General features: G+C 47.3%; 2 protein-coding genes across 8 annotated transcripts; one reads left to right on the forward strand and one right to left on the reverse strand.

The window, feature by feature from the left end:
- Positions 1 to 239: 239 nt before the first annotated feature.
- Positions 240 to 110,654, forward strand: TRAK1 (trafficking kinesin protein 1). Of its 6 annotated transcripts, none has more exons than XM_037526811.2 (16): positions 240 to 502; positions 31,076 to 31,270; positions 71,201 to 71,277; positions 76,272 to 76,388; positions 78,512 to 78,612; positions 79,398 to 79,506; positions 81,201 to 81,279; positions 82,494 to 82,624; positions 83,367 to 83,441; positions 84,021 to 84,158; positions 87,828 to 87,904; positions 88,287 to 88,523; positions 90,536 to 90,849; positions 97,671 to 98,018; positions 104,871 to 104,973; positions 107,854 to 110,654. In XM_037526811.2, exons 3-16 carry the CDS (start codon positions 71,227 to 71,229, stop codon positions 108,650 to 108,652), a joined length of 2,679 nt encoding a protein of 892 aa, XP_037382708.1. In that variant the 5' UTR covers positions 240 to 502; positions 31,076 to 31,270; positions 71,201 to 71,226; the 3' UTR covers positions 108,653 to 110,654. The 6 variants fall into 6 exon arrangements, with proteins under 6 accessions (XP_037382708.1, XP_037382712.1, XP_037382716.1 ...); XM_037526815.2 differs by having other exon boundaries at positions 97,671 to 97,889; XM_037526819.2 differs by having other exon boundaries at positions 97,671 to 97,826.
- Positions 110,655 to 124,963: 14,309 nt separating this feature from the next.
- CCK (cholecystokinin) lies at positions 124,964 to 130,617 on the reverse strand. 2 transcript variants are annotated; one of them, XM_037520091.1, is made up of 3 exons: positions 130,570 to 130,617; positions 129,066 to 129,281; positions 124,964 to 125,370 (listed from the first exon to the last, which is right to left on the reverse strand). In XM_037520091.1, exons 2-3 carry the CDS (start codon positions 129,277 to 129,279, stop codon positions 125,237 to 125,239), a joined length of 348 nt encoding a protein of 115 aa, XP_037375988.1. In that variant the 5' UTR covers positions 129,280 to 129,281; positions 130,570 to 130,617; the 3' UTR covers positions 124,964 to 125,236. The 2 variants fall into 2 exon arrangements, with proteins under 2 accessions (XP_037375988.1, XP_037375997.1); XM_037520100.1 differs by lacking the exon at positions 130,570 to 130,617 and adding an exon at positions 130,411 to 130,448.
- Positions 130,618 to 142,646: the final 12,029 nt, after the last annotated feature.

Below are 142,646 nucleotides of genomic sequence, written 5' to 3' on the forward strand. Positions count from 1 at the left end.
TTGGTCTGTGTTGATACCTGATGGTTGAATGAACCTCACTGCCTCTCTTTTATTGAGGAGTTTGGAAAGACTGTGGCCCGAAGGAAACACTTGGCAGACTTGCAGTCTGAATTCACATCCTCTTCGCACCCATGTTTTCTCAGGATTTCGTCCACTTGATTCACACACTCTGAGTAACTTCTCCTCTCTCTGGATTGCCCTGTAGATTCCCTCTAAGGAGCCCCTGCTGGTGTGCCAGACCTAACGGGGACCGTCTACCCGACTGCCCCAAACTCCGGCAGCGGGGCCCCCGATGGCAGTGGGCACCTCCCCGTGAAACCTGCCAAGCTGGACGCCACAGCTCTGCACGACGACACTTCGGCCAACTCCGTGCCCCCTTCGGAGGCGAGCAACCATGCAGTCCTAGCCTGCAGCCGGGGCCTCCCTGAGGAGCTCTACATAAGCGAGGCTGTGGAAGATGCTCCCAGCTACAGAGGGTACCGGGATGCCTGCACCATCACCGGTACGTGGACCTTCCACTGCCAGGGACGGGTGGAGGAATGGTGGGAGGGAGGGGACATAAGTCAGAAGGACTGGAGACTGGTGTGGCCACAGGAGTGGGCCTCAGAGAGCAGCTCTCCAGGGGTGGCCTGGGAGTTTAACAGCAAAATGCCAAGAGTCTGAGCTTTGGGATAGTGAGACCTGCCACCCAGAAATGGCTCTGCCAGTGAATAATTCTGTGACATGTGTCACTCACTGACCTGTCTGAGATGAAGACAGCACCTCAAAGAACTGTGGAGGTTGAAGAGGTTGAACCCCCAGGCAGCATGCCTGACCCGTAGCAGTGGTGACGCTCCGTGTGGTTTAGCCCCCTGCCCCTCTACTGAGGCTTTCTTCATGCGTCAGGCAGGTATAATGACAGTAACACACAGTGGCGCTGTGGGAAGCTGCATGTAGGCCCCCCACCCTCCGAGCGCTGTCACAGTTTGCAGACATCACTTCTTACAGATGCCTGAGTCAGACGTACCTTCCCAGTGTCCCAGGGCGATGGCCTCCGGTCCTCCCAAGATACCCACTGCTCAGGAACGCCTGCTCCAGCTCCTGTTGTTTCCCAAGGGAACACTGAGACAAGGGCTTGGAGGGCTCTGAGTGGAGGTGGTGTCAGGTGGTGTGTGTAATAGCAACGAAGAGCATAATTATAGTTAAATCCAGCTCATTCGGGCCGAAGTTTGCCCTAGTTCTCACTTAGTCTGCATTGTTTGCCTCTTTGAAATAATGCCCAGTGACATTTTAAAATATGCAAATTTGCATCCAGTAGCTTTTCATCATTCTGTCTCCCATTTAAGCATTCAGGACCTCTGGTGTGTTAGAGGTTTCCTGAGTACGATGGGGCACAGAGGGGCCTGTCCCCAGTGTGGGTGTCCAGGCCCTATGCTGAGCCCCCAGCTACCGGCCCCCACCCCCCAGCCCAGTGACCGTCTCTCCACTTGTGCAATATCCACCCTGCTTGTGTGCTCCTGGAGGACACACTTCCCACATCCTTCCTCCCTGCTACATTGTCTGTCCCTCCTTTGCTCCTGGATCTTTCCTGTCAGCACAAAAGCATGCTACAGTCTCTCCCTTCTTAAAAGGAACCCTTCTGGGCTCTGCTTTCTGCACAGGCAGTGCCCTGTGACTCTGCTCCAATGTTTGCTGACTTCACTTTCCCTTCTCCTGCACCCAACAGGTGTGGGCTTTGACCCCCATGTCCCCCAGTGCTGAAGGCCCTGTTCAATCCAGGGGTGCGGCCTCAGCCTTGGTCTGGCTTGCCTTTTCAGCAGGCATTGACCCTGCTGTCCTCCCTTCCCCTGGAGGTTCTCTGCCCCTTGGCTTTGGTGCTGGCTCTCCTGGTGCTCCTACCTTGCTGGCTGCTCCTCTGTGCCTCCCAAGCCTGGGGGTATTGAGGAACCCTGGGGCTCAGCCCTTTGCTCTTCATGCACACTCACATCCTAAGTGACCTCAACCCAGCCCTGGGATTTAAAATCTGCTTCAGTGCTGACCACTGTCCACCTCCTGTCTGCAGACTTGCTTCCCCTAAGGCAGGCTGTGTCAGCCTAGCTCCACATACGTTTGCACTTGGATGCCTCACAGGCACCTCAGCCTCAGGTGGCCAAAAACGAGCTCCTGTCTTCCAACTGCACTGCATCTCTGTGGTCCTCCCAATCTTTGTAAATGGAACTTCTGAACTTCCCATTGCCCAGATCAAAAGCCTAGCAGCCTCCCTGACCTCTATGTTTCTTTCACACCCTAGTTTGCTTAGAAGTCTGGTGGCTTTCTCTTCAGAGTTTGTCCAGAGCTCAGCTGCAACTCAGCTCTGTAGCCCTCCCCCTCGCCCCCATCCTAGAGCCTTCATTTCAGGTCTGGAATGTTGCAGCGGCCCTCGCATCAGGCCTCCTGCTTCCACACTTAGCCCTGTGCAGTCCAGTCCTCAGCCAGCCATGAGAGCGGATTTTAAATACCAAGTCAGTGGTTTCACTTCTGCTCCAACCCTCTGGTGGGCTCCCATCCAGCTGACCTATGAAGGGCCTAAGTGGCTTCCCATACCTGCCTTCAACCTGTCCCCTCTCCATCCACACTGCTGCAGGCAACCTGGCCTCCCCGCTAATCCTGGACAGAACAGGAACATCTCTCCTCACGGCGTTCTGCTGCCTCCATCGTGGCTCGCCTTAACCCCAGATGTTCTCCTGATTCTCTCCTCACTTTCTCCAAGTAGCATTTCATTAGAGTCCTCTGTGGCCGCCCTACATAAGAGTGACCCATCTCCCCACCTATCTTTGCCATCTCGCTTTCCTGCTTTATCTCTCTCCCCAGACAGAACTCCTCCCCAGCCATGAATTACTATGCATTTGTATTTTGTCTGCCAATCTCGGGATAGAAGATATACTCCCCCGGAAAGAGGACTTAGCACACCCAGTGACTGAAATGGCACCTGCATGTGGCCAGTGTTTAGCAGACATTAGCTGGGAGAATAAATTGTGTTGTTTAGTTATTACTGCACCCCATGAAGTGGGTGCTGCTTATTACCTTTTACAAGTAAAGAAACTAAATCACAAAAGCTTCAGCATCCTACCTAGGGTCCTTAGCTCTGATGGGCAGGACTTGCATCTAATCCTGACCCCAGGGCACATGTTCTCTGTCACCCAGGAATGCAATCCAGTTGGGAGACGGATGAGCAAGTAGAAATTGGCTGTGCACGGTAGTTAATCAGGGGCATGCGGGGGCACACCAGGGAGAGTGCCTCACTGAGCCTTGGAGGGGAAAAGACAGGGAGGACCAGGAGGCTTTCATGGAAGAGGCATCATCCCAGATGCCTCTTCACTTGTCCATACATGTGAATTAGCTCCTGGGATCTAGTGTGGTGTCTGTGCCAGCAAGTCCAGGAAACATCCAGCTCGTTAAAATAGTTCCACTTTCTCTGAACGTGACAACCAGGGGCAAAGAAATGGCAGAATGCAGTGCTGAATCATCAAACCCTATAGGACGGGGTGACTGGAGGTTCTTTGCCAGGACATCTGTAGCAGACACTGATGGAGCAGACAGCTGAGAAGCAGAGCTTGGTACTGTCCTTGGCAGTGACTTGGTAAACAGGGCTGTAAAGATAGGCTCTGTTACATGTGTAAGGTGCTGGGCCACCAAGTCATTCAGAGCACCAACTGCTGAACGTCACATCAGGTGGTCACTGAGAGGAAGGCATTGAATGAAAACATTCTTGCAGAGATCAGGAGTATCCCCAAGAATGTGTGTGTGGGTCCCAAGGGCTTGGCCAGTTGCAGTCCTGGGAGACCACCTGTCCTCCAGCTTCTGATCAGTTCTCCATCCCCAGCTCCCCTTGAGCCCAAGATGAACAGACTTCTTGTTCCTCTATAATTTTATGGCCAACCCAAGTGCCCATCACAAAGGCCTGCTCCCCCATTCTAGGGATATCACATTTTTGGGAGTGTCATTTTCTGTTTGGGGCAGTTTAACGCGATGAGCTGATAGGGTGCCCAGGCTGCCTGGAGTTACGTAACCCATTGTGCTCCCAGGGCAGCTCGCAGCCTTAGGATTTGCCCCAACAAGCAAGCTCAGAAAACTGCTGAGGAGGGCGCGGGCGGGCGGCGGAGCCTAGCTGCTTCCTGGGCTGCGCTCCATGGACAATCCCTTTTCTCTCTGAACTGCCTTTGGAGTTGGTTTCTGCACATGGCAGTGGCATTTCAGTTCGGGCAGCCTGTGAGGGCCCAGCCTCTGCCAGGACTCTGCCGAGACAAACTCATGGGAACAGACTCCTGTGGTGAGTGTCTCGCTGTGCATCTCCATTCGTTTCCTTGGTGGTACAGCCAGAAAGGAGAAAAGACCCAGGAGAAGGGGGTTCTCTCTGGCTGGGCTCCGCTCTGCGTGGCTGGAGGTCCTTGGTCATGTGGTGGGGACGAGGCAGAGACCTCAGAGGCTGCTCGCGCTTGTCCCGTCCCCGCATCCAGGCTCAGGAGGCAGCTGGGGGGCTGGGAGCAGCAGCTCTGCGCTGGGACCAGGCCTGCCGGCGCCCACCTCTCCCGTGACCATTCCTTGCCACAGCTGACCAGGCCCTCTCGGTTCTCCTTGGCCTCTCCAGGGCTGCGATTTTCCTCACACTGACTTTATCCTGGTTTCTTAGAACTTTGGCTGGTGTCTCGGGTCAGCAATGAATTTCTGAAAAGGTGAAGAACAGACTTAGGTTGTGTCTCCCTCCCCCATCCCACTTTTGCTGTCCTTCCTTCCTTCTTTTTCTTGACTAAATGTTAGTGGCCCTGTCCCTTCCCTCCACACCCCGGTGATGGAGAGCTTGCTAATCAGCCCTGCTCCAGCTCGTCTCCGTTGCTGTGGGCAGACGTCCCTCCTCAGTGCTCCTCACTTCCTCCCAGCTGATCAGACTCTGACACTCGGTGACCCGTCTGGTTTCTGTCCTGCTGTTTTCCAAGGGCTGTCTGGGCCACAGACCATTAAATTCCTAAGAGATGTGAGCTCCTCTTGTCCCCTTCAAGTCAGTTTTAGGTTTCAAGACATATTAGACTCTGGAGGTGAGAGGTGATGGAGCTGCGTGAATACGTGCGTTTGTGTGTGTGGCTCAGGCATCTTCAGGCTTTTTCCATATTTGTTTTGAACCAGCATCTATTGGAGGACAGCATTTTGGGGGGTCTTTGAGGAGAGCTTGCCCTAGAGCCCTGGAGGTGTGAATGACTGCTTAAAGGAACAGTCCTGCCTGTGGGCTCCCTGTGGGGCTGCCACTTGGGATTCATTTCTTTTTCTATCCCTCATTTCAGTCATCAAACTCAATGATTTATCCTCTGAAATCTTGCTGAGTTAAACCCCTATGAACTTCTTTTATTAAATAAATTTAAGGTCTCGCTGATTAATAGCTATCCAGTATAAAAATTTGTAATCTACTTCCCATCAAAATTGATCATCTAAATTATTCTTAGTTGGCTAAATGAAACAGAAAAGAATGGACAGCCCCCATTTTTACATGGTGTGAAAGCATGAATTAGAACCTAGAGCATTGTGTTTTTTTTTTTGTTTGTTTGTTTTTAAAGATTTATTTTATTTATTTATTCATACAAGCACTGGGTACGGTCAGAAGCGCGGGAGGGTGAGAGAATTCACCAGAGCCAGAGCAGGGAACAGAATACGCAGAGTGACGAAATACACTGTTGAGGGGAGCAGCGGGCGCTGCAGGAGAAGTCCCTCGCGCCGCGCCGTGTGGGACCCTCACCTGCGGCCGGGGATTGAACCCAAGCTGCAGAGGCTGCGGGCAGCCCCGCAACCCAGCGCTCAACCGCTGGGCCACTAGGGGAGGCCTTGTTTGTTTGTTTGTTTGTTTGTTTTTTTAATCTAAGCTTGGAATTTGGAAATGTTTCCTTCTCCTTCTCTGAGTGGGGCCTCCTAGGTTTAACAGTTGACTTGTTTTTGCAATGGCGATGCCTATTATACTGATTCTAGAGCTAGCATTTAGTGTTTAGCAAAAACACAAAATCATTCACCTTGGTCTTTTAAACATGAATGATTTGGGGGCCTTGCCAATTGATCTTTTCTTCCTCTCAGTTCCTCCTCATTAGGCAAGTGGGTAGGATATTTATCACACAAGGTATTTGACATAAATCATTTTAACTAAAATGAATTAGTAAGATTCTTAACATGCAAGCTGGGACGTAGAGTTCCAGGTGCTGGATATATTTTTATCTTCCACCTAATTAGATTTTGTTCTGAATTAGAAACAAATGTTTGATGGATCTAATGTATCACATGTTCTTCTTTGCCACTTAGAACCATGTTAGGATGCTGGCAAATAATAAATCATAATCAGAAAAAAATTAAAGAGTAATCTAATTAAAGAGTGACTCAGAGGTGCTTTGGAGGGACTTGAAAACATTGATCCTCATCGTGGAGAGCATTCCCCATGTCCTTCCTTCAGCTGCTCGGTTTTCACAGTGGATTTACATTAATCTGACCTACAGGTGTGGGGGTGAGTGGGTGAGCATCACTTCAGTTCTCATTTCACTGTGTCCAGACCAGGGGACCAGGGTTTGGGGCAGTTGCTGACCAAGGGGCCAGGCATGGGCCTCTGCCCTAGGCCCAGGTGTGCTGTGGGGGCCCATCCTGGGATTCACTGAGGGAGGTGCCAGGATCGGGCCTGGAAGGCGGGCCTGGGTGTCCCCTGGCCGCACAGCTCACTGGCAACTCAGATTCACGCCCCAGGAGAAATGCTGAGCCAGAAACCTGTCTGTGTCCTTTCACTACCGCTCTCATTGACAAATGTGAGCAAATCAAGCTGAAATTATCAGGAATGGAAACCTTATAACTGTGATTAGGCCTGGAATAAATCAGCTTTCATACATCCTGACTAGCCAGGCCTGTCCAGAGAAACAGAAACAATAGGATAGAGAGTGGGGTAGATAGAGATTCTGTTTCTGTCTATTTATCCATCTATCTGTGCTGATTTCTAGAGCTAACATTTAATTTTAAGCAAAAAAGCACAGAAACATTCATCTCTGCCTTTTGATCATGCTATAAGTGATTTTAGGGGCCACTAGCTCATTTTGCTTCCCCTCAGTCCGTATGCATATGATGTGAGTGAATTCAGTGGTTTATTATAAGAATTGGCTTAGATGATTATGGAGGCTGACAGGTCCCAGGATCTGCAGCCAGCTAGCTGGAAACCCAGGAGAATCAGTGCTCTATTTCCAGTCCAAAGACCAGCAAGTTTGCAACCAAGGAAGAGCCTGTGCTTCAAGTTCAAGTCCAAAGGCAGGGAAAAGCTACTATCAGCTGAGGGCAGTCAGGCGGGGGGAATCCTTTCTTTTTCATGGGAGAATCCGCCTTTTTCTTCTCCTCAGACTCAACACGGATTGGATAAGACCCCTCACTTTAGGGAGGACAGTCTGCTTTACTCTATCTACCAATTTAAATATTAATCTCATCCAAAAACACCCTCACTGAAACACTCAGAATAATGTTGGCCCAAACGTGTACCCCATGGCCTAGGAAGCAGACACCTAAAATTAGCAGCCACAAAACCTCACAAGGCTGAGCAGTTGCCCTGTCTGGCAGGCTTCCAGGCTCTGCTCTGGGAACTCAGCACAGCCCTGCCGGGCCTGGGCACCTTCGTGGGGCGCAGAGTCCTGCGCCTCGTCCTCTCTCATAACATGGGTCCGTGGGCTTAACCCCAGCAGTGTTGTTTTCTGACCTGATTGCAGTTTAATGCCTTCATTGTGGATTTTCCTCTTTTAAGTAATTTCTTTTTTTTTTTTTTTGGTTACAAATTTATTCACGGTGGAGAGGCACAAATCTGACTTAACAATGCCCATATAAGACAGCAAACAAGACAGCAGAAAAGGAGTAACTAGCCAGCTGCTCTTCTCCATACTTTACTACCTCAACCTCTGTCCCGTAGTCGGAAGTCATCATTTCTCCCAAGGGAAGATTCGTAGGCTGTTTCTTCCACATGAAATAGCCATTCTCTGCTGAGGTTCCAGAACAGCCAACAGATCACAGGAAGAGAGTCCTTTGGGCCTCTGTTTGAAATCTTTTAAGTAATTTCAAGGAGGGTATTCAATTTGTGAAAATAATATATGTAAGTGGTAAAACTTGAAATTGTACCAAAACAAACCAATGCAGAGTAACACTGTTCATTTTGCATAGTTCTCTAAAAATTAATCAAGAAATAAAAAAGAACCCACCAATGGGGACATACCATGTACTCTGATCCTGATTTAAAAAAGAATGTTACTTAGGAATATTTCTTCATAGTACATATAATATTGCCTTATTCGTTAGCTATGTAGTCTCTCCCTGGTTTAATGGCATCATTATCATCATTCATTTAAGCCAGAAGGCCTCAGATGAATCTTCTTTCTTTAAAAATATATTTTAAAGGTGATGTTGGTTTGCAAGACTGTATGTGATTCAGAAATGCGGGCTCCCATCTCTTTGGGTGTAGTTAGCACACTGCCCCACAGCAAGGCACCCAGAGTCCTCCACCATAATCCATTGTGCCTTTTTCTCTCTAACCTTCCCCTGCCTCTCTGGTAGCCTCAGTTTTAGGCAGATTTCTAAGATTTGTTTTTGGTTTGGTGTTGTCTGGACTCTTTGTTTTATTTTTCTATATTCTACATATGAGCAAAACCATCTGGTATTTGTCCTCCTTCTGGCTTATTTTTTTCAGCATAATCCCCTTAAGTTCCATTCATGTTGTTGAAAATGGCACAAGAGTTCATCTTTTTTATAGCTGAGTGGTAGTTCATTGTTTATGTATATTTCACATCTTCTCAATCTACTTCTCTGCCCTTGGACACTTAGCTTGCTTCCCTGACTGTGGCCATTGTAAGTGCTGCTGCAGTGAACGTAGGAGTGCATATATCCTTTCAAATTTGTGCTTTTAAATTCTTCAGGTCTATACTGGAGATTGGAATTGCAGGGTCCTGTGGCAGATCTATTTTTAATATTTTGAGAAACCTTCATACTGTTATGACAGAACCTGGACCAGTGTATAGTCCCACCAAGAAAGTGAGAAGTTTCCTTTTTCTCCACAAGTCCTCTCTAGCATTTGTTTCTGGACCTTTTGATATGGGAGTGAGGTGGTATCTCTTTGTGGCTTTGATTTGCACTTCTCTGATAATAAATGAGCATTTTTTCATGTGCCTATTGGCCATTTGTATGTCTTCTTTGGACAGTGTCTAGCTCTTCTGCCCATTTCTTGATTGAGTTCTTTGTTTTCTTTCTGTTGAGTTATTTGAGTTCTTTATTGATCTTGGATATCAACCCCTTGTCTGATGTATGGTATGCAAATATTTTCTCCCATTCAGCAGGGCACACAGGGCACACAGTTTAAAATCTCAACCTGGAGGTTTTCCATGTTTATCAGATTTCCAGACCTGTACTTTTCCCATGCAAGGAGGCACTGTTTCTTGTGTGTCTTAACAAAAAATGACCTGTGTCTGATTGTATGTATGTCCCTTTCCCCCTTAACATTTTTTTTCTGTAAATGAGAACACACATTAAACATTGTATTCTGTGCCTCTTTCTACTCAGTTGTATGTATTGGAGACTTTTTTTTAGTGGTCATGCATCTATCACATTCTTTTTCTTGGTTGCGTAATATTCATTGTATATAAGACTCACAATTTATTAAATTAATTTCCTTTTAATAGACATGTAGGTTTTCAGTAGTTTGCAAATACAACATGGCCTTAGGATGTACCTGTGCTCCCATGTATTTTACCAAATAGGTGGCGAATGTACTTGTGAGAGTTCCTAGAAAGAAAAGAGACTTAATTTTTTTTAAAAGATTTATTTATTTATGCATACAAGAACTGGGATATAGGCCAGAGGTGTGGAGGGTAAGAGGATTCACTAGAGACAGAGTGGGGAGCAGAACAGGCAGACTGACTGAAATACACTGCTGAGGGGAGCAGAGGGTGAGTCAGGAGAGGTCTGCTGCACCATGTGGGTCTCCTCCCTGGCCGGGGATCAAACTCCTGCTGCAGTGGCTGCAGATAGCTTCATAGGTTGTGTCTTAACCCCTTGCGCCACCAGGGAGGGCTGAGACTTCACTTTTGATGTTGCCAAGAGGTTCGATTTTTTGGATTGTTCAGATCATGTGGGTGCACACCTCTGCACCCAGGCACTAGGAAACATTTTGCTCTTTGCCAGCTGAGGTGTAGAAAGCAGCAGTGCATGTGGTCTGGGTCTTTGCTCCTCTCTGTGGAGTTTGAGCATCTTTTGGTATTTGTTAAAGGCATTGTAATTTAATTTATTTTTAAAAAATATTTATTTTATTTATTTATGCATACAAGAAGTGGGGTGTAGGCCAGAGGTCTGGGGGGTGAGAGGATTCACCAGAGAGAGAGTGGGGAGCAGAACAGGTGGATTGACTGAAATACATTGCTGAGGGGAGCATGTTTGTGAGGATGATAGTGTGTGCATTGAGGGAGGGATACCCCGGGACCACTGTAAGCACACAGATGAAGACTCACACTCGGGTCACCCCATTTTCCCTTAGGCTGCCCTGTAACAAAAATACTTAGAAAACACTGAAGCTCTTTAGGAAGTTTGGTGGAACTTGCTGCATCCATCAAAAGGTCTCAATTAGAAAAAAAAATGAGGAAGAAAAATAATAAAATGTCTTTTCAGACTTTCTGCATAGTGACCTCCGCTTAAAAAAAAAAAACAGCTACTAATTGATTATAGAAGTAACTGACTCTTGGACCTCCCTGGTGGTGCAAGGGGTTAAGCACCGCACTATGGGGCAGTCCACAGCCTCTGCAGCACGAGTTCGATCCCCGGCCGGCCAGGGAGCAACCCACATGGCACAGCAGACCTCTCCTGTGTCGCCCGCTGCTCCCCTCAGCAGTATATTTTAGTCAGTCTGCCTGTTCTGTTCCCACTCTATCTCTGGCGAATCCTCTCACCCCCCACATCTCTGGCCTGTACTGAAGCTCTTGTATGCATAAATAAATGAATCTTTAAAAGGAAAAAAAAAGAAGTAACTGACTCTTCTGTGTCATTCACAAAAAATGAGTTTAAAGACATTTTCCATTCAGTATTTGTCTCAAGTATTTGTCTCAATTTCTTGATGGTTGTTGAGTTTCATGCTATAACTGGTTTTTTCTTCTTTTTTTGGCATATATATATATAGATATACATATATATACTACTTTTCCTTAGATAATGAGGATTTTTGTAGTGTGGGTGTGGTTTTGCCTCGGCATCCAGAATCTGTTGCCTTGGGTCTTCATTGAGTAGCTATTCTGGTAAAACTGTTCTTTGCCCACCCCTTCCCTCCCTCCCTCCCTTTAATAAAGTATGGTTTGCTTGTCTCTTAGGCTCATCCTAGTGCCTGTTGAAATCTTATTGGACATTCGTGGGATTTAAGAGGAAATAAGTGAACATTGGCTCATTGCACTGTCTCAAGGTGCCAGGGGGTGGCCCACCCCAGCCCGGCCTTGAGTGGTCTGTCAGTATTGCCAAGGGAGAGGACGCAGCTTCCCGGGGCTGGGCCAGAAGCACTTGGCTTGAGCCGAGAGGTTTGGGCGTGACCTCCAGGAAGCCCTGTAGTCCCAGAACTGGTTTCTTTATCCCTAAATGGGCATGACCAGGAGAACCTCAGGCTTGTCGTAGGTCCCCTGTGTGGTCTTTTCTGCTCGGTGCCTCGGCAGTGGTGCCTGGATGGTGGTCAATAAGCAGTGATTCCTTTTACTTATGGCTCAGCTGAATTTGGGATTTTGTAAAGCTGCCTCCAGCCTGCCCACCTCACCCTGCCTTGGAGAGGCCGCAGCCGTCTGCCTGTGTATGGTCTCGGGGGCCAGCAGACATTCTGGGTGCAGAGGACTATCTCAGAGCACTTTCATTTTCAGCTTCCTGTCCCTCCTTTCCTTCCTTCCTGTCTTCCGATTTCCTCTCCTCACTTGGTCCCTCCTTCCACCTCTTCTCCTCCTCCCTCTTCCAGTCTCTTTATCTCCCCTGTGTCCCTTCTTTCACCCTCTTCCTTGCCCCTGTACACCCACTTTCCTCCCCACCCCCATTCTGCCTCTTTTTTCTTATTCCTCCTCCTACCCCATAAAAACAATGAGAAAAGATTTACAACCAAGTTAGGCCTAGGCTGGTGTGGACAGTAAAGCTTTGCGACATTTCTTTGGAACTTCTTAGGTAAAGACAAGAGGTTACAGCTCTCAGGGCACAAAGGAAACTGTCCTGTATCCCTCTTGGTTCTTCTAGGCTGACGAATAACCAAACAAACATCAGACAGATTGATAACAGAAAAAAGCCAAGATGTTTAATAGTAACATGTCTACCTCCTGTATACATGGGAGAGACCCAGAAGACGTTATTTTTTTTTATAATTTTCAGTGATTTTTAAAAAAGATTTATTTATTTATGTATCCAAGAGCTGGGACACAGGCCAGAGATGCGGGGGGTGAGAGGATTCACCAGAGACAGAGTGGGGAGCAGAGCAGGAGGATCCACTGAAATCCACTGCTGAGGGGAGAGCGGGGAGACAGGAGAGGTCTGCTGCGCCGGATGGGTAGCTCCCTAGTCAGCTGGGGATCGAACTCATGCTGCAGAGGCTGGGGATTGCTTCACAGTGTGGTGCTTAACCCCTTGCACCACCAGGGAGGCCCCAAGAGACCCAGCAAGACTTTAGATGTCCTCTTAAATGGCTTAGCTGAGACCAAGGGGGTTGGGGGAAAAAGGGTATGCAGGTGGGGAGTTTATTGGCAAAGTCTGCGGACTTAAGTTCTGCCTTCTCCCATTGGAAAGATATAAAAAGATAAGGTCTTACTGGGAGAGATCCCAACACAGACAGTTTCTAGATAAATATGAAAAGCAACATTTGGTGAGCTTCAGCATCCCTCCTGGGGGAAAAAACCTTTTGCCAAAAAGAAATTTAGCAGTGCAGAATTTTATTTCCCATGGTTTCTGGGTTACCAGCCCCTCTTAAGTTGCCTGGTGTATATCTTGTGATCAGGAAGGGGCTTCCTGGTGCTCGCCAGGATACTCTGGGTGTAGCAGGAGGGTCAGTAGAGGTGAACCTGTGGGTGCACTAACGCGAGGGGCGTAGCTGTGGCCGGCTCTCACTGTGTGCAGTGCGATGGGTGAGTCTTCCAAAGTTTTAGGTTGAGTTAGATGGGAAGGGATGAGGCCTGGGGCAAAGCGAAGGCTGTGAGTCCTGTACATCTTCAGGCAGTAACCTGACCGCTGGGGAGAGAGGGAGCAAAGGAGGGACAACACACAAGACCTGTCTCCTCCCCTAGCAGGCAGTTCAGATTGTCTTCACTGCCGGTTTGCACTCCATTGCTTCACCTTATTTCTGCTCGGTTTCACCTTACTTCCCCCCGGGCTTGGTAAAAGTGACTAGAAATGGACAAGATCTGCAAGTCTGTGCTGCCTGCTCCTCTGCCTTTGCGGGCGCGGAGGGAGTGAGCCCATCCAGGTGCGGATGCAGCACCCCCTCGTGGGCCAGCAAAGCACTTGCCACTGGCGTGGCCTCTGCCCTAGATTAGAGTTCATTCATGTCTAGAGAGCTTGGCAGGTAAGGCAGCCATGGTAGTCGTGCCCAACAGTAGAAATCCCCATCCCTTCTCCTGCTGACCCATCCAGCTTTATTTTGTTCTGTCCTCATCTGCTCCTTGCTGGCGCTCATGCCACAACCTGTCTTTGTAAGGGAGGGTGTTACAGCAGCCGTGTGCCGCTTGCTTAGACAGTAGGGGATCGTGGCAGTGTTGTAATTTCATTCCCACACAGTGAGCTTTATTCCCCTATCAGTGGTTGTACTTTTTGTGGTTTTAAATTGGGTGTGTATGAGGTTTTGCCGTAGAAAGGCAGGGCAAGCCACAGTGGCTCCTTGAACATTTATTCCTCACTGGTGGGGAGAGGTCACCTAGGATCGCCTGGCTTCAGTTCAGCTCGGCTCCACCTGTCTCTCATTTGGGAATTTGAGCCGAAGGGGCAGAGACTATCTAGGGCCTCTTGGCAGAGGGTGGGAGCTCAAGAGGACAGACACAGCCACACAGGCGTGCTCTGCTTGGACATGCGATAAGTTATGGCCACTCACCTGCCACTGACCGAAGCAAGTTCCAGGGTGTTGGCAGAATGTCAGGATGCAAAATGATAGATTGTGAAGCACAGGGAGGGCAGGGAGAGAAGGAAGGATTGTGAGCAAAATGAACATCCTGGATTTAAGAAGATTCTCGGGTGCCCGGTGCGCCTTACATGGCTGAGGCTTACGGTGACCTCTGCTGATTCTCGAAGCCTCCCTGGGGGTGGGGGAGGCTTTTGGCTCTTACAGCCCAGGACTGGCATTGGCGCACTTTCCCTCTAAGGGCTGGAGAGAAAGTACTTTAGGTTTGCCTAAACCACCCAACTCTGCTGTTGTAGCCAAAAGCAGTCGTGGGCAGTACCTAAGGGAATGGGTGTGGCTGTGTTCCAATAAAATGCTTACTTATTAAAAAAACAAAACAAAATGGGGGTGAGGGGCTAGACTTCCCTGTGGACTGTAGTTGACCTAGAGTATCAAGGCCTGATCTGTATCAGGACATCAAATTAACAATAAGAGAGAAATAACCCTTTTTAGTTGGGAAACCAAAAACAATTCAAAGGGTGATTGGTGAGCCCAGTAATACCGCACCCTGTCAGCATTGTTCAACCATAAATAGTTGCTTCATGTCTTTGAATTCTTAGGACAGACAAAGCTTATTGTTTCTAGACAGGGAAGGTCATTTTGCTGAACACACTTTCAGTAGAAATGTTTGTAAAGGGTATTAGAAACTCCTGGAGCTTCCCAAAGTTGATATGGAAAGCAATTTACCCTTTCTCATAGGTTCAGGTTTATTGTCCATAAAGTGTTTCTCTTATCCAGAGATTTCGCAATGCACCTAGGAGCAGAAGGTACACTCAGTGACCCTGCTTGCACCTGGCCATGTTGTTTTTCTTTTCTTTTTTTTTTTTTTACTTATAACTAGGGCGTAGGTCAGAGGTGCAGGGATGAGAGGATCCACCAGTGGGGAGCAGAACAGGCAGATCCACTGAAATATACTGCTGAGGGGAGGTGGGCGAGACAGGAGAGGTCTGCTGCGCCATATGGGTCAGCAACCTGGCCGGGGATTGAACTCAGGCTGAGGCTTGTCACCTCACCACCTAGGCCACCAGGGAGGCCTCACATGGCCATGTTTTGTGCGGGTGGGTGTGACTGCTTCCTCCAGATACAGATCATACATCATATAGTTCATGCATAGAAGCTGTATAATCTGATAGGGTTTTTTTTTTTTTGTACTTTCATAGGGTTGTGCAGTCATCACCATAATCAATTTCAGAACATTTGTCACCCCCCAAGAAAACTCTATTCTCTTTATCTGTGATCCCCTACCTCCTGCAGTCTGCTCCCATCTCCCTATTAGGGCTGAAATAAGCTTCCAGAGTGACTGCTTGGTTTCTGCTGCCTCTGACAGCTCCAGCCCTAGCGTGGAGAGCAGAGCCAGGGGTCTTCTTGAGTGGTCAGGGCGCTGTTGAAGTGTAAGCCTCACACACACTTCAGGTTTGTGTGTTGTGACGGTGTCACCTGATGAGATATTTTCACATTTTCCCTTTGTGTTAGCTTTATGTAGCTTCATTTATGTTGTTTTGTTAGGAGGTTGTCCTCTGTAATTTTCTGCATTTCAGATTGAGATCTGTGTTGGTTTGAAGCCGGGCACAAGCATGAAGTCATTTCATTCTCAGGCTTTGTCTCGTCTCTGTTGTTTAACTGTCTATTGTAGACCATGGCAATATTTTTTGGATGAGTATGGAACCTTTTAATATACAGATGACCTCATTTGATGTTTTGAAAAAGTAACCATTGTTCGTTTATAGACAGAATTTCCTGTTCAGGAAATAATGTAGATTAACAATAAAACAGTTGGGAACTCTGAATGGTAGAGGTGCAGGTGTAATGGTTTTCACAACATTTTTGTTCTAATAATAAAGTTTTCCTGATTTGGTACTTAACTTTATGTCAGGTTTACGCTTTAATGCTGGTGGATGTCTACTGTTCACTAGGGAGAGCTGACTACTGGGAGGGCAGGTGCAAGGACATGGGCTTGAACCCTGCCAGCTGCTCAGGCTGCCCCAAAAGCAGCAGAGAGTCTAACTATAAATATTGGGTAGAAATGTTTCTGGAAAATAGAAAGTGCGTATAAAGTGTATAGAGTTAATGATATGAAAATGGAAACTGCACCCCCCGTTTCAAATAATGAACCCAAGAACTGGGAACAAATAGAATACATGAGTTACCCTGTTGTTTTTTGTTTTTTTTTTTTTTGCTATAGATAATTACAGAAGTATATAGACTTACCTCCTCTTACTTTAAAGGTAACTACACTTGTCAGTAAGGATTAGGCTTAGCTGCATGGAACAATGCCTTTACAAGATAGGATGTATTTTTTTTCTCTTGCATAAGGGAAATTCAGAGAGAGACTCTGCAGTGCTGGTGCAGCCCTACTGTCTTTGGCAGCTGAGACTCCACCTGTCCTTTAGTTCCATCGTACTAGTTGTGGTTTCCATCCTTAAGGTTACCTCATCAAGGCTGCTGAAGCTTCAGCCATTATGTCCACACTCCAGACTGTAGAAAGGCAGCCCTTGGGAATTCCTCTTATATCTCATTATCTAGAACTTACCTGGTTGGTCACACCTTGCTGCAGGGGAGGCTGAGAAATGTGGTCTTCCCAAGGGACTCAGGGTTTTGATACTACAAAATATGGGAGATTGTGGATAGTGGGAAGCCACCAGAGGTGCATACTGTGCCTTCTGGAGCAGAACTGAAATTGTGACATGAACCTTTAAAAGCAGTGTTCCTTCACCTTTCACATCATGAACCACACAGGGAATTGGTGTTTTCGTAGTGCGAGGGGTGAATGGTGATTGATGGTCACTCACAGCTGGAGCCACCCTCCACACCGCCTAACATCCTTCATTCCCAGCTCCGTTGGAGGAAGCTGTCCTAATGTCTAAATTCTGGAGTCTGGTGGTACATATTCTACAAAACAAAAGACAGTCAAGTCACAAATCCTCAAGAAAGTGGAACCAGAAGGAGGCAGCACAGCATAAGATCAGTCACATCTCATACGGTGTCATGATGACAGAGTCTCAGAAATGGCTCGAAAAGTCAAGCTTTGACCATGCACATATAAAGAGTCTCAAAGTGCTCAGAGTGGAAGCTGGGAAGAGGAGGAAAATGCAGAGGAAGCAGAGTTAGGAGGAGTTATTTAATCGGTCAGATGAGGATTTTTAGGGCACCCTGGCTGGTGTCCAGGGCTTTGGCCTCTGCAGCCATGTCTGTGCTTGGCCAGCTCTGTGCTATGAGTCCAGTTCCTCGACCGCTCCCTGCCTTGTCTTCTCCTTCTGTGTAGCAGTAATGGCCATTGTCTACTCTGAGGGCTGTGGGGAGGATTAAGTGAGTTAGGATGTTTAATTGCTGATGGTAGTACTCTGTAAGTGCTAGCATGGCTGCTGTTGTCTTTATAAGAAGTACAGCTGCATCCCTGCATAACTCCTGCAAGCTCCATAGAACCCAGTGGCTCAGATATAAATTTAAGAACAAGCCACTAAAGTGCTGGAGGTAAGCATTATTCTAGTACTTTCCAGGTAGGGAAGGTCATCCAAAGCATGACAAGAAGGCCAAGCTATAGAGAGAATGATGGACCCATTTGACTTGACAGTGCAAAATTAAACTTCATCCAGGCATTCTTGCTGTAACATGATATATTTGCTCTTGAGAAATTTTGTGTGTTCTGCCTGATAGCAGGTTATGTGACTTTGTAACCAGCACAGTAGCAAAAAGTGGACATGGGGCCTGGGCCCTAGGGGGACTTGGAGGCAACTCTGCAGAGGAAAGGGACCCTGAGGCCCTGAGGCTCTAGGAGGGTGGACACAGGAGGATGTGCAGCCCCGTATGAGCTGAGAGCCACGCCAGGCTGGGTGTGTTGCCTACATGGGGAGGCCTGGTGTAGTTTCTCCTGAATTCCTTTTCACAAGGGCTGAAAGGGCTCCCGCCTGTGCAGCACCGAGCTAAGGGCTTTCTGCTTCCTGGTGATGGTTGTACTCATTCTCACCGTTGGGCTCCCCTTGCCCAGGAAAATCCATATGTGAATTATCAGTGCCCCTGCCCCATGGGCACAGCCTCCCCTCTTAACCAGGCGTATGAACTCCTGATAGGAGCATGAGTGGGGTATGAGTGAGGCGGGAGAAATATGAAAAATGAGCAAGGGTGCAAGGTAAGTGACAAGCTGTGGAAAATAACCACAACATATTTGACAAAGAATCACTATAAAGTTTCTCTCTACGACAGTAATAAACTCCCTCAGGGAATAAAAATAAAGAAGGACATGTATGAGCAACCAGTCATAGCACTACAAATGGCCAGTATGTGTGTGAAAAGATGTTGAATAGATCAAGAAATAAATACAGATAGCACAATACAAATGTTATTGGTAATAAAAATAAACCTATACCAGACACCAATGACTATCAGATTTGTGACCAGTGTCCCCAGCTGTAGTCAGATGCCCCCTAGAGGGCACTGTGAGAATTATCGCTTTATGACAAAAAACATCTCCGTCAAGAGCCAGTCCAGGCCAGACCATGTGATGCTGTCTTTTGTTGTCCTGGCTCAGCCCCTTGCCTGAGGGGCTGCAGGCGCTTTTGAATGTCCTTATCACTGCTGGCATGGTTCTGTGACTCAGCTTACTTTATATGCTTACCCAACACTAAAAAGTAACCCAAACAAATCACACCGGCTAGTCACATTTAATTTTTTTTAAAAAAGTATTTGACCTCAAATGGCCCTGGATTTTAAAGCCCCTTTTTATGCCACTGTATCCCCAATGGTACCAACCCCCCTCCCTATGGGGTGTGCCAAAACTCCAGAAAAGTTTGGGGAGACAAATTTGTAGGAGGCCAGACTCACTTCCTCCTCCCAGCCCTGACTTTGTAGGATACATTTTTTTTGAATGAGGAAGCTCAAGTGTATTTATTTCTCTTATCATCATTCAAGCAAATAATAATGGAGTTTTAAGAAAAGTGTTATATAGTGTTGTAATGCTCCCCCAAAGCTCTTCTTAGCAATACATAATTTGAAAAAGTTTCATGATTGGAAAAATGATACAGTTGTTAAAAGCCTACCTAACACCATCACGTGGAGCAATTTTAATAGGTTGATATAATAGTTTGGATTCCACAGAATGGATCCTACTTATAAAAGACACAATGCATGCATAATTGTAGTCAATCCAAAATTTCTCTCCCCCACTAACTTTATAAGTGTTTATCCCTCCACTATGTTTAATTCCATCCAGTGTATCTGTAAGTACTATTGTTTTTTCTGTCCAGTATTTCCTGAATCCAACCTCTTCTCCCACCGCCGTCACTCTACTGAACCGTCTCACCACCCCCCACCCTAGCCCTTACAGCCTGACCACATGCTAGTGGGACTAGCCTGTATAGTCCCTGGATCAGATGTGGTGTTCTAGTGGAGGAGTGGTTTTCCACTGCAGATACCTAAGTGAGTTCAGAACCCGCCTGCCATGGTCCCAATGTCTGGGTGCTGTGGCATCTCTTCCTTCATCTCTATTTCTCTCCCCCTCACCATAGCCTCACCTGCTGCCTCAGATCTGTCTTTGCATTTACTGTTCCCTCAGCTTGGAACACTGTTCCCTCAGACCCTCATTCTAGTTTTCTGCAAAAATAACCCTTACCCAGAAATGAACAAATAATTGATTTGTCTGGCTTTATACTCCTTATTTAAGTTGATGAGTTACTTAGAAACTGCCTTTTTGCTAAAGGTAAAGATTGTGTTTGGTGATGCAATGAACATCTTTGAAAAAAATTCTCGAAGATAGAGCTGTTACCATATGGAAATGTACAGAAAGAATTTATAGCTATTTATGTACCCCCATTTATATTTAATTACCTTTGTTGTTTTGATTTCAGATCGCCCAAATAATTGAGCATGGGTGTGATCATTGTTCAAGCAAGGACACTTAAACAAAATCTTTACGGAGGTATAATTTACATACCATGAAATCCACCTATTGTATGTGAGCCATTCAGTGATTGTTTTAGCATATTTCCAGAATTGTGCTGCTGTCAGCGTGTCTGTGCCATTTTTCATTCCCATCAGCAGTGTATAGTGGTCCTGGTTTCTTCACGTCCTCTCTGACCCATGGTGTTGTCTCTTTTTATTATAGCCATTCTAGTGAGTGTAGTGCTATCTCATTGCGGGCTTCAGCAGGGAGGCTTGTTTTTTTAGATTTCAAAAAATTCTGTTAAGATTCATTCTTCATCTACCATTTAAAATGTATGATTTTTTAAAAAATGTATAATTTTTAAAATGTATGATTCAGTGGCATTTAGTATATTCACATGTACAAGCATCACCATTATATAGTTCCAGAACATTTTCATATTCCCCACAATAAAATCCAGTACAATAAACAATCACTCCTCATCTGCTACCACCAACTTGCTTTTCATCTCTATGAATTTGCCAGTTCTGGACATTTCATGTAAATGAATATAACGTGGTTTTTTGCAACTGGTTTCTTTCACTTTGCATACTATTTCCAATGTTCCTCCATGTCATAGCATGTATCAGTACTTTATTGCCTTTTATGGGTGTGTAATATTCCACTGTGTAGAATATTACAGTTTCACCCTGTGAAACCCCAGGGACCCCAAACTGTTAAGGGAAATAACCTATTTTGTCTGTCTTAAAAGATTTAGGCCATTTGTGGGCACAAAGGCAAAGAAAGCAGATTCCTAGTATGCTCAAAGATATCTTTAATTGGTGTGAAAATTTAAAGGACAGAGAAAGAGAAAAGAATGGATTTTAAATTACAAATCCCCCTCCCCCAATCAATCTCTGAAAATTACCCATTCCCTCATAGGGAAATGCCAAGCTAAATAGGTTCAACCTAAAATGGGATGCCTGAGGCCTGAAGCACCAGAACAAGTTCAAGGCATATATCAGCAGGAACCACAAGAAAGGGGCTAGGCAGAGGTCCCAGAGATCTGGAACAGAAGGAGAAGCCCAAAATTCAAAATGTGCCATGTAATCCATTCTTAGGTCAAGATAACAGTTGCCATTATTTCTGTCAAAAGCACTAAAGCGCCCAGGACCAAGGACCAGGAGCAGCATTCCCAAGCGTGTCTCACCCGTGTGTCTCTCTTCCACATGTCTCTCCTTACTCCTTGGTTCAATGTCAGTGTGTATATCCACCTCATACTTCCTTCTTTCCAGACGGTCCCCCATTCAGAAAGTCCAGTTCACCGCATGCTGGGAATGGTAGTCCAAGGCAACTGATATAAGTGTGGGCAGGGTAAGTGGTGCCCTGTCACCGTGCTGCATCTCCGCAGAGATGCATTCTGTGTTGGATAGATGGATGGAAATTTGTTTATCCATTAATCAGTTCTTGGACATTGGGTTGTTTCCAGCCTTGGCTACTGTGCATGGGTGTCCTTGCTCAGCCTCCATGTCCTCTCACTTTCCTCTGGTGATAGCCACTGTCCTTACTATCCTTATAGTGAGTTCTTTGAATATTCTTAAACTTTCACTCCATATATTTTTCCTTTTCTTGTCCCAGAGATGCCCAATTTCCCCAGTCTGAGAGATGAAAGAAATACCAAACACAGCGACTCTCTCCCTATCTATTTATATAAAATAATGGTAAACTATACATAATATAAAGACAACCATTTTAGCCATTTTTAGGTGTGCAAGTTCTGTGGCATTAATACATTCATGTTGTTGTGTATATGTCACCTCCATCCATTTCCAGAACTTTTTCATCTTCCCCAGTTGAAACTCTGTACATCTTAAACACCAACTTTCCATCCCCCCAAGTGGTGCTAGTCTTGAGGAATTGGACTATTCTAGGATCTTCACAGGAGAGGAATCATACAGTGTGTGTCCTTTTGTATTTGGCTTAGTTCCTTAGCATAATGTGTTCAGATTCATCCATGTTATACCATATGTCAGAAGTTCCTTTCTTTTCAAGACTAGTATTCCACTGCTGGTAATGTATACATGTTATTTGTTGATAGACACTTGGGTTGCTTCTACCTTTACGTGTTGTGAATTTTACTATGAACATGGGTGTACAAATGCTATGCTGAAGTCCCTGCTTTTACTTCCTTTGGATATATACTCAGAAGTGGAATTGCTGGATCATATGATAATTCTATTTTTAAGTATATGAGGAATCTGATTATGCATGTTTTTAACTTTACTAGACCCACTATAAACATTTTATGTATTTTGCACTTTAAATTTTTTGGATTCCTTTCTTCAATTTAATCTCACACGGAAGATTACTGCTTTGAAGGTTGTGACAAATTTTTGGTTCTCTAAACATGCTGTCAAACTGTTTTCTGCAAGTGTTGTTCCAATTTACACCAGCTCCATCTGTCCAAACACTAATTCAGCTGTGAGCACTTTAATTACAATCATACTGACACTGGTTGTTTTCATGTAAAAAAAATCCCGCTGGTAATTTAATAATTATAAGATACAGCATACACACTTTTAAGAGAAATTATCAACAAAACTGAAAACTATAGCGTTTTTTCTTGTTTATCCTCTGGTAACATCAAGTCAAATAAGCAGTGACATGCCCCATTTCTAGAACATTTTCCTGGAGGTTTAACTCTGGACTAGACTTTCACACACTAGTTTTTCTGTTTCTTATGAAAGAGATTTCTGTATAGTTCTAGCTTCTGTGTTAGTATTAGAATCAGTCTAGTCTGTAATATAGTATCGTCTGCACCTGCAGATTTCTATACAAGGTCCCCGGGAGTTATGCTGAATTTGGTTGTGACATTTTGGTGCTTCTGTGACTGGATTCTTCCTTCTTTGCTTTGTCCTGCCTCTTTTTGCCCTTTTATTGCACAACACACTGGTGTGTCCGGATGGACTTGCCTCGTTCAGTTGCATAAGATTGCACTTTGGCCTCAGTCAGAGACCCTGCTTCTGGACAGACAGGTGGATCAGCGTTCCCACCACGGTGCTCCAGTTGGGGTATGTATCTTTGGGGCTGGTCTTCATGTGCGGTTAAGTGATGGCTGCATACCTGACACCCAGTCTTTGTGAAATTGAACCAGTGCAGTTTGTCTTTTTTCTTAGAGTTGCTTCTGGTGGTGAATAGGGCACAGGCAGTCCGGAGAACTCCCTGGTGCCACATTTGTTTCTCTCCCAACAGTAATGTGATTGGCCTTTTCTGTCTGTCTTCCTTCTGGTGCAGAAACCGCTTTCTGCTCATAGCAAGTGCTCTGCCCCTCAGTGGGGTGTGGCAGAAAAGGAAGAGAAAGGGAGAGTCGTACCTGTTCCTTTGGGGTGGGATGTCACCTGGGTGGTGATCCAGGAAGAAGGGAAGTAGGACTATCAGTAGTAAGAACAGGTTCTCGTGACCAGTCCCACCCTACTTAGCCCAGATCTCACTCAAATCCTTGAACCTCAGAGGGCCTCAGTTTCCCCTTCTGTAAGAAGAAGGGTGAAAGAAGACTGGCTCAAGGAACTCCCACCAGCTCTTGGAAGGAGTCTGAGAAGTCTATTGTGGAAGTGGTGGGAGGACAGAGCTGGCCGGGAGATGTCCCATCCTTTCTTACTGTTTGAATGTTGAGTCACAGGCCTTATTGATTGATTGATTGATTTTTTTTGAGATAGCAAATTTAGTTAATTAAAATCACAAGGGACTATTGTTAACTCCCGAATGTGTAAGAACCCCTCAGAGGACTTGATATAAAAATCAGTCCCTGGACCCTACCCACATAGATCTTGGCTCCGTTGGAGCATCTGGTGATGTAAAGACCCCTCTTGGAGAAGCTGAAGGTCTTCAGTGAGCAGGTGCCTGCCCTGCTCCCTGAGCCCCAAGTGCAGGTCTCGGGAGGGTCCCTCAGCTCTGCCAAAATGCCCACAAGTCAGTGAAGGCAAGAGAAAGGCTACCTCTCAGGCTGTTCCCTGGAGGATCCTCACAAGGGGCCTCTGAGAATGAATCACGTCTGAAATGGGGTCAGAAGCCCTGGGCTGTGGGGTCTGGCTCAGCCACTTCCTAGTGAGGTGACTTGGGCTTCCCACACCATCTTTGGGACCTGAGTCTCCTGGATTGTATAGTGTGCTCCTAATCCTCACCCTGCACTGCCTGCTGGTCTATGCGAGTAAGTGAAATGCCGGCACGGCACTTGACATCAGTCTGCGGATGCTTTTTGTGCACTGACAGGCTGCCAGTAGGCAGAGGGCTGCGTGAGCAGCGGGGCTGTGTCAGGGCCGGGGGACACTGCCATTTCCCGGGCCCCCAGTAAATGATGTGGTGGAGGCCTTATTTTTTTGCTCTCATGATCCCCTTGTAGTTTGTGATCCCAGCTTCTGTGGTGTAGAGAGTAACTGCTGATACTGAGTTGTCTGAAGCTGCTTTCCCGAGGCACTTAATTATATGGCCCTATGATGGAGAGGACTTTTCTAGAATGGTGTCTGTTAGATACCAATAACAAAGTGTCATATGTCTCTGGTAACACTATGGTCTGTGTATGAGTCTTTGCCCTTTAAGCCTAGTAATTAAAAAAAAAGAAAGAAATTATTTCCAAATGTGTAGAGAATGAGTTGCACGTGGCCGAGTAGGTGAGGCGTCCTGTCTTGTGAAGCTTGAGGCCATTGCTGGGGGTGCAGTCACTGCCAGAGGTAATGGGCGATGAGAGGATTTTGCTGCCCCCAGCCAGAAATTCCCCAGGCACAGACTGGACACACTCCTTGCCCATGGCTGGTGGCCAAGGAGAAGCTTGGTGGGTAAAGAAATGGAGTGGGGTTGGCATAGGGAGGGAAAAAGTTACAGAAGAGATGGATTTTCGTAATTTGACCAGTTTTGACGAGCTTTCCTTTTGTCATTCTTTGATAAATTCTACCTTAAGTGTAGACTTACCTACATTTAAATGTTCTACCTTAAATGTAGCCTGGAACTCCTCCCAAGGCCCAGAGGGAGACACCAGGCTGCAAACTCCCCAGGTGCAAACTGGAGGCATGAGTTTAATTTGGCCCCTGGGTGTTTACAAAATTTTAAGTTAGTAGACAGTATTTAAAAAAAAAATAATCAGGGAATCTCATGTAAAAAAGCAGGTTGCTGGCCTCTTGGAAGAAGTGAGCATAGGAGGGCAGCATAGCTGCCAGTGAGCCCACTTGGGCTCTGCCCTAGGTGTCTCCGCTATGCGATATGTAGGGCAGGACAAGAGCTTTCCTGCAACCCGATGCCTTTGTTCTACAGATGAAGAAACAGAGTCCCAGACACAGGATGACCTGACTTGCTGAGGTGACTGGGCAATGCTGGAGGCAGGGCCTAGGCCGGGTTCCCTTGCTCCAAGAGCCTGGAGCCAAGCTCTTGCTCACCCAGGGCCTCTTGTACCTTCCAGCAGGTGGCAGTGGTGGCGCTGACAAGTCTCACGGTTGCGCTACTCACTGTGCCTTTCTGTTTCACCCTTCTGATTTTGCCAATTTTCTCTTGCTAAGTTTTCCTTTTTGTCCAGCTCTGTACTCTCTTGCCTCTTATCCCCCCACTTCTCTACCCTGTTTCCCCAGCATCTCCTGGAACCTGAGTAAATATTTGCAATACTTTGCTCCAAGACATCTCTGCTTCCCTCTTCTTCCCTGCAGCTTCACATATCTCTGTTCTCCTGTTCCAGTATGTGGACAGGAAGAGGACCAGAAACCCCCATAGAACTACCCTTACCCTATCTGCAGGTGGCCCACATGCAGGGCATGTAACTGCATGACCCTAGATAAGCCGGCTTCTTCGAAGAGTCCAGGGATCTATATTTTACTTGAAGTTCTCTGGTTTTCTAAATGGTGGACACTTAATTTAGAGCTGTCGTTTCTGCTGTGAAATGTTAGCATGGTCTTGGGAGCCTGGCAGGTTCCATGAAATGGCCATGTCACCTGTGCATCCTTGCAGAGCTGTAGATGGAGCGGCCTCCTCCTAGCCTACATGGGGAGGATTTGGCCACATGCGGCATAGAGTGGCTGTCGCTCACCAACAGCCCCAGACCTTCCCAGGCAGCCCAGATGAAGCCCTAATCCTTAGGCAGGAGAGTCCATTCTAAACCTTATGCCTTGGAGAAAACCTAGAACTTTGAAGAAGTGAGAGACCATTTTTGTTCCCTGGCCAAAGTGATACCTGGGACATTCGTCCTTGAAGACCCAGTCTTGGTACTGATAGGGGCCTGAAGAGACCTCAACATACTCAATGGCTCCTTCTCCCTGATGCTGAAGGCTTGGACCTTTGTCCACCGAGAGAGGCAGAGGACCCACATATTAGAGCTGCCACCCATTGCTGGCTCTTCCTTCCCTTGGCTCTGCTGTTCATTCAGCACTTACTGAGCACTTGTTTGTCTGACATGGTGCTGAGGGATGGTTCAGGTGTAAAGGAGAGTGATTCAGAGCTCCTTCTCCTAAAGATCTTACAGGCTGTAGAGAGGAGACTGTGAAACACTTAGAACACTTTAGTGAAAGAATCTGTGCACCAAATACATAGCCAGAGGGGAGAGGTCAAGGGAAGCTTAAGATACAGGGTGACATTTGAGTGATATTTTGAGATGGAGTTTGCTGGGCAGTGAAGAACATTCTAGGCAGTTAGACAGCTGGTGTAAAAACCAAGATTTGTGCAAAAAATGGGTTCAGAGAATGGTGAGAAGTTGGACTGCCTTAACTGAAAGGGTATTGGAGAAAATAGCAGCATCTCAGCTTGTTTAGAAGGGCTGTCTGGCTATTCATTTGACTGTTTTAACAGAAACCAAGATAACAGTTGCTTCAGTAAGGTAGACAGACATTTCTTTCTTCTTAAAAGTGCAAGTGCAAGGTGGCCCAGGCATGTTGTGCTCCACCAGGTTGTCTGGGCACTTGAGGTTCCTCTGGTAGTGCCCTCGGCATCACCTTGTCTATTCGGAAGAGCACCCCAGGACCAGCCCCGTCTCTGCAGTTTAGCAGGTGGCAAGGGCCGGACTTGGAAGTTCTGTCTACATTCTGTTAGCCAGGCAAGTGGACATACCTTAGTGCAAGGAGAACTGGGAGAGGTAGTTTTTAGCAGGGTGGCTGTGTGTCCAGAAACATCTGGGGCTTTGCCACAAAAGGGAAGTAACAGAAATTGGATGTTGGGAAAGACCAGTAACCTCTGTTTCTGGAAGGTGTGTGTGACTGATGAAGCACTTTATAGGGAGCTGGGAAGTTTATAAATGAGGCCAATACTGTGATTTAAAAGGCATCTCTTCATAGACAGGGGTACAGAGCAACTGCCCTGGGCCTGTGCAGTAATCACAGGACGGGGAGATGCTGAGGGGCAAGTCCACCCTGACTGTCTGGCTTGACATACCGGGGTTTTGTGGGGGGTTCTTGGTTGTTGCTTGTAGATATGCCAGAAACCATTGACTTGGTGGGTTCAATACTGAGGTTGATTTGAGATTCATCTGAGCACATATTTTCATAGCTTGTTACTGATAGAAGCTGGCACTGTGGAGAAGTGACGGCCATGGAGAATGTAAAAGCGCTTGCCTCCAGGCTGACATCTGTTTTACAACAGGAGCTTAAACAAGCTCCAAGAGGGCAATGGGCCTGTCCTCAGGCTACTGACCCTTCATGGTTCTGCAGACACGTTACTTCAGTTCTCGGCTCTACTTCCTGTGCTCTAGAAGGAAAATCACCCTCATACCATCCTGATCTGTCAGTGTGGTTGGTTAACTGAACATCCCGTCACATTTACAAAGGCTTCCACTGCTTTAGAACAAATACTTCCTTGCTGAGGCTGTCCTGGGGACTCCCCTATATTTCTAGCGTGCCCACCTGGAAGGTGGGCGCAGCCTTCAGCAGGGCAGCTGAGTCTTGTCACACTGGCTCTGCCACGTATTTTGCCATGAACCTGGACCAACAAGCTCTTCCATCGCCTCTGAATCTCAACTTCCTTGTCTATAAAACAAAAACAAATATCACCTATGCTCCAGGTGCTGGGAAGGTTGGAGAATGGTCTGAATGTTTGCCAATCTGTGCTTGGCAGGCTGAAAACATTCCGGCAAGTCTCAAAGACTTCGTGTCTACTAGTCTCAGACCTGGGATGTGTGTTGTCTGTGAGATAAATATGGTGTCCCCTCTCCATGGGAGGTCCCCTGCAGAGTCCATGGGCCCTGTAGCCAAGGTCAGGGAGAGCTCCCTGAACAGTTTCCATGATCTTCTCTTAGGCCTTCATTCCAGACATCTGACAACTCGCTGATGTTCGATGTTTGGTCATGTTATGGAAAAATTAAACACAAAGTTTTTAGCAAAACATTTTGCCACAGTCTCAGCTTTTGGTATTTTATCTCAGTAGTCATCAGAGCTATTAAGGAAAACGGTATCTCTTGGCCACAGGGACCTGCACTGTAAATAGTTTGACCTTCGCCCTGGAAATGTGTAAGGACAGGTCGCTCAGCATTTGAGCAGCTGCCGGCATGCTCCCCAGTGACACATTATCCTTAGAAGGGATTTTTTGGGTGTCTCTGTGTTCTCTTTCACCAAGTAGCAGTGACACCAGAAGTGTCCAACCTGCTGTGTGGTGTGTCATGCAGGAATGTGTTGGTTCTCTATTGTTTTGGGGACAAGTTGGCACTGCCTTTTGTGGAGCAGATGTGTTTTAGCCAAAGATGCTGCCAGTTGGGCATTAGTTCTCCTGTCCTCGTGTGTGGCTCAGTCAGATGGAGGCTATCCTATAGCTGAGAGGAACTGTGTGGGAACTTACTTTCCTCTTGATTGTGAGAGGGGAAGATACTGTCTTCGCTGAGCCCATCTTGATGGTGTTTTCCTACTAGTGGGAGATGAGAAATGTGTGGCATCTCCTGTCTGAGGCTGGGCTGTTGGCTCTGGTAAGGGAAGGACACAACTCGTATTCACCACAGACCTTTGCAAAGTGGCGGAGCAGCTCTGCTCTGGTTTTCTGGTAGCTGAAATGCCAGGCACACGTGCTGCGACATTTCCCACAATTAGGTGGAGAATCCCAGGCTTTCAGGTGTTGTCCTGCCTCTGGTCCCCAAAGCTACCAGTGAACACCTTCAGTTTCTACTGATAATTTTCCTTAGGGCTCAAAAAATCATGCTGACTTCCCGAATGAAAATGCTCTACATCTTGAATCCAGTGAGAAGTACTGTGTGGTGGTGGTGGCCACAGGTGCTTTCACTGGGCTCCAGCTGGTCACTGAATGCTCTCTTTACCTATTAGATACTTTTGGGGGGCCTGTTCTGAGGCCTTCTTATTAATTAGAAAGGAGACAGGATTTTGGTAAATCTTTAGCATAGCTCTACAGGCACAGGGGTCTCCTGTGTGAATGGCTCTGTGGTTTCTCTTGGTTCAGGCAGAGAGAGCAAAGGGACTGGTCCTTCCTGCCGTGCCTGTTCTGGTTCTCCAAGGAATCCCTGCCCCGGGCTCTTCCTGCTCTCTCCTCAGCTAGCTTCCAGCTTCAGGGGTCTGTCTCCTCCCAACATTTGTACCCCTCATTTCCTCCTTGTTGTAGAAAGGAACCAGTTGCTCACATTTATGCTGGGCCTTCCTCCTTCAAATTGAGGCCACCTTCCACATTTTAGGACTGCCTCATAATTTAGACCTCTTCCTTATTTCCCCTGCTATTGTGTGGTTTTATTTATCCCCTGTGTTTTTTACCTTGCCCTTTCTTAGACTTTGAAGAGGAGCAGGTGAATCACACACAGAATCACAAGGAAGCATGAATCACACTCTGTGTTCTCCACCTTGATCCAGGCTCGCCACCTTTGCTTCCTACTTCTAGGCAGGAACTGGTGCAACAACCTTCTTAGAAATTGACCCCATTGCGTCCTCATCTAGCTAATGGTTTTTCTTCATTGAAGGCTCGTTCCTAGAATGAAAACTGAGTTAGCTCTCTTCTCTTTCGGCGGTGGGCACCATGGACACCTCAGCTTATTGTAGGGTTGACAAAGACCACTTCTACTCATACCACAGTCTATTGTCATCGTTTGGAATACTTTCTGTGAATTGGGTGGATATCATGACCAATGTCAGAATTAGTCAATGATTGATCTATGCTTACCCATTAGTATTTATTTCTTCTCCCTTGGGTAGAGGAATGTAAGACTGGGCCTCATCTTGGGTACGTACATTTTCCCTATAGTCATGTCTACAATCTAAGTAAAAGGCCTGCTTTGATGTGCTTTGTATGGATTGCTTTACATTCATTGGCATTTTGTATACCCCTGGCCACTGCCTGGGCCAGAAACTATGGAGGGGTGTGGGTGGAGGATCAAGGATGACACCTGGGGAGATGACCCAGAACCTAAAATACCCAGAATATAGAACATACTAAGTAGTAATAGAAGCTCAGACACAGTGCTCTGTGAGTGTAGAAGTGAGAAGGCAGATCGATTCTGTTTGGAGTGTTCAGAATACCAGTCTGTCAGGGGAGAGGTGGTATTCAAGTCTTGCAGTGGTTAGAAGCCCCATAAGAATACAAGGGTTGCAAGGTCAGTACCATGATGGCTGTGTTTACCATGTCTCTGGTGCTCAGGACCTGTTTGTGTGGATGGATAGAAGGAATTGTAGATGGATGAACAGATGAATCAATTAAATGAAGGCAAAATCCTGTGTGGAGGAGACGCTTGAGTGACAGAGTGGCAGAAAGAAGCTAAGCGTATCGGTGCGGTTATCACTGGTTTGGCTCAAGTATAGAGTGGTTGACAAAGAATGGCCGGAGAAAGGGCTGAACAGAGAATTAGCCCAGAAGGTAAAGGAGAATTTTGGCTTTACTTCTCAGAAAGTGGGCAGCTAAACAGCAGGGACTATTTCAGGCAGATCTTGGCAGTAAGCATGCCTAATTCTAAGATTCCAGACTAGAATTGAAATAGGTTAGAAAGATCCTTGATGGGGCCGCGCTGGCCTTGCCACACTGTGGTAAGTAATTACGTCACCTACTCCCATAGCCCACGAGGCCAGTTAACAGCAGCAACAAGGACATAACCAGTTCCGGGCTCTGATTTCTCTGTCTCCTCTCCCCAGACGTGTGCAACAGCACCGACCTGCCGGAAGTCGAGATCATTAGCCTGCTGGAGGAGCAGCTGCCCCATTACAAGTTAAGAGCTGATACCATCTACGGTTATGACCACGATGACTGGCTCCACACACCCCTCATTTCTCCAGATGCCAACATTGACCTCACCACCGAGCAAATTGAAGAAACACTGAAATACTTCCGTAAGTCGCGCCCCCTTCTCCCGGTGACAGCGCGGAGCTGCCTGTCATGGCCTCAGCTAAGATCTGGCACGTGGCCTATTTTCCATGCATGAAAAGGCAGTCAAAGAGATGTGGCTGTAGGGGTATGCCACAAAAACACCTTGGTCTTAAGTGCTCTGAATAGAAAATATAGAATTCTGGGGATAAGCATGCCTTTTGTTTGGACTGCCTTTCTCTTACTCAGACGGAGGAACTGGAAAATACTCCCACTTTGCCCCTTACCCAAAATGGATGCAAGGCCTTAGAAACCCGTACTGAGAAGAGTTGTCGTCATTTAAGACAAAGTTGTGGGTTTTCTGGGCCCGGGTCTGTGTGCACGGCGAGGCACGTGGACAGGGCTGATGGTGTCTGTGGGAAAGCCTGGCCTGGCCATGTGTGGGAGAGTTGGGATGTTGCCGAGCAGCCCCAGCCCTCGACGCCCGCAGAGCTGACAGCTGGTCAGGTGAGCAGCTCACGAGACGACTTCTGCCCAGTGCATGCTGACGACAAGGCACGAAACCTGGTTTTGCAGACTCAGAAAGATGTGATAATTAAAACAATTCCTAGTAATGATGTTTTTGGTGTTCATTCCAGAGGTGCCTTTTTAGGAGTAATTTTTCTCTCTAGAAATTCTTGCCGGTCTGATGAGATGGGTAGGACAGACCAGTTCTCCTTTGTTTTGACACCTCTGACTTAAAATTCAAGTTTACTTGACCCTAATCTAAATTAGTTATGCCACTTTCAAAGTGACATCGTTTATGTATCAGTGTGTCATTGTCACCTTTAGAAACAAGTGTGACTGTTCTGCTTGGAGATAGCTTGGTGCAAAAGTGGCTACTAATGCATTTATAAAATTTTCTGTAATTATTTTCACTTGAATTTGTGAAATCATTTACAATAAACAATAGGAATGAAAAGCTGCTTCTTTGGAGTTTAAAGTTTCTTCTGGCGTTTTCAGAGTTTCTCTATTAAGTATTAATAAGAAAGGAATTTTGCTTGAATTGACCTATATTTTTATGCCTGATACTAACTCTGCAGTCTTTATGAACATCGCAGATAATCAGTTTTGCTGGGAGTAAAAATAGAATAACCTACACGAGGATAGATATGAAGCATGTTGGACTTGCGCTGATGTTCGGGTTGAAGCTTCAGAACTCCTTCTGTGTCTTGTCACGTATAGGAAAGTCTTTGCAAGTCATTTTCGTTTACTTGCGGTCTCTGTACAAGCAGAGAGGTAGTCTTGGGTGGAGCACGGTGCAGTATGTGTGAAATAACCTCCTTAGTGACAGCTTCACAGAATTCACAACTGAATTACTTTCTGGGGACCCCTGTGTGTGACTTATTCATCCTTGAGCGAAGCCCCTGCCATTATTCTACTGATTGCCTCATAGTCTTTTCTGCCACAGGAGGCTCCTGGACCCCTTCTCATAGACACTCATGTTGGCTTTCACAGTGTGCTTGGAACCCCATCCATGGACAAGACTTGGCTATTTTCAGACAACTTAATATGTGTTGCCTCACTTCATCCCTGTAAAATGTCTGCAGCTGGGGAGGGCTGGTTTTATTTTTGATGAAATGGGAGTGTGGAGGACTCACAATGTTTATTCCATAACACCCATCTACAGTCTCTAAAATCCAAACAGTAAGACTTGAGCAGACTTGGTGGCTTGCTTTTGTTCATTTGTTTTGCTTTTACTTAGATATTTAAGAGGGGATTTGGCATTAGATACCACAAACTCTAATAAAATTGGAAGAACCAATATAAGCAGTGAACAGAGACTGTGAAAGTTCTTAGAGTATGGCTATATCCAAGGCTGGCCTTAGTTCTGTGGTACCTGTGCTTAGAGCAAAGTGGTGTTTGCTGGCTGTGGATGAAATGATTGATCAGGTGTTAACTCTTACATACAGTACCTTCTAGAACAGGGCTCTCACACTGAGGTGCTGGGTCCCCTAAAGGACCCACAAAGAGAAATTTAGGGTCCTGTAACCTTACAAAGGGATAAAAGACGACATCTTTCTTGTCACAAACTTCTCCCTGAATTCCAGTATTTCTTTCAGTGCGATCATACAACACAAAGCCAGTGGTGTCAGCAGATCCTGTGACTTTGTCACCAGAAGAAATCATAAATATTTTCATGTCATGCTTCACTGTAAACAGATAGTTTGAAATACCACCTTTACATATCACTGCTTTGAAATCACACTCATTAGATGTGCTGGTACTTCATGTTATTTATGCATTAATAAGGAAGCACTTTTAACATGGTCTATTTCTTGTTCTAATAACCTCATTATTAAGATAGTCGGTCTTCTTTATAGTGCTCAGGGAAGTTATGAGGTTTGCCCAGAGTCACATAACTAGGAAGGGGGAAGGGTGCCGAGTTTCAGACGTAGGCTGTCTGGTCTCCTTTTCACCAGTCTCTTAAAACAGGTAAATAAGAAAACAATTTTAGTTTAAGAATAAAACTCATTTGGTAAATGTGAAAAAAGGAAAACACCCTTGATTACAGAATTGGCAGTAACAATAGCTCACTTGTTTATAAAGTGTATGTCCAACATTTTCAAAATGTCCTTTTTTTCTCACATGCATACTTAGCCTGATTTAGATTCATTTCACCATGGGATTGCCTTCTTCCCTGTGAGTTTTGCCTCTGTCCTATTATTAGTGTGTGACTGAAGGGTGTCCAGGGACCCCAAACTACTAAGGGGTGCCTACTATAAAAAGGGATTCAGCCATCCAGAAACACAAAGGCAGAGAAAGCAGACTCTTAGTGTGAAATATTTTAATAGAATAGGTGTGTGGGGGAGAGAGAGAGAGGATTTCAAAGAATAGTTTGTCCCAATAAAACTCAAAAAAACTACCCATCTCCTCATGGGCAAATGCCCAACCAAACAGATTTGTTCCAAAGTGGGGCCGCTGAGGCCTGAAAACGTGCCACAAACCTAAAGTACCTTCAGGTAGGGAACTACAGGAAAAGGGTTAGGCAGGTCCCAGAGAGCTGTTGGTGCCTATAGCCTCAAACTTCAAAATATACCTCATCACGATGAAGGCTGCCATTGTCCCTGCCAAGGACCAGGAGCAGCTTCCCCATGGGTCTTTTCCAAATATCTCTTCCAAGAAGTGTCTCTACATGTCTCTCCTCATGTGTCTCCTTCCAGCAGTACCAGGGTGCAAGTGGAAGCCAGAAAAGCCAGAGAGTTGATTCAGTTACATGGCCGCTTAGCTCCGCCCCTGGCTCCCAGTGATACCCTGTGCGGAAAGCCAGGTTCATGACATGCTGGAAGTTGTAGTCCTAGGCTCCTGAGATCTCATCAACATGGAGATGGTGTGTGTGTGTGTGTGTAGTTTGCAGCATCATCAGGGGAGGAGTTCATTCACTGGCCCAGAGTTTACTCTTCTTACTGTTCCTCTACCACGCTGTTCTCTAGTTTTCTCTTCCCTGTGTGCTGCAGACATTCGTCATCACTTAACATTCAGCCATGGAGCTTGCTGTGTTGGTGCCTATAGCTCCTTCTGATTCCTCATTTCCAAGAATTGCTCTGTGTAATCTTTTAGGGAGGAACATTGGTTGAGAAAAATAACTCAACCAATGTCTCAACTGCATGTGATCCACTGACTACTTTCAGTCTGAGTTTACCTGGAACAGTCTTTTTCCTAAGGAGAAGAGATTATGAAGCCAGTAAGAGTTTCAAGTCATCATGGCATTGTTTGCTTTTACTGAACAATTAGTATTAATGAATCAGCCAGTGCATATCTATAGAGGGCCTGGCATTTACCTGTGACCTTTCATGAGTGTGACTTCTTTGAGTTCTCACTGGGGCTTTCTGCCTAAGGAAGTGAAAACATCTCCTGAGCTATTGATTTTTTTGCATGACCCAACCAGTGACTTTGCCCTGGGCTGGGCTGGGGTAGGAGGCTCTCGGGCCTTTGCTGGCATCCCGTACAGACTTGCCAGCCTTGCATGTGTGGGAGGAGCAAGTGGGGCCTGGGACCCTGCATGTGTAGCCATCTCCCTGTGCCATTTTAATTTTTTTTTTGAAATTTAATATAAATGAGAAAAAAAAATTAAAGACCATTCATCTAGTCCAACCATAATCACATGCCTGGGATCCCTGAGGCCTGAAGGGAAGTGACTCACCAAGCTCGTAAGGCTGGCATGGACAAGGGTTAGGGCTAGATCCTCAGTAGTTGTGCCCATGAAGTGGAACCTAGATGCCACACCCCACTTCTGTCTTTGTTCTTTTACTTACACCCACACAGTCACAGGCTGAGCGTGCATCGTACAGGCCGATGTGTCACAGTTTACTCAGGTGGAACTTGCGCCAGGAAAGTAGGAATCTGCAGAGCAAACTTGGGGACCCAGAGCATCTGGCCTGGGGTCTGACTGGTGGGAGTGGGCTCCACCCTGCACAGCACACCTGGAGGTTCCTTCTTGTTCTCCATGTGCTCTGGAGCACACTGACCCAGTGGCCACACTCCCTTCTGGACACTCACTTCACTTCACTGCCTCTCTCTCTGGCCAGTCCTTCTGATCACTTTCATCAGAGTTCCCTCTTCTTCTGAACTTATAAATCAGTGCCTCTCAGCCCTGATGTTCCTATAAAAACAGTCCCATCCTCAGAAATAGTCATCTAAAGCCTGTAATTCCCTGTCCCCAGGGTACCCTAATGTGCCACTCTGAAGATTGGAAGGTCCAGCCTGCTTCTCTAGGTAGACTATCAGCCACCTGCTGGTGACTCCTAAATTTATCTGCCCCTGGTCTCTCCTTCCTCCTGCCTCTCCTGCTCCAGGCTCAGCATCCAGTCATTAGCTTAACATGCCCACCCCCCAAAGTGGAGACTTTCCCTCCACATGTGTCTTGCTAAATGTGCCATGGTTTATTCCATTCCCATGACCTCCTGGCCACTAGCCAGCCCTGCAATGCTTCCTCCGAGTATATCTCACACTCGCCCCTCACCCTGCTGCCATCACCCTGGGCAGAGCCACTGCCACCTTGTCCTGGGCTGCCATACTGCTCTCCACTTTTGCTTCTCTGCTAAACTCTTTTGATTCACTAACCTGGCTGATCTTTTGATCTTTTTTTGAGATCCGGTTGGGTTATGCTGCTCTTAGGCTTCCCATTGCTCTTTGGATAAAATGCAGGGTCTTTAAAGACCCTGCTCTTGGCTCTCTCTGTGTTCACTCTCATTCTACCCCATACCTCTCCACTTTCTTTCCTAGTCCTTGATTCTTAATACAAATGTCCCCTCCTCAACAAAGCCTTTCTAGACCACCTGATCTGCAGCAGCCCATGCCCATTACCCGCCCCTCACCCCCCGCTTTTTTTTTTTTTGGCGTCATAGCTCTCATCCCTCTTATTTGCGAAGAGGGCTTATTGGTGGTTATCCAAAATATTAATAAAGATTCACCTCTGATGAGGGCTTCCTGTTTGCCAGGGTTATACTGAATGCTTCCCCTTCATGCACAGACCCTAGATTTGAAGGACATGACCATCTTTTTGTTAAATGGGTTTTTAAATATATTCATCCACATCTCATTGACCACTGAATACTTGATTGCATCTGTCAAGGTATTAGACTTAACTGTCATCGAAACAGTTTTTTCTTTTTGTACTGTTCATAATTGTATAATTCATTAACAAGGAAAGCAGACACGAGCAGATTCGGGAACAGACACTGGTGGTAGGGAAAGAGCTCAGTTCCTAGGAGCCCAGCTGCCCATGCACACATGACAGTGGTCTGCTGGCCGGAGTCTCAGCAGGCGGTGGGCACTGGGCAGTGGCCTATCCAGGACTGTGGCCTTTTGGTTAGCGGTCACCTAGGAGTATCTGGAGATAGAGATGACAGTAGCACGTACCTTCATTCCAACCCCAACGAGGAGCCTCCTTATCAACAAATGTGATCTTCTGAGATCTCTTACTGGAGGTAAGAGGGTGATGATTCAACATGAAAACTCTTTTTCAAAGTTTTTCCCACTGGCATTTTTACTTAATGAATACAAGTGAATCGTGTAAAGCACTGTCCTTGTTCTCCTCCTCTGACCAGTCAGTCTTCTGTCTGGGGTCTCCATGCTTTCAAACCTCCATTGTTGCCAGAATTTCATACAAGCTGAACACATGCTTGTCCTCTGCCTCTCGGGTTTACTTAGCGCCCACCCAGCCTCCACGGAGCCCCAGGTCCGCTGCGAGGGCCAAACCCCTGTCCCATCCCCTCCTTCCTCAGCGCCATCCTCTCCCCCTTCCTAAGCCCACCACTCTCCCCTGGCCTCACAGGTGCCGGGTCAGAAACCCATCACCATGAGGAGGGCATGGAACCTCTCTGTACTCAGTTTTATTTTTAGTGGGTTTAAAAAAAAAAGTCTGTGATGATGTGACCCTGGGATGTGGCATGGATCTCTGATTCTGAGTGGGAAAAGCATGGATGTTTCTTCCTATTTTACAGATTAGTGGAGCCTCCCCCATTTGTTAGCTTAGCACCCAGTCTTTTAATGAACATAAATTATCTTTTAAAGGAGATCTTAAAAATAATATTCCGTCTGGTCTTGAAAGCATGCTGATTTTAGATAACTTGGAAAATAAACAAAGTCCAAAAATGACTTACTTAGCAACCACTAGTCATTTTTGGTGAGATATTTCTAGTTTTTTCTGCCAACAAATGTTTTACATATTTGGGGACATAATACTTTTTTAATTTAATGGTATATCTGGACTACTTCCCCATAGCATTAAAATTCTTGAAAAACAACAGTTTTCACCATTGCTTAAAATGCCATCCTTTGTCTCTTACCACTGATCTATGATTAGAAATTTACGGTATTTCTAATTTGTCCTCAGGAAATTGGCCTCCTCCTACAGAAGAATTTGTCCACCCAACTCCTGATTTTCTTAAAGTGTATTTCTAGATACTGATTTACTGACCTCAAAGATGTGATTTTTTAAAAAAATTTATTTATACAGGAACCGGGGTACAGGCCAGATGCATGGGAGGGTGAGAGGATTCACCAGGGACAGAGTGGGGAGCAGAACAGGCAGGTGGATGAAACACACTGCTGAGGGGAGCAGTGGGCAAGACAAGAGAGGTCTGTCGCACCATGTGGGATTCTTGCCGGCAATCGAACCTGTGCTGCAGAGGCTGCGGACAGCTTCACAGCACAGTGCCAACCACCTGCGCCACCAGGGAGGCCCAGATGTGATTTTTTTAAAAGTCTCTTTGAACTATGTTTTTTCTTAGATTATGCATTTCTTTAAATTAGTGCAGTAAAGATGGCTTGCTTTTGGTCAGTTTATATTGCGTCATGGGATTAATAGGGAACCTGATACTGAGTGAATGAATCAATAGGGCATCATTCCATGGCGTGGTAGGAGGTAATAAACTCTGTGGTGTTTTCCTCCCCCAAGAATGTTCAGTGGATATTAGCAGATTGTTAGGTACCTCCTCCTTTGGACTCAGAATTATTTTTGGGTTTCATCTCTAATTTCTGCTGGGTGGTTTATAGGTAATGATGGTGACTAAGGAAAGGAAAGGACTTCCAATGAGTGTGTATTATATTCAGGCACTTTTATTCTTCCCAGCAGTCCTGGGAGGTGTAGACCGTTCTTTCCCACATTTTAAAAATAAGGAGGCAGGGAGTCCTGGGACACTGGGACTCTCCACTGCCTGCCCAGGGTCTCACAGGAAGGTGTGCAGCAGCAGAGTGTGAGCCTTGCTGGGCTCTTCTCGGCTCCTTCTCTTCCTTAGTAGGATGTTCTCAACACCGCGGGCCTTTCTTTCTGATTTAGTGGTTTGAAAAGTCCCCATCTTGCGGGACTGAGATGGACAGAATTTCACCTCTCCTGACCTCTGAGTGTGATCTTCTCAGCTCTAACCAAATCCTGTTACTCCCAAGACAGCAGACTGAGCAGTGCTTAGCAGCAGTTTGCCTTGAAAACACCAAATTTGGTCTGTAAGAAGTCTGAATACATCCTAGATGCTTTCTTACAAGATAACGAAGGAGAAGAGTGCGTTACCTTTTTCTTTATCATGTAAGTTGTTATCCAGTAGTGAATGTTTGGAAAATGATAACAATAAGTAATGGTCGTGAAGGGGAGGACTAAAGTTTATGTATCATAAATCATTTCAAGAACATCTATCTATCTGGGCCTCCCACACTATGAAGCAATCCGCAACCTCTGCAGCACGAGTTCGATCCCCAGCCAGCCAGGGAACAACCCACATGGCACAGCAGACCTCTCCTGCCTCGCCCGCTGCTCCCCTCAGCAGTGTATTTCGGTCAGTCTGCCTGTTCTGTTCCCCACTCTGTCTCTGGTGAATCCTCTCTCCCCGCTGCATCTCTGGCCTGTACCCCAGCTCTTGTATGCAAAAATAAATAAATCTTTTAAAAAAAGGAACATCTATCTATGTACTTACACACACACACACACACATTCTTTACATTCAAAATGTTATTAAAGGATCAGTTTGAACCAAGAACGGGCCCCCTCTTGGAGAGAACGGTAATGCATGTTACCTGTAGAAGTTTCCCTGGAATTGAGAGGTACAGCTAATCCATGTCTGCTTGAGGTTGAGGTAGCATCTCTCTGTAGTGAAGGTTCTTAGTTAGGGAAGGAAAGTAGACCCGGCCACCACATGCAGTCCTGTGTTAGAGACTCAGTGTCGCCTCCTACTGGCTAACTGTGTGATCTCGGGCAAATCACACAACTGCTTCCGGGCAGTTTTATTATCTGGATATTAGCATTAAACATTCTGTGATGCTCTGAACTATGCCTGATAGCTTTTTACTCTCGTCAAAAAAATGAAGTTTTTTGTTTTTGTTCTTGTTTTTAAACGGCAGTTTCCTTTTTGTATTTTGCTGTCTTGTTTATTTAAGAGACTTGGGGCTTTGTTGGTGTTAAAAATTTATAGTGTTTGCTTTTTCATATGAAAGTACTGTCCAATTGCTATCAGGTGTTTAGGGACAATTTTAAAAAGCTCTCAAAGGGAACACTGGAAATAATCACCTAGCATAGAACTTTTCTCATTAAGATTTAGATAGGTATAAACTTTATCTTCTAAAGGATTACAAGTTGTTAAAAATAATTTCCATATTCACATGAGGGTGGGAAGCTCATGTCTGCCTCATGTTCAAATGAAGTGAAATCTCAGCCCAGTGCCTTACATTAATAGGTGCTTAATAAATGCTTCTTAAATAAGGGAAAATTTAAAGACTTTGCTTTTAAATCAAAAGACAAATTTTCTCCTTTCATATCTTCTTTTTTGTAAAAAAAAAAAATCCAAAATTAAAAACCCACATATAGAATACAGAGATCACTTTGTCAGCACCTGCAGAGACTACCTTCATCTAATTGTCATCCAATGCACCCTCCATCCAGGGTGCATCCACTGAAAACAAAAACAGAGGCCCCCAGTATGTGCTGAGCCTATGCCAGTTAAACGGATAAATACCACAGGGCTGGCTTTCTGAAGAGGAGGAGGTCAGTAGTTTATGAGATGGTGACCTCAGAAAGCATAGGATTTGTGTGTGAGAGTGTGTGTGTGTGTGTGTGTGTGTGTGTGTGTGTTCAGGAGGGGTGCCATGTGGAGTACTGAGGCATCTGTTCTCACCCAGGCGTTGTGTGTGGTGGGTGGGATTGAATGAGGGAAGGAATAAAAAATGATGGGAATGGGGTGGAGGTGCCAGGATAGAAAAGGGGTCCAGTGGCCAGGGGAAATGTTTCATTATCATTTTATAATAATAATCCTGAAATGTGTGCATTATCAGATAAATAACTGCCATGAGTTTCTCTCATGTAAACATCCATGTTCCTGCTATGTCCTTTTGCCATTCCCAAGACCCAGGGCCATTTTGTTGTCAGGTGAGGACCCCAGTGAGCCTTGGAACTGTGCCCTCTCTAGCTTCCTCCTCAGTGAAAAGACTCTTCCGTGAGCCAAGTTTCACTGCTTTTAGACACACAAATACCTGTGGGGTCAAAGGTGGAAGCAGAGACGCCCTGATTTCAGGGTTACTCACACCTGTTGGCCACTGGAGGTTGTGGGGTCTCCATCCGGGTGCAGGCCTGGGTGCCAGGAGCTGGGGGGATTTAAGGGGCCTGTCTCTAGAAGGTGGTTAAAAGCAGCCACATGCAAGAGCTGACAGCTCCTCAAGCTCTGGGTGCAGTGTCTGGTGAGTAGGACAGCCAGGTGCTCATTCCAGATCTACTCACAGAGCCCCTGGAGTTACTCTGTCACCGCTCGCCTTTCATTCTTGCTCATCAAACCAGACTCCAGCATTGAATCGTCTTTCTTTTTCTTTTAAGAATGAAAATGCCTGGCAAGCAATTCTGTACAGATTGACCATTTTGCTTTTCATGTTAATCCAGCATGTCTAAGACAAAGCTGGAACGGACACAGGTGGGAAATTGATGTGATGGCTCAGCTTGCACCCCATCCGCTCCTCCTGGGTGGATGGACTTAGGCCACAGTGGTCCAGAGTGATGGCAGGAGCGGAATCGGAGCCTGTTTGAGCTTCTGGTTTGTATTTTGAAGACTGTGACATCTGTAGGAGACCAGTGGTCCCAGGAGTGAAACGTGCCATTCAGCCCTCCCAGGCTGCACACTGGGAACTGTGCGAGCTGTGTGTGGATGAACTCTGTTTCTTCTCTGTATCCTTCTCATGTGTATCAGTGATTTCAGCTGGGACACTGGGGTGCACTTCCCTATGACACACTCTACTGACTGCCTCTCCCTGCTTTGGGATGTTTCTCTAAAAGCCAGGCTTTGCTCTGCTCTGCCCCCTCCTTCCCCCTGGAGGTGGGATGGGTGCCTGCTTTTCCTGTGCCTGAAATGAGGTGGAGATGGTTTGGAAGGGGGTAGTTGACAGCAAGCTGTTCGTTAGCAGCCTGCCTTCTGCCACGAGAGCTCAGTGACTGGCAGTGGCAATGTTTTTTAAAATAATATAGATCAGAAAGAGAACTCTGCAGAAGCATCTAGCTAGTTAATTTTCTGTAGCAAGCAGCAGAAGGTGATTTTTTTTTTTTTGCAATCCCCATGGGACTCTTCAAGTGTTCCTAGCCCTCAAGGGGTTAGGAAGCCCCTTTTGGGCCTCCGCCTCTTCTGTCCTAAGCTCCTGGCTACACTGGGGTGCAGGTTGCTGGCCAGCAGTACTGCCTGAAGAGAGAAAAGCTGGAGACTGCTAGCATGTTCCAGAGGGGCCTTGGAACCACTGAGTGGTTCTGCTTCCAAGCAGGAGGGAGGAACGCAGGGAATCTTCCTTAATACCAACCAGATTGTGCTGATGCCTGGGGGTTGGGGGGCACAAGGGAGCTGATATATGACAACACCTGTTAATGCCTGAGACACTCTGGGGCAAATGTATAACTTCATCATTAATAATTTAATCCAGAGTTGTTAGTGTTTGTGCATCTTTTAAATGCATTCATTAATCATTTAAAATTGTCGTATATCCATATAGGTATATACCAGTACAGGTATAGAATTTTATATATATATATATATATATATATATATATATATGTGTGTGTGTATATATATATATATATATATATATATATATATATCTCAGTACTTAGTTCATTTGCTCACACAACTAATACTTAGAAACTCAGAAGTGTTATTAAATACTTTTAAACATTTACCTTTGATTACTAATGTATTTAATTAGATTCTCCTTAACATTGCAGAACAGATCTATTAGATCCTCTTAAATGCTTAATGAAAGAGAACAGGGATCTGACCTCGAGGACCAGGCTCCACCCCTCTGGTGCCTGGGTGTGGCCAGTGAGCACCCCCCACCCCCCCCAACAGGCCACTGCTGGTAGCCTGAAGTTTCCTCATCTGCCTCCTCGCTCCTCACACCAGCAACCTGATCCTCCCCACTACACTTAGAGAAATGTTCATATGATGATTTTTAAGAGCTACAAGTGGCAGAAACAGAACAGTCATACACACCCACCCTCCCCTACTTCTTAAAGTGGGTTAAAAATACCTTCCCATTATATCCTCTCTTCCTTTATGTATCAGTTGCCTTGTTCACTTGATTGCCTTTCCCATTTTCATAGTCATTGATATTCATGGCTTTCCAGGCTGCGGCCTGTTCCTTTTATCTGTTATTAACTGGAGTTTCTTTCTCAGTGTTCAGATTGTCAGGGCTTAACCCTGACAGTGCTTTTGAGCTGACTCCTCTGCCTTATTCTACCCCAGGCTTTTTGGAGCGCCCTTTGCTTTCTTGCAGCCCAGTGTTGCAGCCCATCTTGATTTTTCCTGCCCCAAGGCAGGCAACAAGGACCCCGCGCAAGGGCTTTGTTAGTGGAACCCAGATCTGGGCACCAGAGGGTTGACGAGCTGGTGATGGGTGACGTGGTGTCCTTATTGCGCCACTTTCCTGACAGACTTGGAAATAGCGTTTCTTTTGAGTATCACAGTCACATCGATATTTTCAATTTTGCCCTTACATTCCTGATTTTATTTTGCTCTTAAAAATTATTTTCAGTTTTTCTCTGCAAAATGCAACCTGAGTTTTGAGCTTCTTTACTTCTTTACCTCTTTCTTTCCCTGTCATTTCATCTGATCCTCAGATGTTTTCTCAATTATTGATGCAATAGAAATGGTTTCAAGGGGGGGGCCTTGCCTCGTTTACCCAGATGCTCTGGGGTTTTGCTGAGTGATTCTGGCCAAGGGTCTTAAACCTGCGGAGCCCCTGTCCTCACCTGCATGGTGTGCGTGGAGGTAATTGGGTCGGGAAGTCTGAGGAGTAAGTGAGCTGTGCCACCCTGAACGCCTGACACGCAGGCAGCACTTCCTGACTGGTGAAAGGTAGCTGACCGTGGCAGGGAGACTTCTCTGAGACTTCTCTGTTCCTGGGGCCTGTTCCCATTCCTGCCCCTCCTGGGGTAGAGCAGTGGGAGGGCAGCGGGAGCCAGGACCATGGGGGGAGGTTGCTTTTTCAGCTGCAGTGAGCCCGAGTGGAAAGGGGACTGTCATCCTCAGGAGTGGTGGACTTTTGGAGGAAACTATGAATTTGAAGGTAGATCAATCTAGATCTTAATCTCAGGACCATCTCTGTGGAGCAATGCATGGATTACTGTGTCCATTATAAGCCTCTAAAATGGGAGTTTTGGTGCAGATGTTCCTTGAAACTGCTTGACGTATAAAGTTCACTCACAAATGCTGCTATTCCTCTGTGCTTTTTGATATACTCTGTTGTCTTTCCCATTTTCTTAAAAGTAAATTGGATATGTTCAGTTCTTGAAGTGAATGTCAGTTGTGTTCAGTGATGCATCACTGCTTAAAAATGGGTCTCCCTGCCCTGACTTCACACCTGCCCATTACCATGAACTCACCGCCTCTGAATGAATGATGCTGGGGAAAAGCTAGTAAATGACCTTTCTACTTCATTTCCCTAGTTATAACTTCAAAAAATGAACTCTTTTTAATTGCTTGTACTAGTTTATTGCCTTGTTTTAAAGAATTAGATGATGAAAGTGGTCGCAACTAACCTTTATTGCTAAGTCACTGTCAGGCACTGTATTAGGTGCTCTACCATGCACTGATTAATTACAGCTCCCTCCATCTATGTGACAGGTATTGTAATCACCCCATTTAACAGGTAAGAACTCAGGTTTTGAAGGTCACAGAAATGGCGAATGAGGAGCCTGGACCAAAGGCCTGTCGAAACGATTCCAAGAGCCCGTGCTCTTAATTGTGAAGTGAAACTGCCTCTGTCTGTTGTGTGTCTGTCTTCTTTCCATCTACCCTATTTTTCTGCTGTTATGGTGATGTGGTATGAGTAAAATATTTAAATAAATATATGGTACTGTAGGGTGCATGTGCCAAGCCTTTATTTGAGGGGCTTCTGACCTCATCTGACATTCTGACTTTGCAGTTTGCATTTCTTGTTCTTTTATTACGTCTTCATCTTGCAAATTCATTTTGGACCCTCAGACATATTGGATTGAACCTGCTGTTTCAACATGCATGTTGAACATGCTGGTTTGTGAGGAGTCTGTTAACTGTTGATTGGCCAATTTATGAGACCCATGATTATCTTTTTTAGAAATACCTTAAGGAACTTTAAACAAGCTAACCCTTGAAAACCTGGGGACACCAGCCTCGGCTGTCGGGAGGAATGACATCTGAGAGTGGTTTACTGTGGGGCTGTTGAGAGGTACATCCTTACCCGAGAGATGATCACTGGCCACGGGGAAAGATGAAAGGTGTTCAGATAACAGGATGGTCATAGCCAGAATGAGAGTATTTTGTCTGCTGACTTTAAATAGGCAAATATCCTAGGAAATTTACAATGTCTATCTGAGTTGGCCAGGGCCAGGGAGAGAGACGAACAAGGACTAAAGTAAGTGAGCAGGCACTGGGGTCTGATTTTTTCTTTGACACCGAAGACTTTGGAGTTGGGTTGGGAAAAGAAAGGAGGCCAGAGGGACAAGGTAGGTGACAAGCAGGGACAGTGGGGCCAAGGGCACTGCCATTCCCATGCCCCACACATTTTCTCAACTTTCCCAAAAGCCTGCTTACCACTTGAGCCAAAATTCATCACAGGCTGTTTTTAACTTGAGCCAAAATTCATCACCAACTGCCATTAACTTTCTTCTTCTGTGACGTGAGGAGGTTCTGCTGTTTGGTGATGTTAAAGGGGCAGGAACTCGACATTCCACAAGGGCACAGGACCTGCTCTCGAAGCATGAAATCAGTGGGTCCAGTCAGCCACCTGGCAAGTGGAATGGTCTGCTTGTCATACCCTGTAACTGGCGTGCAGGCCCGGCCTGGTGAAGAGAGCCACACCAGGGCCCTAACGTGAACAGGAGAGGCTTCTGGAACACAGGTGGGGATAGGAAACCAGCTTTGGGGGTCTCACAACACTTAATGACTCTTTGGCTTCCAGTGATTTAGGAGGGTTGAGATAGAGTTCTCAGAGAATAGATTCTGCTCAAGAGTCAGCAGCTATGGTGTGGGCACACATATATAGTTCTCTTAATTTTCTGCTACTCATCCTCGCAGAGACAGATGAACACAGCACACACACACACACACACAGTGTATAATATATACATATATGTGTGTGTGTGTACATCTCTATACATAAATACAGTCCTGTCTCTCTTCCCCTCCATCTCTCTATCCATCCAGATGAAGAACTTTGCCATAGGACGTGTGCTCTGGGGACCAGCGGTATTGCCAGGATGTGGGAGCTTGTTAGAAATGCAGAGTCTTGGGCCCAGCCTCAGACCTGCTGCATCAGAATCTGCATTTTAGCAAGGGCTCCAGATGACTCACGTGCACAGTCAAGCCTGGGAAGCCTTACTCTAGAGGCCTCTTAACAGAGGCATCTCGTGCCATTGGGAGGACAAAGAGAGTGTCCCTGTGTGGTCACCCTGGAAGGAAAGAAACTTGTTGTCCCAGTAGCCATGGAGAGACTCTGCACTGTTAGTCATTTGCAAATTATACAATCCTGAGGAGAACATGAAGGGGAAATCAGAACCAAGTCCACACTGCTGCTGTTGACACAACAGACTGTTCCAGGCCCTGCCCAGCAGGCCAGTGAGGTCCCACAAGTAGTTTTGATTTAGGGCAGCAGTTTTAAACTCGGATTTTACCTCATGTATGTGTCTGATTTTTAGTTGTTACTTCTTTGGGGAGTGAGGACGGTGCTTCTGGCATCTAAGTAGAGGAAGCCAGGATAAATATCCAGCTAAAGATCCTGCAGTGGTCCAGGACAGCTCACACCACAGAACTGTCTGACCCTAAAAGTAAATTGTACTGAAGTTGAGAAACCTGGCTTTAGGGGATGAAGTTTAACCTATAGTGACTCTAAAATCTTTCTATCCAGGACCTCATTTTAATGAAATATTTCAAATGTGGGAAACCCTTAGAATGAATAAATGTTTTTTTTTTTTTAAAGATTTATTTATGCACACAAGAGCTGGGGTCCAGGCCAGAGATGTGTTGGTGGGGGGGCTGGGGGCGGGGGGGGGGAATGAGAGGATCCATCAGAGACAGAGTGGGGAGCAGAACTGGCAGATCTACTGAAATACACTGCTGAGGGGAGCAGGGGCTCCACAGGAGACATCTGCTGTGCCATGTGGGTAGCTCCCTGGCTGGGGCTCGAACTCGTGCTGCAGTGGCTGCAGATAGCTTCATAGTGCTGCGTCTCAACCCTTTCGCCACCAGGGAGGCCCTAGAATGAATAAAGGTTAACTCCATTTTTAAAAAAGGAAATAAACATTATATATATATATATATACACACACACACACATATACACACATATTGTCTATATACACACACACATATATACACACATATTGTCTCTGTAAGGGCAGTTTCAAAGCCCCATTCAGAGCCCCATTTGCTTCCACCCCAGCGATACCAACCTTTGCTTCGAAGGTGGGCAGTTTGCTCCTGGTGTGTGTTTTGTTCTTTGGGCACACAGGGAAGTACATGGAAATACACGGAGCAGCATATGGGGCACATGAGTCCTTGGGAAGGGTGTTCTGCATTTGCACATTGCAGCCTGCTTTTCCAGAAGTCGAAGCAAAGACAGGGAGAAAGGACAGTACTGTGTCTTAATGAAAATACTTTCGTTTTCCAAGCAATTTACATTTCTTTTAACCGGTGTCCAAAAATTTAAGAAGAGATGTTTAATATTTCGTATCAGGTCGGGGAAAGAAAACCACAGGTAACGGTTGCAGATCTTAAAATTGACAATTTTCAAAGTGCAGACTCCATGGGGACCCGGAATACAACAAATAAACCTGACCTGACATCTGTTGGAGGTGCAGGGAGTGACAAGGCCCCCCTGGTCCCCTGCACCTCCTTTCTCCCTGCGTGTTACCTCTTAGCCCCACATCTCCTCCATCTCCGCATCATTTTTCAGAGCCAGCCAGTTTCTATGGCAACTGTTAGATTGAAAGATGAGCGGGGAGCGGGAGGCGAGGCTCCAGCGAGACCTCCGGGTGGTGGTGTGTGTCCCTGACGTCAGCCTCCTCGCTTCTGGATAGGAGGATTCTGGCTACTCCCATTCGGGGCTGCTGTCCGGAGCCGCTTTATTAGCAGGGCTGCCAGGGTCCCTGATCTCTCTGCCAGTTGCCTCCCCTTTCACGCCTCTCTTATCCCCCTTAGACTTCTGTTTTCCCCTTTGCTCCCCCTTTCCTCTTTTGGCTCGGGACTGCCTTCAAGGATGCACCGCTTAATTCGGGTGTGCCTCGGGATGCTCTCCTGCCTGGCGGTGTGGAAGGGCAGGGAGGCATGGCAGCGTTTTACTTGATGTCGATGGCGCCGTGAAGTCGTTCGCTCCTCTGCAAGAATCCTGACTATGCAGAAATTTATTGAAGCGGATTATTACGAGCTGGACTGGTATTATGAGGAATGCTCTGATGGTAATTATGGCCCCTGCAAAATAGAGTGAGGATGGGTGGGGACATTGTCTCCCCGAGGGAGGGAGGGTGTCCTGAAACCTTCCCAGGAGAAGGGCGGGAGGAGGGGGCACTGGAAGCAGCGCTGCCCGCAGCCCCGCCTGGCCCTGCAGGTTCGGAAGGCGCAGACAGAGATGGCAAGTGGGCAGGGCTCCTGCCCGGGGCAGACTCCTTTGAGGTCTGTCCTGCTGTGTGCGCGTAAGAGGAGATAGTGTTAGCTGCCCAACTGGCAGGCATCACACTTCCTTCGGGTTGACTTCTCTCTGGGGTGAGGCGTGAGTGTGGTGCTGATGCGATGCGTGTGTGAGTGTGTGTGCAAGCGAGACGTGTTCACCGACCTCTGTGCGGTCACCGTGGATTCGGGAGGTGGCTCTCTGGGCGGTCAGCTGCAGGCCCGAGAGAATCCGCCCTTTTCCTGAGCCCAGACCTGGTGCCATCGGGGAGGATGGAGAATGTGCCGAAGCAGCTTCCCACCTCCCAGGCAGTTTAAATGAATCCTGCTTGTGGGATCCCACAGAGGCTGGGGGTGGGGAGGTGTTGGGAAAGGCTGGGAGACCAACCATTCTGTCACCTGCTCAGTTTGTGCAGGGAGGGTGTGGCACATTCCAGGGGACACTGGTGGCGCGCGTGTGGCTGGACAGGTCTCGGGAGGTTGGGGCACATGGGAAATAGCGGGAGGTGCTTTCTCACTGGGTAGGGCCTCAGGCTGCTGAGTGTTGGGCTTCAAAATCGTGTTTGACAGTCTGTTTTCTATCATCTTTAATTTCTTCTTTAAAATAACCCTCTACTCACAATCTCTCTCTCTCTCTCTCTCTCTCTCTCTCTCTCTCTCTCTCTCTCTCTCTCTCTCACACACACACACACACACACACACACACACACAAACACACAAACACACACCACACAATGGATACACAATAAATACACTTTGAGGGTCTGTTCCCTGGTGATAACGTTCCCAGCCCCACATGAGCCGTTTATAGGTATGAGAACTGCTTTTTAATTGAATCGGGAGTTTTGGGTTTCTCTCACCATGACTACATTTGATTAACCTGAGGGATGAAACAGGCTGGAGCTGTCCTCATTAGTAAACCGAACAACTACTTCATTATCTCTGATCTGTTGATTTCTGCTTTGACCTGGACTACAGGAGAGGGGCCGGGAGGCTTTCTTGGTCGGGTGATGGTGGTAATTAAATGCGCTGAGAAACTTCCTCAGTTGAGTCCCACTTTCCCTAACGTTAGGTAAGATGGTGTCAGTTAGAGGCCCTGAGTAGTGATGATGGCAGGCAGTTCCCAGGGTCTTGAAGGAAAAATGTCACTGAATTGTTCTTGTCTTTTGAATACATTATTTTTGAAGCTAATTCACATCCTGTTACCTGGTTCCAAGAGGCAATTATAGGGAGCCTTCTAGTTTCCTTGGTGATTTGTGACTCACTGAACACTCTATAACTCCTAATTGATACGTAACATTATATTAGTTTCAGGTGTACAACATAATGATTGGCTATTTGTAGCCTCCATAACTTTTTTTTTTTAAATATAGTGTCTTTTTTTTAAAAAAAAAAATATTTATTTATTTATACAAGCACTGGGTACAGTCAGAGGCGCGGGAGGGTGAGAGAATTCACCAGAGCCAGAGTGGAGAGTAGAACAGGCAGAGTGATGAGGTACACTGCTGAGGGGAGCAGTGGGCGTGGCAGGAGAGGTCTGCACGCCATGTGCAGTGCAGAGGCTGCAGGCAGCTTCGCAACCCAACATTTAACCGCTGCGCCACCGGGGAGGCCCTCCATAACTTTTTGAAGTAATCCTTATGTCCATCCTCCATGGGCCTCTGGGTTGGGGAGCATGGCTGCAGCAACCTCCCTGTTACAAGACTGAGGATGAGCTGGGTGTGGCTGTGGTTCCCAGGGAGCTAACCTAGGGCTGGAGGAGGAAGGTTCCCCATGTCTTGCCCAGTGAGCAACCAGCTCTTTTTATACCCTTGTGCTCAGAAGTAAAGCCAGTCAGGGGCCTCCCCGGTGGCGCAGCGGTTGAGCGCTGGGTTGCGAAGCTGCCGGCGACCTCTGCGGCGCCGGTTCGATCCCCGGCTGCTCCCCGGCCACCAGAGGAGGGTCCCACATGGCGCGCAGACCTCTCCTGCCGCTCGCTGCTCCCCTCAGCAGTGTACTTCAGTCCTTCTGCCTGCTCTGCTCCCCACTCTGGCTCTGGTGAATTCTCTCACCCTCCCGTGCTTCTGACTGTACCCAGTGCATGTATCAAACAAACAAATAAATAAATAAAAACATGCCTCTATAAAAAAAAAAAAAAAAGAAGTAAAGCCAGTCATTCCAAGTGGCCAAGTCGAAGGGCTCTAAACTGGGTATCTCTCCAAGGGATTTTCTTACTCAATCATTTCTCAGTTGAATCTTTCGGCCCCTGGGCACCTGATGTCTCCTCCCATAGAAAAGGAAAAGGCAGGAAGTCATAACTCCTTTCTCTGCCCAAAGGTAAATAAATAATGGCTTGTGATTACCATCTGAAGGCATGTTGAGCAGAGATCTTTTCTTTGCGCTCCATTCCCATTTGAAGGAAGGAGAGAAGGTCATTGGGACAACTGGCATTTTCATAATCTTATTTTAAAGGTAGTTAGGTATCCCAAGACTTGGGATAAAAGGACCACAAACCCAGAAATAATCTGGTTTAGGAAATCAACAAAGGGAAAGCCGGGTATCCAGAAATGCTAATGTGTCCTTAACTTATTTACACATTTCCTGCTTGTTGGGGTTCTTTCCTAGCCTCAGGCTGAAATGCAATTTGCCTCTGTTAATATGCATCTTTAAGATCACAAATCAGTCTGTAAATAGTCATTTCTTCTGGTCCTGTCCTGACCTTCCTTCTTTGGTTGACCAAGTAGGAATAACCTGGTTATGCGTTCTCTCTCTCTCTCTCTCTCTCTCTCTCTCTCTCTCTCTCTCTCTCTCTCGCTCTTTTTTTTTAGATTTTATTTATTTATTTATACAAGCACTGGGTACAGTCAGAAGCGCGGGAGGGTGAGAGAATTCACCAGAGTCAGAGCAGGGAGCAGAACAGGCAGAAGGACTGAAGTACACTGCTGAGGGGAGCAGTGGGTGCAGCAGGAGAGGTCTGCACGCCATGTGGGATTGAACCGGCACTGCAGAGGCTGCCAGCAGCTTCACAGCCCAGCGCTCAACCGCTGGGCCACCAGGGGAGGCCCTGCTTTGTCTCTCTTATTTGAATCTTTAATGAGGGAAACTTCTAGGGAACTTTCCAGACTAATAAAAAAGATGTCAAATATTTTGAAAAAGATGCAATATCATTATTTATGTCAGGGTTATTGACTTGCACCTACATTGCAGGGTTATTAGCGCTGGATTATATACATGGGTGAGAATGTAGATTTCAGGACCATTAAGATTCCTCTTTTAGAGTTGGAGTAAAGAAAGGGCTTCTGTTCTTTACTACCTTTGAGGTTCAGGAGAGTTTTATTCAATCTTGAGTACCTGTCTTGCTCCCTCCTTGCCCCTTTACCAGTTTTAGTCATAGAACCTTAAACTCCATTCCCCACCCCCACCCCAAATGCACACAGTAAAGACTGTCCCAGAAGGTACAGGGAGAGACTTGGGGCGGGGACTTAGAATAATAAGAAATTGGAGGGATTGATTGCCCAATACCTGAACATAATTTTTAGAGATTTGAAATAGCCAGTGATCAACACAGCGAAGCAATAGCCTTTGTAGAATTTGCACAATTCTCAGTAAATATACTCAGAGTTTACAATTTAAACTCCTGTGTCAAACAGGGCCATGGTCACCCACCTCGGATGTGTCCCAGCTCTAATTGCAAAACCTCTAAAACGTGGCACCTCTTGAAAACCAGCCACTTGTCAAAAAATCGAGTCCTTAGACTCACTCCAACTGTGAGAGGCCCTGGGAAATGCTTTCGGCGAGTGTTTCCATCAGGTGTGTTTGGAAAACTCAGGCAGTCGTCAGTGGAGACCCGCATAGACACACGGGGCTGAAAGGCGAGCCCATCGATCTGTTGTGGAAACCCTGTGTTGTTTCTTGGCTGCTTAGGTGGCTAAGTGGTCACTTAAAAAAGAAAGAAAAGTGTGCTTACGAAGAGTGGGAGGCCTTTTTTAGGTCTGGGTTCGAGTATATATCCTTAAGTTAAAGAAACAGAGCACATGCTCTAGTCATGTAGTCCTTCTAGAACTAGGACGGCAGGAAGCGCGCGGGCCGGGCCTCGGCCTCCCAGGCTGGTTTTCCACTGGCTTGCTCTGTGGTCGGGGCACCTCCAGGGACCCCTGTGAGCCTCTGCTGGTCCAAGTCCCCATCTGGAAAACGGGAATGCCCACACCGGCCAGAGCTGTGGTGGGGAGCGTAAGGAGTACACGGGAAGTAAAAGTTGTTGCAAGTGAAGAGGTACCGAGTCAGCGTTTAATTTCATTTTCACGGAATTAGTACTCATTATTATATTCTTTTTCAAAATCACTTTGAACAGGGGAGTGGTATTTTGAGCCAGGCATAGTATCTCGAGCTGTTTCTTGCTGCCGCTTCTTTGGTAATTACTCACCCTCATCTCCCCCTTGGACGAGGCAGGAGGTCTGAGTCATGTGATCCTGTGCTGGGGAAACCTGGCAGCTCTCCTGCCCACCTGTGGCCATGCACGTGCCTCTTTCTCTTACTGCTTTTCCCAATAAGCCTTTCCTTAAAAAAAAAAAGAAAGAAAAAAAAAAGTGGGGGATGCCTAGGTAGGTTCCGTGGAAGTTGTCCTTAGGGTTCCTTTCCCCCTAGTGAAACTCAGATAGTAGCCAGCCCCATCATGTGTGCTCTGTTACGCTCTCCATTGCCACCACTTCCAGCCGCCACCCCCGGGTCACCCCAAGGTGGGGGCAGCCATTTGTGAGTGGAGGTTTGGTAGAGGTGTTTTAAGCATGAATTGAAAAGCTTTTACTACTTTTCTGAGATGTTTTCCCCCCACTTTGCTTCCCTAAGTGTCAATGTAAACAGCCCTTCACTTTTTCATCTTGTGCTTATTTGTGGGGTGCACCTGAGGAGGTTGAGATTGACTTCACCACCCCCTACACAGCACTCCTCTGAATGAATAAAGTGATTAAGAAAAAGGAAATGGGGCCTCCCCTGGTGGCGCAGCGGTTGAGCGCTGGGCTGCGAAACTGACTGCAGCCTCTGCAGCACCGGTTCAATCCCCCGCAGCCTGCGAGGGTCCCACATGGCGCGCAGACCTCTCCTGCTGCCTGCTGCTCCCCTCAGCAGTGTACTTCGTCAGTCTGCCTGTTCTGCTCCCCGCTCTGGCTCTGGTGAATTCTCTCACCCTCCCATGCTTCTGACTGTACCCAATGCTTGTATAAATAAATAAATAAATCTTTTAAAAAAATAGTTAAAAAAAGAAAAAGGAAATGAAATGTATATGTCTGACTTGCCCTTTTGACAAGGACTGTTGGTCCTGAACAACACAGGTTTGAGCCACTTCAGTCCATTTATACTTAGTTCTTGCTGGGTACCTGCGGGTGGTCCTCCGCGCCTACAGGTTCACATTCATCAGCTCAGCCCACTTCCTGCATTGGTTGGTTGAGTTTGTGGATGTGGAACCCAAGGATACCGGGAGGCAAACTATAAGGGACTTGAGCAGTCACAGATTTTTCATAGGTATCCACGGGGTGCCTGAAATCAGTCCCCCTCAGATACCAAGGGATGACTACAGTTAAGTTTTTGGGGAGTTGAAAATTACAGGAGGATTTTTAATTGTGGGGGGGATCAGCACCCCCTATCCCTCCCCCATCTACCCCAGGTTGTTCGAGGGTCAAATGTTTTTATTAACAGTGCTGGTAACGTAGATACCAAGTCCTCCTTCAGATGCAGAGGAAGAGAACTGTAGAGCTGACGAGAACAGAGCAAGCCCCGAGCCCAGGCTCTTGGAATTTTTGTTTCTCTGATTTATTATTTTACTGTCATGAAACAAGGGGGTCCTTGAGGGAAGCGACCCTCAGTACTGGGCCTGCTGTGCTGTTTGAGCAGAGAAGTGATATTCAAAGGAGGCGTGTAGACCAGTGGTGAGAGAGGGGCACAACGGAGGCGGGGGTGAAGCGGAGAAGGAGACGCTCTTGGCAGAAGCTGTGGTGGGAGGTGAGGCAGGGGACAGGCTGCAGGGGAGACCCCCACCCCCAGTGCCAGTGGAGACCACAAGGGCAAAAGCTGGCATCTGGTAAAGAAGGAGGGGCCTGCCTGGTGGCGCAAGGGGTTAAGCACTGCACTATGAAGGTGTCTGCAGCCTCTGCAGCACGCGTTCAATCCCCAGCCAGCCAGGCAGCAACCCACATGGCGAGCCAGAATTTTCTTGTCTCTCCCGCTGCTCCCCTCAGCAGTGTATTTCTGTTGTCTGCCTGTTCTGCTCCCCACTCTGTCTCTGGTGAATCCTCTCACCCCCCGCACCTCTGGCCTGTACCCCAGTTCTTGTATGCATAAATAAATCAATCTGAAAAAAAAAGGGGGCACCTGTAGAGTGGGGCTGTCCTGTGGAACTTGTCATGGAAATGTTTTGTTCTCTGATGTGTAATTTGGTGGCCATTAATCACGATGTCTGTGGCACATTTGAAATGTGGATATTGGATTATATTTCATTTTAATCAGTTTAAATGTAAATGTAACTGGCCCCAATGGCTGTGACCACATGGACCGGGCAGGGTGGATTCCGGGAAGATGACTTGTAGATCTGGAGAGGACATTCCCCTGCCCCGCAGGAGACCCGTGACACCTTTTTCTTTTGTCCCCCAGTCCAGTGTTCCCAGGGGCGGGCACTCCCTGCCTCCCTTGCTTTGGGCCCACCTCAGGGCCAGCACCCACCCGGCTACTTGACTCTTTCCCGGACTGAGCAGCTTCTCAAGGGCAGAGCAGGGAAGCCCCAGCTCCAGGCTCCTGTCCAGGTGGGTGGTCTTGAGTCAGCCTCTCCATCTTGCGCCTGGCCCAGGAATTCCTGGGCTTTCTTGCTGGACTTTGGGGGTCATGTTTTGCTTTGGCTTTTGGAAAAACTGCTCCGTCAGAGAAGAGGCACTTTGGCCCATTTCTGCCTTTAACCTTGAAGAGAATGCGGGTGCAGATGCGGATCAGCTTTGAGAATTGCCTCATCTGCTCGCAGAGGGAGGGAGAGGGGGAGGAGAGATGTGCGGAATATTCTGAAGCATGACTAACCCCAGAGAAAATGGGGTGACAGGAGCTTCAGCATAAACTATGCACTCAGTGTTTATTATTTAATATATTTAGGCTTGGACATCATTTGCGTAGATTAAAAGATGAGTATAACTAACTCGGTTATGAGTAAAATCACTTGAGAGTATTCTCGAATATATGAAATTGACTTCTATTTTCATTTATATACACTGCGGCCTGGCCTCGTATCCTATAGTCTGATCACCAATCTGATAACTTGCTGAATGAATAATCCACAAGGTGGAGAGTCTCCCTCCCTTGCTTTCCCCCTTCCAGGACTTCAGACTCACTGTCATTTGAAATGAACTAACAAGTCCAACCTGATAACATTTGAGATTAAGGAAAGATAATTTTTTCCAAGTGTGTCATGAGCGTTGTATTCAAACCTTGTGCATATTTTTCAAATGCGATTTTGAACTGGCCACAATTTCTACTAAACCTTATTTTTAACAGAGAACACATCTTTAACATGATAAAAAATAGCAATCATTTTCAGGTTCCAAAAAATTGAGCAGGCCATGCACATGTTCCTAGGTTTTAATTTTTAAATAAAATCTTTATGATGCTCTGTTTTCCTTTTTACAGACACTCACATTTGGTCATATATTAGATTTTACATAGCAATACAGTTCAGCAGACATTTTTTAACTACCTAAGTAGGATCCTCAGCCCTAAGGATTCAAAGATGAATGAGAACTGGCCTCTGGATTTGTGTAGCCAACTCTTTATGATGGTCTTGCCTCTGCCAAAAGCCTCCTTCTTGTTACCTAAGGGCTGTGAACAGCAGATTCAGATGTCCTGGTGCAGGGACACCTGCCACTGTGTAGCTGTGAAGCACAGAGACGACAAAATATACTGTGACTCCCTGGGACGCCAGTGCTCAGGGCCACCCCATAAGTGGGTTTGATGGAAGAACCTGCCATTTTCACCCTTACAGGCAAAAATCAAGTAGTACAGAGGAATTGGTATTGAGAGATGCAATTAAACTGGATTCTTTTGCCAGGCAACATGGCAAGCTGTTAGGTTAGAGTTTTGTTCCCCCCTTATCCTAGCAATTGGAGATCTTTATACATTTGGCTGTGAATATACAGATTGAAGGTGAGAGTGGGATTTAAAAAACAGTAAATGCAAGGTATTATTAACAAAGAAAGCTTAACGTGGGTAACGGTTACCACATTTTTTTTCCCTTTTGCTAGAAATCACAGTGATCACTTCCTTTCCCATTTAACACTCTGCCAGGCTGTTGTCACAGTCGGACTTGTCTTGGCATCTGAAGCCCGCCCACAGGAAATCTCTCATCCGAAGGTGTTGGGCAATCATTCACCAGGGCAGTTCCTCCTCCAGAGCCCCACCTTTAGACAGGTGTACTGCTTAAGGCTTGGTTGGTTTTGCTCTGTGCAGTTGCTATGAAACTTCCAGGAAGCTACCATTCCTCATTGCTTCTGGGGGGAGGAAAAGCAGGGAGAAGAATCTGGAGGCGGACAGCTCGCCTGAGTTCCTACACCAGTCTGCCCGCCTCCCCTCTGAATCCACTGCACCTGGCAGGGTTGCCCTGGTGCCCGGCAGGGCATTCCCATTCTGACAGGTGTTTCTCCCTGCCTCACCCCTCCTCCCGGGTCTGGAGAGGGAGCCACCCCTTTCCGGGTCCACCCTGAGTAATGCTGGGCCAATGGCCCCGTGCACACTGTCCACTCTGGCTGAGCCAGGGCAGGTCCACAGCCCTGGCCAGGGCCCAGTGTCTGCCCCAGGGGCCCGGGCCCCAATGGCTCCACCAGGCAGGCAGCCAGCAGTTCCCCCAAGGACAGGCCCTTAGGGTCATGTTTTGGCTTTGGGGTGACTTCAGCAATGTCCCTGAGCGCTGTGGAAGGGAATGAAGAATGTTATGAATATGACTGCCAGGATGAAGAGCAGAAGCCTGCCCGTAGGCATCGTGAATCCCTGGACCTCTTGGAAGAGGGTAAATTCTATACTTTGCTCCTAACGAATCCTTTTCCTATTAGTGTCTAACTAGGCTTGGCTGTTTTGCTGAATTCACAGCACTCTCTTATTTTCTTCTTGAGTTATAACTCGAGTCCTCAGATCTTCTGTGGTGAATGGCTTAATGGCACTGGGGCAAAACCACCACCAGTGCTTCCAGCACCTTCGGAAGTCCCCTACGCACTTTCTAATTCACTCCTCCCTTCTGGGAAACCATTTACCTGACTTCCATCACTTTGGGTTTGTTTTGCCCTATCTTGAGCTGCATAAATGGAGTCAAACAGTGTGTATTACTTTGTGTCTGGTTTCTGTTGCTTAAATTTGGTCTTTGAAACTCAGGCGTGTAGCACGTATGAGTAGTTGTCATCTTTGGTTTCTGCTGCTGCTTTGTGGAATTCCGCCTCTCTGTTTTAAAGTTTCCTTGTCACTGAAAGGGTTTTGCTAAGTTAATGGACAAGAGAGAGTGAGTCATTATTAAATATGTTTCTAATTTAGTATTGTTTATTAAAAAGATATTGACCACTGATTTGAAATTAGGATTGTTTTTAACCTAGAAATAGTTCTGATAGAAAAGCACGTTGAAATTGCCTGGAGCCCACCACCACACTTTCTCAGAGGGATGAGGCTTTGATGAGAGAGGATATTAAAAAAAAGATAAAGCCCAAATGCTGGGGCTGAATTTCCTCTTCAGGGGTCGGTGGGGAGGGGATCTTTGGGGTGAAGCAGGCTGTTAAAACAGTGACTACTGCATGGTTGGTCTTGGTCTCAGCACTAACACTCAGAATGTCTTTTCAACATTCTGCTCTGTGATGGTCTATTTTCATGTCTCAATCTAACTTTCATTTTCAGAATTATTTATCATCAAACAGAAATAGGGAAAAAAACAAAAAGAACAGAATTATATATAATCAGTCATTTGCCAAAAGTGGTTTTCTTCGAAATATTGTTATTTCGAAGAAATATTGTTATTTCGAATATTGTTCCAATTTTCTTGGAAATATTGTTAACCCTTCATCGACAGGGCCATTCACTTGGAGAAAGCGGGGAAACAGTGGGAACAGCCAAATGAGAGCAGGGGCTCCCTGCCAAGGCCTGGAGCAGGGCCTGGCCCTTCATGAAAACCATGGCGCTGCAGGGAGGCCCGTGGAGGGGGTGGGGGGTTCCTGGAGGCCATCTCGAGAAAGGCATCTGACTGCTCTTGTAGAACCAGGCCAGACCTGATCTCACTGGATCAGCGGGGCCCCTTAAAGCCAGGCTGTTGCATGTGCTGCCTGGGAGCTAGGTCAGAATGCAGACTCTCAGGCCCCACCTCCGACCCATTGAGTCAGAGGCTGCATTTGAGTAAGATCTCAGGGGATCCCTATGCACATGGAGTCTAACATGAGCTGCTGCCTTAAAGCACGGTAAGATGACTTGCAACAGTCTGGTCTAAATTCAGGGCTGTGCAGGGTTCTGGAGCAGCGTCATGCATCCTAGTCATGAGAAGAAAGAAATTTGTGTTGTGTGTATTTTCTGTGTCTATATATCTATCTGCCTTAAAGCATTTCTAAAAGCTGAGGGCCAAATGATGATGATGGTAGCTAGTATTTATCGTGTTCTTAGCATCATCCTGAGTACTTTGTGTGGATTCTTGTGTTTAATTCTTAAAACAACAATGTGTGGTTAGATAATGTTATAATTGCATCTTTAAGATTTATAAGAGAAAACTTAAATAACTCGTCTTTGTCTACACATCGAGGAAGAGGTCTCAGCTCATGGCTGGCTGGTCCTCCACTCTTCACCACTCACAGTGGGGTCCCACTGCAGCAGCAGCACATCACCCCATAGGGTAACATGTGAGAAATGCACAGTCCCGGACCCTGCCCCGTATTGCTGAGTCAGGCACTCTGGTGTGGGACCCCAAAACCTGAGTTTTAACATGGCTCTGGCTGCTTCCAGTGCTGGTGCATGTCTCATAGATACCAGGGTCTTGAGTTTATGGTTACCTTCCATGGGGTAAGGGAGGAACCCCGAGCTCTATTTGCTGTCTCAGGATAGGCTTACAATTTCTTCCTTCACTCTTGTTTCTTACCATCCAATTTACCTCTTTTCTCCCATAAAATATTTTTTTGCTGTCCTGTAGGTAGAATGTTAAAATCGTTTCAGGACAGTAATCTCAAAAGAAAGGCACCTTAATGCCAATGATCTTAGTTCTCTTTGTAAAGTGAAATTCACAGATTTTTGCACCCAGCCTGAGGAAGTCTGTGAGTAGGAAGCTGGAGATTTGGTCTAGAAGATTTTGTTCCTGTGGCCTGGAAACCTGTCCTGTGCCCCAGAGCAGGCCATTCCCTGGCCTGACAGCACCCTTGTCTTGAGTTCTTGGGAAGTGAGCCCCGTGGGTAGAAAGCAGTGCTTTGTGACTTGTGAAAATATGTGCAGGGTGTGGGCGTAACCCAGGAGTCTGAGGTGGTTTTAGGTGCTTTTTGTTGTTGCTTTTACTGTAAATTTACCTACAAGAAGTGCTTTTGGTCAGAAACTGAAGGTGAGAATTACTTTGGGGATTGCTCTGGTAGCTACGGATACAGGAGATATTTGTTCTCTCCTGGTCACCTTGTTGACTTTCTAAGGTCACCCACTTTATCTTTAGGACAATCTTTGAAATATACACTACTCTCAGATTTGATGTCAAAACAACATAACCTTGGAGATTGTCCATGTCCTGAGTCCCACAGCTATAAGCGTAGAGCAGACCCTGCCCCAGCCTTGGCGGCTGCCTTCTACCACCCCTGGGCCATGTAGACCCTCCTGGCATTGCCTCATTGAGTCCTTAGAGCCCACAAGGTGGGTGCTTGTGGGGAGACCAGGCATCCAGGAGAAGCCACTGGCTCAGGCCTCACATCTGGAAAAGGCAGTTTTGCTCTTGCTGGCTTTGGGGAGAGAAGATCGCAGGCCCTGTGCCTTCTGGTTCCAGGCAGCGTGCTGCGCGGTGCAAGCAAAAGCGACCTCAAGTGCGTTCATGCTGCATGGCATTGGGGAGAAGGGCTTTGCTGGTTCTCCCCAGTCCCTTCTCCTCAGGGGGAGTTGTTGTGGCCAGAGAACAGTAGGACCTGCTGGTGAGGGTGCTTGCTGGAGAGTGGAGTTCTGCCTCCCCTTCCTATGGTGTTGTGAGGCCAACTCCCTCCCACTGCTTTCCCGGGATGCCTAAAGAAGCCTGTCTGGGTCATTTCTCCTTTCCCGGGCACTTCTGAGGCTGTTGCCCAGTTGTGATTTAGTCCCTCAGTTCCGGCAAGAGCATTCTCAGGCGGCAGGATTGAAAAGACAGGGCGGGAGGGTCTGGAGTCTACTGAGTGCACTCCCTGCGGGTTTAGGTTTTCTGAGCCCATCCTCAGAGATGGCTGTTGATTTCCCTGTGGGCTTCAGTATGTGGGTGGCGGCATCAGTCTTGCACAAAGGGCAGTTTTCAAGTGTTGAGTGCTAACAAAAACTTATCTGAAGATGCAGAGATTAAAAAAAAGCCAGTGGGCAGTGGGAACCTGGAGCCCGATAGAGTCCCTCAGGCCAGTGTGAGGTCTGTCTGCAGCTCAGCCCTGCTGGGCCAGCCAGATTCTCCTTGGGGTACAAGGAGAAGCCGAGTTGCATAGAGAGAGCACAGGAGGGAAACCCTGGGCGGCTGGAAGAGGGCTAAGCTGGTGGAGAATGACTGGATCCAGATATGCTGAACCCTGAAGGTGGTAGCCAAGCCTCAGGCCACTGTGGGGTGGACCGGCAGCCTCGGAGGAGGAGCCATTGCCCTGGGCCTAATGTTGGTGTTGACACAGTGTGGCCAGCAGTATGGAACCTTGCTATGCAGGACTCTCCTTCAGGGTTATAGACAAGGGAGGAGCAGACATGCTTATCAGTACCAACCTCAGCACTGTTACAAAGGTCCCTTTGCTCATGGTTTTCAAATAACCTTGGTCTCCTGCTTGGGGTTTGGTGTCAATATCCATGGCTACCCCATACAGACCTTGGCGAAGTCAGCTGCTCACGGCAGTTCTACCGGGGTAGGGTGCCAGAGATCCCCCAGAGCCTGCCATAGGCAAAACTCACTCACACTGTATTTTGGGGTCCCCTTGCTGCCCTGCCCACACGGGGGCCTATTCCCTGGCCCTGGGCCACTCCCAGCCTTCTAGCATCTGAACTCCCCAGAAGCATCTTCACCTGGAACTTCCTGCTTGCTCCTGGGTATCATGCTAATTTATGCCAGTGTCTTACCTTCTCCATTAGACCAAGGAATTCCTGGAGAGTAAGATTCACTAATTTACTCCCCAGCAGCCTGCGGTTTAGAGCACCAAGTTGTGAGTCAAGTAGACCAGGCTCTCCTATAAACACTCTGTGATCCTGGGCAGTTTCTTCACATCTGAAATGTGGACAGTCGTAATTCTTTCCTCCCAGGGTGAGTGTCAGCACGAGAGGCGACAACAGACACGCAGCCCTCAGCAGTGTGCCAGGGCCGCTGAGCAGCCATCAGCCATATGATTCACGACCCTCATTCTATGCCCCGGTGGAGAATGGCCACCATAAATCAGCACTGGGTGTTTCAGTCCCGTCCCGGGCGGGGTGGGTGGTGACAGGTGACAGCACCAACAGACCAGGTTCAAGTTCATGTTATGTCCTATCTGACCTTGGAATAGCCACTTGGCCTTTCTCTTTGTCTGCTGTATTAAATGGGAATCACATCTATGTTGTGGGGGTGGTCTGGGTTTATATGAAATAATTCCTGTAAAATGGGCCACGCTAGCAGTTGGCACAGTGTCGATACCCAGCCATCACTTCATTTCTCCTTCCTCTCACTTGCTTTGGTGCCCTTCTTTCAGCCACCTGGCAAGGGAAAGTGAGCCAGTAAAATGGTCACGCTATTTTAGTTTCAGTTAATAGTGCTGATGAGCAGGGGATAGAACCAGAGCTGTGCTGTCAGGTCTCTGCTCTTGGCGTGCGATGCTGCGCTCTCACCAGCAGCACAGACCTGGCACCTGGCAGACGCCCTTTGTCGTGGGCTGGGCTCTGGGCTGGGCTCTGCCCCCGCTGCTGTGCCAGAGGCCATTGGCGTGGCTTTACTTGAAACCCTGGCTGCCAGAGGCTGAGTGATAAGCCAGCACCTTTCACCCAAGAGAGCGCGGAGGTGGCCGGCAGCCTGCCCACTGGCTTCTGGCTGCACACCACGGTTGTTCACCTTCAATTTGATCGCCCTGATCAAACTGATAGCTCCCCACTCCAGCCCCAGGGTGGGGTGTGATATGTGGTCATCTTGGAACATTGAGATACCCACCAGGGTTTATGTTTTCCCTCCTCTCTAGGGTACTGGTTACAAATAAGTCTATCTTTGAAATGACTGGTTTGGGCGTAAAACACAGCCTGCCAGGGTTTGTTTGTTTTGGTTTGTTTTGTTTTGTTTTGAGGATCAACTGTGTATTGACCCAAAATGGTGACTCAGCTGCTTTCGTGTGACTTACACAGCCTAGGTGGGAAGGGACGTGCAGCATTTGTGAGAAATAGGATCGCTGTGACTATAGCACATTGTGACTAGAATAAAGAGAATCTGTTGTGCTGTGATTTATTTTGTTTTAATTACTGTAAAATGAGCGTGTGTTTTTATTACCAAGTATGGTGTGAGCCCTCACCCCATCAAGGGCTGCATCAAAATCATCATTTTTTGTTTTTGTTTTTTTAAAAACCAATTGTGGGCCTCCCCTGGTGGCGCAGCGGTTGGTTGAGTGCTGGGCTGCGAGGCTGCCCGCAGCCTCTGTAGTGCCGGTTTGTTCCCCGGCTGCCGGCGGCGAGGGTCCCACAAAAAAAAAAACAACAAAAAAACCCCCAAATAATTGTCTCTTACCAGTCGTATTAGTTAAAACACTCGGAGTATTGGACCAAATCTAAATGTTTTGACGACAGATAGAGGCAACAGTCGAGCAAGGGACTTCGTTTTTGTTTGTTTTTGGTTAGAAGAACTGGGGTATAGGCCAGAGATGCAGGGGGTGAGAGGGTTCACCAGAGACAGAGTGGGGAGCAGAATAGGCAGATTGACTGAGATACACTGCTGAGGGGAGCAGCCAGCGAGACAGGAGAGGTCTGCTGCGCCATGTGGGTAGCTCCATGGCTGGGAATTGAGCTCAGGTCATCTTGGTAGTAGCGCTGAGACTTAACCCCTAGGCCACCAGAAAAGCCCCTACACCGTCCCATTTTAAATGGACAATTTTGATTTTTAGTATATTTACAGAGTTGTGCAGTTTTAGCACATTTGCACCCCCCAAAGTAAGACCCCTCATGCCTTAATAATCCCCATTTCCACCCCCAATCCCAGGCAACCACTGATCTGTTTCTGTCTCTATAATTAGCCTGTGTGGGATGCTTTACAGGACTAGAATCATACAATATACTCTGTCTTTTATGTCTCACTGCTGCTGCTACCGGAGTATAAGGTTTTTGAGGTTCATCTGTGTTGTAGACTTTTTCGATACTTCATCCCTTTTTATGGCTGACTATCACTCCCTTGTATGGCTACATGCCACATTTTGTTTATTCATTCACCAACCAAATTATTCGGGTTGTTTGCCCTCCTTACCCTGTGAACACCTTACCCTGTGAACACCTTACCCTGTGAACAGGACAAGTATTTGTTAGGTGTACTTCCTGGAGGATCGTGACCAAGTGCAGGCATGCTTTTTCAACTGAAAACTGCCACTACTGACTGACTGTTCTTTTCTCCGACACCTAAGCACCAGCTACCCTCTCATCCGGGCACATCAGAATTTCCAGAAGGGTACATATCTATTTTGAGAGTTTATTTGACATGCCCATAGTTCTTATAATCAAAATTACAGAAAATAAAACTTACTTTTAAAAAGCTAAGACTGAGGTACAGGTGATAGGAGAAGAAACTATTGGGGTGTAGGGACAGAATTTGATTCTAAAAAAGGTTGAATATCAGTGTTCTAAATAAGTAAATTGATTAAAGACCTTTAACTTAGAACAAAAACCAAGCAACCCAGAACACAGATCTGATGGGCTCACTGTCCGTGGGCATTGCCTGCTTGGTCTTTGAGTTCTAAGGAAACAGTGTCTTCTGGAGAGTTACACACACACACACACACAGGCACATTTACATATACAACTTGTACATGTATAAATATATGGTGCATTAGATATCCGTTTATTTTCATGCCAGAGAAACATAAAACTTGCATTGATGGGAGGAATGATATCAAAATTAGGTTAGGAAGTGATGAGAGGTAATTGTTCTAACAGCTGCATGAGAATTTTTCTTCTAAAATGCAGAACGTGAATGAGAAATGTAGTCTGCTCACTGTGGTTACTCAGAGAAGGCAGAGAAGGCTAGAATGTTTGGGGGCCTTCTCAGGCTTCTTAGTAGGAGGAGAAACCTGAATTCCTTAGAGGGAGCAGGTAGCAGGCTGGCACCTCCTTGCTGCTCTCCCCATCCAGTCTGGCCTCCTGGGTCCTCCTCAGGTTTTCCTGCTCCAGGTATTCAGTGTCCCGACCTCTGCAGCAGCCCCTGCCGGGCCTGCCAGCCATGCCCACCTGCCCCTGACCTCTTTCGGATGCCCATATCTGACCTGACCCTCTCAAATCCCCTGTACCTTCCTCCCCATTGTTTTCTTCCCTTTGGGGATTTCTCCCATACCTCAATTCCAGTTGCCCTTGAGCTTTCCACTGACTTGATCTCCTTGGCAATAGGTAGGGACTCCTTTCTATTTGGGGCCTCTCTGGGATTTCTTGGCTGGCATCTAATGTCCATGACTAGGAGATACAGATAGGTGCCAGCCAGCATTTATTCTCCAGATTGTTTTGAGCAGTTTAACGCCCACCAAAATTGCATTACTGATTTACAGACACCAGCCCCCCACTGAATCCAAATTCTGTCCCTACACCCACATAGCTCCCCCTACGCTGTCACCCCACTAAGCTGTGAAAGTTCAGTCACACATGGCCTCTCTGGTATGCTAGCCTGGGACTACTTACTCAAGTTTGGCTTCACGATTCTACCTACCTCAAGAATAAGCACTCGATTCTCTTCTCATCTCAAAGAGGGTGGTCTCCACTGCGATCTAGCGCCTCCCACCTCAGGGAGGGTGTCCCTGGCGCTGTGGATTGGAGGTATCTTCCCTGGGCACCTTCGTCCACCGCCACCGCAGCGGCTGTCCTGATGGCAGCCCCGTGCTGGGGCACCCTTCTTGCACCCAGCCTTCTGTCCCCCTGAATGGCATGCTCTTGTCCTTTGGTCCCAGTGAGAAGCCCAGGCTCTGTATTTGTTGATTCCTCTCCCACCCAGTCTTTTCTCTTAAACCTGTCAGGAAAAGAGACCACTTCTCTTTATCTCCCCTGCCATTTGGGTTAATGACCCGCCTTGGCACAGATCATTCTAAATGGCCTTGCCAGGCCCCTCACCCCCCTTCCACCCCCTTTTCTCTGAACCGTAGCCAGAATGTCTTCCGAACTACAACTCTCATGTGGACATTCTCCCTTTGAAACCCTCCAGTGGCTTCCCACTGTCCCATGGTAAAGTTCAGTCTCCTTCAAGGAGCCCGCACACCCTGACCCGCTGCCCAGGGTTCCCCCACCCCCCACCAGGGTGTTTCCTGTGGTCTCCTAGTGCCTGATAACAAATGCTGCTTCGTGTCAGCCTGCGCTCGGCAAGGGGCAGAGTGGCCTGTGGACCAGCTTTGTAAGAGCAGCAGCTGCGCTGCCTTTGCTGGGGCTTGGAGCAGAGTTCTCTCGCATTAAGCTTAATTATAGAGGCTTATGGCAGCTCATTCACGTTTTATTTTTTCTTAATGCATTTTTGGGTGGAAGTGGATTTATTTGGTAGCGCTCCCTGGGTCAGAACTGGACCCCCCTTTGGGGCGCTGTTCTCATGGACAGAGAAACCTGACCCCAGTTACTATAGATTGAGTGTCTAGAGTGTTGATGCTTCCAAAGTGCAGCCTGTACTTGTGTTACTGTTTAAAGGCATGGTTTGTGATTTTCCCACCCTCATTGGTATCACCCTTACCCCCTCATTTCTTGGAAGTGGAAACCCAAGACACAGCAATTATGGGGTTTGCCCAGGGCCTCCAGGCCTTGGTTGAGTCTCCTCTGCAAACCTGTCTCTCAGCCTGGGGTAAGGATCGCTCTTTCCCCAATGTGCAGATACTTCCTGCTGGGTTTATGCTTCCTCACCATAGTCGATTTGGGCCAGCCCAGCCCTGCCCTGCCTCCTCTGTGACCCTAGTCTAGTAGAGGGTCCAGACTGGTCTAGGTTCAGTCCCTGCCACCAACCTCAGTTGGGTCCTTAGCTTCTGGGAACCTCAGTTTTCTCATCTTTCAAGGAGAGTAGTCATCCCAACAGAGCCTCACCTGCAGGGCTGTGGGGAGGATTAAAGGAGAAAGAACATTAAATCCCCCTACACAGCAGGGACACCATAAATGTTAAACTGCTGCCCCTGCTGGGAGTCTCCTCTTATTCTGAAATTCAGCTGCTCCCTGTGTGACATTGGGCCAGTTGGTTGGAGACTGAGCCTCAGTTTCCCATTTGTAAAGTGGGGTGTGCTTACTGGCAGTGTTGCTCTGGGGAGTGACATAATCCACGTGCAGGTGTGGCACTGCCTGGCCACAGCTCCTGGGAAAGGGCTGCTGCTGTTACTCATTTCCCCTAAAGTCACCTTGCAGGACTTTCTTTTCAGTGTATGGTTTCTTTTTTCTTTTCTTTTTTTCTTTTCAGTGTATGGTTACTACCAAAAAAAATTTTATAAAGCGTGGAAATAATTGTAATACCATCCAACTGTCAATATTTTAGCAGCCTTCCTGATTTTTTCATTGTAAATCTGTAAATTTTGTAATTTATAATTTTATTATCAATATGTGCCTTTCTCCAGTTCCTCCTCCCCATTTGGGATTACATGTACTTTGAAAACATAACTGGAATAATAATTCACAGAAGTCGTGTCAACAGTAGTCTTTTATTTTTGCCTGTGATGTCTGCAGTCAGGCTCTAGGCCCTGGGACTTCTGAGAGGTTCTCTGCACCCCTAACTGAAGGTGAAAGGTGTAAGGGCACACCTAGCCTCTTGTCCCTGTGAGAGTGGTGACATTATGTGCCTGATAGGTGTTAATGCTGGAGAAACCACAGGTGTCCATTTTATTGGGTTCAATTTTAAAGCATTTAAAAATAACTTACAACAGGGGCCTCTCCAGTGGCGCAGTGGTTGAGCGCTGGGCTGCAAAGCTGTCCGCAGCCTCTGCAGCACCGGTTCGATCCCCGGCCACTGGCTAGGGTCCCACATGGCGCACACACCTCTCCTGCCACACCCGCTGCTCCCCTCAGTAGTGTACTTCTCAGTCTGCCTATTCTGCAGACTTCCCACTCTGACTCTGGTGAAATCTCTCACCCTCCCGTGCTTCTGATTGTACCCAGTGCTTGTATCAATAAATAAATAAACCTTAAAAAAAAATAACTTACAACAGGAGGGATCCTTCTGGTATAGAATCACGGTGCAGTTGTGTAGACCTTAATATGTGCATGTACACACACACACACACAAACACACATGAGTGCAGATATATTGGGGCAAGTCTTAGTAAGATCCATCAATTGTGTCAATGATGGTACCCTTGTTGTGACATAATTTTACAAAATGTTACCAATGGGGGAAATTGGGCAACACTTGTAAACTGGGATCTCTCTGTTATTCTTATATTTGCAAGGATTATCTGCACATGATTAACCAACCACAGTGATTGCAATTTAAAAAAGTGATTTAAAAACTGTAAGTGTAATTTCTGATTATTAATACAAATCCTAGTGGAAAAGCAACTCCAAATTTTGATCTCTTAGATTTTAGGGTGACAGACTTAGAGCCAGATCAGTTTAAAATGTGACCAGGTTTTTTTTTTGCTTCAACACAGCAGAGGACTTGGTCCTCCGAGGGGAGCAAGCAAGGGAGCATGAGCTGGCCCCACCCTATCCTCGTGAGGTTTCCACACAGAGGTCATTTGTAACTGCTGTGGGTCATTTCTGGTTGATGGAATGGACATGTCAGTGCCTCCAAGGTCAGCCTGGCTGCAGGGCTCCTCTGTCTGTGTCTGCAGGACAGGGTACAGCTTTAAGACTAACCCCTGACCTCTGTGTATCTTCACTTAAGTTTGTCTCCTGACCTAGAGCTGATGAACTATTTAGAGCAATTTTAACTGGACTCCATTTACATTCAATTAAATTCTGGTATAAAGCAACCCTTATTAATCTTTTTTGCCTTTCCCTGGCCTGGCAGCTCTATGGGAGGGGCAGGGAAGGAAGGTGCAGGGTCGCATGCACTCTCCTCCAGCAGGCAGGGTTCCTGCAGTGAAGTGTTGGGTGGAGGAAGGGGAAGAGGAACCCCCTCTCTCCTGGTTCTTTTTTTTTTTTTTTTAAGATTTTTTTATTTATGCATGCAAGATCTGGGGTGTAGGCCAGAGGTGCAAGGGGTGAGAGAATTCATCAAAGACAGAGTGGAGGGCAGAACAGGCAGATCTACTGAAATGCACTGCTGAGGGGAGCAGCAGGCGAGACAGGAGAGGTCTGCTGTTCCCTGTGGGTAACTCCTTGGCCAGGATCGAACTCATGCTGCAGTGGCTGCAGATAGCTTCATAGCGCTGCAACTTAACCCCTTGCACCACCAGGGAGGCCCCCTCCTGGTTCTTGAGAGCTCTGTGTTCTTTGGGTTTCCAATTTGCAACCAGATTTCAGGTCTTCTCCTTAAGTGAGAAAATCATTCTAACAGATCAGATTTCTCTGAGCTCATTCCCTAGGATGATCTCTACTTGCATTTAATAAAATATTTAGAGACCTATTGCATTCCAGTTGCAGTGTGTCTTTAGTAATGCTACCGAGCTGGCTTGGTAATACACTTCAGTTCCCAAATGCCTTGCATGGGCTGTTACTAAATATGGGTCAGTGCGAAGCTGAACCAAGTCTGCGACTCTTAAGGAATTATTCTTGAGAGTCTAGGTTAAGAAGAATTACTGAGAAGTTAAAATTTAGCCAACAGTGGCAGGTCTCAAAAAATTGTACATTTTGACCTTAAATCTATTTGCAGTCACTCCTTCCTCCATGGAATTAAGCCCCTGCCACCACCTTCTTGGTGTTTGTTGAACTGCAAATCCATTCCTTGCCGCTGATTTAGAATAAAACCACCCTGAGATTTTTCAGCAGACTAAAGCCTTCTTTCACCGCACAACTGGAGATAGTGGAAGGAGAACAAAGGCGTACAGTCCTAAAGTGGCTGCACGCAGCCTTTCATGACCACAGTCATTTATCTAGTAATGAAATATCTGTGTGTGTGTGTGTGTGTGTGTGTGTAGCAGTATTAATAATAGTGTTTTTGGCATGGATTTAAAAAAATCAAATGGAAGGAGAACAAAGATGCTCAGTTTTCATGGTAGGAAACTGGTTGCACAGCGTTGGATTTGAGACCATTTGGGGAGTTGGGGGCTGTGCCTTTAGAAATTAGACAGTTCCAGGGATCATGCTCAGCGAAATAAGCCAGAAAGAAAAAGAAAAATACCGGATGGTCTCACTCATAGCAGGAATCTAGAAAACTTAAATAAGGGACCAGGAAAATGAATAACTATAAGAAAGTGAAAATCAAAATCAACAAACAACTATGAACCAGAGACATTCTATGGGGGGTGGGGGGGCGGGAGGGGAGGGATTGGGGTCAAAATAAGAGGGTTGCAATTGTATGGGGAATATAAAAATAAAATTTATTACAAAAGTAAAAAAAAAAAAAAAAGAAATTAGCCAGTTCCAGCACCTTGCCTCAACACCACCACTAAATATGCATATGCGTGCACACACACACACACACACACACCCTGTCAAGGCTTTGTAGATATTAGAAATCAACTCCTTCTCCCCTTGCCCCTGTAAAGCTTGGGGCTCTTCTCTGAAACCCTGCCAGTGAGTTGAACTTGGCAAAGCCAACGACTCTTGTTCCTAATAGATAGACACAACTTTCGGCCCCCACCCCCTTTCAGTGGCGCTATAGTGAACATGTAACATTAGGTTAGTTTCAGGTGTGCAGCGTGAGTGGGATTTGCATAGACTGGGAAAGGATTGCCACTCTGTCTGTGAGCATGTCACCACACAGAGCCACAAATTTCCTTATGACAAGAACTTTCAAAGTCCTTTCTTAGCAACTTTCAAATATACGATAGTGTTACTAGAGCCTCTACTTTCTATGAGTCATTTGTTTGGCAGGTTGTTGTCATCAGTGATTTCACTGTCATTTTTTGTTTCTTGCAGTTTTATGTGCCGAAAGAGTTGGCCAGATGACTAAGACATATAATGACATAGACGCTGTCACTCGGCTTCTTGAGGAGGTAAGAGTTTTGGGGAAGGCAACGAATCATTTGTAATTGACTTATATTAGTTAAATATAACTTGTAAATATGACTTATTTTGTAATATAACTTATACCCCCTCTGGGGGTATAACTTAGCTGCTCAGTAACTGTAACTTTGTGAAAGGTATTTTAAGAAGGACTGCATTCATCACACAAAAGAGGCATCATTTAAATACCTTAAGGTTTAGGGTCTCCCTGGTGGCGCAGCAAGTTGAGCACCGCGCTATGAAGCTGCCCACAGCCTCTGCAGCACGGGTTCGATTCCCGGCCGGCCAGGGAGATTCCCACATGGTGCAGCAGACCTCTCCTGTCTGCTTCGCCCGCTGCTCCCCTTAGTAGTGTCTAGGGTCCATCTGCCCATTCTGCTCTGCGCTCTCTCTGTGGTGAATTCTCTCACCCTCCCATGCCTCTGACTGTACCCCAGTTCCTGTATAAATAAATAAATCTAAATAAATAAATAAACAAACAAATACCTTAAGGTTTAAACGAAATCCTTAAAACATGTACTGCAATATATTTTTAAGTGTATCCACAAAAATGTCTGAAAAAAATGCTTCATTATCTATACCTTTATAATGTGGTTTGTTTATTTGTTTTTTTAATTTACGTCGGGTTAAGGGAATGTTATGCAGTGTCAACATGGAGATGACAAAAATAAGCCAGGCAAGAAAAACTTAGGGAACTTGCTCAGGATTAGTTGAGCAGCTGGTATTTTAGAGGCTGTAATTTTCTGAATTTCTTCTCAGCAGCGTGTTGGCAGTTGAGAATTAAGGTGCAATAAAGTACTGTAGAAATGGGGGTTTTGGGCCTCCCCGGTGGCACAGTGGTTGAGTGCTGGGTTGCGAAGCTGCCCGCAGCCTCTGCAGCGCTGGTTCAATCCCCGGCTGCTCCCTGGCCACTGGAGGAGGGTCCTGTATGGTGCACAGACCTCTCCTGCTGCCTGCTGCTCCCCTCAGCAGTGTATTTCGTCAGTCTGCCTGTTCTGTTCCCCGCTCTGGCTCTGGTGAATTCTCTCACCCTCCTGTGCTTCTGACTGTACCCAGTGCTTGTATAAATAAATAAATAAATCTTAAAAAAAAAAATAGAAATAGGGGTTTCATGTGTGTGTCCCGTGCCTGGAACAGACCAGGGTATGTAGGTTCTTAATAAGTATGGATCGAATTCTTTAGACTGAAGCCACCCCTGATCCCCACCAACCCTTCAATGCGCAGATGCAAACTGTTAGCCTCTTGTTTCTACTCCAGAATAGAGACTATTCATTAGCCCTTCCAGGAAGAAAGGGGAATAAGGAGGGAGCCAGAAACCATTGTTAGCATTTTCAGGCAGTGGTAGGACAAGGTTGAAACATAGACAGAGGGCCAAGCAGGGGTGGGGAGACACAGGTTTAAGGAGGACATCTTTCACTTTGTTTCCTTGTCTCCTTCCCTGTTTTCCTCCCTTCTGCTTGTCCTACATTCTCACACCAGCTTCCAGTTCCCTCTGAGATCCTGAGGACTCACCTGCCCACCCCCCACCCCCCACGCCCCAAGGCCAGCCACTCCCCAGTAGGCCCAGCTGAGTGGAGTGGGGTCAGGAGCTGAGACCCTTGACCACCCACACATCAGATACATTACAAACTCCTCAGCCCCAGATAAAGTGGTCCTGGTTTCTGGCTGTGCCGGGAGGCATTGGCTCGGCCTAGTAGGCCGGGCCTTGGGGGGCTCTCCAGCTGCAGCCATCTGGACAGCTGGCATTCGCCATGTGGGAGGTTGGCTTGGTTGGCACCACTCACTTGAAATGGTTCACCACTGCCCTCTCTCCAGATCTTCCAGAGTTCCCAGCATCCGCTCCTCACTCCATAGCCAATCAGTCATCCACGCTCCTGAGAGGGGACCCACGTCTGTACCTTTATTTTTGTCCCAGGGCCACCCCTCAATCTCCAGGAGCCTCAGCAGTGAGACTGGAGTTTCTCTCTTTTCTGTTCATTCTCGCAGCATCCATGTTCCAAGCCCTCTGTATCACCATCCCCGAAACACACACCCAGTCCCCTTCCTGAGCTGCTGGACACTTGTGGGGCGTTTCTCCAGGTGGCTCTTATTGTGCCTTCTTGGTTTTATTTTCAGCAGCTCATCCTGGCAGGGTGCGTGCCTGTCTTTGTTTCGATTGTAACACCATTCTTGTCCTGAGAAGAATCACGTCTGCCTTAAGGCCCTTCTTTGGAACCAGGCGGGCTTCCTGGTTCAAGTCTGGTGCCCAGCCGTGGGATGGTTGTGTCGTGCTTCTCTTGGCCTCCCTGCCATCCGTCCCATCGTGGCTTGGGCTTGCACGCCTGTCACACCCGGGCTGGGCGCTCAGGCCGGGGACCTGCACACGATAACCAAAACCCGGCCCTTGGCCAGGGAGGAGAGTTTGTGTCTGGATTTAAGAGGAAGAGGATTCCGAGGCTTGCCCTGACTCACTGCTGCTGGGAATTTACCTTTGGGCAAAGCATGCCTCCTCCCCCGTTTTCTTGGAGAGGGTTATTCCAGGGCCCCTTAGTCATGCTTTTAGCCTGAATTGGTGAATGAGATGAGTCAGCTGCTGAGTGTGGGAGGCAGGCTGCTCTCCATCTCCAGGGGCGTGTCGGGCAGCACAGCGTTTGCTGGCAGAGGGGCTGACGTGCCTGTACAGTCTCTGTAAGCAAAGCCACGTTGGGGGGGACAGAGCAGAGCTCTCCGAGCTACCACAAGCTCCACCTGGCCATGTTTTCTGGGGAGTAAAAAAGCCAATTCTTCAAATAGCTTATCTCCATTGGCCTAAATTATTGCTTGGCAGTCTCTCAGTCTCACTGTAGTTGAGTCTGTCATTTCCTCGCCTTTTTCTTGTTTTTGGAAGTAAACATTGGTCATAAATTAGCTGATTATGAGAAGTGGGGAGTTCTTTTCGTTCCTGTTCTCAAGGAGAAACGCCACCAGCCTGTGCCCTTAGGTAAAAGTAGGGAAAAAAACAGAGACTCTGCAATAGCTTTTCAGCTTTTAAAAATTTCCCCATTAGCATTTTTACTCTAATTCTTTTCCCAGTAGAAAAATTTCTTTCTATTGAAGACTGAATTTTCCATGGTGATAGGGGAGAGCTCCCCTGGGGGGCAAGGAGCTGAGGAGGCCCTGGAATCTGAGATATTGGGGTGTAATGGGAAGGGATGAGGACCGTGGGTGTTGTGCTCAGTGCTACGCGTGTTCTGCCCACCTGGCGCCCATCCCTCTTAGGACCTGGCTGTGGGTGCCAACAAGAGCCCCGAACAGCCTTCAAGTATTAGCAGGGCCTGACCCAGCTGGTCTTCACTATTACTGTTTTTACTTGATTTGTTTGCAGTGGAATCAGCCTACAGAGTGTCTGAGCTTGTTGGAACTCAGCAGCTTGAATGCCTGATGGCAACACAGACCAGCGAGGCTGCAGCCTGATGAGCAGGAAGCCCCGCTGGGTACTGGTCTGAGAACTTTAAAGATCTGAGTTAGGGTCACACTGCTGTCAAGTGGGACAGCAGTTACGGGTTTTGGGACTGTGGAGACTTCGGGGGAGAGTCAGGTCATCGTGGAATCCAGAGTCTTCCTGAACTCTGCATGGACCTCAAGTGCTCTGCTCATAATTCACTAAAACTCCTGTGATAAGAAGGGTCTGCTGTAACTGCATTGAATAATTTGGTGGATGTGTAAGAAGTTAGAAATAAAAGCTGCCTTTTTTTTTTAATTATGCAACTCTCAATCAAAAAGCTGGAATGCTCTTTCATTCTAAGAATGTCTCAGCTAGCCTGTTCCTCCACCCTCCCCCATCCAACAGATGAGGGAACTGGGTCCCCCGGGGTGTTCAGTTAGAACCCCACCTTTCACCATTTCTGAGAAGAATGTCAGTTGCTATTACTCAACTAATTCTCAACCTATCAATAAGTTCTAACCTGTGTTTTGAGAAACTAGAATGTACCTAGTCCTTGTTAAGCTGAAGCTAACAAGGTTAGTGGATAGCTGATCAGGTAGGCCTTCTCCCCAGCTTCTCTTCTGCTCTAAACTACCTGTTCCCATTCAGCCACGCTTTATACCAAGTGAGAGAATAATTAGTATAAGCTTCTGAAATAATTTACTTGTCCATAGTCCTCCTCCTCTAGCCATCATGAGGTAGTCAAACTGACCACAGTGGCTAATATTCCCTCCAGCAGGGTGGGTCAGTCTGCTTCAGTGATGATGTCTACCCACCGCCCCCACTGTTGAGGACGTCTCGTGAAGCAGCTGTGTCTTCATGTGCCCCTGAAGATTTTCTTCCATTGTGCTTTGCCATCAGCTGAACCAACAGAAAATTCTAACGGGGGCACCTTAACACAGTCTGTCTCTGAAGTCTGCCAGCTTTGTGCAATGCCTCTCTATTTTGAAAGCTTTTTTTTTTTTTTTTAATATAAGCCTGTGTAACCTCCATTAGGAAAAGAAACCTGTGGTTATAGTTCAGAGCCAACAAGCATTTTTGTTCCTGCAAGGCAAATAGAAGGAACTCAGTAAATTCCAGCTTCACGTGTGCTGAAGAGGCTGCGTGTCGGGGTCAGCACTTGACTTTATTGTGAGAGTGCTGTGGAATGTGTGTGTTCATTCCTCCAGCACATAGTTACGTTTCCTGGTGCTGGGTCCCCTGATGCAATAGCCAGGCCCCAGGTGGAGAGGTGGCACCACGCCATGACCCAGGACTCAGCAGTGGCAGAGAAATGTGTTCAGAGGCATGTTTTTCCTGCCGAAGGCTATTGTTCCATTAGCTTTGCAGGTTCCCTCTCCTGCTTGAGGTGCGTGTCATTCCCGGCCATTCCGCTGGCTTCGCGTCTTTCTCTTTATCAGGGTATTGAATGCTGACAGGGATGATGAATTATTGATTCCTTTGTTATTTCTAAACACCCTTGTTCTCGTCGGTGAACACTGAGCACCGCTGGCTCCTTCAAGACACACAGGGTTTTTGAATCTCTGCTCTCGCCTTTTATAGAAAGAGCGGGATTTAGAATTGGCTGCTCGGATTGGCCAGTCATTGTTGAAGAAGAACAAGACACTAACCGAGAGAAACGAGCTGCTGGAAGAGCAAGTGGAACACATCAGAGAGGAGGTAAGCTGTGGCGGGGCTGGGGAGCTGCAGGGCTAGGGAGCCACAGGTGCACTGGGAGGAAGCGATGGGTGGGGACCCAGTCAGAAGGACCCTCACGAGGCCAGAGCCCAGTGCTAAGAGCGGCCTTCCACCACTGCCCTGCTCACTGTGTCTCCCTTCGACAGTGTGGGCCGATGGTGGGGCTGGGAACAGCCCTAGGCAGCCAGGAGGCCCATAGTGCCCAGTCCCAGGCAGGGCCTGTCCTCCAAGAGTCCAGACTGTCTCATAGGCTTGGAGACACACAGCACTTGGCAAATGCTCATGCAGACTGATACAATGAGCAGGGAATCCCGCATGGGGTGCGTGTGGGCGGGCCAGAAAAGGAGCCTGTCAGGAGGCAGCCTAGGCTGCAGAGTAAAGCAGCGACTGCACATTCATCCTTACAATATAATTTTGTGTCTGTAAAACAAAACAAAAAGTAGTGTATTGTTTTCATGATAGAAACCCTATTATTTCCATGCGACAAATCTTGGCTGATGGGCATCAGTGGTGAGAGGGGTGGGGATGTAAAAGCTTTAGGCTTATTTAAGGGATCGGGTTTTGGAGGAGCAGCACGGGTTTTCTGGAAGGGGTGTGGTGTGGGCAGGAGGAGGATGCCTGCAGGGCCAGACTGGGCTGGGAGGGCAGGGGTTACATGCTCAGCGCCAGCCCCCACTTTTTAGCTTCTTCCCTATCATCCTAGCTGCTCTTTCAAAGTGGATTTTAACTGTGAGGATCTTGCTTTCCTCCTGCTTGTTTCTCCTCCCTTATTTTCTTCCAGAAACTCTTGGGAGGGATGCCCTCAGCATGTCCTGAGATGTATTCAAATGTTTTCCTTGCGAAGGCTATCACCAGCTCTTTTTCTCTGAGTTTAATTATAGTTTTAATGTGATGCAATAGAGTTGCCACTCTATAAGAAAGGCTTTAATCCCGGACTTTCTGTAAAAGATGATCAGGAGGAACGAAGTTGACCGTACCTTCCCTGCCCCCAGCTTCGTGACCCGAATCCCCTTCTCTCAGGTCAGCCTGGCCGCTTTCTTGGCCCCTTCTGAGCAGAGGGACTTGCCACCCCAGAGCCAGTAAGTCGTTACCCTTGTCCCCTGTGCTGCTGCCCTGGCTTGGCGTTTCCTCCATTCACACCAATTGCATCCTATGCTTTGGGAGTGGAGATGCTTTTTTTTTCCCCATTGGAAAAGCATCGAATCTGAAATGTGTTCCCTTTGGCACATCATTCAATTATCAGTCTAGGTGTTGAAGCAAAAGCCATCTATCTCTCTGGAAGACATAATATGTTCACTATGTTGTGTAGAAAAGTTGGGATAAAGCAGACACCTCCCCAACTCAAATTAGAGATAAGAACATGAAAATAGCTGCAGTTCTCACCTCCAGTATTGGTTCCTGTTCATCGGGGCTGACTGGTGATAAGGCAAGGGCTAGTGTTTATGACATGGGTTTATTTATTTCAGTGTGATTTGCACAGCCGACCTAGCTGGGGCTGGTATGGCCCGTGTCTGGTGGCCGCCTCTTTTCTTCCAGTATCTGAAATTCCTATCTCATGACCCTTGATTGCAGAGCAAGGTCTGCCCAGCCTGGCCACGGGGACGGAGAATGGGGTGGCCTGGGAGGGTGCAGCAGTCACAGGGTGGGGCCGAGAGCTTCTCCAAGTGTTGAAGCCAGGAGGGTTGACAAGCTGCTTGTCGCTACCCACCCAGGGCTGGCAGTGCCAGGGTGCTGGTCCCAGGGGGCATTTGGTTTCTTCTTTCATTTGTTAACATGATCTGTTTCTCTGGTTGATCATCTGGTTACTTACAAAACCCATAAACTGCCTGTTCCCCAATCATCATTCCAGAGCCTTGTCATCTTAGCTCTGTACCCAAGGAAAAATTATAAATTTTGACAGGGTTTTCTTCCAAGCAGTAATTGATAGTATTTTTCTTAAACAGGCTCAAACTGAACCCTTAGTTTTCTTTGAAAAGCACAATTAAATGCTTCACTTTTAATGACGAATTTTTAAGATCTTGGCATTAAGCGGCAAGTGTTTGAGCAGGAGTTGGGGCGCGGTCACGTTTGGGAAGCGAGTAAGGCACCCCTCTGTCTGTGTGCAGGTGTCTCAGCTCCAGCATGAGTTGTCCATGAAGGATGAGCTGCTTCAGTTCTACACCAGAGCCGCGGAGGAGAGCGAGCCCGAGTCCGTTTGCTCCACACCGTAAGTCCCAGGGAGCCAGCGCTGTGGACAGTGGCCTTGGGTTGCCTGGGCAAGGTCACCTTTGCCAGCAGTGCGGGTCAGCTCCTCCCAGCCTTCTCCAAGCCAGGCATCTCCAAGTGCCTGAACAGATTGATTATACTATTTTAGTGGGCCTTGGAAAGACAGGGTTTACTTTTCCTCTTACTGGGTCTTCGCTTTTATTTGCCAGTTTAGGTTGATTTGGCCTGGCATGTTCATGGGTGGCAGGGTGGGCTGTGCTGTTGGAGGATAATACGAGGTTCTTTAGTCAGAGGAGCTGACGGACTATGAGAAGATAAGCTTCTGAGAGAGTCGGGCAAGCCCCCTGTAAGAAATATAGACCCTAGAAGCCCAGTGATCTGCGCTTGGAGGAGAGTGACTCACTAGCTGTGTGCTCTTGGCTAAGTTGCTTAACCTCTCTGTGCTTGTGTCCTCACTTGTAAAATGGAAATAATAATAATACTTTCAGTTCCTAGGGTCATGAGCATTAATTGAGTTATATGCAAAGTGCTTAAAACAGTTCTTTGCATGTGGGAGTGTTAAATGTCAAACTCCCAGGCTCTCCTGAGTTATGCAGGCTTCAGATAAGTTGATTCACCTGAATCTGAAGGTTATGCAGCAACTGCAAATTGTGCACAAAAGGTCTGATGTGGTGGCACCGGTGCATAAGTGGGCGCTGGCTTCCCTGGAGCGGGGCAGTCCCCATGACCTCTGGGGGGTGGGAGGAAATGTTTCCCCCTGGAAAGTGAAGGCACTTTCTCCCCCAGATTAAAGAGAAATGAGTCCTCATCCTCAGTCCAGAATTACTTTCACTTGGATTCACTTCAAAAGAAGCTTAAGGACCTTGAGGAGGAGAACGTTGTACTTCGGTCTGAGGTGAAGTATACTCCCTGCTCTTGCCCCTTCTAGAAGGGTAGTGGCCCGTCTGCCTTATTTGGCCAGAAGAACCATGGTTACAGAGCCCACAGTCCTTGGAACAGCCGCCTCACCTTAGCTCACAGCTACACCCAGTGCCCAGCAGGGGAACCTCAAGTACCCAGAGGTCTGGCTTCCCAAGTCAGCACACACTGGCCAGGCTGGAGCAGAGCGCCCGTGAATTATGCAGCTTGTGATGGCTGCATAATTGTGGCCAGAGTGGCAAACCCTCCCCCCTCACAATCAGCACCCAAGCTCCCACAGTCAGGTCTATCCATGAGTTCTCAGCGCCGCAGACATGACTTGCAGGCTCTTGTGTGGAAGCCTCATTTTCTTGTTGCTGCGTCAAGTTCTAAGGGAATAGTACATGGGATCTTGAAGACAACACTCCTTAGACAGTCAAGAAGGCTAAGCTGGCACAGCTTGCAGACTCATGCTTTGGAGTGTCTCTCATGGGCTGGTCACTGGTAGGCACTTTGCCTGCATCCTTTTTTGAAAATCTTTGCAAGGCTGAAAGCTGGTGACTCTGATTCTCATTTACAATGAGGAAACTAGGACCCAGCTGCTTGGTATTTTCATTTCCTTAGGTTGTGCCAGATAGTGAAGGAAGCCAAGATTGGCAAGTCACTGAGACTCCAGGCCCCATGTTACTTCCCTCACTGTCCCTCTCTGGAAACGCAGGCTCGTGCCAATTGAGTGCTTGTTGACTTATAATCAGTGAGCTTATGCTCTCTAGCCAGCGTTTAAATTTGGGCTGCCCACATATTGGAAAGACCCTCACATCTAGGCCTAACAGGATGCTCTTATGCATGCACGAGGAAAGTGTTATGTTCTAATGGGGGGCAGGACTACAGCCCATGGCTCCCCATTCCACTTTGGGGCTTCCCCTCCCAGCGTCTGCTGCAGGCAGGTATTCTAGCTCTGCACAGGGCAATGAGCCCCTCTGTCAGTCTTCACCTACAGCAGGTGGAGGGAGCCTGCCCCAGCCACAGATTCCGGCCACCGCAGCTGGCCTTCGGAGTGCAGTATTACTGTGGGACCAGGGTCTAACTGGGTCGTTTTCTTCAGGCCTCAGATCTCTATCTTCCTGCCTTTTCAGCTGGGACAAATTATCCAGAGTCATGTGATAGCTCTTGGGTCTTTGAATATTAATGCTTTCATACTGTACCTACTTTTTACTCAGCTGAATACAGTGGGTTTAACGCCACCCAGAGCCTTATAGGACAAAGCCTGGCACAAAGTAGGTTCATGGGAAGCATTGCCCATCGTTGTCATCTCCAGAACGCCTGCGGCAGGCAGAGCTGCACCCGAGGTGCTGTTAAGATTGCATGTCCCCAGGGTCCTAGAGCTCCATGTCTAGGAGCTGGGACCCACACAAATGAATAGACAGACCCATGCAGGTCTGTGGTTTCCCAGAGCAGAGAGCACGTTGCTTTCTGTGGCGCCCTCTAGTGGTGCATCTTTCCCAGCTTTGAAAAGCCCAGATTCATTCATTTAAGCAGGGAAGGAATTCCGGTTGGTTTTCTGTATTTAAGGGTACCGCAGGTAACTGGTGGGGAGATGACAAAGGACGACCTCCTAGACCTTGCTCTATGGCCCAGCCTTGCCTGCCCCACCAATCCATGCCGGGCCCCTGACCTGAGTCTCATCCACAGGCTTGCCAGCTGAAGACAGAGACCATCACCTACGAAGAGAAAGAGCAGCAGCTGGTGAACGACTGTGTAAAGGAGCTGAGTATGTCCATGGCTCTCCTGCCCACTACTGCCTCCTTTTACTCTGTCCATCTGCTGTCTTTGTCACTAGGCAGATTTGCACCGCTGTTGATGAAGAGTAGTCTTTCTGCCAGCCTGGGGATCAGCCACATTTCTCTTAAAACCAGAACCTTCCTGTTCTTGTGTGGCCACCCTCACCCTGATTTATGACAAATTTTGTGCTTAGGCTGTCAGAATCACGTTGTCTTAATTTCTCATGAGATGGATATTTCATTTTAATTTTCGCTTTCTAATGGAATGTTGGAATTATTGAATGGCCATGTTAGGCCCAGCTACAGTCTCAGCTTTGCAAATACAGTTGAACCTTGAACAACACAGATTGGGGCACCGCCCCTCCTTCAGGGCACAGACCCTTGTATAACTTTTGACTTCCCCAAAACTTAGCCTTACTGATAACAGAAACAGTTAACACATATTTTGTGTTATATACTGTATTCTTACAGTAAAGTAAGCTAGAGAAAAGAAAATGTTAAGAAAATACATTTATAGTGCTGTACTGGATGTATCGCTATCAGTCTGTTTATAAGAAAAACAATGTTAAGTGGACCTACCCAGTTCACACCCAGGCTGTTCAAACCCTGCAAGTACTTCCCCCACCCTCTCTGTTATATGTTTGCGATTTAAGACCAAAGGACAGGTTATTTTGAGTTCAGCAAGATACTAAATAAATAAATCACACCCTGTGTTGAAATCTAATAGAATGAGCTGTGGGTCTGCATATGGGTTGAAGACACCTAAGAGCACTGGGCGCGGCAGTAGTTCCTTTCTAGAACAGGGTGCAGCAGGGCTTCCTGTTAATAATACGAGCTGCTTATGTGTGGAACATGGTGATTTGGCTAGGGACACCTTTGTTGGGGAGCCATCTCCACTGACTCCTGAAGCCTGCCTGATCTCTTCTCAGGACACCACCTGGGTCAGTGGGGTCAGACACTGGGCCTGGGGGCTATCGCGGGGAGGTTGGGTTCTTTCTCATGACAGATTGAGCCAGAGGAACAAGGGTATTCTCGTAAGGTCCCTTCCATAGTTACCCTCTCCACTCTGCCCCTCAAGGACCCCCCCCTCCACCCCATAGTGTCATGAGGAGGTTCTTTCTTGTACAAATGACAGAGAAACCATTCCCTCTGATTCTGCAGATGGGGTTTTCTGACTAACTCTTGTGGTATTTCTTGGTCAAAGGGGATGCCAACGTGCAGATTGCCAGCATCTCGGAAGAATTGGCCAAGAAAACTGAAGATGCCGCCCGCCAGCAAGAGGAGATCACACACCTGCTGTCACAAATAGTTGATTTGCAGAAGAAGGCAAAAGCTGTAAGGTTCCCATTTCTCTGGTGGATACCCGAAAGGGGCACTTACCCCAGTGACAGGCCCCTTTAGCTCTGTATTTAGGTGTTTGTGCTGCCCCTGTGGAGAAAAACCTTGGTGAATTCAATAGTATAAAACTGGTTGTCCTCTATAAGGAGATCATATTTTCACCACTTATAATTTGAGAATAATCTGTAAGTGAATATAATTCACTAAGAAAAATGCTGTAGAGACCAAATTAACTGATAAAAAACCTAGCCAAGTATTTGCTCTTATGCAGGGCACCCGGCATGTTCTGGTGGGAAGACTTTGCCTTCAAAGTGAAATAAAAATATAAAAGACAAAATTATCATTGTAGATGTGATAAGATCACAATGAATCTTGTAATAAGAGGATAAAAGTTGGATTCTTCTAAGTCTCTTTAAAGAGGTACTGATTCGGGCCTCCCCGGTGGCGCAGCGGTTGAGCGCTGGGTTGCGAAGCTGCCCGCAGCCTCTGCAACACCGGTTCGATCCCCAGCTGCAGGCAAGGGTCCCACATGGCGCACAGACCTCTCCTTCCGCACCCGCTGCTCCCCTCAGCAGTGTATTTCTCCATCAGCCTGCCTGTTCTGTTCCCTGCTCTGACTCTGGTGAATTCTCTCACCCTCCCACGCTTCTGACTGTACCCAGTGCTTGTATAAATAAATAAATAAATCTTTAAAAAAAAAAAAAAAAGAGGTACTGATTCGCCTCTGCAATGTTTTCAGTGTGCCGTGGAAAATGAAGAACTCGTCCAGCACCTGGGGGCTGCCAAGGATGCCCAGCGGCAGCTCACGGCCGAGGTAGGAGTCTTCCCTCATTTCATCAGGCCCCAGTCCCCATGAGGGCACACCAGCCTCCCTCTCACAGGTCATGTCCACCTTAACATCTGTTTTCACTTTGAATTAAATGTCATCCTCAATCCTCATGCAGTTCCCAGCTCCCTCTATTATCATTACCAGTTGTGGCGCCTGGGAGGCTGGGCTGTACCCCAGCCCGGATCCCGGGGTGTCCAGGTTCCCAATGAACACGCCAATAGTTGTGAAGTGACCCCGCACACCACATAAATGAAGCTTTGTTCAAAGATGTGACTTGAAAGGATGACAGAGTTGACTGTCCCATCTCCCATTACTTTCTGGTTGTTTTTTTTAAATCTCACTTACCCATTTGTTAGTATTTTTGGAGATGGCTAATCTGCCAGCTTTTCCCAAGTGAAATACCAACTGAATCTTGGGGACTCCTTGGTGTTTGGCCCCAGTCCCACCCCAGGCCAGGGCTTTTGTTAGCTGTCTGTGACTTTCTGCCCGGGGGGGCCGGGGGGGGCTCCTGACACCTGGTGCTCCGGGGATCCTGACGCCCTGCACTGGCCTGGTCTCCTGCAGCTTCGGGAGCTGGAGGACAAGTACGCAGAGTGCATGGAGATGCTTCACGAGGCGCAGGAGGAGCTCAAAAATCTCCGGAACAAGACCATGCCCAATGCCACCTCGCGGCGCTACCACTCGCTAGGCCTGTTCCCCATGGTGAGCTGCCTGCCCTCTTCCATATTCCCCGTCCCACCAGGGGCGCTCGCAGTAGGAAGGCGGGTCTGGAGATGAGTTCTGTAGGCCATTTTGCACCTTGGATCTGGAGCTGAGGACTTGTGTGCTCAGGGCACTTGATGCTACTTGCCTCTGTTTTCCATGGCTTTGAATCTGTCATCTTTATCACTCTTGTCCTTAAAAGATACATTTAGTAGGGGCTAGATTTAGGAGGAACCTCCGATATTTGGGAGATGCTATTTAAACATAGTGGTTGCACCTCACAGGTACAAGCCAGTGGTTCTGCTGGTTCTTTGTTGGCTTATTACAGTTTCTCTGGATATTTCAGTATCCACATTCTGAAAAAAAAATAGTTGTCTCTACCACTGGGTGTGGCATTTTTATATTTTCATGTTATTTCCGCACCATCTTCTTTGGTTATCCCTGGCCTGCTTTGTTTCATGTTTGGGCTTTAGGGGAGCATGGCTGAGGAGGGGCCTCTCTCTCTCTGCGGGACTCGGGCTACTCAGGACTGTCCCCTTTGCCTGTCATTTCCCTGTGACATGTGGTGAACTTACTCAGACTCAAGCCCCCGGGGGCTGGGACCGTGTCTTCTTTGCTCTTTCCTCTCTCCCCACGCTTTACTACCCTGTCCCCAGCACAGCGTCTGGTATGTCATGGAATTGGCATACGCTTAATAGACTTAGATGCCCCGACAGACTGGCTGAAGAACAAGCTACCCAGAACTTTTATACTCAGGCTCTATTTCCTTGAAAAACCAAATTGTCTCTGAGGAAGAACTTTTTGAGAGAAACTCCCCCAAATGATGACTGTATAAACGTTTGTGCAACTCTGTCCCTTCCAAATCTGGCCTTTTCCCTGGCGCTTTTCCTACAGTCACCCACCCCTGCCTCCGTTTTCAAACTTACTTTTCCTCATGATCTCTTTGTTATTTGCTTTCATACATCAACATCAGGCTAGCTCTGTCTCTATTCTGTCTCTCCACCATCTCTGACTGGAATCTAAAGGGAACCAAACCCAAACACACGGTCCATAAGCAGCTCTCTGGGGGGCAGATTGGTGAACCGGTGATTCCAGGACTCCCAGTAAGGGAGCAAAGAACATTCTGTCCCTGAGCAAACACTCCCACCCCTACGCCCTGCTCTGGAGCTGATAACTCAGCTCCAGGCTGACCCTGTGGTTTGCACCCCCAGCCTTGGTTTCCCTTAGCCCAGGGTCATCACGGAACAGAGGTCTCCCAGCCGTCTTGTTGCCTGGGCACTGAGACTCCTGTTCTCACAGGCAGCCTATACCCTAAAACTCAACCATTACACAAGAAGAACTAAATATCTGCATTGGGATTTCTTCTAGAAAGCCTCTACTTTCATATTTGCTCAGGTGAAGCCTTTTTGTTTGCCTTTTCTGTAGCTGTTGGCACAGCTCAGTCTTGGAAGATGGCTATTTTTTTAATTTTTTTTTTTTGCCAATTAAATATTTATTCACGTTAATTTTATGGTTTTCTTTTGGTACCTTGGAACCAATTTTTTTTAATTTAAATTTTATTTTTATATTCCCCATACAATTACAACCCCCTTATTTTGACCCCAAGCCCTCCTTTCCCTGCCCCTCTACCCCCCATAGAGTATCTCTGGTTCATAGTTGTTTGTTGATTTTGATATTTTCTTTCTTATAGTTATTCTTTTTCCTGGTCCCTTATTTAAGTTTTCTAGATTCCTGCTATGAGTGAGACCATCCGGTATTTTTCTTTTTCTTTCTGACTTATTTCGCTGAGCATGATCCCTTCCAGCTCCATCCGAAGATGGCTATTTTTAAAGTGCATTCTGCATGAAAGGCATTTCAAGCAACCTGAAGCTTGTACTGTGCCCGTGTTTGGGGAGCAGAGCACCCAGATCTGCTTCCCCTTTTGCTCCTGGTCTTTCTGATTGCTGAATAAAACAGTGTGTAGCAACTTGGCCCAGAATCGCCCTCAGTGCCCTTGCCTTGTGGTAGGAGTCCTTAATCTGGGATCACAGGGGATTCAGAGGGACCATGAATTTAGTGAAGGCTGGCAATACACCACAGTGATGTCAGCACCCCTGTGACATCACTATTCAAAGTCACAGCCAGCTCCATAGAGCATTTCAACTGTGCGTTGCTCAAAATACCTTTTATGCTAATCTTCCCTTCAAGGTGACAGTGATCACCAGTCCCGGGGCCTGATCCAGCGTGTTACTTTATCATAAATGTCATTAATACTCCAGTACCTGGTTCAACACATCTGTCTTCCTTTTTAGTCCTGATTATTTTATTCATTTTAAAATACTATTCTGCAAAATGGGTCCTTGGGCTTCCCCAGACTACCAGAGGAGGTCATGGCCAAAGCAAGTGTCAGGTGCTGCTTTGGTTCTGTCTCCGCATGACTTTGTAATTAGGAGTTTAATTTCTTGTTTCTCTTAAGTTGTATCAGGCCCCTTCCTCATGCAAAACTCTCAGTGTAGCTTATATGCTGAATAGCAGTATTATGAAAAATAAAACACCTTACCAAAATGTCAAGCAGACCTAGGGAAGCCCTTACCATGGGATTGTATTTAAGGGCAATCTGTGGGCTATAATTGCTAAATAAAATTGCATATTCATAACCAGAAATTAAAAGCAAGGTCATTAACCCTTTATTGATCATGCTTCCCACTGACTGCTGTCAAGTCTCCCCACTTGGTTCCAGCTTCCAGAGTGGCATAACCCCTGGTGGCCTGTGGCAATGGATGCTCTGGACAGTCCCCCTGCACTATCTGCTAGGCCTCCAGTGGTTATGCACATTTAAATCAGTTGTGATTGGTACAATAAGAATTCAGTTCCTGGGTCTCACCAGCCACATTTTCAGTTCTCAGTAGCCACCTGTGACCAGTGGCCCCCGCACTAGACAGGCAGAAACAGAACATTCCCGCCATCACTGGGCTTTTCATGGATCTAGGCCTTCACTTCCAGTTGTCCTGCATGGGTGTCACCCTCTGAGGCCTCAGTGTGCACTTTCCTGCATGCACCTGGTCTGCTGGCATCTCCCTGTGCTAGTGCGAGGGGTCACTTGCCAGGCTCTCTCAGCCATGAGGAGTGGCTGGCAGTGCAGGCAGCAGTTGTTGAGTTTTAGTTCTGGGCCTGGCCCGTCAGGGTGATGAGAAGGCTATAGTGACTGGCTTCCCTGACCCACAAAATGTAGTCTTGCTAGAGAAAGACATAAATCAGGGTGCTAACTGTTCAGAGACGTCACAAGAACTTAACGTACTGGATGTCCCCTTGGGGAGGAGTGGAGGCTTACTGGTGATGAAGTGTGAGCTGATTAGTAAAGGTGAATGAGCCATGCATGGATTGCTGGTGGGGAGAGGAGTTTCTCTTGCAGGGGAGGCATGATTGGGGTGGGGGGACAGGGTGGGGAATGCACAGGAGCAGAGTGCCCTCCATAAGACCTTGTCTGGTAGCCACAGTGACAGCTCTGTGCTATGGCTAAGGAGACGTAGGGTCTGTTTTCAGACTCTTGAGCTAAATGGGCGCAAAGGGCCTTACGTAGGGGCTGCAGTTTATACAGGGACATCCTGCCCCTGTAACTGGCCTGGCCATGAGCCTGTTTAGAGACCCCGCCTGAACTGTGACTCATTTGTGTCTTCTGGCCTTTCCCAGGACTCCTTGGCAGCGGAGATCGAGGGAACGATGCGCAAGGAGCTGCAGTTGGAAGAACCCGAGTCTCCAGACATTGCGTAAGGCCTTAGGTTTTAGCTTCCCAGAGCCCTGTGACCCGCGGTGATCCAGACAGGTGATGGTTGGGCTTTGGCACCACCTGTGACCACAGCAGTCCTTCCACAGCTTAAGGTCCGCATGCAGGGAAATATATCACTCCTGCTAACTTCACCTTCAGGACACAACCACAGTCCTGAATTCAGTGGGTGCTAAGTCTGTCTACTTCTACCCTATACCTTAAGATCCACGTGAAAGGTACAGGAGGGCAGGGTGTTGAGGGCTCACTGTGGGTCAGCTGTTTTTTGGCTCCTTAGTTGATAGTTTCCTTTGAGGGAGTAAGAGGGTTAAACTCAAGGTCATTCCTGCATTTGCTTATTTATGGATGACACGTGTTCTCTCTAGTCACCAGAAGCGAGTCTTTGAAACGGTGAGAAACATCAACCAGGTCGTCAAGCAGAGGTCTCTGACACCCTCCCCCATGAACATCCCTGGCTCCAACCAGTCCTCAGCCATGAACTCCCTCCTGTCCAGCTGCGTCAGCACCCCCCGGTCCAGCTTCTACGGCAGTGACGTTGGCAATGTCATCCTGGACAATAAGACCAACAGCATTATCCTGGAAGCAGAGTCAACTGACCAGGGGTGAGCCCGCAGGGATTTTTAATTCTTCTATCTTGGGGGGAGAGGTAGTGTAGACTGAATGCAGATTCCAGTAATTAGAAGAGGGAGGCTGATGTGCATCACCTGGAAAATAAACACCTCTCAGTTCTCACATCTGTTCTACCAACCCCACAGGCTTGCATTTATCCTTGATAGTTGATATGTTAACCCATGTAAAGAGATAGGACAAGATGCAGCCAGGGTATCTTGCTCAGTTAAATCCTAACTGTTGGGCTGCAGGACAGGCATTGTTTCATGACCTCATCTGTAACCTGGATATCTGGAAGGCTGAGGAGGTTGAATACTCATTCTCGTGACCACAATCTGATGGGGTACAGGGTACCCTGCCAGTGCCGGGCACATAGGGTGTCCCTGGGGTGGGCCTTTCTGAACCCCTGCATCATCTACCCCGTGTCCCCCCCATGACAACATTGGCCAGTGTGTGCACCCTTTTTCTCTGACTTAAATTGATTCTCAGGAGCAGTTGGGTCAGCTGGGAAACTGCTTCACCAGAACTGTTTGTGAACTCGCAGCTCTTTTAATTCAAGAGGAAAGAAAGGCACCCCTTGAACCAGCTACCCTTCTGGTTACCAGGAACTTTGTGAGGTTTGAGGAGTTCTTCCTCAGGAGTTCATAAAGGTGTTTATAGGACTAAGGTTTCCTAGTATGTGCACATTTTCATTAAACCTTAGTGTTCCACGCCATCCCCACACCCCCACACAAGTGAAACCTTCGGAGGTGATTCTTCCCTCTGGGCAGGCAGTTTCTCTCGATTTCAACTTCTTTTTTTTTTTTAGGGCATGAACTATTTATTAGTATAAATATAAACTCCATGCAACATCATATTGGAAAGTGGAGTTAGTAGAATAAAAAATATATTAGTGTTTAATATTGATAAGACTGAATTGTAGTGCGACTTCAAAAAATAACTGAAAACAAAACCACAGTGCTTTTGAAGTCATAATATTCAATGGTAGCTACCATTCTGGACTCCATGATAATAACTCCCACCTATTTTACCTATACTTGCATTTTATATTAATAATCTCTAAGATTAAAAAAAGAGAAGAGGAATTTGAAGGTGAGAGGCTTAAAATAAGAACATTTTGCATTTAGTTCCAAGTGATTTCAACTTTTTTGTTGTTGTTGTTTCTGCAGTTTTTATTACATATGAGGCACTGTGCTGAACATCACACATGGGAACTTTCTAGAAATAATTATGCAGTCATTTCTAAACTACCAGAAAATAGTAAAGTGGTATTAGTTTATTAATGTGTGTTACAGTCAATGACATTCAGTCCCCCGTTGCCTGGGGCTTTGAAGTTAGGTTTCGTATACTTGCTCTTAAGCGAAGTTCTTATCTATGGCAGCCCTTCCTTGGTGGCAGTATCTTCTGTATAACAAAATCTCTAAGATTCATGTACCTTCAATGTATTGTAACTTAGATATCCTTTTTTATATTCTTTTTTTTTAAAGATTTATTTATTTATGCATATAAGAGATGGGGTACAGGCTAGAGGTGGGGGGGTCGTGTGAGAGGATTCATTAGAGACAGAGTGGGGAACAGAACAGCCAGATTGACCGAAGCACACTGCTGAGGGGAGCAGCAGACAACTTAGGAGGGGTCTGCCGCGCCATGTGGGTAGCTCCCTGGCCAGCCAGGAATCGAACTCATACTGCAGTGGCTGTGGATTGCTTCATAGGTTGCGTCTTACCCCTTGCGCCACCAGGGAGGCCCCCTTTTTTTTTAAATTTTTTACATCATTGCTCATTTTTAAACATTGGTGAAGGAAACTCTATGGGACTAAACCTGAGGGAGTGGGGAGAAGCAAATATTGTTTAAAAATGAACACGGATTTCAACTTCTTGCCTCAGAAAATCCTGCCGCCTCTGGCAAATGTCCCCAGAGCACGCCTGGCGGCGAGGCCTTCCTTGCACGCAGCACAGCACCCCCGGCTGGGTGTTCCTCACTCACCCTGTTTCCCGCCTTCTAGAAACGACGACCGCAAGAAGCCAGGGACGCCGGGCACCCCGGGCTCCCACGACCTGGAGACAGCGCTGAGGCGACTGTCCCTCCGCCGCGAGAATTACCTCTCCGAGAGGAGGTTCTTCGAGGAGGAGCAGGAGAGGAAGCTCAGGGAGCTGGCGGAGAAGGGCGAGCTGCTCAGCGGCTCCCTGACGCCCACGGAGAGCATCATGTCCCTGGGCACCCACTCGCGCTTCTCGGAGTTCACCGGCTTCTCCGGCATGTCCTTCAGCAGCCGCTCCTACCTGCCCGAGAAGCTCCAGATCGTGAAGCCGCTGGAAGGTGATCACAAGGGGCCTCGGCCTCTCTCTGTCCTCCTCAGCGACTCCCTGTGGGCCCTGATCCACCACCGCAAGGCGGGAAACCTGTGTAACACCTACTCCTTTTTCTTCAGAGATAGCCACCCGCGCTGCTGGTTTGAGTTCCTCTAGGGCGCTCGCCCCCGGCCTGCTGGCCCGGGCAGCGTGGCCAACACACACGCGGGCAGCCGGCCTCGCCTCGTCCAGCCAAGCCAAAGAGAACGTGGTTCTTCCCTTTGCCTTTAGAACCTTAGGAGTGCACATCTTTCCAAGGGGCAGAGGCACTGCTAACTACTCAGAAATTATTTAGATCATGCCAGGGGGGGGCCTTGATTCCTCAGACGTGTTGTGGTGGAGGGCAGGACAAAGTTTTTGTTTTTTTTTTTCCCCCAATGCCCATGAAAAAGCAGTTTGCCATTTGTGGGGTCATGTGTTTTGTTTGATCATAAAAGAAAGAGGGGGTGACTGCTGATGCAGAAAAGGGGTGACTGTGGAGATCAGTTTTATTCCTCCTTAAGCCTGTCTTTTCCAAAGGCAGTTGCCTTTTTGGTACCACAGACACCCCCATATGATTCTGCTCTTGGAAAAACGCACCTCTTTTTCGTTCTTTTCGTTTACTTTAGGCTTATAAAACTTCTCCCCCTTGCCTACCGCTACCCTGCCAAAAGCCACCAAGTTTTGTATCTTTCGTTTTTTTATTCCTTTAGTTTAGAAACCCATGTGAGCTTGAGAACGTATTTTAAAATTCTGTATTATGCTTCTGATGCAAAGGCAAAGCAGAATTTCTGTAAGGCTGTACTTCTCAACATTTTGGGGGTGGCCAGCTTTTAGGAGCATTTGATCTTACTTCTTCCCCTCCCCCCTGAACACTTAATACCATAGATACACTGTCTATGTGCTGTGTATACAGCAGGTCCTCAGATAACATTGTTTTCTTTGATGTCATTTTGTTAAATCATTGATGAGGGGGAAAAATGGATTCCCACTCAGGGCCACTGTATGTGGAGTTTGCATGTTTTCTCCATGTCTCTGTGGGTTTTCTCTGGCTCCTTGGGTTACCCCCTACATCCCAAAGATGTGCATGTTAGACTAATCACCCTAGTCAGAGTGAATATAGGGGTGTGTAGGAAATGTGCCCAATGATGGAAGGGTATCCTGCCTGGTTCCCACCTTGAGCCCTGAGCTGCCAGGGTAGGCTCTGGCCCCTGGTGACTGTGAACTGGAATAATTGGGTTGGGGAATGAATGAGTTGAAAGAATACAAATTATTGTTTCATGTTAGAAGTTGCTTCAGGTCTTATTTAGAAGTATGGTGGTATTTTTTATGACCAGAAATATGACATAGGAACTTAACACTTGTTTATGTCAATTAGCCTATGATAAAATTGGTTTCACTATATGCTGTTTCAATTTAAGTTGCAGTTACCAAGAATCTATTCACAATGTAAAGTGAGGACTTACTGTATCTCCGTACTCTGTACCTAAAAAGAGTACAATTCTCATCCCTCAAGAATGCATTTTCAACTCTTTGGGGATAATTATCATCCTTGCTGAGAATGTATTAAAGATCTAAGACATAGCAAGTCCCAAATTCTCCAAAGGAAGGAAGGGGGTGGGGGCTAATGTTTTCTTTTCATGATTATTTTTTAATTGTATAATTTAGGTCCTCCTATGATTTCAGGAAAGGGATGACTCATTCTTTTTTTAAATTGTTTATTCAGTTGTAAGCTTGGTGATTGTTTTCTGATCCACAATTATGTCTATTTTTCTTTCAATAAAATCTTCCATTTCTGCAATTTTACTTTCTGCCTTTTTTTTTCTTTTTTTTTCTTCTTTGTCTAAGATCATCGAAATTTATCATCTCTATCTTGTCTGTTTTCTATATTTGATTTTGTGTTCCATTAGATCATCTAAGAATGTTTTTGATTTATTTTCTAAGCTTATCACAGGAAGAGATTTTTATAAAGTTTATTCTGACCAATTCAACTTTTTTAACCTTGTCACTTAGATGACAGTATTTTTATGATAAGTTTATAGAGTAAGCGGAAAACCCATTAGATGTGCAAGGTAAACTTAATCTGTAGGACCCTCACCACCAGAGAGGTAATCACTTCCACTAAGTCACATCTAATCACTATGGCTAGTAACACGTCCTCATGGTAGAGATCCCTCTAGCTCCATTTTGTAATCCACTGACTTCTTAGCTATTTAAAATACAACCATATTTTCTTCCTCCCCTCCACATTATTTTCTGTTATGTAAGTTAGTAAGGTGATGTGCCAAAAGGGAAGCCTAGTGATGAGTGGTTACTGCAGCTCTACTGTGGATTTGCTTAAGTTACTTACCTCACATTTTGAGCCGCATCTCCCTTGTTTGTGAACTAGAGCTCATGTCTGCCACACAAGGTTGTGGTGAGGAGTAAATGTGGTGTGTTTTGTGTACTATGGCTGGCACCTAATAGGTACTTAATGAAACTTACACTCCCTGAACTTACCCCTATTCCAGCAGCTCAGGTCTAAATATTGGCCTTACCAATTTTGAGACCTGGAGAGGCCTAGTGCTGGGGCCATGTTCTTAGATCACCCTTTTCCATTGGCCCACTACGAAGCTGATAAGATTCCTGTGCTCTCCAGTGGCCCAGGTAAATGGACCAGGAGTGAGTCCTCTGGAGAGTGTTGGCTGGGATCAGAACAGATAGCCAATCTGTGTCTTCATCTTTGTCTCCCTTACCTATTTAATTAATCTTGCTATCTGCTTATTAGTGTGAGCCAGAATAGAGGGCTAGGTGTTTAAGTATGCTAGCACCCTTGTCTCTTGATCTTACCTTACTTGTTTTAAGCAGCTGAAGAACAAACAGTATCTAAGAGGAAAGAGATATATCTCTTTTGAAAAGCTGAGCCTGGCAATAACTTTTACCCTGTATTTTGCTCCTGCTTTCTGATTAATTATAACCAAGTTTTCCATATAAACAAGTTAATGTATAATTAAGCAAAAGCATACATTTCTAAGCTGTACGTTATCTACCAGGTTTAGTTCTGACTTTTAAGCCTTGGGTGTTCTCTCATATAAATGAATTGGCTTTCCTTTGATGACATGAAAACTTTTTAGTTAGAACAGTGGGGTGTAGAAGGAAAGCAAACAGAGGGAGAGGAGCAGGGACTGTAATTACATTTTCCCCACTGTCCACACCCTTGTTCCAGAAAACTTTACTTTGGTGCCAGTTAAGAACACGATGGTTGTTCTTTACCTGCCCAATTGCCTGACCCCAACCTCATTCTCATGGGGAAAGGAGGAGGTAATGGGAGGTAACTAATAGTATAGTGATTCTTCTGCTCTGCGCTTAACAAATAAAAGAAGCCAGACAGGAATGTGCTGAGAAAGAGTAGGCAAGAGGCAACACAGGCTCCGAACAAGATGTGATCATATTTGCTTTTAAATGTGTGCCTTCTTGTGTCAAAGGAAGGACTCAGGCAGTCGTAGATCAGAAGAATTCCTACATGGTGGTCCAGGTGCTGGCCATGGAAAGGAGGTGGGGTGTGAGGTGTTCCACCCAGCTGCTGGGCTCAGCAAACCCCCTTGCAGTGGAGATGGTCCATGAGCCCCACAGAACAACATAGCTCATATGACGTCAAGGTCAAAGTGAGGTGGCTTTCACCAGTATTCACCTTTGCAAAATAGAAAACACTTGTATGAGGGTTAGGGAAGCCACATTAGCAAGACCAGTGTTCTGAAACTCAATTCTATGAGGCCTCCTCACTGCTGGTGGAGAGGCATTCTCTATGGTTAGGAGGAGGGACACTGGAGCCAGGCTGGATTTAGCCACTTGCCAACTGTGCAACCTCCCATGCCACCCTGTTCCCAGTTTCCTCATCTGTAAAATTGGGACGGCAGGGTTATCATGAAGATGAAGGAAGTTAGTACATGTAGACATCTTAGAAATGCTCAATAAAAGTTGGCTTCTTACGTGAGTATGGGGTGCCCAAGGCTTGCGGTATGATGCGCCTTTCAGCATAACCTTTTTGTTCTAATCTCACTAAATTTCCCTAGCTATGCATTTTCAGGGAATGCAAATAATAACCCCATGCAGGTTATTGAGGCTTTTAAAATCTAGACGGTACAACTTTGTAGTCTCATTTCTCACTGGTGCCTGTGCATGATGGGTGGGGGGTGGGGTGGGGAGAAAAGGGGCGGTCTGCTGAACAGTAGAGGATTGAAGTCCAGCCCCCCCAACTCCGCTGAGTTCTTTCCCAGTACCTCATAAACATCTTAAGCCTCCTTCAGAAGCACGAGGAGATTTGATACTTCCTTGGCACAGTTCTTTACTTTGCAGTGTTCCCCTTCTGAAAGTAGAGGTGCCGTGGCCATGAGATACCAGAGATTTCTCATCATCTTTCTGAGACCCGTATGTGCCTTCCAAGCTGGGTGCCATATACCGTTTTTAAGATCCTCCCTCCCCCCCTGCAGTTTTCTTGCTAGGAATGTGCCAGTACTTCCAGTGAACACATGAACTGGGGGGTATTCGCTATTATGAGAGTGGTTCTCCAGGGGTGGCATGAGACATCCCATCAGCCCGAGTATGCATCTCTGGTGACCTTGGGGACACAATGCAAGGTTTACTACCCACTATTTATGGGGCTAAGTGGCCACTGCTTTGCACTTAGCTGGGTTCCGGAGCTGGAACGCAGATGTCATATTTTCAGACCTGCGAATGTTGGGGGCATGCACTGTGAAATTACTGAAAGCATCTGGGCTTTAGCAGTGAGCTCTGGCTGTACCATCACTATTACAGTGACTGAAAAGTTACCTAACCTCTCACCACATGATTTTGAGGAGTGAGTAGATGTAATATGTGTAAAACACGCTGCCATCTCGGCATGTCTCAGTAGAGGGGAGCTTTAAAGAAAAGATGCTGCTATGGCACCTGGGACCCGGGTCCCGTGACCAACTTCACATTGTCTGCAGAGCCTGCTTACGTGCCACATACTTCCGTGTGCTCTCCCTTTGGCAAGAGAGTCCACAGTGTTCTACAAATTCTCCATGGATCTGAGAAAGAAGCACCACAGCTCCAGCGAGGGTTTCTCATCCCTTTGCTATAGGGGGTTGGCCTGGGCATTGTAGGATGTTCAGGAGCACCCCTGGTACTCCCCAGTGTCAGTAGCAACCCCCTCTCCTTCTACAGTGGTGGGAACCAAAAATGTCTCTAGACAACCCCAAATATCCCCTGGGGGATAAAATCGCTCTCACCACCTATGAGAGAAGAGGTGTGTGTACCTCTTCGCCAGCTCATTTTTCTGTTTTGCATTTAGAATATTTTCTGTTGATAGTAGATTCAGATTAAGAAGGCTGCATTTGTTCTTGTGCACACTTGAATCTGGGATCAACTGAAAGTGGGTATCCAAGGGCTCTTGAAAACAAGCATTGGCAGCATGTACAAGTCTTTACCTTTTAGGTGGATTTACCATTTTCCAAATCCAAAATCCCTTCAAGACTGGTGGGTGGAGGTTGTCACCTAAGAAGTTACTCTGTGGTGAGGTTTTGGGGGGTGGTGTCTGCACTTGGTGCGCCCGAGGGCCGGGAGCTCCTGAGGAGATCTGCGTTTGCTCCACTACCCTGGACCACCCCCTGGCCCCACCTCTTGCTGTCCTTCCCCTTGTGTTTTGTCCTGACACCTACGCCCCTGGGTTCGCTCTCATGTTCCTGGTAGCCTGGAGGGATTCTTGCCCACCCAGCAGAGGGCCCCATTGCTCTGCCAGCAGTGCTGACTGTGCGGGAAGGTTCTTGCTCTCCCGTGCTGACAGTCTCTCCCAAAGCCTCTCTCCTGAGTGCAGAGTATTTGCCTGAGTAACTCCTCCAATGTATAAGGGGGCTAGAGGACCTAACCTCATGCGGCTCACACCTGGTACAATCTGCCCCGAGGAGCAGAGGCATCTCTGTAGCATCTGGGGGGCTAGAACCCCAGCCCTGAAGGCTCTGAGATGTCCCCCAGCACACACTCATGTTAGTCCAGCTCCCCAAAGCACAATGGCCTTGGAACACTTCTCTTTGCAGAGCCCCAAGCACCCACGAGGTCCTCAGGGACATGTTGCGGTGTTATTACAGACCTTGCACGGTGTCATCTGAGTGCTGGGGTCTGGTGTCACCAGGGAGATCGGCTCTTCTGCTTCAGACATCTGTGTGCTTAGCCATCTTCTTCAGTCACGCCCCTTTCGGCCAACTCCCTCACGCCGAACCTGCAGCCTCAGTTGCTGGCAGAATACAGCCCAAGCCAAGGAGGCAGTGGTCATGCCCATGCTCTATGTGCTACTTTAACTTCTTTCTGCTTTTCTCGTTTTGGGCACTGGGTTCATTTGACATTGTCTTATTCTGCCTGCATCTCCCCTGAAGTGTGTACTTGACATAGAATTGGTACACACAGTCCCCTACCCTGCCCTTTGTGCTTACCTCGTTTTTATCTCTTCAGTTTTTAAAGTGATTCTGTAATGGATTTGTGGGTTGACTTCAGCTGATTAAAATAGTCTGTCACCAAACATCCATGGTACACAGTATGACATTAATTTTACTCTGAAATTTTTTTTGAAAAACTGAAATTGGTGCTCCTTCTGGACATGGTAGGGTACTCACTCCTGTTTCACAGTGGGAAGAGCAAAGGCAGCTGCCCCGGTGTCCCCTTACCAGAGTCCACTGTGGAGCCCAGGGTCACGGGGCTCATGTTCCACACTTTGAGGGTGGTGGCGGTGTCAGCTTCAACTGCCATCCCAGCCCTCTGCCCTGCCTCACCACCCTTCTCTGCTCTTTCTCCTGCAAGGTTCTGCCACCCTTCACCACTGGCAGCAGCTGGCCCAGCCTCACCTCGGGGGCATCCTGGACCCTCGGCCCGGTGTGGTCACCAAGGGCTTCCGGACACTGGACGTTGACCTGGATGAAGTGTACTGCCTTAACGACTTTGAAGAAGATGACACAGGTGACCACATTTCCCTCCCGGGCCTAGCTACCTCCACACCAGTTCAGCACCCAGAGACCTCAGGTGAGAGGTCCCGAGCACGCGTGACTGTCTCAGGCAGCAGAAGTTACCCGAGCCGGCCTCAGGCTTGCCCAGAGGAGATGCAGGAGCCGCCAGCGGCCACGGAGGAGGATGAGGAGGAGGAGGGGTCTGGTGAGGGCACCGCGATAAGTCCTGTAAACCTGGCACCTTTACCAGAGGCAGAGTTCTGGGCCATTCTCACCTCTGTTCCGAGCGCCATCCGTAGTGCCTCTCTGTCTGTAGCTTCTGCTCGTCTGTGTGGGTGACAATCAAAGCATTCCATTGTGCGGTTCTGTTTTTTAATAGAGTCTGATGCCTCCTTTTTGTAACAAATGGGTGCCACTCCCTGCCCACCTTGGAGGTGCATGGCCCAGTGGGCTCTTGAAGCGGGAGCAGAGAAGGCTGCTAAAAAGAAGTGGATCACCCCACATGTCCTCCCCCAACACCAGCTCCCGCTTCCTCTTGTGGGTCTTTCCCATGTCTGAAGGGCAAACTCTTTTTGAGTGCCTTGGTGATTTCCAAGCTGAGCTGAGCAGAGTTGGGCAGTTTTAGGAGAAATTATGAGTGCTAGGACTGGTCAGACGGTGAGTGTGAGAATCTGTTATATTGAAATAGAAAGAAGCCTAGAAAATATTCAGACAACACTGGATAAATCAGCCTTTTCACCCTTTTAACTCGATGAAAGTACATATTTTATCTCCAGCTTACATATGTGTTCAGATGGATTTTTAAAGAGTTAGTTTTTAGCAATCTCCTTAAACAAACCCTAAGAGAATGTTAGTAATGTCTCTTCCGCTAGATGCATCTGGAAAGATCTTTGATCTCCTACCCGCTCCCCCCTAGAAGCATTAAAGATGTGACTGTGAGTTTGTAGAAGTAGCCACCTCCTAGGTATCGATGGCATGAAAAACTGGGGTCTCAGGTTGTTTGGTTCTGATTTGCCCCAAATTCCTTGGCTCTCTTGCTGTTTGTGCTGAGAACAAGGAAGCTCTTCTGGGCTAAGGGGGGAGACCCAGGAAAGGAGGAGCCTTTTGGTGACAACCCAGTGTTGTCATCCTCGTGACATTCCCAAGGTGCCAGATTTGAGGAAGACATTCATCTTTGTGATCACTTTCTTTCGGCAACAGCCCCCATAAAACATGAGGCAGCAGCTGAGCCAAGTGTCTGGGTGACGTCGTCTGTGACTCAGACACCTGTGGCCAAGGGACTTTATTTGGGAGCAACTTTCCTTAAGCTTCAGAAGTGTTATCAAGTAAAATGGATTTGTCTAGCACCTAGGTTTATTTATGGTTTAATGTATTTTGTAAGCAATTACATTGAATGAAAATGTTTATTATTTGTAGCTTCACACACAGGCAAGGGACCCCAGTTGTTGCCCCCTTCTGTTACCAGCACCAGTGCCCATCTGGGGGGCAGACATATCTTACCTGCTCTCCTGACACTGTGTCTGCAGAATTTGGGGCAAGGGGTGAGAGGTATCACATTGAGTATGACAGCCCCTCTCCAAAGCCCTGCAGGAGCAATAGAAGGAGAATCCTGTAAATTTAGAGAAGAACCATTACATGAATCTTTGAGAAGTTGTGCAGAAGGAATAAAGCACATCAAGCCAGCTAAAATTCCCTTAGACAGCAAAGGGAGAATGGTGACCTATGTCCAGCCCACTTGCCTTGCAGTGAGCAAAGTTGTTTATTGCTTCTTCCCTCCTTATTCCAAGCTGCAGCAGGTTCACCCCAGTGGCAACTATGTTTGAGGAGAAACCCATGCATTCTCAGCTGAAACTGCAGAGGGGTCAGGTTGAAAGCATATGATCAAGAAGAATTAGGAAAGGTCTGATCACTTAGATGAGTGTCTTTTTGAACTTATTTTTTGGGTAAGACTCATCTTTAAAAGCTTGATGCAGAAGAGAAAGTTGCCAACACTTACTAGGCTTTTTTCTCTATTGGGAAGGACAGGACCATTTTTGATTCTTGGGGTGTAAGAAACGCATCTCTAAATAAATTATCCTGGAGGTCCCAAGCAGAGTCACAGGTGGACAGATCAGTTACAGGAAGACAGCTGAGACAGACAGGGCGGCTGGGTACATCCTCTGTCTTGGGGTTTGTATCCAGGCTGTCCTGGGCTCTGCCTTGTTCCAGACTTGCGCTCGCCCAGTGCTTGAATTTTTTTGTTGCCAAACAGCACAATCCGAGACAGGCTTCGTAGGAGAAAACGTTGAAGAGAGAAGGTGATTAACTATTTTTCTTACTAGCATTCTGCTAGGAGGAAATTGGGAACACTGCCATAATGGGTATTTGGTCTAAAGACTGCTGTCGCATGGAGAAAGGGTTTTGCATACTGAAATAATATGATTACTATGTTTTGATGTATTATTGTATCATCACTTGCTGATTGATTTTTATAATCCCATGTCTTATAAAGGATGATTCCATGTTAATATATTGTAAATAACCTAGGTGATTAAAATGGACTGTTTAAAAAAATTTTTAGATTATAGTTCTACCTTATTCCAGTGACATATTTTGTGTTACTTTATGTAGAATGCTCATTCTGTCAGAACTAGTCATTACCTTGTCCTGTCTATGTTCTGAATTTTAGCTCTCTAGGGAAGAGTCTGTTTGTGTAAAGGATGACGACCAGAGTTCTAAAGTCATAGTTAGGTCAGAAGATGATTGGTTAGATGGATAACACAATTGAATTATCCTGGATCCTTAAAGGGGAGGAATTGATGGGTTTAAAGCACTGTAGGCAAAAGTGAGGCCATTCTATTTTAATATTCATACACATAGAAACCATTTCAAGTGGGGAAAATGCCCTAAAATAGGCCCGTATAAGTCATGGCATCCTGCCTGGCTGTGGCCCTTCAGTGCATCTGTGTCATCACAGGAACTGAGATCCTAAAGGAATTACAGGAGGCAACATCACATTTGGCTAAAACAGCCCCTGAAAATCCCCTAAAGCTCCTGCACCTGAGCCCCCAAGGGTAAAAGCCTGAACTTGTTTCTTTGGTGAGTTCCCTGTTGTCCAGGCTCTGCTCAGGAGCTGGGGAACAAGGCAAGGAGGGAAGGGCATGGCTCTTGGGCGAAGTGGGAAGAGGGTGAGTTAATGCATTTATGGAAACTGCAAACTGATCCAGGTCCACATGTTCTGTTAAGGGAAGAAAAGGAAGGTCAGGGCATTTTATTTTACACAAGTAACCACTTTTCATGAAGAGTGGGAAAAGACTATGGAAGCCTTTCAGTGCTTTGTGAAAATGGAGTTCCCATCTCCAAGATTTTCAGATGCATTTATAATTCTGAAAAAAAATATATTTTAAGAAGATGTTGATATGAGCAAAAATAAAAAGCTTGGGGTGTGGAATGGCCAGCATTTCTCCGACATCAGAGGTCCCCTCTGAAGCATCCTTTATGTCTGTATGTTGCAACTCACCATAGAACTTGTTGGGGGCATGTGCTTGGGCATCTGTGTGAGCTCAGGTTTCTCTTCAGTACTGGGTTCTACGATGACCTTTAGAGAGTAAAGCATCTGTTCTCCCCAGCGAGTAGACAGTCTGCCTTTCCCTGTGGATAGGAGAAGAGAACACAGTTCAGGTTGAATGAAATGCGTGAGCTGTGTAGACCGAGCAACCCTCACCCTGGTCCATGAAGCACACAGATAGTCCCCAGTGCAGATGGCAGGGTCGCCCATGGAGGAAGCTCCCACTTGGGACTGGGGGGCTGAGCCAGGGCAACCCCATGACTGGCTGCAGCAGCAGAATCTCAAATATCCCAGTTTCCAGACAATACCAGGCCCCATGGACCTCAGAGAAACACAGCTGTTCAGAACTATTTACCAAGTCTGTCCTCCCCAGCCTGAAAACCAGCAGGGTCTGCGAGCCAGTGAGCAGGGCAACTCTTATCCATATAAAACCCTCAGACACCCCCACGCGTGTGCTTGCATGTGGTGTGTTTCAGTATAGAGTCCACATGCCAGCGCCCAGGATTGTAGTTTACCAATATAAAGGATCTTGATTAATCAAGGATAGTGAAACTTAAAAGCTATCTTTTGGATTTTGACCAGTATCAGAATCTGGGGGAAAAAGAGCATTTAAAAACAATAAAGGTTTAGGGCCTCCCCGGTGGCGCAGTGGTTGAGTGCTGGGTTGCGAACCTGCCCGCGGCCTCTGCGGCGCCAGTTCGATCCCCGGCTGCTCCCCGGCCACCAGAGGAGGGTCCCACATGGCGCGCAGACCTCTCCTGCTGCCCGCTGCTCCCCTCAGCAGTGTACTCTGGTCCTTCTGCCTGCTCTGCTCCCCGCTCTGGCTCTGGTGAATTCTCTCACCCTCCCATGCTTCTGGCTGTACCCAGTGCATGTGTAAACAAAACAAACAAACAAACAAATAAATAAACATGCCTCTATAAAATAAAAAAAAAAAACAATAAAGGTTTAGGGTTTTGTTCCCCTATAAATTCAATCCTAAATAAAACACTTGATAAAAGCACTTGTGTCCATACCCAACCACCCTTCTCACAACACGCTGAGGCCTCCAGTTAGACTGAGACAAAGAGTTAGAATGAAGTAGAGGGGTGGAGTATTAAATCCAAGAAACCCTGCTCTTGGAGGCCTCAAAGTGAGCAACCTGAGGGGACGCTCAGTTCCCAAGATGGAGCTTCTGGGATGTGGTGGGGCTGGGAACTTCCAGGGTGAGCCCTCAGCCCCAGCACCTACTTCCTGTGAGAGGAATGTGTTACCTGGTGCTCTTTCTTTGAGAAATCCCCTCCCTGCAGCAGAGACTATACAGTCCTCTGGCTCTGCTCTGAGAGTGTCAGGAGCCTGAGGCAGGCGCTCACTGTCTCTGTTGTGTCCCAAGGAAGGGAAGTGTTGCAGCGGCCTGGCAGTCAGTGGTGACCGAGGAGAGCTGGCGGGTCCAGGCGTCGCAGTGGTATTTTGGAGGGGACCAACCTCTGGCTTTGGCACTCTTGACACTTGTTGATTTTCTTTGGTCTTCTTAAAGCTATCTATTTCTTCTGGGGAATGATGACTTCTGAATTTTTAGCAGCCTTTTCCTATCCCCAAAACCCATTTCTATAAAATGGGTTTTGCTTCTGCTAATGTAACTGTCTCTAAAATGTGCATCTTATAATACCGTTGCAATCGAAGACCTAATATATAATAGGGTGGAGGAGTACGTGGACATTTGTGATTTGTTTGATGTTCTGGCCATGTGTTCAAATGGGGTGCGCTTCTCATTGTAAATCCAGCCTTGCTTTGTTTTTTTGAAAATAACCTCTCTCTTTAAACTGTTCTGCCCTGACTTTTGTATTTGCTACATTTTTCTTTTCTCTCTCCCACCCAAATAACCGCTCATGCCCATTATTGGGGTGCTTTTCTCAGCCTTTTTCTTGCTTTGCTTCTAGACTGTATTGCAGCAAGAGATTCGTGATTGTTTGGTTGCCTTTTCTTCATAGCTTATTTCTTTTGTTTGTTTGCAGCACTTTCTCAGTTATCTGAGTTGCTAAGCTGTTACCATTATTGGTTGAGAAACAAAGATTCATAAAGGCTCTTTCCATATGTGTTGTTTTTCCCCTTTGCTCTTCCTGGAGCCTCCCTGGGCAGTGCCCAGTGCCAGCTGCCAGGGGCCACAGGAGGCCCCGCACAGAGATGGGTCGGGCCACAATCAGGGAGCAAAGCAGTGCTGCACTGCCCCTCCCATCACCACCCCATGTCTGTGCTCTGGCTTTGTCCCCCTGCCTCCTGTTGATGTGTCTCCAGCATTTTTTTCATTTCATCTGATTGTTTTTGTTTTGTTTAAAAAAAAAAAAAAAAAGCCTGCGTGTGAATCTGTAGATTTGGGGCACCGGTCTCTTCTGTTTTGTTTTTCTTTTTGTCAAATTTAAGAGAAAGCTTGCCATAAAGAGCTACAAGACTCCAGTTGACAGCCTTTTGGATCTTCAGAGTGCTCATGGCCTCTGATAACCCAGTCTGTTTTCTCCCAGGAGGTCTCTGGGGCTGAGCTGCTGCAGGGGCGGGGGCGGGCACGGTCACAGTATTCCATTGCGCTTGCTGTTTGGAGCAGCTTTTTTTTTCTTTTCCACTTTTTTCTTCTTTTTTTAACATTTGAGTTATGAATGAGGATGACTCTACAATCATGATGTCTCCTGTCGACTCTTCTTACTCACCAGCTTCCTGATGCTTGGTACTAATGCTTCCGTGATTGACTTTGCTCCAGATCATGGTCTTCAGCTGCCTTAACACAGCTTTAGAACTCTAAAATGGAAATGAGTGGAGGACAAATTGCTTCCCTCTCATTTTCATTAGAAATCAGATTTCCTAGAGAGGGGAGGAAGCAGCCGGAGGGCTGGTCCTATTTTACTGCTGCCGTTTGTCAGACCAGACCCGATCCTGGAGCCTTAGCGGCACAGAAAGCCTCAGGCTCTGGGTTTCTTGCCATGTTGTTGCTGAGGCAGCTGAGGTCTCATTTCCTACCCTGCTGACCGCAGATGGACAGTAGTGGAGCCAGCTCCCCAAGCCCCATTTGTGTAAATAAAAAAGGGAGGTGGAAGCCTTACCCGTTTCCAATGCTGAGCATTTCTCCACGCTCTGAACAGGGCATGGCTCCTGTTTGCCAATGAAATGTAAAGTAACAAAAGAAGGAAGCCAATTATGACCTCTGACGAGGGCAACCAAATTTACCCCCAAGAGCCCATTACAGGCCTCCCCCCAAGCTGGAGCCACTACTAGCCAAGTAATGCTGATGCGGAAGCCTGTCTGGATTGGGTTGGAAGCTGAAGTCCTATGCTCTGCAGAACGGTGCTCAGAGTGTGGTCCTTTCTGAGGAACCATCTTCAATGCAGAACATTTGCATTTCGCCTTCCTTGTCCAGATCCAGCCAACGAGGTTGCTTATCGCTTTTTGCATCTGTTAAGGGCCATGCTGGATTTTTACTTTTCTCGTGTGTATACTTGGATGCAAGGAATATGTTTTGTCTCCTCCAACCCCCCAATTTAGCACACCACCCTGGGAAGTGCATGTCACAGACCAACTCCACCTTCACCTTCACCACCTGCCGCATCCTGCATCCTTCAGACGAGCTCACAAGGGTCACGCCAAGGTAAGGGGCCTCGGCCCTGGGGGGTAGGGGTAGGGGGAGTTTGAGGTGCTCTCCACAGGACTTAACATCAAGAAAGGCCGAAGTAGAGATGACTTCAAAAAGTAACTCTAACTCTAGCCAACGTGAGCATCTCATGGGGGTTTGCACTCACGAATTCTGGGTCCCATCTTTCCTTTTGAATCAGGACTGCCATTAATTCAAAGCCGATTGAGCGAGATAGGTCCAGACCCGCCTCACATGGCCTTTTCTTTGGCCACTGAATAGATTCTTAGGCTCCTCCTGAGCCAATTGAAGCAGATACTGCCCTAGGCCCAAGGCCCAGTCCTGTTTTTTTTTTGCCCCAAGGTCTGCAGTAGAGCTTGGGGTGCTTTCACAGATGGGGTTATTGAGCCCATGGAAACCCTTAGGCCTCTGAAATAGACCTCAGGAATCATGCATGAAGGCCACACGCTAACAACTAAAGTAACAGGATTTGAAGACTGTACCATGTGCCCAGCATGGTCTGTTTGCCTCTGGTGCCTCAAGAAGCAACTGATAAAGATTGACACCATGTAGCAGGAGGACTTGTATGGCATGGGGGGGTGCCTGCTTGACTTGACTCCAGGCCTTCCACAGCTTCCAGTGAAAGGGAAGGTCTTCCTAGCATGGACAAGTGGCTCCCTCAGTCATTTCCTCCCTGGCAAGATGCCAGAGTTAACAGAAGGTAAAGTAGAAAGGGAGGGAGACAAGATGGGCCCACGCAGTGGGAGCAGTGCCCCAAGGAGCACCTTAAACTCTGAATAACTCTCCGCAGGTCATGTGAGAAGGACGCCGAAGCAGCCCTATTCCCTGTTGAGCTGAGAGGAGATGTAGGGCAGAGTGTGAGCCCACGGGCGAGGCAGGGGGTGAGCACACCGCCGGCAGGGCCTGCCTGGAGGGCCACGTGGAAGGAGCTGTGTGTGCGCACATGGCCTGCACTAACCAGGACTTAGGCGTGGATGTGTCTCTGTGGTTGTGCCTGCCTAACGTGGCCTTGGTGGTGGAAACCCCTAACCCATCTAAACACCTGGCCAAGCCAATCGTGAACACTAATCCAGGCCTAACTGAAGCTCTCACCAGAAGGGATCTCTAGATTTGAGCTTGTCTTTCCATCTCCCTTCCTGGAGAATCTGGCTTTCCCATCCCATGGCTTTTTGTTTGGAAGAGATCATTTTGAAGCCACGGCCAGTGCTTCCCCATGGGTGAAGCTGTGCCCTGGCACTCCTCTGACTGGCTGCAGGCTCAGGAGTGCGCAGGTCTGCATTTGTGAGTCCATGATGCCTTGTCAGAGATGGAGAACGCCTGCAAAGTTAGCAGCAAGAGGTGGCTTTTTACCTGGATTTGAAAAAAATGACACCTTGGAACCAAATCGAAAATCTCTCTAGGACTGGCCCTGTAATCAGATGTCACATCCAAAACTTTTTTCCCCTGTAACTCATAGATCAGTGTCCAGTAGAATCCCACCTCCACCTTCTGAAAGTCCACCTTTTAACCTTAGGGATCTGCTGCCATTTCTAATCCCATGTTTGTGAGTGTTCCTGACCTACCATCGTCCCCACGCCCGAGCTTGTGTGATGGGCCTGCTCTGTGTTCCTAGTCCTGGCAGCCAGCTGTGAGGCCCCCTGAGTGGGGAGATAGATGATGCCCCAGCTTGTACTTGCTTTTGAACTGTCCTTCCCATGGCGGGTGGGGTGGAATAAGGTTCTCTCCTGTCATTCCAAGGGGCTGCTCTAGAACAGATCTGATCCCTTTTGCCCAAGCTAACTGGCCCTCCCCCTGCCACACTGGGGAGAGAGGGCTCTGTCCCCCAGCTCCTGGGGACCACACTGCTCCAAGGGGCAGCTGCAGCCCCAGGTACCCTTAGGCAGGCACTGGAGCAGATCTCACAAGACTGTTTAGAGGGATGTCCTGCCTTGACCTGAGGTTGCTCATCCAGGAACAGTGTGGGGCTTCCTGCCTGTGTGACCTCACCTCATCCTGTAGCAGCTGTTAAAAGGGACCCTTTCCTGTCTAAGGAGACATCAGTGCTTTCCCCCGCCACCTCCTGTTATACTTCTCTGTCCTAACTTCCTTCATTGCTAGGTCCCAGATTCCAGAACATAGATCCTCAGTCAGCATGCCTTGAGTGGGCAAAGAGCTGCAGGGGCCCCTTCTGTAGTGGCTCCATCGATATGATCTGATAATGGGTGACATGGCTTTGTGTAACCCCAAACTCCACTCATCACAGAGGATTTGGACACCCATGGAAGGAGCACAGTTCTGGTAGTGTGGGTCACGGGCCTGCTGCTGTCTCCCCTGCACCCAAGAACCTTCCACCTGGGCTTGTCCCACCTTGTTTGGCCATTGGTAGGATACACTCTCACATCCCATAGTCCTCTTAGTCCCTGGTTAACTTCTTGCCTCAGGGAAGTAGATACTAGGTAGGAACACTGGATTTTGAGTAAATTTGGTAGGGGAAGAAAGTTGATTTGCAGAAGGGTCTCCTCCCATATCTCTGACTACCTTGGGGTTCAAATCCAGAGTCTTCCACTTCATAGCCAGGAGTGACAGTGAGTGAGTTCCTAATCTCTGAGACTCAGTTCTCTCATCTGCAAAGGGGATAGTTTAGGCCCCCCCACTAGGGCTGAGAGAAGGGTCTCCTGTTGACTTCAACCAACCCATGCCCCTTTTAAGGGCACAAAAGGCCTCTTTAAGTGAGCGAGAGGATGGACACAAAAAGAGGCATGGGGAAGCCTAGGCTGAGGGAGTCCTCACATCTTGTCCCAGGCCTGCTCTGCACCCCTGCAGGAGAATGGCCATGGACCCTTTGCATGGTGCTCGTGGGCATTTTCTGATGAGTGACCTGTTGTCTTTTCCTGTCAGCCTTAACTCGGCCCCGACTCCAGCTTGTGGTAGCTCCAGCCACTTGAAGTCCACGCCGGTAGCGACGCCATGCACCCCACGGAGACTGAGCCTGGCTGAATCCTTCACCAACACCCGTGAGTCCACCACCACCATGAGCACGTCTCTGGGGCTGGTGTGGCTGCTGAAGGAACGGGGCATTTCCGCGGCCGTGTACGACCCCCAGAGCTGGGACAGGGCCGGCCGGGGCTCCCTCCTGCACTCCTACACCCCCAGGATGGCTGTGATCCCCTCCACCCCGCCCAACTCACCTATGCAGACACCCACTTCCTCACCGCCCTCCTTCGAGTTCAAGTGCACGAGCCCTCCCTATGACAACTTCCTGGCTTCCAAGCCGGCCAGCTCCATCCTGAGGGAGGTGAGGGAAAAGAAGAACGTCCGGAGCAGCGAGAGCCAGACGGATGTGTCTGTCTCCAACCTCAACCTCGTGGACAAAGTCAGGAGGTTTGGCGTGGCCAAAGTGGTGAACTCAGGGCGAGCCCACATCCCCACGTTGGTGGAGGAACCAGGACCTCTCCTCTGTGGGCCCCCTGGCCCAGCGCAGACCTTCGTCCCTGGAGGCCTGGTACCCGAGGGCCTGCCTCTCGGATGCCCCACCGTCACCAACGCCATCGGCGGGCTGCAGCTCAACAGCGGCATCCGGCGGAATCGCAGCTTCCCCACCATGGTGGGGTCCAGCATGCAGATGAAAGCCCCCGTGACTCTCACCTCGGGCATCTTAATGGGTGCTAAGCTCCCCAAACAGACTAGCTTGCGGTGAGGATGGGAGGGGCCCTTCCTGGAGCAGACTGGTCTTACGCCCGCCTCCCTCTCCACCCCGCACCGCACTGTCCCTCTTCCCTCCTCTGCCCACCCCTCCTGCGCTAGACAAATCAACCTCGTGCCTAGTGGGGGAAGAGTGGAGACTGTGTAAAATGTGTACATAAGACTTGGCGCTCTTGGCCTCGCCCTGCCCGTCCTTGGATCCAACTGGAAACGCCCCAGCACCGTCCTCGCTCTGAGGACTCGCCAGTGCTGGCCTGCGGGCGGGGCGGGCAGGTGTCCTTTTCTCCTTCTTTCCTTTAAGAAGCACTGAAACTCCCAAGTGTGTTCTTATCCCATGGATAGGGACCAGTGAATTCTTGGCTGGCTGCCAGCGCTTCACCTGGGGCGCTGTCCCCTGGCATGGGCACAGCGCTTCCGGCCTGGGTGCCGCCGCGGCCACCTCGCCCACCTGGTAAGAAGCCTCGGCCTGGCCACATGCAGCCGCTGTAGCTCTCGTGATGGGAGAGCTGCTCGTTTCTTTGATGGGTGGCCCGGCTTCTCCAAGACCTACACTATTCTGCTTCAAGGGACGGTCGCTTCCTTTTCGAGGTGTGACTTTCCTTTCATGCCTTCCACCCGAAGTCATCCTTTGATGTTTTGTCATCAGCTCTCAGGCCAGACATCTGACCCAAAAGAGAATGTATTTCCACTTGTGCTGCGCCGTTCAGCAGCCCCTGTGTGTTCTGTGTGATTGGGGTCTCCCTTTTTTTTCTATTCAGGGAAGTAATGGTACTAGATGGAAGTCACAGTGTCTGTTTTCCCTCTGGACGACACCGGCATACAGGTTTCCAACACCCCAAACCACCAGTGAGGTAGCAGCCTATTTCTGGAACCCAGTGTCACAACCACGTTGATTAGACAGTGTAAGAACAGGAGATGGGGAAGGTGGTGAGATTTGGCAACAGCGAAAGAGAAAGAGAAGAACCACAACCAGACGCGATACCAAACTGGTTCAAGGAAGGATGGAGGCTTGGCGTCCTGCTGGCGCCAGTCCGTACCCCAAAACCTGACACTGGTCCCCGGGCCATCGCTCATGTGGTCTTCTGTGGCTGCCATTCTGTGTCCACGTTTTGCCTTTTTGTTTCAGAACAGAGTGATCACAGCCAGCCATCTTCCTCCGCGCCCCCTCCCCCAGCCCTTTGTCTCCTTGTGCCACTTTTTATCCTTAGGGAAAGGTAGAGGTGCTTGTGAGGAGAGCCGTGAAGGAACAGGGAGCCTGGTCCTGTTGCTGTCACCTACCTACAAAGTCTTGAATTTTTATTTATTATTTGTGTGTGCTATATTGTAAACAAACATCCTCTCTCCTTTCCAGCTCCTGTCACAGTGTCTCTGTGGCATCCCAATCCAATAACTTATTTATTCTAATCTGAGGACCGCACTGTACATCAAGGTGTGCCATGTCCATTTGGTCCAGACATGGATGGAAGGATCACCTCATATGCAAATGAAACTCACTTTGCATCCCACATGCCCCACCACCCCCCTTAGCAAAAGATGTGACCTTCAGTTGAGTGAGTGTAATCTTACATCCACTGAAGATGCTTTGAGAAAGTCCCCAGGAACAAGCTTTGATCCCATGATTTCAGACTGTTCTCTGAACATGAGGGCATTGGTTAATTATGTTTCCAACTCTCCTTACTGTAGTATGTGTGCACTCACTGCAAGGAACTTATATCTTTTTATTTGAATGTATTTTAAAGCAGTAGGTAGAATAACAAAGGAATGTGAAAACCCTGAACTGAATGGACCACTTTATGTATTCAGAGAGGAGCCACCCTTCATCACAAAGGAAATATCAGTGTAAAAATCAGCAATTTGGAGGTTGCAGTATTTAGTGTAGTAAATAAAAAAACGATCAACCTTGTGCAACCACTACCAAAAAGTGTGTTGTAATGCATCAAAAATCAACAATAAAATTTTATTTGCTCATGAATATCAATAAAATAAGTTCAAATGATGGAAACTACATTGGTATTCTGAATTGTATTTATCTTTTCATGGAGGAGATCTTTCATGTAAGACTTGAAGTTATTCTGCTCTTTGGGGAATTTAAATGAAAGTTATATTTTAAATACGGTACTATCCACCTTTTCTTTTAAGATAACACTATAATAACACTATACCTGAGACAACTTTCCAGTCAACCTGAAAGTTTTTACTTTTCAGGGCTGCATACTATTCCACCATGTGCACTCACCCACTGTGAATATATATACACCCCTATGGGCAAGTTCCTTATAGCTGTGTGTTGAGGTAATTCTAATCTTTTTTTATATTACATTGCATATACACAAATTTTCACATATGCGTGCACATATGTGGGATAAATTCCCAGATGTCGCCTCCGTAGAATTAAGAGAATTTAAAACCAAAGATGGTGGAGGGTCAGTCACCAGATAGAGACCTGTGGGAACAGAAGGATGAAATAAATCTATTTACTATTTAGAATCAGTTAAATTATGTAAGCAAACATGCTAGTTGGGGGCAGCATCTTGGATTTTTAAATCAAGGCCTACTATTTGGTAATGGTGTGACCTTGGGCAAGCCACTTATTTTCTGTGGGGCCTCCATTTATTTTTTAACCGGTAAAATGGGGACAATAATATACCTTCAAGTTCATTTGTCGTGTAAATAAGTTTGACTATCTACCATGTGCTTGTTCTAGGCAATATTTTAGGTAGTGGGCATAGGGTGCGTGACTTCTCGCGTGGTGTGCATGCACAATCTAATAAGGAGAAGGAAGACAACAGTGAGGGAGTGGGTGGTACTTTGGGCAGTTGGGAGGAGGCTCTGGAGTCAACCATGTGAGGTCTGGCACAAGAGCATTTGGACAGGGAAAGCAGGTAGTGCAGAAGCCCAAAGGTAGGCAAGACTGGTGCCTGAGGAGCAGAGAGACCTGTGTGGCAGGTAGGATAAGGGGAGAGGGGTATGGCAGAGATACCATAGTGCTCTCCAAATGACCCATCTTATCCCCATATTCCTCAGCCACTTGGTCTCAACAAGGCTCATGACTACTTCTTGCCAGTGGGCCATGTGAAGTAGAAAATCCATGCCTGGTCCTCCAGGCGAAAGGCCCAACGCCATGTGTTGAAATAGTGAAAAGTTGATGGAGCCTCCAGTCTGTGTCTGAGGAAATGTGTTGTCCAGACTGCCCTGCTCACTCACATTTGACATATGACCTGGGGGGAGAAATAGACCTTTGTTGTCAAGCCAATGAGTTTTGGGGTAGTTCATCAGACACCCACCCCCAGGAGTCTTTTAGCAAGCACCCAGGTGACCTTGGGCCTTGCAGGTTTGAGAGCCACTGTGCTAGGTCAGGTGGTGACAGGTGGGAGTCCTGCCACGAGAAGTGTGTTCCTTTCCTTGTCTGAGGGGCTCTGAAGTTGGACAGCTGCAGCCCTCTTGAAGGAGGGAGGAGGTTGGGTGGGTTTCTGCCCAGCTGGGGTCGGGGTGGCTTTCTGGTGACTGCAGACCTGGCCTTCAAGGATGGCAGAGCTTGCCTGGTGGAGAAGGCCTTCCACGTAGAGGTAAAGGTGTGGAGGAGGGTGGGAAGAGGCTCCTAAATGCAATCTTCAAAGCACTTCCTTCACGTAGAGTAGTAAGGGACCCACAGAGAAGGGCTATAGTTAGCAAGACCATTTTGTAAACACAGAAATAACTCATCCCGACCATCAGGTGCCTCCTGGTAGTGATATACTAGATGGACCTGTTACTCATGTGTTGTTCTGCCAAAAAGGCATCTGAGGATGACAATTGACAGACCCAAATTAAGGGGCATTTTATGAAAAGATGTAACTATTTGCTTTTAAAATGTTAACATCATGAAAACAAGACTACGGAGCAGTTCCGGGATAAAGGAGAATAAAGGGACAAGACAACAGTGCAATTCATGATCCTGAATTGGAAAAGATGCTATAAAAGCATATTGGGGGGGGGGCAGAAATTTGAAAATTGAGCATATAGTTAAATATATTGTACTAAAATTAAATTTCCCAAATGCAATCATTGTCCTGTGGCTACACAAAAAAAAAGGTGACCTGGTGGTGTCTAGCTAAAGGATCAGATAAAAAGTGCCTGACATCTATCAGCAAGACATCTTCAGATGTTTCTACACAAGCAAATAATATTTAAAAAAAAAAAAAGGAAGACAGGAGGAAAGGAACTCTCAAAAGGTGGGCAGCTAATACTCTTTTCAATGTAAACCAAAAATAAATGCATCCTCTGCCTTGGGGCCATGGCAGGAGGCTGCTTGTGGGTGTGATTTCTCCTTGTTATGCTGAATTTCTTCATGGGTACCCAAGCATTGCACCAGCCCAGAAGCTTCCCCGGAGGGCACCGCAATCCAAGGGGAAGTCCAAGAGGCAGTTAGTGGAACCAGAAAACAAAGATGTCAGATTCGTAATTATGAGGAAAGAAAAAGCTTGAGTATATGTTTTAGTATAAGAACAAAAGATGGAGGGCAAGCTGGCGTGTGAAGGAGCGGATTGAAGAGGGTTCCCACCCACCGCGGGTGTGGGAGCCCTTCACTCTTCCCTCAGCCTGGGTCAAGTCCAGGGTCTGGGCTGAAGCCCCAGAGAGCCTGGGTCATCAAGGACACTTGAGCTGGCTTCTCAGCAGGGCCTGAGAAAGGGGTATTGTTCTAGAACCGCACCCAGGCTTCTCACCGCCCCCTCTCACTCCCCGCCACGGGGCAGTGTGTGTGTGGGGTGGGGTGGGGTGGGGTAGAAGGGTCAGCAGATGGGTCTCAGTGGACAGATCCCCAGGGTCTGTCTCAAGTCTCTGGATTCAGACAGATGTGAGACTCACTTCCAAAACTTCTGGGGGCAGAGGCAGGTATGCCCTGGGGAGCCTTTCCAACAGGGACAATATCTCCCCCAAGAGTGCTGCATCCAGAACCTAGAAGCCACCTGGGAGAAGCTGATGGAGATGAAAGTTAGTCTTAATTACCTGAATTGATTGGGCGCTCTTAACAGGGATTAAGTGGAGATTTAGAAAAAAAATTTTTGCACATTTGAGCTCATGACGAAACTATCCTATCCAGAGAGGATTTATTTTCTGAAGCCAGTAGATGGCGCTGGGAGACAAGCCAAGGGACCGGGCCCTGTTCTAATCCTGTTAAAATCAAGTGGGTTTGCTGCCAAGGCAGGCGATTTTGCCCAGCCAGTGGAGACACCTGGGGAACTTCATGAGGCAGGTCCAAGTTCAGAAGGTGAGCTTGAGGGGCCACTCCAGGCCACAGGGACAGCATACATATAGAATGGGGGTAAAAGTGAAGAAATTCAGCAAAGAGCAGGGAGGAAACCACCTCACATATCCCTTCACAGCCAGGAGAGAGTGGAAAGCATTTGAAAAATTTGTTTACAAAATATATTCTGTACTAATGTGTAGCCATATTTTGAAATTCACCCACCCTGTTTTTCTCAAAAAAAAAAAAAAATTATTCCTATGGTTGAGCTCAAAGGGGAGGAAGTGTTTTTTCAGCAGGACTTGGGCATCCTCATGTCAGACACCTAAGCTTCAGGCTGACCCTGCTTCTCAAGTCTCCCAAAACACAAACCCAGAGAGGGCAGCTAGAGCCCCGAGGCTCAGCAATGCCTGTGAAAGCAGATGTGACAGGTCCAAAGAAGGTAAGCCTGGACCCTCCCACATGCAGGGCAGCTCAGACTTCAGCAGGACTTGGGGGGCAGGCAGCAGCAGCATTGGAGGGTAGGCACTGGCAGAAACTCACACATGGCAGGCAGAAGTTTAGGGACAGAAGAGAAAAGCCAGAAAACAGAAAACAGGCCTCCGCAAATCACCCTTGACAGCAAGGTCAGAGGAGCCGTGGCAGCCTGTGGTCACTGACTGTGCCCGCTGCCTGAGTTCCAGTCCACAGTGGCCTCTGTCACTCCTGGGTCATTAGCCTGTGGCTGGAGAAGTCACTGTTCTGCGTAGCTGACCGAGTCCTGCAGACACTGTGGAACTGGCCCATCAAGAAAAGTTTTAGGTTGGCACCTCCACCCCCATCTGCTATTTCCATTCTCTGAGGCTAGTCCTGGCCCAGCGTGACAACACAGGGGACACTTAGCCAGGTGACAGCAGCCTGCCAACCCCCTGGGACTTCATGTTGGATCAGTGGGTGGTCAGGGGTTGGTCATTGTTTTTTAATTAGTCCATCATGAGCCAATATTTTGTAACACAGTAATGAGGAATGGGGGAAAATAAAAATGAAATACAAGACCATTGTTTTCAAATTACTAGATTCAATAGACATTAAAACACCTTACAGAAATATAATAAGAATGAACAGAACAACAGGGAAAAATAAAAAGTATGAAAACAGTGCGTGTAATTCATTGAAAGTACATAGAACATGTAATAGAGACTCACTATGATGCCCGACTTTCTGTCAAGCTGTACTCATAGCTGAACAAAGAGTTAGTGAAGTAGTGGGTTTTCGTAGTAAACAAACTCACTTGGAATGAGCACTGTACCCCTGTCAAAACCCTAGTTCTGGATCAGTCAACTTTCTCCTGACCATACCAGAACTACTGGCTGCTGGAGGAGAAAATAAACCATGAGTATGGGTAGGGAGTGAATTAATCAGGCTTTTTGCACCACTAGCCTCTGTGGGTATCACCTGCAGCCTTGATGGTGTTGACGCAGAAGGCCATTGGGAGCGTGAGAGCAGGGCACAGGCGCCTGATTGTGGACACCTGTAGTACGGTGCGGGCATGCATAAGTGGGCACACCTGGGCCTGGAGGCCAGGGATATAAGGGTGGCGTCACAGAGATACAGAGGATGGCTGTGGGAGGCTGCTATGGGAGGGTGACGGCTTTGAGTGATTGCAAAGGGGGCAATGCCACGCTAGGGTGCCAGAGAGAGTCCAGAGAAAAGTGTAGGGATTTGCTGGTGGGGGGGGGCGGGAGGCACAGGACCTCCCTGCATAGCCCGCACCTTCAGGCTTGCGGCTACGGCTACGGGTTGGGGGCGGGGTGTCAAATGCAGCCTCCTACCTCCAGCTGGGCCTTCAATGTGGGCAGACAATCCCAGGTCTCCCTGGTCAACTGTCTCTCCTTTGGGGGGGTCTTCAAATTCTCAACTTCCTCATAGCTAATTTCTCACTCCATCTCTTCCTCACTCTCAGCAGAAGAACTTTCCTCTATTTTTTTTTAGGTATTGCTGCTATTTTTTTTTTTAATTTTAATTTTATTTTTATATTCCCCATACAATTGCAACCCCCTTATTTTGACCCCAATCCCTCCTTTCCCTGCCCTCCACCCCCCCATAGAGTGTCTCTGGTTCATAGTTATTTGTTGATTTTGATTTTTACTTTCTTATAGTTATTGTTTTTCCTGGTCTCTTATTTAAGTTGTCTGGATTCCTGCTATGAGTGAGACCATCCAGTATTTTTCTTTTTCTTTCTGGCTTATTTCACTGAGCATGATCCCTCCCAGCTCCCTCTTTCATAGAGAAGATGCATCACCCGGGAGCGCTCTCCACTGTGACCAAGCCTGTAAACTCACGCAGGCACACTCTGCTCTCCCTCTCCCATCTGTTACAAACAAGGTGGGTTCTTCCTGGCTCTGGCCCATTTCTCCATCAAGTCCTTGAATTTCAGCTCATCTCTCTTCCCCTGGGGCCTGATTTCATCCTTTGCCTTCAGTCACTTGTATTTTTAAACATTCTTTAGGAAGAATTTCATAAGAGTCAGGGAACAACCAGTATGTTCTCACCATCTGCATCAGTAGGACTCGTGGTGACAAACAAGAGGAACCTGCTGGAGGTGGCTGAAGGACAAGTGCAGCTTATTGAGGGATAATAGGTAGATTATAGACCCTCCTGAGGACAGCATCAGGGCTGGGGTTCACAAAGGGAAGAACTTGCCCCAGTCACGCCACCAGCCCACACAGAAGGCGGCCCGTCTGATGTGTGGAGTTAACTTCACTAGCTTAAGTCCCAGCTGCAAAGAGGTGGGGGGAAGCTTTCGGATCCCTTCTTTGGATGTTGTAGAAAACTATAAAACAGAAAAAGGACGGTCCTAGATGCCCAACAGAAAACTCAGTGTTGAGGGTTCACTACAGCCCACAACGAATTACATTCTTCTCCCTGACTTATCTTTAAAGCATAAACATCCTCATCCACAACAAACATTCCCATTTAGCACAAAGCGTGATCCTCCCACAGACAAAAACAACATGTGGTCTTCCACAGGAAGTTCAGGAGCTGCAGGAGGTATCCAGACCACACCCTGTTCCCTCAGTGCTGATGTACTGGAAGCTGTGGGCACATAGTCATGTAGCCATTTAACATAACTTAGGTAAAAGAGGAGAAAATCTTCACCACCGATGCCACCTCTGTCCTCCAGTGGCCAGAGTTCAGTACTTAGTGGCAGTCATGCAAAATTTCATGTTGGAAAGATCCAACCCCCAGGCAGCCACGCCTGTATGAACTTGCAGGGCATGCGGGTTAGTGAAGGGAGGAAATCAGGACTACCACGACAGCCAACGACAGCCGCAGGAGCTGTTTGCAAACAAGGACTCTAGTACCTGCCCGCACCGCTGTGACTATGGACTGAAACCCCAGGGTAGAAGCAGTCAGACCTGTTGGGGGGTTCTTGTAATCATCCAGGGGAGGGGTAATGATGGTGGCTCAGTACAAGACGGGGACAGTGAAAGTGGTAAAAACTGGGTGGGCTCTAAGTACATTTTGAGGTTAAGCCAACACAATTTGCTTCAAGGTACAAAGGAAAGACAAATGTGAAACTACTGCAAGAATTTTGGCCCGTCCATCCACTGAGTTGAGGAAGGCATTTGGGGGAGAAGACTTGAGGGGAGGGAAGCGGGGGTCATGAGCCCAGATTTGGACACACTGAGTTCAAAATGTCTAGTAGGCAGCCAAATGAAAGAGATTCCTAAGTCTTTTCCTTTGGACCCAATCGGTGGTTACCTCCCCTGAGAATCTGAAGGCGCTGCCGAGGGTGCCCCTACCCCTCATTTCAGCCTCTCTGCTGTGCTGTGTGGCTGGACCATGATCTTTCTGTAAATGGCTTTTGAATAAGTGAACTAAAAACTAAACAACATCAGGGGTTTCCCACATAGATCAAAGTTTGTCTCGCCCAGATTCCAAGTGCACAGTCCTTTTCCAGACAGTGGAAGAGAATGTTTTCCTACACACTGTGGTTGGTGTTCATTGGAAACCTATCTCATTAGTTCAATAATTGTAGATTAAATTTTGCTGTCTTGAAATGAAGAAATCCCTCAGAGGGACAGGAGCCTCCCCCTCTCTTGTTATAATCTTGTCCCAGCCCAGATTCAGCTGGACAGTGGTTCAAACAGAAGATGGGCTTTCCGATGGTCTCTGTCTGAGGAGGCTGCAGGGACTGAGGTGCATGTAGTATGCACTTCCCTTTGCATGTGGGTGTATTTCTCATGTTGTGGCTCCTTCTCGTAGGACACCCGAGGTGAATTCCCTAACAACTTCTTTTCGGCTTCCCTCTCTCCTCAAGTTCAAGTCCAAGTAATTATGGAACTCCTATTAAATATTTCTAATGGGGGAGGAAGCCAGGGTCAAGCCCTCCCTGGTGTCTCACCTAGAACAGGAGTTCATCAGGGTAATTTATGCATTGAGCCCATTTCAGCCACAGTGAGGACGCCTGCATTGGTTTGACAGTCCAGTGAGTGACTGTCCCTGGCCTCTGGTGTCACTTCCTTCAAGGAAACTTCCTGAACTCCTGTTTGTGGTTTATGAGTCCTTAAAATTCAAGGAGAGACACGGAAGATGAAGGTGAAAGTGGGAAGAAACAGATTTGCTATCAACAGACCTCTGTATCTCGTTTTTATGTTCAAAATACAAGATTGCATGTGCTCACTGGAACTTAACATTTTTACTTATTTGGACTTGTTTTTCCTTTCAATTTTTCTCCACTCAAATCTGGAAAGCAGAAGGTGCTCACTAATTAGAGGTAACCATAGTTACCAAGTTGTCTTCAAAATGCATGTCTTTCTTTCCCCCTTGGTTTTAATTCTACAAAAAGCATTTCATTTGTCAGTCATTCTGATTCTCTCTTCAGTTTCATTGGGTGATTTTCCAAACCCAGGAGACTTTTGGCAACCTTATGAAAGGTTCGAAGTTAAAATAACAAAAATAAACCCCCATTCTTAGAAAATAGTTCAAGGCCTTGAATTACCTACTTTTAAAACTAACAGTTGGGTGGGAAAACCAGAGGCTGACAGGAGAAAGGGTTCCCAGCCTGCAGATTTCAGTGTGCGCAGCTATTTCTCAAGTCCTTCAGGAAGTATTTAAAAAAAAAAAAAAAAAAAAAACTGTCCACTTGAGGGCAGTGTTATCTTCTGGAGGGCTGGAACCAAGGTCCATTTCCCAGCTGGGTCCTTCATTTGAAGACCCTCCCTGACACCTGGGCTCCAGTTTGCTGCAGGCGTGATGATGAGTAGTCCCTTGGAGGCTGCAGCCTGGGTGGCCTGCAGTTTCATTCCTGCTACTCTGTTGCTCAGCTCCCTCCCAGCCTGTTGGAGCACCTGTTGAGTTCTTGGTGAAGGTCCTGCGCTTTCTCAATCTCCCCCTTGGACTTGGTCTCTGTATCTGCTACCTGGACTGGCACCCAGGTACATGCCATGAGCCAGGTAAGGGCTTGTAACATCCCACACAAGTTGATACAAGAGAGCATTTGAATCCTTTCCAGATGGAAACAGAGAAAGATCAAGCACACTGAGCCGTCCATTCTGGCTGCAGTCCAGGCCCGAAAGGTCTGACCTACTGCTGATCAGCTGCTTATCTGCCCAGGCCCACCTGTGAGCTGTGGGCAGGAAAAGGTAGGAAAGACCTGGTCTTGCAGTTAAGATTATGGGCATCTTATTCTGTCAGTAGCTCTCATTCTCTCTTGGGATTTCCCAAATTAGAACTTTCTGGGGAGTCATGGTAAAGGATTCAAAATTAAGATAATAAAACAATCCACCCATTCTTAGAATTGATGTCAGCATATCTTCAGGTAGATTCTAGTTTCAGCAGAACCTGCTGAGAGAAGGCTGGGAACAGTCAGGGGCACAGTGAACCAAGTCTTTCTTGGACATAACACAGCTGGAACTTGAAGGAGGGTCAGGGGCATAGCCAGCCCCATGAGATACCCTTTGGTTCTGGCTTTAAAAGTGCAAAGGGGCGGGGGTGGGGGGGGGGGCTTCCCCGGTGGCGCAAGTTCGATCCCCGGCTGCTATTGTTCCCCTGCCACCGGAGGGAGGATCCCACATGGCGCACAGACCTCTCCTGACGCCCGCTGCTCCCCTCAGCAGTGTACTTCTGTCCTTCTGCCTGCTCTGCTCCCCGCTCTGGCTCTGGTGAATTCTCTCACCCTCCCGCGCTTCTGACTGTACCCAGTGCTTGTATAAACAAACAAACAAATAAATAAACATGCCTCTATTAAAAAAAAATATATAAAAAAAAGTGCAAATGGGGACTCCTAATATCCAGTGATTATGAACATTCATTGCTTTATGATTTCTTCTTTCTCTGTTCCCTCGTGTCATAAGTCCCCAGAGGGCCCACAGCTGCAGGGCTGCGTTCAGTCATGAGGTGGTGGGAGCCAAAACTCTGAGGAAGGAGAACTTTGTTCTTCAGTCAAAGGAGATGTAACCCCAAGAGAGTAGGGACACACACACACACACACACACACACACACACACGCACACACACGATGCTTTTTCCTCTTGTCTGTTCTGCGACAGGGACCTGAACAGGGGCTCAGACATGGAAATATGTGACAGAACAGGGTAACTGTGCCCAAGTTTCTGGGTGGAAGACAAAAAAAGGAGCCTTAGAGGACTGGAAAGTACTAGGGAGATTAAGAAAGAAGAATTCAGGAAACCCATAGAATTGTCTATGAAGTCCAGGGGGGAAAGGGTATACCTCGGGCCCTAATTAGCACACCAAACACTTGAAGGACTGAAGTAAGGAACAGCCCACCATCCAGGTCCCAGACTTCTCCCTGGAAGATGCACCCCTGAAGTGGAGCCAAAGAAAGGTGGAACTTCTTTGAAAACTGAACAGACATGAGAACCACAGCCATGGAAATTGGGTTGAATTTGAAGACTGAACCTGACCAGGCTAATCACTGATAAAACAAAAATATCAATATTATGAGTAAGATTTAAATAAGATCTTGAGTTTCATAATATAATATTCAAATTGTCCGGGATAATAATCCAATTTACCAAGCACACAAAGAACCATGGAAATTTCAATTTTTCTTGAAAAAGACAATCAACAGACACCAGTGATGTGATTTCACAGATGTTGGAATTATCAAGAACATTAAAGTAGCTGTTACAAAGTGCTCAGATGAGTCATTGCAAGCATGCTCAAAATAAACGTTAAAACAGAAAATCTTAGCAAATAAATAGAAGATATAAATGGAAATTTTGGAGCTGAGAAATGCCAAAGCCATACTAAGAAACTCACTGGGTGGGCTCATTGACAGAGTGGAAATGATAAGGATTCAGTGAACTTGAAGATAGGTAAATAGAAACTAGCCGGCGAGAAAAGAATGAACAAGCCTTTGGGATATGCGACCTCAGAACCCCAGCAAGAGAGAAGGCTCTGGTACCATTGGGACCCACTGATGGCAAAAATGGCAGCTTGTTGTCCAGGCTCCTACACTGAGGAGAGGAGGCACCAGAAGTCTCTGGACATTGGGCCTGAATCTAGGGGAGGGCACAGCCACCAGAACACCCTTACCTCCACCACTGAAGGTGACATCTTCAGGGAACTTCACCGCCTTAGTGAGAGGGAGCCAAGGAAGGCAAAATGCTGGACACTAAGTGGCCGCATAGGTGACCAACCTTGGTGATTGACCACCCAGGACAGACGGGGTGTTTCTGTGGTAAAGATGGCTGAAAAGTAGTTCTGTGGTCTCTCTCATGGCTCTGTCTCTGTAGAGCAGCACAGCTTGGATAACGATGAGCTACAGGTCCATCTACAAATCATACAGGGAGTTTGGAGAAGAGGAAGAAAAATGCCTGCAACCCTATGACCCTAACATGATTCTCTTTATTTTCACATTATCTCATTAAAAGGTAAATAACTCTAATGTAACCAGGTGGTCCTTTCACTTTACGTGGTCCAGTTATTTCCCATGATCTACGCCATCCTCATACGCACGTTTTTTTTAAAGATTTATTTATTTATTTATACAAGCACTGGGTACAGTCAGAAGCGCGGGAGGGTGAGAGAATTCACCAGAGCCAGAGCAGGGAGCAGAGCAGGCAGAAGGACCGAAGTACACTGCTGAGGGGAGCAGCGGGAGGCTGGAGAGGTCTGCACGCCATGTGGGACCCTCCTCAGGTGGCCGGGGAGCAGCCAGGGATCAAACCGGCGCTGCAGAGGCTGCCGGCAGCTTCACAACCCAGCGCTCAATGCTCAACCACTGAGCCACCAGGGAGACCCCTCATACGCATATTAAATGACTGCTTAATAGTCCAGTTCTCTGAACTGGATATAGGTTTATTTCTTTTTATTTTTTTTTATAATAGAGGCATGTTTTATTTATTTATTTGTTTGTTTTGTTTTGGTTTATACATGCACTGGGTACAGTCAGAAGCGCGGGAGGGTGAGAGAATTCATCAGAGCCAGAGCGGGGAGCAGAGCAGGCAGAAAGACCGAAGCACACTGCTGAGGGGAGCAGCGGGTGGCAGGAGAGGTCTGCGCGCCATGTGGGACCCTCCTCCGGTGGCCGGGGAGCAGCCGGGGATCGAACCAGCGCCGCAGAGGTCACTGGCAGCTTCGCAACCCAGCGCTCAACCACTGCACCACCGGGGAAGCCCTTTAACAATCCCAGACCGTGGAATTCTTCAATTGTTGCCACTTATTTGATGTTTGTGATTTTAAGCAAATGCAACAAAAACTATCAATGCTCTTCTTTTTCTGTCTTTGACATTGCTCTAGCCTTTCTGGATTTTAACTCCAGCAAAAGCAATAGGGCCAGATGTGTATGCAGGTGTGTGTGTGTGTGTGTGTGTGTCTCCTGCAGCAATCGCTTATTACTCTAAGCATTTTTTTCTAATGGGTATTCATTCTAGGTGACTACAGATAGCAATTTTAATCTGCATAGATGCAGCTTCTAGACAGGTTTCCAAGCCCCTTATCTGCCAGATGGTGGCTCATGTAGAAGTGACCTCATGTAGAAGTTCCAGAACTAACTGCCAATCCTTGTGCTGCTGCATGTAGGCAGAGTGCATCCTACCTCCGGCTTCCTCTTTGAAATGTGGGGTCCAAGGACTTCAAGATGGGGCCATGTCCTGAGCTGATGCTTACAAGGCTTCATGTACAGGTCCTGCCCCAGAGGAGTTAAGGAAGTTTTCTTTACTTTCCTTTTCCTGCTTCAGAAAAATGGTGAAAGACTTTGCAGTGGCAAAGGGGGTTCCTGGTGTTCTTCCCAGTGGGAAACTGGCCGTTTATCTGATGATGCTGACATCTGTGTCTATTGTGACTATTGTCCCCTAAAGATAAAATTCATTTCTGTCCTGGATAACAGAGTATTCCAAGCATGACATTTTGCTGACCTACAGATTCGAATCCAGTTTTGTGTCTATTCACATACACCCTTTGGTGCCTGTGTGTGTCCACCCTCCTGCTTCTCCTTTGAAATGACTGTGACATCTGACTGCTCCCTTTATCAACCAGGGAGTTAAATGGCATCTCTGCTATGTGTTTATTTTGTATTTGCATGGGTTATGACTTTATCTTTGAAAATGCTGTGTTAACACCCAATCCCCTAATGATTTATAAATCATTGATTCTGACCAGCCCTTCATCATCCTCACTGCCGATTTGACATTAAATTCCACGTCCCTCATCCTTCCTCACTCCCAATACACAAACAATACACATACAGGCACACTGTCTCTTGTCCCTATATACATCCACTATGCCCTACACACTGATTAAAAAGAAGTGTTTTTTTGCAGGCTATGTATGTGTGTGTTAAACCTTAGGCATCTAGATTTTTTGGACTAAGACACGAAACTGTCTTACTGTGTTGGAGACCAAATTGAAGGGAGAGACTGAGTTAATAACCTCAGAGGAAGCAAAAGGGTGTGTTGTTGATTTAGAGTTGAAATTTTACACTGAATCCTAACTTCAGCTCAAGTGAAAGAACTGCACTGATCTGTCTTTCATCAAGGAAGAAGCATTGAGCTCCAGGATAGGGACCCTCCACAACCAGTTATCCACTTGCTAATATATCTGTTTTCAATGTCTGTTCCCTTTGGGGCTGCATGTCCTACTGCTTCAAGCTGCCTGAGGGTTTTGCTGGATGAGAACCTTGGCTCCTGGAGGCCTCAGCCAGATACATGGAGAGACTGCACTGTGGTGACTGGTATTAGGTCTTCTCTGGGTGTCCCCTGAGACCAGGCCCCTTTACTGATCCCTGCAGAGACCTGACAGAGGCATTGACTCACAAAAGGAGAGCTTCTGCACTGGTAACTACCAGAGCCAACTCCCCTCATGCCCGCTGTCTCTAAAATATGGAGGGACCCATAGCCTTTTCTCTAGATCATCACAACTCCAGGTGCTGGTGCAGGACAGGACCAGCAGCATTGACATCATCTGGGAACTGATTCAGACTCCAGCCCAGACTAGCTGGGTCAGAATGAGCAGTTAAACAGGATTCCCTGTCTGATTCATATGCACTGCAGGGATGAGGTGCTGGAGTGGAGGTCACCCTAACTTAGGAGGCCTCACATTGTGATTCTAGTTAGCTGGGGAACTGGGCCAGTCACTTTCACCTCCCAGAGCCTGCTTCCTCCCCTTGTGAGGGAAGGGCAGCAACCTCTGGGCCACATGGGGAGATCAAATGCATGCCAAAGCATGCCTAGTACTGCTCCATAATTTTTTAAATGTCAAGAGAACCCCAAAGCAAATGCAGCTGAGAAGATCCATAGGGACTGGCAGATGGAGAACTCCATCCCAACATGTCTTCCCTGAGCTTCGCCCAAATGAGTTTTCACTCCAGGAGGGGCAATGGAGCCGGGAGAAGATCTAATGGGGGCCCAGGGATCAGGGTGGCTAAGACTGGGCCTTGGCACTGACACAGGTGGCCCAATAATGGATCACCTTGCCTGTAGCCCGGAAGTCAGCTCTATGCCCCACCCTCATTTCTCAAGCCCCTTCTGGGAGTGTCAACTGCAGAGATTGCTCCTTGGGCACCAAATGTCAGGCTCCCCTTCCTGAGGACTAAATAAAGGCTTGGCTTTCCATAGATACAGAGGATGAAGGTGTAGAATGAAATCACTTTAATAGCATAGCAACACTGTAGGACCAGGAGTCACAGACAAGTGAAACTTTTTGTCTTCCATTTGTACAATTTCTGCTGAGGTGCATGGTGGAGGTGGACAATCTTACAGATTTTTCACATTGAGAACTTAATAAATAGATACTTAAAACATCAAACATCAGAGACAATGAGTTAGGAGTGTGATTGTTTTCTTATCCTGCCCTCTCCTAGCCAGGAGGAGGCTTTCAGTTGTGCTGATGAGGGCTGGGTCTCGTCTCCTAGGAGGGGTACTCATACTCCTCGGCGCTGCGCCGGCCAAAATCCATCCAGCCCATGTAGTCCCGGTCACTTATCCTGTGGCTGGGGTCCAGGCTCTGCAGGTTCTTAACAATGGACATTCGACCAGAAGGAGCTGCGAGAGGCAGGGAGGAAGGAAACATGGACATTATATCGAAAACCACCATTGGTTCAGTTTGTAAAGGAGAACAAGGAAGAAGCCAAGCAAAAATGCAACATGCATCTTTTTCAGGGTATCAAAGAGCTATCAAGTGGTATTGCTGGACTGAAATCTAAGGACAGGGGAGGGGCCTGTGTCTGGGTAACAGATGAGAGGGCAATATTTACCAGCCTGTGATCAGTAAGTATTTAGGTGGATTCGTTGCCCTCTAGTCTTTCAAAGCTGGGACCTACCTAGCTTTTCTCACTCCTCAGGGTGTTTTCTGTGATGTAGTTGGCCCCCAGCAGAAACCAAGCAAGGATTTCCCCTATACTTACCTGTTTCTTAATATCTCTGAGCACACCAACCTCTTGTTTAGATAATGCAATTGTAACATTTTGATGTTTAAATGATTTTTAAAAAGACATTAAGTTTGCTAGATATTTGTTAGGTAAGTACTATTTTAAAATTATTCATTTGAAAGCTACTTCTTTGTCAAAAATAATATTGAGAAAAAAGTGTACTGGCAGATAAAAATCTTGACACCTCGGTAACACTCAAAAAAGGATGGGCGGAGAGGTCATTTTATTCAGCCATTTTAACTGAAAGGCAACAGGTGAACCTGAGGTGGGCCCTTTGGGAGGGGTGTGAGTTCTCTTAGAAACAGGGTAACATTTATGTTGAGTGAGTGGGGCATGAAGAGGTGGAGCCGTTCACAGTCCTGGCCTACAGGTCCTGGGAGAGGCCTCTGGGGCATGGAGTCAGTATAACACCTTCGCTTGTGCAAACTACAGGCCCTCAAGGGCCTCTACGGCAAGAGGGAAGGGCTGCTGTATGATTCCCATGGTCATGGGAACCACTTTGCCCCACCTGCCAGGATTCTGGCCATTTTCTGCTTGAGGCTGCCCTGCCAACTGCTGCCCACAGGCTGCGTAGAATCAGACTCTGTCTTGTTTCTTAATAAATGACTGTAGGGGCAGTTACTATTTCTGGAAATCTTTTGGAAAGTTAAATTAAAAAACAGAAACAACTATAGAGAGTGATGTCGTGACCCTTTCTTCCTCCCCTCCTGGCTTCCTCAGCTTTGGAATTCAGAGCAACCAGCAGAGCTCTCCAGTCTGTGCAGTTCAGTTGTTCAACATCTTTCAGGTGAAATATTAGTCCTTGGCTTCAGCACAATGTGCAGACCCAGTTATCCATACACAGTTGCAGGGAAATATGGCTCATCTGCATGCTGCTAAAGAAGGCCCACGGGAGCACAGGTTGGGTCATGGGAGTCGCACGTATTCCCGCTCTGACTCCCCGTTCCACACACAGCTCTGTGCTGAGGTTGCATGCATTTTCCAGGCCCTGACTACCCCCTCTCCCCCAATGTTGACATACTAGGAACTTACAACCAATTTATGGAATTGAATTCAAGGGCCTGGCTCCTTTAAACTTTAAAGCTCCAAATGCACAGTACAACTGGGAAGCTGAATGGCTTCCAGACCCTTGGGGAAGGGCAGGACTCTCAGCCCTGCTGCTGCCTAGAGGTGCAACCTCATAGTGCAACCTCTTTCCACTCACAAAGTGATGATAATAGAACCTACTGTGCAGGACTGTTATGAGGACTAAGAGGGACAATACAGATGGCTTTGCCAGGCATGGGGCAGGTGTGTACTAGGTGCCCCCCTGTACCCCAATACAATTGCTTTTCCTCAGCTCATAGAAAGATCTGCAGACAATTCCTAATGACGAATTCTTTAGGCTGCTCAAAGAGTACCTTATCTTACTTAGAATTCTGAAGCATAATAAATACTGTAGTTGGGTAAAAATCTGATATGGCTTCAAAATAAGTAAAGTACTCAAAGAAACTGTGTGGTACTTATATGTGTAAATATTTGTCAAATAGAAGAGCATGATTGTTTTCTGGCTGGCATCGATCCTGGGTCCCAAGCAACTGCCAAGCCCACCTGAGTTTGTTTGGCACTTTAGACTGAAGGCAAAATGGAGAAAGGGTGTGGGAAGAGGCACTGGGAAGAAACTTCCAGCTAAGATGGTGCTGTTGAGACGCGGGTCAAGGGGTAAGTCAAGCATCAGTTCCAAATCGCTTGGTAACTGGCTTCTTCCTCAGGATTGTTTCTAGTGGTTCTTTCCTGAAGGTGGGTTCCAGATTAGGATATTCCAACCTCGTCTGGCTGAAGTTCACCCCCATCCAAGGACAGATATTAAATTACTTCCCAATAGACAATCATGAGGAACCCAAAATGTTTTCAGGTTTTCTGACTAGCATTCTGACTAGCATTCCACCTTTTTAAATTTAGTCAGCAGGAAAGCAAAACAGAAAATCATACTTGGGGCACTTCCCCCTAAAGAGGAAGAAATAAACAAATCACATTCTGTTCTTTCCTTTTGAAATCCCTCGTTCAAAAATTTCCCAATTTCACCTTCATATGAAACTGCAGGAGAGTCTGGAGAGCCAAGCCTTCCATTTTCTCACAGCCCCCTCATGCCACAAATTATGGTTCAAATCCAGGCGTGACACACCAGTGCCTCATGGGAAAAAAGCCCATCTCCTGCCCTCCCAGCAGTGTTGCTGTGGTTTATTGTCCCACTGTTCTTGGTCCAGTTGAGAACACTGGGCCCGACAGCCACCAGTTCACCGTCAGGGTCACTGGGGAAGATGTGGGTAGAAAACAACCTGTCCAGTCATACTTCCCAAGGTCCCTAAAGATGATGAATCTCCTCTGAATCACATCAACAGCTGGAAGGGACAGAGTTGTGCTCTAACCCCATTCCATCTTTACAGATGAGAGCAGGAAAGGGACAGAGCTGTGTATCCGCCACTCAGCAAGTGAGCTGCAGAATCTCCTTATTCCTGGAGAAAGACTTCGATGCTAAGAAAACAAGTTTGTTCAGTTCTTGCTGCAATTGGGACCATCTCTCCAAAGACAAAACAAAAACAAACACGTCTCTTATTGGGTAATCATTTTAACTCACTGCCAAGGAATCAAAACTGCTCTTGATTCTTTCCTCCTGTCACATACTTTGGTGAACACTGACACTTGGGCACATCTTTTTAAAGTGTTGTCAGACCTCAAGCCTTCTTAGCCTTGATGGCTCCTGCTAGAGCCTTCCCAATGTCAGTCTCTGGGTGGCTCCTGGTGCCTTTGCATTTCCAGTAAGAGGGTATTCAGTGGACCCACCCTTTTGAGGGCATTCAGTAATTCTATTTTAATGTCTTAATAATACGGTGTTGAACTTAAATTGTAACGATGGCAAAAATTGGTTCAAAGAAAGCTTTTTAAAAGGTTTCCCTGGAGAAGCATGGAATAAAGGGAGAGGAGCCCACTGGGCTATGGTAGAGGATTATTGGGGCTTTGGTAGTGGGTGTGAGATGACAACATACATTTCTAGAAGAGTGAACTGATACCCCTCTAACACGCAGTGTTGTAGACCAACATTTCCTCAATAGACACAACTTTAAAATAAAAAATTCCCCTTACTAAGTCCTCCACACTGGCTCTCGGGTCTCTACAAAGGTTTCCTAACGGCACTCTCTGGTGGAGAATAGCTCAAGAAAAGAGTGAAAAACCCCTTTTAACTAAACGTGTCCCCTGTGTTTCCTCCACCAGCCACACCTTAGAGGGGAGGGTCGGGACAGAAGTCAGGGAAGGCTACAGCCTGCTTACCTTTCCGCGCCTGCTGCACGTATCTGGCCAGCAGCGCGCCCAGGTGTGCTCGCGGATCGCCGTCCACCCTCTGCACTGCCCTCAGCTGCCTCCGGGGCGCCTCCTCTGCCCGCTGCGCCCCGAGGTCGACAGGCTCCGCTGGGGGCACCGGCTGCGCCAGGACGCGGGCCGCCAGCACCGCCATCAACACGCACAAGCACACACCGCTGTTCATGGCTGCGGAAAGAAAAAGGGAGGGGACATGAACGAAAAGGTGGGGCATCCGCGGACTCTCACTGGGTCAGGGCAGCCGGGCAGGGAGAAGGGTACTCGGTCCAAACGCTCCAGCGCCGCCAGGCTGGTTGGTGCAGGCGCGAGCGCTCCAAGCGCGCAGACCCGGAGACCCGAGCCCGGGGCTCCCAGCGCGCCCGTCCAGGCGCCCCCGGACTGCCTTTTGGGGGAATCGCACCGGTGCCCCGGGGCTGGACGGAGACCTGTCTTCTGCTTGTTTCGCAGAAGGAATGTCTCCCGGTTTTCTTTAGTTTGAGGAAGTGTTTGCACGAAACCGCTATTCTTCTAACTGGGAAAGCAAAAAGGTAAAGATAGCGTGAAAAATAAAAGGAAGACTCCAAGGGGGAAAGGAGACGCTGGAGGAAAAGTAGCACTTTTCCAGATAGTCAAGAAGTGGTCAATCGGGAAATAAATGGTGGGAAATAAAGAGAAGCAACATTTAAAAGGTGGGAGCAAAAGATAAAAGCTTCATCTGTAAAGTTTCTTCAGGAAGAAACTTCAGTTCCCAAGAAGTTCTTGGGAATTGGCGATACACCACTAAGCAAAACGCAGACAGGGTTTTAAAATTTTTAAACTATTGACTCTGTTCATGGTCATTGGTAAAACGGCTGTGTGTTTTTTTTTTAATTGAATACATTTAACATGTAACATTTTGTAAATTTAAGGTGTACAGCATGTTTTTATATATGTACATAGGTGAAATATATTACATATATAGTGGTACGGTTGTCTATGTATCGATACTCATCCCATTGCATAATTATGGTACAATATTGTTTTCTATAATTCATTATACTGAGCATCAGATCTCTCTGGCTTAGATCCATGAGCAAATAAAACACTTCACTTTTCTACTTGCAAAGCCCTGACATTTTCTGCAGCATAGCATTTAGAAAAATTAAATATTAAAACCTCTGGGTAGTTTATTTGAAAAGATTGCAAAGTACCCTGCACTGCTGTGTAACATCTACCAAACCCCACATTGCAGCCTAATCCTAGCAACTAGATTGCAGTGCGAGCGCATAAGAGAAGAACAAAGCAGACTTGTAGAAGTAGCTACAGCAGCTCTACTCACCCAGCCCTCGCTGTTATTACCGACTTTAAGAAATGTCTCTCTAGCTGTCAGAAAGGAGACACAGAAAACAGAATAATAAAATGGAAGGGGCACACGATTGAAGACAGCATTCTTCAAGGATACCTGCGTCTTGGGCTCCTGCCGGAGAGTGGAACCTACCTTTGGAGTAGGGCGAAGCTGGCTTCGGGTTTCCACCGCTCAGCAGCAGAGGAGCCAGCCAAGTTCAGGGTGGGCGGGCGGCTGCGTCTTAAATAGCCCCGCCCGGCGCCGGCGGCCAGTCTCCTGTTTACCCAGCGCTGACGCAGGCCCACAGCAACACGTGCGCGCAGGGCAGCCGCTGGGGCGGCCAACGATTGAAGTGGCTCCTGGAAGAGAGGGGGCAGTGGCCTGGGAGAGTCGGGTTAACCCCTCGCAGGAGGGGTGTCTGGTGTCCAGCATCCCCCCTCTGTCCCCAGAGCTTCTGGCCCCCAACTCTGTGGAGCTCATCTCCCTCGCCCTTGTCAGTGCGGTGCCCGCCAGGTGGGCACCAGGTGTGGGGACTCCTCGAGGGAGCAGAAAGTGCCGGCGTTTTGTCTGCTTTCGGGACCCGATGGGAAGGAAATAAAGCGGGGTGGGTTGGCCAAGTGTCATTGGGACATGGACAGGTCATCTGGCCCTCTCTGAGCATCTGGCAGGCAGCCCTGGTCTTTCCACCTGTGAATGGGCTCCCTCGGGGCCTACTTTCTTCTCAGCCACTTGAAAAACCGTGGAATTCCTCCATGGATGAGAGGACAGGGTTCCCGCACTGGTCGAGGAAGGGCTCCCGCCATGCCTGGCTGTTGGGGTGCTGAGCCTCGATTCACCCAGCTGCAAAATGAGGGTGACACCTCAGAGTTTGGGGAAGAGCTGTATTTTCTTGCGCCAGGATTAACACCTGCCCGCGGCGCCCGCAGCTCCTCGTCGCCAAGTGGCGCCAGCGAGCGTCCCAAAGACCTCCCGCACCCCACTCACTCCCGGTTCCTCGCGGGCATGGGCACCCGGCCCTCCTCTGAGCACGACCTTCGGCACCTGGCCCAGGCCCCGTCAGAACTCCGGCGATCGGACTTTGAGAACACGGACCGCTTGTCACTCACCCTACAGAATGGGGCATGGAGGAGCGGAGACCCCAGTGCGCCCTCGCTGGCACGGCTGCGGCCCTGGCTCCCCAGCGGGGCAAAGCCGGCGGCGAGTGGTGCTGGTGGTCTGCACCCATCTCCCTGAAGTCTTCAGAGCTGGAGCCTGCAGCAAGTGCTGGAATTCGCTGCGTCTCTGCAAAGGTCCTGCCAAATCATTTCACCAACTGCAAACTGAGGCACCGAAGAGGCAGCGCGTTTCCAAGGCGCCCACTCAGGCTACTCCCTGCCTCAGCGCACCAAGGCCTCTCAGCCAGACCTGGCCGGGGCGCTATACCTGCCGCGTGCAGGAATCTGCTCTCCTGGGGGTGTCGGAACATTGGGGATGCCTTCCTGCAGGCCAGGGTGGGGGGCTGCTGGGGCACCTTGGTCTCCAGTTGCCTCCGCCTTTTCTAAACCGTAGAGGCTGAGTGTTTCTGCCATCTACAGGCAACAGTTTTGAATCAGTTTTTAAGTCCACTTAAAATACTTAAATACTCAAATGCTTTCCAGAGGTTTTTCCATGAATCTAAGGTTTGTACAGTCCAGTTAGGGAAAGTGGTTTCATTAGTGACTGTGGTCAAGACATGTTTGGAAACAAACTTATTACAGCCCCCAAGTAGGGCTTGCTCAAACACCCGTAGTTTCTGACCAGGTAGGTTTGGGGTAGAACCCAGGAATTTGCATTTTTCTGGGGGTGCTGCTGCTCTTCTCCTGACCACACTTTGAGAAACACACTTTGAGTTGTCCTATTAAAACAGTTGTTGACCCTTCCCTCCATCTTTTTAATACTTATTAAACATATGCTTTGTCCCAGACAGAGGTTGCAGTATGAACAAGGGCTGACAATATAATGGGGAAGCAGAATAAACAAGCAACAAACACCCCCAGGTGATTCTGAGGTATTTAGGAACAGTGGTGGAGGGGTCAGGATGGTGGGAGATGATCCCAGAGAAATGTGTTGGTGAGGGCCTCCCTGGTGGCACAGGGATAAAGCACCGCACTATGAAGCAATCCGCAGCCTCTGCAGCACAAGTTCGATCCCCTGCCAGTCAGGGAGAAACCCACATGGCGCAGCAGACCTCTCCTGTCTCGCCCGCTGCTCCCCTCAGCAGTGTATTTCAGTCAATTTGCCTGTTCTGTTCCCCATTCTGTCTCTGGTGGATCCTCTCACACCCCACATCTCTGGCCTGTGCCCCAGCTCTTGTATGCATAAATAAATAAATCTTAAAAAAAAAAAAGATTGAGAGACCTCTCTAAAAAAAAAAAAAGAAGAATTGTTTTGATGAGGGAGTGAGGGAATGAGGTTGGAGTTTTAGAAAGAAGAGGCAGTTGTCGTGTGGAAGATGTTCTGAGCAGAGACCCTGGGAGTCAGGGACTGGGGATCAGGCCCAGGGGAGGGGAGCAGGAGGAATCTAGACAGTGCTCAATGTAGAAGAAGCCATTACAAAGTCTTTTCATAGCCAGGAAACATAATAAGCTTTCTGAAAGTAATGTGTTTATCAGAGAACATACAGAAAGGAATTAAAGAGAAAATAAGAAAAATTCCACTCTCCAGGGACAGCCCCCGCCAGTGAACCTCTTGGTGTTTGAGACTTGGTGACTGAGGCTCACCTGCCAGTTTGGGCACGAGGTTGGGTGGTGGAGGGTTATTCAAGATGGGATTCGGGAGAAAAAGCCAATTTGGAGTGGGGGGTGGGTAATGAGTCCAATGTGGGCCTGAGTTCCTGGGGTGTATGTGTGGATGGTCCAGGAGCAGGAGGGAGCAGGTTGGACACCTGAGCTCTGAACTCAGAGCACAGAGCACTGGTGGTAGACCAGGGTAGTGGCTGTCAGCCCGGAAGTCAAAAGGAGTATCTAGCAAGGTGGATGAGGGGGGAGGGCATCTCTAGGCAGACCCCTGAGGAGTGACAGCAAGAAGTACCTGAAGGAAAGGGAGCTGTAAAATTTCAGAGAAGGAATGACCAAGAGGCCAAAGTAGAAATGCCAGAAAAAGAAGCCAAATGTGACAAGAATAATCAGAGGCCAGAAGAGCTCAGGCAGTGGGTCTTTTTATATGTATGTAAAATTGCAGCCACTTCTTCAGGAATGGGAGTTCTCAGCAGGGATGTGTTAAACAGATCCCCTGGGAAAAGAGCAAATGAAAAGGAGTCTAAACTCTCTGACCACAGTAATGAGTTTTCCTTCTTACTGGATCAGTTTTCTTTCTGGATAATTAAGACCATTGCCCTAAAGCAAGATGGACCTTAACGTGCATTTAAGAAGAAGAGTCCAGTCACTAAAAAACATTTGCTAAGACCTCCAGAGGCTTATGCTGCAGCTGCAATGGGGCTGGGTAACTGCAGGCTAATCCCACTGAGGTTTGTGCGAGAACTTTTGATCATACCTCATTACCAGCCCACCTATGGCAGGGAAGAGAACCTGAGGCATTTACAGACCAAATCCCATGTCTCCCTGGGCCGAGGGATGCTCCAAAATGCTCCCCTTTGCTTCCCAAAAGGCCTCCCTGCTCTGGCAGTGTCAGAGAATGCCTGGGCAGAGAAGAGAGAAATGGTGGTTGGGATGGGAATAGCTCCAGGTTGCCGAGGGACCTGGTCTGGGCTGTTGTGGCACAGGGCCATAGACTGGGGATTCAAGCAACAGACAGTTAGCCTCACAGTCTGGAGGCTGAGACCAAGGTCAGGGTGCCAGTGGTCTGGGTCCCCACGGTGATCTCTTGCAGACAAGCTGTCTTCTTGCTGTGTGCTCACTTGTTGGAGAGAGAGCAAGACTAATTCCACCACCAGGGGCCCCTCCCTCCTGATCTTATCTAAACCTAATTACTTCCCAATGGCCCCCTTTTCTTTTTTCTTTTTTTTCTTTTTTTATAGAGGCATGTTTTATTTTTTATTTGTTTGTTTGTTTGTTTTTTGTTTATACAAGCACTGGGTACAATCAGAAGCATGGGAGGGTGAGAGAATTCACCAGAGCCAGAGCGGGGAGCAGAGCAGGCAGAAGGACCGAAGTACACTGCTGAGGGGAGCAGCGGGCGGCAGGAGAGGTCCAGGGATCGAACCGGAGCCGCAGAGGCTGTGGGCAGCTTCACAACCCAGTGCTCAACCACTGAGCCACCAGGGAGGCCCTGGCCCCCTTTTCAATTATTGTTACAGTGTGAGTGAGGGCTTCAATATATGAATTTTGGGAAGATGCAAACATTCATTCCAAATCAGATTGCCACATTGCTTGTATTTAGGAAGTATCTTTTTTCTCTCATTGGCATTTCTATGAGATTGGTGGAATCAGGGTATCTTAACTCTGGGGAGAAACTTGAAGATGCACTCATTCAAGGTGCACAAATCCAAACTCTACCAGACGGGAGTGAAACAGGCTGTGTGAGAGCAGCAAAACCAATTCACAATGCTAGATGTCAGGTGGAACATGTAGGTAGTTAATCCCACGGGTTCCTTGGGGCACCTGTATGCAACACCTCACCTGAAGATGAGGGTGCTGGAGTGTTACTGCATCAACTCCAGTCACTCCCCAGTTGAGGGCAGCTCAGGGGAGTGGGCGCATTAATTCCCTAGCAGTTCTGGCCTGCTGGGTATACGAGCCAAAGGGGTTTCCAGCCTCAGGGGAAGCTCTCAGGGGCAGAGCTGCAGCTCATGATTGGAGCACACAGATACTATAAGGTCTGAGGGACTTTGGGGGAACCATCAACAGAGCAGCCATGTTCCTCTAACACTTTGTACTATGCAATGTTAGCACTTGCCACATTTCACCTTAATTTCCCACCACAGTACTTGGTACTTAGCACTTGCCCAATAAATATTTGTTGACTGAACTCTTTGTCTATATGACCATCCATCTGCCAACAGGTCAGAGAACAAGAACCGTGACATATTCACCTAATGCAAGGATCGTGCTGGACACGGGCTAAATGATCAATAAACATTTATGATCAATAAACATTTGCCAAGTAAACAGCTCTTGTCCGTTTAGTTGACTAGATTTGCAAAGCAGATAGGGGTAAATGAAAAGTCATCACCAACCTGCGGCTGGACCATTGACTCTGCGATAATCACAGGGATTGGCTCCAGCACCATTTCTTCTAGTGGGGATCTAAGAGTCCCCAGAAAGGAGATGGCTAGATGGCAGAAGGAGGGCAGGTCAAAAGGTTTGATCTCCAGGCACAATGAGCAGTTACTTTTAAAACTTATGAAAAGCCCGGAGGAATAGTCGTTGCCAGGGAAACCAGCCACCCAAGGCCTCAGGCTATCCTTTGTCTCACTCTCCTATGTAGATGTAGAAACTACTTGAGGAAGATCTGTGAACAAAGACTCAAATTCTTTGAGGGGCAATCTGGAGTTTTTGCAGTCCTGTTGATACAGCTTCCTTCTGAAGCCTGGTCCCCTCAGCAAAGGACACCTGCAGTGTCTCAGCTCCCCCACATAACTAGCCCACCTGGTGCTGAGGGCCTCATGCACCTACTTTGTGCTAATGTCTGGACACACAGCTGTTCCAGGATAATCTTACTGGGTGGCATGGTGGTGGGTGTGGTGTGGTACATATATCTGAGGAGGTGTGAACCCTTATCCCAAATCATATGTAATATAAACCACTATTACTACATTAAAAATAATATTATTTGTTTTTTAAAAAGAATAAGATTTAATGTTAAAAAGAGTGGTATTTGGAGACTGGGTATTTTGCCATGACAATAAGCTCTATTTAGATTTTCACAGCGTCCTTTCCTTAAGGGGTAGCAGGAATCTGCAGCTTGTGCACCAAAATGTTAAGAACCATCAGTCTAGAAATGGGGGACCTGTGCATGTATTTCCCCAGCATCTGGGATGATGCATGGGGGAAGGGGTTTGTTCACCAGCTCCTGAGACTTCCCCAGAGACAGCTAGCAATAGACAGACCTCCAGATGAGTGGGGAGCTTTGGGGTGCCAGGGCGGCCGAGGACTTGCAGCAAGTGAGATGCAAGTCTCTATCTGCCAGACTGTGTTTGTTATGTAAGTTTCTGGAGTTTGGAGCAGGGAGGAAAAAGAGACTCAGTCTTCAGCAAGAATATTGATTTAGATTTTGCGTCCCTAACTTAGTTTGGGTGATCCCCCCAATAGAGGCAAGTGATGTGCTTGGGAGGCATCCTAGGGACCCCCACTGAGAAGGTGGGGACATGAGAAGGGGAGGGAGGAAAGTAGATATGTGTGTTATGAACAGGTCACTGCTGGGGCAGGTGGACACAGTCTTGCTGGGGCTTCTCTGAGGAGATATATAGAAAATACCTCAGGTGCTTTCTGGAACGTTTGTTCATGGTTCCTATGTCCTATTGTTCAAGGGTTACTATGGCAGGTAGGGGGCCTAACGCAGGCATGGATGAGAGATGTAGGTACTGGACGAAGGAATCCATCTGCCTATTCAGGAACTGTCCGAGCAGCTGCAGGTGAATTCTGGTGAGCTGAAGGCGACTCTGGGGTGCCCTGCAGCCCCTAAGTGCAAACTCAGGAAAGGTCCCATTACACTCACAAACTGTAAAAACACACAAGTCTCCCTGATTTGTTCATTATTTTATTAAAGAAATTTTTTTCAGTTAAATTTATTTACTTTCTTATATCATTGTTCATTTTGGGACAGAATTTGGTTTCTCCCCTCAGGTGTAGTCCCCATAATTCTCCCACCATCACATTACCTGTGAGCCATCACCACAGTCCCTTGTGCTCTTCCCGCCCCTTTTCTGATCCTTCATGCCGCCCTGCTATATGCCTCAGATCTATGGTCAGCTTGCAAGTTTTGTCCTGATTTGTTCTTGTTGTTTGGGGAACTTATGTGTAAATAGTACAAATATTTTGCCCCAGAGAAATGTTCGAGAGACACATCCTCTTCCTCAGGTTGGACATGCTTCTTTTTCTTTTCTGACTCTGGGAACTTCACAGTGAATACTACATGGAACTGAAGCCAGGGTCCCCTAGCTGTCAGCATAATCCCAACAAATCACTTTGGTTTCCTGACTGTGATGCTGTGTTGGCACCAGTGTTGAAACAAAGCAGGCAGGGGCCGCCACCTAGGACACTGTGAACTCACAGCAGTGAGACCTTTGCTGAAAACTTGCATTTCAGCCCTTTCCACTTTCAAAAAGGCTGGTTTCAGAATGAGATACTGAGGAGACAGCCGGGAAGATGGATGGTGGTGAAAGGCATCTTGGGAACCTCTCCGTTCTAGAAATTCCTGCCAAGCCTCCTGAGTCTGACCACTCACCCTCACTTCTTAGGTCAGTGACCACACAGCAGAAAACCACACAAAGGCTCAAGTCCAATAGCACTTTCAGATTTTAGGAGGCTCATCCCAGGCTCCCTGTGATGACCCTTGTATAACAGGATGCTAATTTTAAAAAGAAATTATGCATGCAGAGAGCAGGAGGGAAAGTGTGGCTCTTTCTTGGCAACCCTCATCGCTGTAAGAGTTGCCAGGCTGCTAAAGGCATTCGCCTATGCTGTACACACAGCTGGGAAAATCAGAAGTGAGAAGCCGGGTTTGTTACCAGCCAAAACCCTGGAACTCACAAAGCAATCTGTTTTCCTTGGGAAGGTACAGATGGGTCTAACGGATTCATCTAGAGAAATTCTGCTGGCTTCATGGATATGGCTGTTTCTTTTTCTTCCACCACCATAACTGTTTGCTTTTTTGCTTTAAAGAGGACTGTGCAATAGGCGCTTTAAAGAGAACTTGCCCGCACAGAGCAGGTCCTCACATATTAATGTAGATGCTTTAGCAGATGCTAAGGTGCCTGTGTCTCTGCAGCACTTTCTTGTGTATTTCAATCTGACTTCCCAATCCCAGTCAGTCCAGTGCTCTTTACCAGAATGTTCTCTATGCTGCACTAGTACCAGGAGTAGATTGCAAGTGCTGAGGATGAATGCCTCAGGAACAGCCATCAACTGGTTACTAATGGGAAGTAGAGCACGTGTAGCCCAGCTCTCTCACTCCTGCTGGTGGGGGGGTAAGTGAGAGTCATGTTCTTTGCCTGCTTCCTGAGCTCCCCAGTAGGGTTCAACCACAAGGGCACAAGGGCCATGGTGGAGTCACTCTTAATTGGCTGTTTTCCCTACCCCGTCTTCGCTTCTTTATTTCTGTTTCCATGTGATCCCCAGGATGACCTCACAAACAAACCACTTGCCCTCAAAGCCTTTGCTCAGGGTCTATTTCTAGGAAAACTCAAGCCATGATGGTTGAATTATTAGTATCTACCAACCTGAGTCATATCTCAGTGTAAGAAATATTCCTTATACTTCTGACCCCTGTCTGTGGGCTGTAATCTCCCTGCAAGCTGTGTGACTCAGAGCTAGGGGTCTGCTTTTTATGGGGGGGGGGTTAACATGCCCCTGAAATATTTTGGCTGGGTTCCCCAAAAGTAACCCTGAATCAGACAGTGTTTCCAGGGGAGAAACCTGGTAGAAGAGTTGGGAAAGCAGAACAGAGAGGTGGAAGAAACCAAGACAGGATATGACCCCAGATGAAATCCCACGGAGGGTGGCCCATAGCTGATGCTGCAGGGGAGAGCTGGCATTTACTTTGCATCTCAGTGACATCCGGCTTGAGGCAAGGGTATTAGTTTCTATACTCCCGCACTTGTTAGTCTTTGGTGAGGAAAGCTACCGGCATTTCTAGTTCTCTGTAGGTGTGGGAAAGAGACCCCAGTAGTCTGAGCATAGTCCTCTTGATGGAGTAACAAATGGAAGGTATTGGAAGCCGGCGAGGGGAGCACAGAAACAACAAAAGGGACGCAAGGACATCCAGGCAGAATGGCGTCCACTCAACAGATGCTCGTAAGCAAAATCAGGACTATGGGCTGGAATTCACTCCAGGGAGTAGAGATGGGATGGGATTGGGGAGTAGGTTATGTGGGTGTGGTTCAGTCAAACAATTCCAGGTGGGCAAACTTGTTCCTTTTGAGACCTTCCCACCACTGTGATGTGCAAATATGCCCTGGCGTTCTTCCTGGTGGTCTGATGGGTAGCTCTGAGAGCATGTGCACCATCAGAGTAAGCATACATGGGGGTTACCTTCACGGTCAGTCTCTGCTGGAAGGGAAGGAGGAGCCCCAGGCTTGTGAAAAATTCTTCCCTTCCCCATTGATATTATGAAAGACATTCCAGCTCCTATGGCTTCCCGGTGGACAGCCCATATAATTATTTGAATGATGGGAGAGAGTCACTTCACACAGATTGGTTCCCTCCCTCAGGATGCAGTCTAGAATCCGAGGACTGCCTTGAGATTACAAGTCCAAGAGCATTATCTTCTCCCTTATCCTTGGGACAGAGATATTCACAAGAACCACTGGGCCTGAGACAACACTAGGCCAAAGGCAGTTCCTGCAGCAAAGGGCTGCATTCCGGATGATTCTCGTTCTCCCAGATGGGTGGGTGTGTGGCCAGAGCAAGGGATGACCCTCAGGAATCCCATGCTATAATAGCTTCATTTTATGAGTAATGTGCTTCTAGTGCAGTTTAAAAACTCTGCCAACCAGCAGGTCAATAGTGATGCAAATTTGAAGTACACTTGAAGTTATCAAGATGGGAAGAACAATTAGAGACTTAATGAGCAAATTGCTCCCTTTTGGATATCATCTAAGTGTGTATATGGTTACCATATTTTCTCAATTCTAAGATGCAGGTATTCAATGCATACTTCAACATTTGAAATCAGGACGTGTTACGTCTGTGGCATCTTACAATCAGTGGAGATCAGAAAGCCTGAGGTTGCATGCAGACGTGCAAATTTGGCTGGGTTGTTCATATAGATTTGACTTCGACTGAGAAGTGTACTTGGTTGGGTTACGTGTGTTGATTTTAAACACTAAAATAGGAAAACATTTAAATGGAAAGATTATGGTACAGTTTGAAACTATAGGTTATAGCAGTGAATCCTGGAGATGTTGTCATTGTCAGCAAACAATAGTCAAGTACTTTATACAGATCATAGAAAGGAAAATACCTACAAGCAGATGAAGCTGTGTTGCATTTGTGTTGAGATACTAACAAAATGTTCGCCAAGTACCCTCCAGGTCATGCAATGGAAGGCAGGAGAGATTGCCAAATTTCTCTGAATAGATGAAATTCCAAAGCCACAAGAGGTGTGACTGATATATATATCAAGCAGGATAATTACCAAGGAATTACATTTAATCAACAGCATTTTTGCTTCAGTGTTCCTAAAATAATGGTGTATTTTATAATCAACAGAGTCTTAGAATCCATGAAATGTGATATATTGACAATGACACCTGATGGCATTACCTGGAAAACAGATTTGGCATATTGTGGTGCTTAGAAAATATAAAGCACACACAAAAAAAATACACACCTCCTTTGTTTTTTAACCCTTCCTTTAAACAATTACAATAAACAATTGTCCTGTAAGACTGGACAAAACATGTGAGACAATCGTTTCAGCACAAGACAGCAGACTGTGCAAGATTCTTATTCCTGCGAAAAGAGAAACTCATCCTTGTCCTGGCCTGTGCCTGGGACACTTCCCAGACTGCATCAGGAAAGTTGAGCCTAAGTGGAACAGAAGGGTCTGGGTGGAGGATGCAAAGAATGGAATTTGGGGTTTCTGGTGTGACTGGAATTAGTGGAGCAGGACGCCAGGGAGAAGGGGGTACCCACAGGTAGCAGTGTGTGGGGCAAACTCCCACCAAAATACTGAGAGCTAAACCAAAAAGGCAGAAGTTGTAAAGTGCTGGGGAATATTGGGGTTCTGTGCAGCCAGGTTGCAGAGATCTTACTGACTACCCTAAACAGTCAGCTGATACCTCAGATGGGACACATTTTAGGAGTAAGCCCACACCCTACATGGAGGGTCATATCTCTAGGACATGAACAAAATGGCTGGCCCTGACAATGCCTGGCAGGATCAAAAGGATCCACTAATAATCTGACTATCTGTGAGAGCAAAGCCTGATGTTCCCAAAGGAAACCTAGTTCAGGTTTCTTACAATCTATCTGTACAACATCCAGCATATAATAAAAAAAAAACTACCAGACAGGGGAAGCAAGAAAAGAAAAGCCACAACCAATAAAAAATGTATTAGATACCTTGAAATAATGCAGATGCTGGAATTAGCAAACAAGGACTTAAAAAATGATGCAAATATGTTTAAGATTGGTACAAGAAAAGATTGACAGAAAAAAATGAACCGATGGGTAAAAAGACTAGAACTTTAAAAAGAATTATTCAAAACATGTATAAACTTAAAGGATAAGATCCACTGAATGAGTGGATATACCATGAATTAGAAATGGAAAGCTGTAAAGGAACCACTCTGGGTTACTCTGTTGAACGGTGGGGTGCTGGGCAGTGCTAAGAGCACAAACTTTGGGTCCAGACTGCTTCATTTCAAATCTTGGTTCTTCTCCTTAGTAGTGAGACCTTGGGTAATTTGCTTACCTTCTCGGAGCCTTAGTTTTCTCATCAGTAAAAAGAACATGATCATAACAGGAATACCCACCCTTTCGGATCATTCTAAGAGCTAAATGAGATAAATGTAAAATAAATGTCTCACATGTGCTAAGAACTTCCTTTTATTATTTCAAATTTTATAGGTTTTGCCCCAGAATTCCAATAGAGTAGTCTTTTTTTTATTTTTATTTATTTATTTATTTATTTATTTAAAGAGGCATGTATTTTTATTTATTTATGATTTTTATTTATTTGTTTGTTTGTTTTGTTTATACATGCACTGGGTACAGTCAGAAGCGTGGGAGGGTGAGAGAATTCACCAGAGCCAGAGCGGGGAGCAGAGCAGGCAGAAGGACCGAAGTACACTGCTGAGGGGAGCAGCGGGCGGCAGGAGAGGTCTGCGCACCATGTGGGACCCTCCTCAGGTGGCCGGGGAGCAGCCGGGGATCGAACCGGTGCTGCAGAGGCTGCGGGCAGCTTCGCAACCCAGCGCTCAACCGCTGCGCCACCGGGGAGGCCCTGTTCATGGAAATTTTGTCCAGAGTTGTTGAATGTGTTCAACTTCTCATTTTCTTCATGGGGAGAAATAAGGGTAGGGATTAGTGAGGGATGGAAGGTGGTAGTGGTGAGAAAAGAAGGAAAAGTACACAAAGAAAATGTGATTC

This window comes from Talpa occidentalis, unplaced genomic scaffold (assembly GCF_014898055.3).
Source record: "Talpa occidentalis isolate TD23 unplaced genomic scaffold, MPIMG_talOcc4v2.1 talOcc4.10, whole genome shotgun sequence".
NCBI classification, from domain to species: Eukaryota; Metazoa; Chordata; class Mammalia; order Eulipotyphla; family Talpidae; genus Talpa; species Talpa occidentalis.

What these genes read in the sequence shown, in the direction of transcription:
- TRAK1 (XM_054693305.1), top strand. Translation starts at nt 57,779, where the DNA reads ATGTCCCTGAGCGCTGTGGAAGGGAATGAAGAATGTTATGAATATGAC. An exon ending in CCTGGACCTCTTGGAAGAGG is followed by an intron (nt 57,891 to 71,200) that starts GTAAATTCTATA and finishes TGTTTCTTGCAG; the next exon opens with TTTTATGTGCCGAAAGAGTT. An exon ending in TCAGCACCCAGAGACCTCAG is followed by an intron (nt 97,890 to 104,870) that starts GTGAGAGGTCCC and finishes CCCCCAATTTAG; the next exon opens with CACACCACCCTGGGAAGTGC.
- CCK (XM_037520091.1), bottom strand. Translation starts at nt 129,279, where the DNA reads ATGAACAGCGGTGTGTGCTTGTGCGTGTTGATGGCGGTGCTGGCGGCC. An exon ending in CGTGCAGCAGGCGCGGAAAG is followed by an intron (nt 125,371 to 129,065) that starts GTAAGCAGGCTG and finishes TGCCTCTCGCAG; the next exon opens with CTCCTTCTGGTCGAATGTCC.